At 37.5% G+C, this 137,250-nt stretch overlaps 1 protein-coding gene and 1 pseudogene across 2 annotated transcripts; one reads left to right on the top strand and one right to left on the bottom strand.

Moving 5' to 3' along the window:
- Positions 1-10,556: 10,556 nt before the first annotated feature.
- Positions 10,557-12,354, top strand: LOC116481264 (leucine-rich repeat flightless-interacting protein 1-like; annotated as a pseudogene).
- Positions 12,355-17,156: 4,802 nt separating this feature from the next.
- Positions 17,157-114,028, bottom strand: PIK3CA (phosphatidylinositol-4,5-bisphosphate 3-kinase catalytic subunit alpha). Of its 2 annotated transcripts, XM_058427023.1 has the most exons (22): positions 113,955-114,028; positions 58,704-59,131; positions 57,980-58,189; positions 56,332-56,582; positions 54,395-54,640; positions 53,596-53,681; positions 48,520-48,625; positions 47,872-48,024; positions 47,645-47,779; positions 39,510-39,634; positions 38,568-38,649; positions 37,838-38,002; positions 37,518-37,621; positions 36,414-36,585; positions 33,391-33,497; positions 32,754-32,875; positions 31,534-31,612; positions 28,145-28,315; positions 27,461-27,578; positions 27,206-27,357; positions 24,242-24,324; positions 23,480-23,520 (listed from the first exon to the last, which is right to left on the bottom strand). In XM_058427023.1, exons 2-21 carry the CDS (start codon positions 59,053-59,055, stop codon positions 24,258-24,260), a joined length of 3,003 nt encoding a protein of 1,000 aa, XP_058283006.1. In that variant the 5' UTR covers positions 59,056-59,131; positions 113,955-114,028; the 3' UTR covers positions 23,480-23,520; positions 24,242-24,257. The 2 variants fall into 2 exon arrangements, with proteins under 2 accessions (XP_032029925.1, XP_058283006.1); XM_032174034.2 differs by lacking the exon at positions 24,242-24,324 and having other exon boundaries at positions 17,157-23,520.
- Between the last annotated feature and the right edge of the window lie 23,222 nt (positions 114,029-137,250).

The raw sequence follows: 137,250 nt of genomic DNA, 5'->3' as shown, positions 1-137,250 counted from the left end.
TGGTCATCCTCTTTGAGATTCTGATTTCAATTTTTTTGGAAAAATACCCAGAAGTGGGATTGCTAGATCATATAGAAGTTCTATTTTTAACTTTTAACGAAAGTTTCCTAAAATGGTGAAGAACTTTGGAAATGTCTGAATAAAACAAAATACAAATTTCTCTCGATTTACATAGTAGATGCACTTTGGGGAAATTCAGTGGATATTGAAAAAGCACAAAAAATACTTCAACAGAAGGTATTTTGTACTTAATGTAAAATGGCATTAGGTTTTAACTCAGATCATAATAAGTAGCCCTGTCATCTACATTAATTTCCAGTGGACATGAAATTAATTTCCATTACACTTCGGGCAATTCTTTGTTGCATGGGACTTCCCTGCAAACTGTAGGACATCTACCACATGTAGCTCTCCACTCCCTAAGTGCCTGGCAGTGCCCTTCCAATCATGGTGACAACCAAGAAACACCCTCACCCACAGATTCCCAAATGCCCAGCAGGAGGTGGTACCGTTCCTTTTGAGGTGCCACTAAATATTCCACTAAAGTGGAATATTTGAGTCAAATTGAACTCTACACTATGAGAGGCTCATTAAATGCTTGTGGAATAGAGTGAGTAGGAATCTTGCAGATCCTCACAGCCATCATCTTGAATTTTAATTGAAAATGTGGAGAGACAATAGATATAAATAGAAGAGCTATAGGGATAGCCTAATGGTTTAATCTTTCAAGCCTACCCCAATTTGTTGGAAGTTGCTGCCTTTAATGGTGAATACAGAATAGTTTTTACAGTAATGTCCAGCTTATTCAATCATCCAGGAGCTATTTACTGAGCATCCATGCCAAGCACTATTTCAGGAGCTGGCAATACAGTTATAAATAAAAGACACAGATTCAAGCCCTCATGGAGCTAAGATTTCAAGCTCAGCAGGAGCTAACAAAGGTATGCGCCATGGGGTCGAGAACATACTAGCCATGAATTTGTCTTACCTGAAACAAGAGAGTTATCTGAATTGCTACTAATCCTCAAGGACTTTCCTGGGATTTTGTTTTATTTTTATTTTTTATTTTTGAGACAGGGCTTCACTCTGTCACCCAGGCTGGAGTGCAGTGGCACTATTTTGCCTCACTGCAACCTCCACCTCCTGGGTTCAAGTGATTCTCGTGCCTCAGCCTCCCAAGTAGCTGGGACTACAGGTGTGTACCACCACACCTAGCTAATTTTTGTATTTTTAGTAGAGACGGGGTTTTGCCATGTTGGCCAGGCTGGTCTCAGACTCTTGGCCTCAAGTGATCCACCTGCCTCAGCCTCCCAAAATGTTGAGATTACAGGAGTGAGCCCCTGTACCTGGCATGGGATTTTATTTTTAAAAATTAAGCACGGGGACCGGGCCCGGTGGCTCACGCCTGTAATCCCAGCACTTTGGGAGGCCGAGGTGGGTGGATCACAAAGTCAGGAGATCAAGACCATCCTGGTTAACACGGTGAAATCCTGTCTCTACTAAACAAAACACAAAAAATTAGCTGGGCGTGGTGGTGGGCGCCTGTAGCCCCAGCTACTCGGGAGGCTGAGGCAGGAGAATGGTATGAACCCAGGAGGCGGAGCTTGCAGTGAGCTGAGATTGTGCCACTGCACTCCAGCCTGGGCGACAGAGTGAGACTCTGTCACACATACAAAAAAAAAATTAAGCACTGGATATAGATTTATTTTTCTATTCTTTGTCTTTTTCTCCTTAGAAAGAGAAACAGAAAAAAAAAACCAAAATAAAATAACTTCTAATTGATTAAGAATTCAGGTTATTTGCGTTCTTATTAATAGGGGTTATTCTATAATGTTTAGGAATGCATCGAAATTCATGACCAGATATCACTTGCCAAGAATGGGGGCTTCATCAAATCCGGAACAGAATTTATCTAAAAGTGATCAAGACATGCAGACTTATAAAAAGGTATGAACATCCTGTCTGTATAACAACTTGGCCAGCAACATTCCTGGGACAAAGGGCTAAGGCTCCTTCAAGCCTTGAGAATAAGACACTTATAAGAATAAGCCCAAGCTCCTCCTGAGCGAGGAGGCCGAATATTGTCAGTAGAAGCATGGACTTTTGAATGATGCTGGTTTCTCTGATGTGAGCCTAGTTCAGGCAGTCAGGTGCCCATTTGATTAGCAAGATGGCTGGAGATAATAATCAGGGTAAAAGAAAGGAAAGATCCCATTGAAGGCTCCAGAAGTTTGTGGCACAGATCATACTTCCTTGTTGTTTGTTTTCCTGCAAAGAGAATGTAAGATCAGATGTGACTTTACTTTTGACAGTTTGCATTCTTGCTCACGTCAGCAAAAATTCCCCATATTGGAATGACCGTCCAGTTAGGGGTTTATTTATTCTCCCACGCACAAATATAGATAGTCACGCAAAGAACATAGGCTGTTGTATAAATTTTAGGCTGTTGTCAATGATTTGTGCATCTCTAAATTGGAAAACACAGACATGGTTTTCATGAACATGGAGAATTTCAGCTACAAAAGAATTCTTAGCCATAATAGGTATTGTATATTTAATTGAGAGAATGTGAAAAACAATGAGGAAGTCGTTTCTCCAGTATGGTGAAAGGCAAAGAGGGTTCTTTTTTTCCCCTAGGTAAAGCATCTACTAAATGCAAAAGAAATGATTGTGGACTCTGGAACCTGGAATCCATGATGCCAGCATTTTGCAGTAATAGCCTCTTTTATATATAGATCTCACAACAGTTTGTAGACAGTAAGTTTTTCCATGCTCCTGCAACTCACGCTGAGTTTTTATTTACTCCCTTTTTACTCTGGAAAAGCAGGGCAGGAAATTTTTAAAGAGTTTCTTGCAGTTAGAAAGCTAGAATTTGAACCCAGTGTCAAAGCCTCTGGGTCAGATTGGGAGGGGGCCCATGTTGTGAGCTTGACAGTTAATTCATGGTTGCTGTTTTATGGAGCAGGAAGTGATCCTTAGTGACTCAGAGGAAGGAGTAAGCTGAGGGAGGGTCCAAGAGACCAGAGGTGCAGTGCCTGGCATCTCTTATCACTGCATTCTAAGTGGCTTAGCCTTGCTGTGTTCCTGAATGCACACATTGGGATTGCAACTCACACCGACCACTTTAGGTTCTTCTTGAGAGATAGGCCGTGAGTCCTGAATGGAGTACGTGTGTGTAGGGGCTTGGCTTTCAGGCCAAGATGGAGTGAGTGTGGTATTTGGTGGACAGAGAGGCCAGTTGGTTATCAAGTGAAGGGGCATTAGGGAAAAAGTTCAAAGGGCAAAAAGCTATGTTGCTCCTTCTCACTTATTGTCCACGAGTATTTTCTTTTAAATGGAACCGGAATCATAAGATAAGAATGACCAGGAGGGTCTGTTAAAGGCAGGTGCAAGTTTTGTGTGACAAGAGTCTCATGGACTAAAAAATGATCATATTTCTGAGGTTGAATCAAATACATAAAAGCAGCAGCAAATCACACACTTCTTCAAAGAGAGTTACCAAGTTGCAGGGGAAATTTATTAGCACATCTAAGTCTGAAAAGGAAAAGCTATCTCATATATACAAGGTTAAGTTGGAAGGAGGCAGAAAGAAGAAATTCCAGTTGTTATTATTTTTTATTCCAAATTGCATCTGTTCACTAAAATACTTTGGACTGGGTGCAGTGGCTTACACCTATAATCCCAGCACTTTGGGAGGCTAGGCGGGCAGATCACTTGAGGTCAGGCATTCGAGACCAGCCTGGTCAACATGATGAAACCCTGTCTTTACTAAAAATACAAAAATTAGCCAGTCATAGTGGCACATGCCTGTAATCCCAGCTACTCAGGAGGCTGAGGCAGGAGAATCGCTTGAACCTGGGAGGTGGAGGTTGCAGTAAGCCGAAATTGAGCTACTGCACTCCAGCCTGGGTGACAGAGGGAGACTCCATCTCAAAAAAACCCAAACAAATATTTTATAAAATAGAAATAGAAAAATAATACAAATGAAAAGTCTATTAAGTATATATTTTTATTAAGCAATATTAAAATGACTGCAAGTAAGAGTTTATATAGCTATGTGTACATGGATATTTATAGATGAGATTACGCTTACATTCTTGCCCACACCATCTTGGAAAATGTTAAGATAATATCGCCTTGACTGAAAAACATACAGCAAACATGGTCTCTTTGGCATTCTATCATCCACATCTACAGGTGCCTGTAGCAATATGTGGTACTATAATATAATGGTAATTGATGTTCCTAATTTGGGAGTGTGGAAAGATCCCCAAATGTCTTTTAAGTCACCAGAGAAAGATAAAAGAATATTTGATACAGCTTTTTTTTTTTTTAATTTGAGATAGTTTTAATGGCGAGTTATTTTATGGCTCTTTGTAACTTGAAAAATTGAGAAATCACATATGGTTTAAAAGCGAATTCTCTTAATTGGAACATGCCATTAACTAGAAAACCCATTATTTCAGCTTGCACTCTAACAGACAATACGTGGAAAAGGAAACGCGGCCAGGGCAAAACATTTCCTCTTCTTATAAACCTTGAACTGAGTATGTCCCTCACCAATTATAGAGGGTCCCTTGGGCCTCAGAACTTTCCACAAGCGTTGAGGTCTCTATGGCGATGCTCCCGGCTGCCGAAGCGGAAACACAGGTGATGAGGTGGCGACAGGCACAGTGCAAAGAGAGAGAAGCAGCTTCGGCTGCAGCAAACCACGCAGGTCCTTCTTGATCGTCTAGAACTGACCGCTCCGCCTTGCCAGGAGTCTGCAGAACCACGCGGCTGGCCTGCCCAGAGTTCCCACCTCTCCAGGAAGGCGCGGGACTTCTAATGACCGCACCCGCGCTGGGGGCTGGGGGCTCCCGCTGGGACTCCACTTCCGTGGATGCCTAAGCTTCACCTTTCTTGTGCCCGCAGGGGCATGACTCAGGTGAAAAGAGGCCATTTTCTCAGGCCCCTGGCCTCATGCAGCCCTTCAGCATCCCCGTGCAAATCACACTCCAGGGCAGCCGGAGGCGCCAGGGGAGGTAAGTCACTTCCAGAAGCTCTGCCAGTAGTGGGAATCTGGCTGAACAAGCAGTTGCAAGAAAAGGGGACATCTCGAGCTTGAGGAACGAGTGTTTCCCTGTTCTCTAAGGATGCCCACTTGCCATGCCTCCCAGGGTACCCAGCAGGCTTCCCCAGCAGCACTCACATCACGGGGCTGCAGCCTTTCCTGTTGGCTCTATCCTTTAGGTGGCTAGTTCTTGGAGACTGGAGACCTTTTAAACTCACCTGTGGCTCCCCAGCACTGATCATAGCCCAGCCCATAGTTGGTGCTCGATAATTATCTCTTGGTTGAATGAGGAATGAAGAAATTACACCAGCATGTGGTCCCATTGGTGAAGCCTTGGAGTCACAGCCCTTGGATTCAAACCTAGCTCACCACTTAATCAGCCATATGACTGGGCAAGTCACTTAACTTCTGTTTGCCTCATCTCCTTATCTGTGAAATGCAGATAGTAAGAGCCCCTGCGTGTCTCAGCACAGTATACCACATCCTCTCTAAACTATACCGTTATACCAGGTATACGCTCTACACCTCTCTAAACTCTAGCCTGTTAGCTATTGTTATTACCCACCCTACTCTTCTCCTTAAAGGGGGAAGTGAGAGATTATCTTCAGGACCCGTTTTCTCCCCAGGGAAATGAAAAGCAAAGAAGCTGAAAGCCTCTAGTGAGCTGCACCCCTTTTGCCTGCCCCAGGGTTGGGGCATGGGGCAGTCAATGTGGGAACCAAAATGGAGAGATGAGTGATGCCTGAGGGTGTTGGACAAATGGGATACTAAAATCTTTTGTGCCAGGCGCGGTGGCTCACGCCTGTAATCCCAGCACTTTGGGAGGCTGAGGTGAGTGGATCACCTGAGGTCAGGAGTTCAAGACCAGCATGGCCAACGTGGTGAAACCCTGTCTCTACTAAAAATACAAAAATTAATTGGGCATGGTGGTGGCGCGCCTGTAATCCCAGCTACTCAGGAGGCTGAGGCTGGAGAATTGCTTGAACCGGGGAGGAGGAGGTTGCAGTGAGCAGAGATCGTGCCACTGCACTCCAGCCTGAGCAACAAGAGCCAAATTCTGTCTCAAAGAAAGAAAGAAAAACCTTTTGGGAGGGGTACATTTCAGAACCAGGTTCACTCACTATCTGGAAATATGCATGATTTATTATTGGCTCTAGTGGAGTTGGGAGCTGAGAATTGGAAAACATTAAAGATGGTAATGGTCATCATGTTACTCACTTCCATTATCATTTAACTGCACTCAGGGGTATTTGAGAGACAGCATGAGGAGATTGAGATACAGGAGTTTGGACAGGATGGGGGTTCAGGGAGGAAGGACCAGACAGACTACAGAGGACAGAAAGGTGTTCTCTGCTAGACATGAACCAATTTTTTTGTGAACAGACAATTAAAATGAATCACTTTTTGGCAAAAGATCAAATGACAAACATGCAAGCAAACAAGTTTTAGTGTCCCATACGTCACACAATTAACTAGATATAAAGGCAGTTGTGTTGTCATCAAAGCAACCTGCTATATCCCATTTTCATTTCTGAAGTGCACAGCTGAATTATTGCTATTTCCTCTTGCTGAACTTGATGAACTATGTTGACTTAACCTTATTTGCTGTTTCAAAATAAGTTGTTAAATAATGTTGTAATTAAAAAATAGAAGAGTAAAAATAATTACCAAGGGTCTCCCCTGTAACCAAAACAAATTACAGGGAAATATTAATATAATGTACTTCATGTTTAGAAATTCATTTCACATACACTAGTGAAATGAATGTCAGATGAATTATGCAGTTTTGATGAGCCACAGTATCTTTCTAAGGAATACTTCTTGCAAAAGTTTCAGTGCTGGAGGGAGAGGCTGCTGACTTCTGTGGGGATCACACCCAGGTGAGTGTGTTCAGGCTGTTTGTAATTGAGTTTGCCTCAGGCTAAGCCAGAAGCTGCCTGTAGCTATGTGTCCTACTTGGGATGGGTGGGAAAGTCAGTCCTATCTGCAGTGGAGAGAACAGAAGGTGGTGGATATTGCCTTGATTATGAATCAAACAGCTCAAGGACATGTATTTCTGGCAGAAAAAGGAATCAATATGCTTTTTATCCATCTTCCTGACTAGAAAGCAAACTAGATCATACTTAAGTGCTTTGAGGTCCTTGGATGAAAGATGCTTGTAAATACAACAAAGTTAATTACAAGGCTGTTTATGGTCTGAGAAAATTGGAAACAACCTAATAATATTCAATAATAAGGAAATGGTTAAGGAAATGTGGCATATCTAATTGATGGACCATTATGTAGCCAATAGGATTACAAAGAATTGTTAATGACATGGACAAGTGCTTATTATGTTAAGTGAAAAAGATAAGATTAACAAAAAAATCTCAAATCATATCTAATGTGATCTCATTCTGTTTAAAACAATATAGGCCAGGTGCAGTGGATTATGCCTATAATCTCAGCACTTTGGGAGGCCGAGGCAGGTGGATCACTTGAGGTCAAGATTTCGAGACTAGCCTGGCCAACATGGTGAAACCCCGTTTCTACTAAAAATAAAATAATTAGCTGGGTGTGGCAGTGGGCTCCTGTAATCCCAGCTACTCGGGAGGCTGAGACAGAATTGCTTGAACCCGGGAAGCAGAGGTTGTAGTGAGCTGAGATCATGCTGAGAGATGACAGCTGCAGGCAGTCCTCACAGCCCTCACTCGCTCTCGGCGCCTCCTCTGCCTGGGCTCCCACTTTGGCGGCACTTGAGGAGCCCTTCAGCCCACCGCTGCACTGTGGGAGCCCCTTTCTGGGCTGGCCAAGGCCAGAGCCGGCTCCCTCAGCTTGCAGGGAGGTGTGGAGGGAGAGGCACGAGCGGGAACCGGGGCTGCGCGCGGCGCTTGCGGGCCAGCTGGAGTTCCGGGTGGGCGTGGGCTTGGCCGGCCCCGCACTCGGAGCAGCCGGCCAGCCCTGCCGGCCCCGGGCAATGAGGGACTTAGCACCCAGGCCAGCAGCTGTGGAGGGTGTACTGGGTCCTCCAGCAGTGCCAGCCCACCGGCGCTGTGCTCGATTTCTCGCCGGGCCTTAGCTGCCTTCCCGCGGGGCAGGCCTCGGGACTGCAGCCCACCATGCCTGAGCCTTCCCCCGCCTCCGTGGGCTCCTGTGCAGCCCCAGCCTCCCTGACGAGCGCCGCCCCCTGCTCCATGGCGCCCAGTCCCATCAATCACCCAAGGGCTGAGGAGTGCGAGCGCATGGGGCGGGACTGGCAGGCAGCTCCACCTGCAGCCCCAGTGCGGGATCCACTGGGTGAAGCCAGCTGGGCTCCTGAGTCTGGTGGGGCCTTGGAGAACCTTTATGTCTAGCTCAGGGATTGTAAATACACCAATCAGCACTCTGTATCTAGCTCAAGGTTTGTAAACACACCAATCAGCACCCTGTGTCTAGCTCAGAGTTTGTGAGTGCACCAATCCACACTCCTTATCTAGCTGCTCTGGTGGGGCCTTAGAGAACCTTTGTGTGGATACTCTGTATCTAACTGATCTGATGGGGAAGTGGAGAACCTTTATGTCTAGCTCAGAGATTGCAGGGATTGTAAACACACCAATCAGAGCCCTGTCAAAACAGACCACTGGGCTCTACCAATCAGCAGGACGTGGGTGGGGCCAGATAAGAATAAAAGCAGGCTGCCCTAGCTAGCAGTGGCAACCGGCTCGGGTCCCCTTCCACACTGTGGAAGCTTTGTTCTTTCGCTCTTTGCAATAAATCTTGCTACTGCTCACTCTTTGGGTCCACGCTGCCTTAAGAGCTGTAACACTCACTGCGAAGGTCTGCTGCTTCACTCCTGAAGCCAGCGAGATCCCAAGCCCACCGGGAGGAACCAGCAACTCCAGATGCACCACCTTAAGAGCTGTAACACTCACTGCGAAGGTCTGCAGCTTCACTCCTGAAGCCAGCGAGACCACGCGCCCACAGAGAGGAACGAACAACTCCAGACGCGCCGCCTTAAGAGCTGTAACACTCACCGCAAAGGTCTTCAACTTCACTCCTGGAGCCACCGAGACCACGAGCCCACCAGAAGGAAAAAACTCCAAACATATCCGAACATTAGAAGGAACAAACTCCAGACGTGCCACCTTAAGAGCTGTAACACTCCCTGTGAGGGTCCGCAGCTTCATTCTTGAAGTCAGTGAGACCAAGCACCCACCAATTCTGGGCACAATGCCACTGCACTGCAGCCTGGATTACAGAGTGAGGCTCCATCTCAAAAAAAAAAAAAGGAAAAAGAAAAACAAAACAAAACGAAAAACAAAAAAACAAAAACCTAATATAGAGCAGGAGGGGATTAACCCGGCAACCAAGTGCACAATAGTTACCTTTAAGTGTGGGTGAGCTTTTGTTCTCTTCTCTACATTTTTTTTTTGTATTTCTCAAGTTTCATACAATGAGCATATAAAAATATATTACTTTCATGAATCATTTGACATTCGTTGAGGAATTCTTTGTGGCTAAGTTTGTAGTCAGGTCTCATAAATGTTCCATACATGTTTGAGAATAACATATATTCTGTAGGAGCCAGTATTCTATATTTATCATTTAGACAAAACTTGTTCATTGCTTTACTTAAATCTATTACCCTACTGATTTGTTCAGGTCGCGCTATCTAAATTACTGAGAGAGTGTATAAAAATACTTCATAATCTGATAGTGGATTTTGTCTGTTTCTTGTTGTAGTTTGACCAGTGAAACAATGCTATTAGGTTCATACAAATTAGCATTGTTACATTTTCCGTGTGAATTGAACCTTTAATCAGTGTTAAAACACTTATTTTTAAAATTTCTAATAAAGCTTTTTAGTTCTTAACATTCATGTTTGCTTTTTGTTACATTTTGCCTATAAATTTCACCCTTTTTGTATCTGTGTTTTAGATGTATCTTTTGTAAAAACATACATATAGATAGTCCTCCATTTACAGCGGGATTACATCCTGACAAAGCCATCATAAGTTGAAAATACTGTAAGTTGAAAACTTAAAGAGTATTAGCTATTTACCCTCATGACTGTGTGGCAGACTGGGAACTATGGCTGGCTGCCACTGTCCAGCATCTCAAGAGAGTAGGATACTGCATATCGTTAGCCCAGGAAATAATGCAAATTCAAAATTTGAGGTAAAGTTTCTACGGAATGCATATTGCTTTCACACCACAGTAAAGTAAAAAAAATGGCAAGTGTGGGGCGTGGCAGGCCATGGGGCGGGCGGAAGCGCCCGAGCCCCGCTTCCCCGGCGCCCTTCCACCCCCGCCTGGCTGAGCCCGCTGCCACCTGCGCCCCGCCCCTGCCGGCTGCGCCCGAGCCCAGTCCCGCGAGCCACTCCCCGGCGGGCTGGCTCCTGGCCCCGGAAGCGCGAGCGTTCACTTCGCGGCGAGTGGCTCCGTCTCCGCGGACAGAGCGGGCGCCCCCTGGTCCGGCCCGCGGAGGGCTCCGGCGCGGTCCCCGAGCGTTTCCGGCCGGGTGGAGCGGGCCGAGCCCAGCAGGATGACCAGCCCCGCGGCCGCGCAGAGCCGGGAGATCTACTGTTTGAGCCCGGAAGCGCAGAGGCTGGCGGAGGCTCGGCTCGCCGCAAAACGGGCGGCCCGCGCGAAGGCTCGTGAGATCCCCATGAGGGAGCTGGAGCGGCAGCAGCAGGAGGTAGAAGAGAGACCAGAAAAGTATTTTACTGCGAAGGGGTCTCGTAACATGCCGGGCCTGTCTGCAGCCACGCTGGCCTTTCTGGGTGGGACTTCCTCTCGGAGAGGCAGCGGAGACACCTGCATCTCCATCGACACCGAGGCGTCCATCAGGGAAATCAAAGACTCTCTAGCAGAAGTTGAAGAGAAATATAAGAAGGCTATGTTTTCCAATGCTTAGCTAGACAATGAAAAGACAAACTTCATGTACCAAGTTGATACCCTGGAAGATATGTTGCTGGAGCTTGACGAACAGGTGGCTGAATCTAGGCGGCAGTACAAAGAGAAAAACGAAGAATTTGAAAGGGAAAAACACGCCCACAGTATACTGCAGTTTCAGTTTGCTGAAGTCAAGGAAGCCCTGAAGCAAAGAGAAGACATGCTCGAGAAACATGGAATAATCCTAAATTCAGAAATAGCCACCAATGGAGAGACTTCCGACACTCTCAATAGTGTTGGATACCAAGATCCTACCAAGATGACGAAAGAAGAGTTAAATGCCCTCAAGTCGACAGGGGATGGGACCCTAGGAAAGCCAGTGAAGTGGAGGTGAAGAATGAAATCGTGGCAAATGTGGGGAAAAGAGAAATCTTGCACAATACTGAGAAAGAACAACACACAGAGGACACAGTGAAGGATTGTGTGGACATAGAGGTATTCCCTGCTGGTGAGAATACCGAGGACCAGAAATCCTCTGAAGACACTGCCCCATTCCTAGGAAACTTAGCAGGTGCTACCTATGAGGAACAGGTTCAAAGCCAAATTCTTGAGAGCGCTTCTCTCCCTGAAAACACAGCACGGGTTGAGTCAAATGAGGTCATGGGTGCACCAGATAACAGGACCAGAACTCCCCTTGAGCCATCCAACTGTTGGAGTGACTTAGATGGTGGGAGCCACACAGAGAATGTGGGAGAGGCCACGGTGACTCAGGTTGGAGAGCAGGCAGGCACAGTGGACTTGTGTCCTTTAGGGCATAGTGATGACACAGTTTATCATGATGACAGATGTATGGTAGAGGTCCCCCAAGAGTTAGAGACAAGCATAGGGCATAGTTTAGAAAAAGAATTCACCAACCAGGAAGCAGCTGAGCCCAAGGAGTTTCCAGTGCAGAGTACGGAAGGAGGTAGGGATCACAACGAAGAAGAGGGTGAAGAAACAGGATTAAGGGATGAGAAACCAATCAAGACAGAAGTTCCTGGTTCTCCAGCAGGAACTGAGAGCAAGGGTCAGGAGGCGACAAGTCCAAGTACAGTTGACACTCAGAGTGAACCCTTAGATATGAAAGAGCCAGATGAAGAAAAGAATGACCAACAGGGAGAGAGGCATTGGACTCATCGCAGAAGAAGAAAAAGAACAAGAAAAAGAGAAGAAAAAATCCCCAGTACCCATAGAAACCCTTAAAGATGTTAAAAAAAGAGTTAACTTATCAGAACACGGATTTAAGTGAAATGAAGGAAGAGCAGGTAAAGTCTACTGACAGAAAGTCAGCAGTGGAAGCCCAAAACGAGGTGACTGAAAATGCAAAACAGAAAATTGCAGCAGAAAGCGGTGAAAATGTTGATTGTCCAGAGAATCCTAAAATTAAGTTGGATGGAAAACTTGACCAAGAAGGCAATGATGTAAAAACAGCAGCTGAGGAGGTACTAGCTGATAGACACACATTAGATTTTGAGGATGTCATAGTTCAATCATCAGGCCCGAGGGTTGGTGGTGAAGAATTACGTGAAGATGTTGCAAAAGATAATGCTAAAATAGATGGTGCCACTCAAAGCAGTCTTGAAGAACCAGAGAGTGAAGATGCAGATGGCTGCACCCTGCCCAAAAATGAAAGTCCCTCACAGGACTTTCTTCTTTTTCATTTACTCCTTTCCCCCTCATCATATATATATATATATATGCATTACATGTCTAATGTCATGTGAGTGAATGTTTGAATGTATGGGAATGTTGAGTAAATGTGCATGTGTGTGCACAGGCATATTAGATTATTTTTAAAAATGTGACATATTTGGGAGATGGCTTGAGGGTACCTTCTGCAAGCTGGTACCAAACTGTTGCTCATAATTAAGTCTTCCACGCTCCCTGATTATTATGTGCCTGTTGTAAGGATCCTGTGCTACCTCAAAATACACAAATGCCTTGTACACAAATGCCTTGGGCATTGTGTACATAAGCTCGTAACCACACCAAAATGTAGAATGAAATTTTCTAGTTAAGTGAAGAACATTTTTTTTTTTCGAATTGAAGCATTCAGAGAGAAGAATCGACCTGCACTGCCATCCACACAGATATCATGGATGACTGGCTGGAGTGTGCCTTCACCTGTGGTGTACACTGCCGCGGTCAGGGGAAGTACCCGTGTCTTCGGGTGTTTGTGAACCTCACGCATTCAGGTCAGAAAGCTCTCCTACGTTATAATGAAGAGGCTGTCCAGATAAATCCCAAGGTATTGTAAAGTTTAAAGAGTTCTTATGACAGCAACCCTATGCCAGACTGTCCCTAGCAGGGTACATAAATAACCCAGGGCTGTCTTTAGGGATAAATCTATTTTTTTGGAGTGAACATTTTTATAGTGATGAAATCAGGATAAATGAAGCTTTCTTCTTGGTGGAGAAATGAGGTATAAAGGAGAGAAATTATTCCAATTTCACAACTTCGTGTCTGGAATTTATAGGCTGAGCCATGAGTAGTCATTTGTGGGGAGTCTTTCCTTTGGAGATTCCACTCCCCACCATATAAAATATGCTACAATGTACTCACAGTCTCCCTTGAATCAAGCGAGTAATTTTTCTTATCAAATAAATGTAAAGATTATTTTTATTTTAATAAGTTACACAATGGGTTCATATGATTTAACGAATTATAGAAATGATCCCTGAAAGTATAGTCTTTCATATGATTTAAAATTTATATTTATACGTAACTATAAAAGCTGAGTTGTGTTAGATTAGTTGACATTTACACTTTATTGTCTTTAAGCATCAATTTCAGTCTGATGACTTTTGTTTTCTATTTTGAATGCAATGATTTTTAAGATTTCAAACATTTGGTAGGCCTTTAGCACAGTTCCTCAAGTACCTAATGGATATGGTAATATACTTCAAGCTTTTTTGAAAAAAGTCACCGGCTGACAGAGCTGCCTTCTCCACTGGTTCTGTCTCCCTGGAACCAAAGTCCAGGTGGGGCTCCCTCTCTGTGAGTCTAGAGCAAAAGCCTCAATGTGCTTTTCTTCAGGGTAATATTTTGCTACAGGAGATCAAGACAGAGACAACAGAGGCATTACTACGTGTTGAAGGCTCATAGTAAGGCTCAATACATTTTTGTTCAGTGGACAAATGGATTCATACTGTCCAAGAGACCAAGAACCTGCATGTGGGGAGGAGTCATATTCCTTATGAAGTTGATCACTGACTCTCCTGCAATGTCGTATAAAGTAAGAATTCCCATCCACATCCTTGCTTAATGACTGGAAATGGCCATTTCACTGTGGCCCTCCAATCAACCCTTTCCCATGAGCTATGTAATATTTTACCACCTTCTAAGATTGAAAGTGCCCACTAATAACTTCAGCCTGAAGCTATTTCATAATAAAAACTGTTAAGTATTTGGTATTGGTGACAGTGCCTTTATCTTTTTCCCTCCTCCATATTCCTAGTGCTTTTACACACCTAAGTGCCACCAAGATAGAAATGATTTGCTCAACAGTGCTCTGGACATAAAGGAATTCTTCGATCACAAAAATGGAACCCCCTTTTCATGCTTCTACAGTCCAGCCAGCCAATTTGAAGATGTCATTCTTATAAAAAAGTATGACCACATGGCTATCTTCCACTGTTTATTTTGGCCTTCACTGACTCTGGTAGGTGGTGCCCTGATTGTTGGCATGGTGAGATTAACATAACACCTGTCCTTACTGTGTGAAAAATATAGCACCGTAGTCAGAGATGAGGTAAGTGGAAAAGTACCTTATATAGAACAGCATCAGTTCAAACTGTGGGGTATGAGGAGGAGCAAAGGAAGGAGGCAGAGAAATCTTAAGACGGTAGCCAAATTAAAGTGCCGGCCTTCAGATGTCTGTGATTTCTGCACCCGAGGACCTAATTATGCCTGTCTGCAAACTAACAATGTAAAAGGTAATAATTAAAGCTAAGTATCATATTTTCACGTTGGAAAAAATTTAAAAGCCTCATTTCGTATTCTATTTATTTCTATAAATACATACAAATTCACCATCTTTTCTAATCCCAATCTCTTTCCAAATGAGCTAAGGAAGCACTTTCTTTTTCCTGTATAGCAAAATGAGTTCAAAATATTCTTTGCCTAATTTCAGCTCTAGCTAGAACCAGTCAATATGGAAATAAACAATGAGGGTATCTAACCTACTGAACACTGAACCATCAGCCTAACTCTATGCAATATAGTCATACTAAAATATTTCTCATAAAAAAGTTCTTAACAGTTCGTTCACTATACGAAGATAAAAATCTGGTAGAAAACTTAAGAAAACATGGACCTAACATACTTATTATAGTTTTTTCTTTTTTTCCTTTTTGAGATGGAGTTTTGCTCTTGTTGCCCAGGCTGGAGCACAGTGGCACGATCTTGGCTCACTGCGACCTCTGCCTCCTGGGTTCAAGCAATTCTCCTGCTTCAGCTTCCTAAGTAGCTGGGATTACAGGTGTGTACCACCACTCCCAGCTAATTTTTGTATTTTTAGTGTAGACAGGGTTTCACCATGTTGGTCAGGCTGGTCTTGAACTCCTGACCTCAGGTGATTTGCCTGCCTTGGACTCCCAAAGTGCTGGGATTACAGGCGTGAGCCACTGCGCCCGGCCTTAGTTTGTTCTTTACCAGTCTAGACAGCAGAGGAAAGCTGCTGCCTAGAAAATTCACCAAGTTTAGAGTTACTAGTATTTAGCCTTGTCATGTACCATGTAATTTTTCTTTCAGTAACATTTTTCTAGTTAATTATGCTTTTCATAAGCTCATTTCACTTTGTGCACTTTCTGGTGGAAAAAATGGGCCAGAAATACGAAGAAGCTATACTGGATTTCAACATTCATCTCAGATGATCCACATATTAGGCTGGTGCAAAAGTAATTCCAGTTTTCACTGTTACTTTTAATGGCGAAAAACTGCAATTACTTTTGCATCAACCTAATAGAAAGGTCCCACATGGGTAGTCAACAATTGTCTGTACTTTAAATGAATCAACCATGGTTATTAAATGATGTCATAGGCTCTCAACAAATGCTTTCCAGATTGATTAAGCTGAATCTATGAGTGGAAAAGAGAGTTTGGTCTGATTTTCCAAAGTGCCTCTAAGTATCTTTAAAATTTTATTATATTCAAAAATCTTAAATTATGGACAGCAGAATGAGACATTTGAAGCTTTTAATCAAACAAAAAACTGATTCTAAGTTTAATGCCTTTTAGCAATTAATTTCAGGACACACATAACTAAATTAGCTGAATACAGCAATATTGACTTGATCAGTAATGAATCATCTTGGTGTTTTCCTTTCTAGTGTGTAATGGTGGAAAGAACGTGTCTCAGAGTAGGATTTATTTGACTTTGTAGGCCATAATTACAACTTTGGGCAAATAAGCTAACCTGTGTAAACTTCTCTTTTCTCATCTATAAAATGAGGATAACCTGTTCTTTCACGCAGTTATTTTACGGAATAAGCAAAGTAGGGCATGTGAAACACTTTAGCTTAGCTTCTAGCATCTAGTAGGGGTGCTCAAAAATGTTAGATCATTTATTTAAAAATCTGCTAGGTTATAACATTCAGTGAGCCTTGGTACTTTTCACTGGACAGCTGGTATAGAGGCTAGGGATAGGGAGCTGCAGTTCATTTTCCCTGCCACCACCCCAGTTCTCTTGGCTAAATGTGATACGCATTTAAGGCCCAGAACCTGCTGTTTAAAAGGTTGTGGTAAACTATTTTGTATACCAAAGACTTCTCTGTAATAAAATATATATGTACACATGAACATTTTATATGCATGCACATTTTAAATCATTCTGCAAATTGAAATTCTATACTTTTCTTAAGGGCACATCTCTATTCCATTTCTTTGTAAATTTGACTTCTACCTAACAATATGCAATTGTTGGGATTTTTTTTTTCCCTAACAAATTCAAAACTGCTAATTTAAAATGTAAAGTGTGTGTTTCAATTACCACAGTTTTCCATTTAGATAGGAGCTACCTGATTCATTCCAGCAAAGAGAGTTATTATCCCTGGAGAACAAAGTCAATTCAAAATTATTTAAACCATTTGGCAAATAAATGAAATTTAAGTAATTATTTGCTTAATTGCTCAGAAATACTAAGTTGTTAATGCCTATGTGCATTACTGGTCAAAGAAAAGCCCACACTTACCTTCTGCAATGTTTATGAGAACTGAAAGCAAAACCAGTTTGCTTCTAGCCTAACTTCATTTCTAGGTTCTGATCTTCAAATGACTTGGAAAAAAGTCCACTTACCTATTACATATACATACATACATTCATACATAGATGTATATACATATATTTCTTAAAATACAAGCATATCATTCTTTATGCTTAAAGGAAGTAAATATTTAAACATACATTTCCTTAATATTCACCACTTTACTGGAGCAGAAAAACTGGCTTTTAAGGTATAATAGTTTCAGATTTTCAATCAAGTATTCTTAGTCATTACTGAAAACTCAAATTCAGCTAAATTTTGATTATTAACAACACTGGCTTGCTTTTCAAAAGGAATGGCAAAAGAGAATTATCACAGTTTTTTGCTTATGTAGTACACTAAGGATTGTTTGGACACAAGTCAAAGTAATTTTTCTTTTTTTTTAATAAACGGCGTGATGTTACAGACTGCAGAGTTAAAGAAAAGCAGACATTGACAGTTTCTGATGAGCACAAACAGTAAGTGCAGTCACAGGCCAAACTTCTTGCTAGGAACAGCAAGACTGGGAAGAGGTCTTAAATTTAGTGATACTATTATTATTCTATATTCTCAATATAATAACACATGCATCTTGCTGTGTCAAATGCTTTTTGGGCCATCATTAAAAGGACATTAAAAACGTTTTTCTTGTAATGAATGCAGTATACCACAGGACTTCAATTCATTGAATGACATATAGAGAAATAAACTTGCTACAATGGGGCCAAAAGGGTGGTTCGAATTTCTTGTTAAAGCTTCCAGGTGAACATTTGACGTGTTAGTAGTCTTCTTTTGGTAGTGTCACATTCCCCAAGGTATTAAAATGTTATGCTCCAAAAGGGTATATTCTTTTAGATTTTATTCAACCCAATTAGGTCTGAGGACTGAATCATACTGAAACCATTAACTTCATTTGAAACTTAAAACATTTTTGAAATCAGATGAAGGCCAAGTTCTCCAACCACTCTTAGGAACATAAATCGAACAAGGGACTTTTTAAAAAATGAAATAAAAACAAAATTAAATAAAAATGAAATAAATAGATAACGATTTTGGAAATTCATACTAGAATTTAGTCTAATTATATTTTAATATGAAACAATGAAGGTTTTCTGCCTCCTTCCTAACCTAGAAAAATTGACAAAAATAAGAATACCTAAAAGTATACATGGTTCTTAGCATAACCGCAAAATTATTGTAGTGACAGATTAAATAAGGTTGCAGATAGATTCATAGACTTTAATTGGCTAACAAAATACATTTAAAAACCTTTTCTGTACTTACCTACATGAGGAATGGAGTATACTGTTGGTAGAAAAACCATTTACCTACTATATATGCACAAGGGACTAATTTTTTTTCTCCACTAAAACTCTTATATGTAGTTGTGTAAAAACTAAGTCAGAAAATTTCCTCATGGCTCACACCTGTCACTTTATGCTAACTAGCAAGGCTGGAATATTAACATACCTAAAATCAAGCAGAAGAAATGGCGCTGCACTAATAAAAAGGAGGTGCAAAACCTTAAGTGGAATACGTGAATGAAGTTTATTTAAAGACTAACATCCCAACTTGGGAAACTCCTAATAAATTCTAAACTCTTCCGAATTTTAGAACCTTGATATTTCTTTACACCTTTTATAAAAGATGCCTCTTGACTAGGGCTAAGCAAGCAGTGTGTACACAAACAGAAGTGTGTGCAAGTATACACACCAAATGCACTAATAATGAAGAAGAGAGAACAAAATGAATTTCAAATGCCGAATTCGGGAACCTCCTCGAACTATTGACTTTTTCAAATGGCTGGACCAACGATTAAACTTCAGCCAAGTTTTTTTAAGGTCTTCCATATCATTAAAAACAAGGCATGCCAACTTGACTTTATAAATCTAAAATTCAGTGATCTGCACAATTTCTGAGCTTGAAGTATTGAATTGTGACTCATCTATTTTTCTTCCCATTTTCCTTCTGAGGTAGAGTTACCAATCCAATTTTATCAGGACCACAGATATTTTGAGCTAAACCCCATAATCTTTTCATACAGTAAAAATAATTTCTATGAAAAAAGAAAACAGGCTTCCCAGGCCATGGCACATAGATATATTTACAATTTTTAATGTAATAATTAAAAATGGTATTGAGTTTGTATTTTAAAAAACAGCCCAGCTGTATTATTCTGTCACCAAGAATTATTAATTGAGGATGCTGTCAATGCTGAATTTTACAGTTCAGCCTTCACAATCCCATCCATGATGAAGAGTTAATTCTCTTACGGTATACAATATACTCTCACAACTTTCAGCCTTCTCTTAAAGACATGCCCCAAATGAGCAGGATGGATATAAAGAATGTAATTCATTCAAACGACTTCTCCCTGTTCTGCCCCCTCCCCTCACATTCCCCTCTTCTCAAAAACATCTGAAGTATGAAAGTTGTCTTTAAATAGTGAAAGCACCACAATCACATATTATCTTTAAACTTAAATATTTTAGTGATGTCTTGGACATCAAAATAATTTCTTAAGGTGGACTCTGAGTATGTGGGTCCAGCCCAGGTCTGCAGTTTGTGCAGACATAGAAAAAAGAGGAAGTTTAAATATTCAGAAAAGGTTAACAGGCTAGCTTTAAAATACTGCTGGAAATTAAATTTCTTCAGAGTTGGCAAGCATGGGCTATTGATCAAAATATGAATTAAACGGATTTACATCATTAAGAAAAAAAAATCCATGTTATGTGCTGTGAAATTTCCATGATGCCTTTCAAATAGGCTGCTCACAATTTTTTTTTATAATTCCAAATCACTCGATTTTTGATGGAAAAAAGAATACAGATGGACTGTGTTTTACCTATGTGAAAGTCACCAATCCATTTAAAATAAAATCCAAGAGGGCATATACAGTCTAATCAAGTCATCATTTTCCTGATTAATAAGAACTACATTTTACACAAAATACTTTATCAGCAGCTGTTTTCATCAAAAAATCAATAGTTTCACAGTTGAAAAAGTTACACATTAAAATATTTTACAATGCATTATATATTCACCAGGTTCCCATTTTCTAATGGGCTTTTAATATAAAGCAGAATAGAAGGGAAAATCTCAAAGTTGATTACTTTGACACTAAGTTTTACATAGGACACTAAGAACCACAAAAAGCTTAGGTTCTATTGTAAAATAGCAACCAAATTCCATTCTTCTTTTAAAAATCCAATTAGAAACATCTTTTTTAAAAAACAAATTCCACAATAAGAGTAACAGATTTCAAATTAACAGTAGTCTAAAAATCTTCAAAATAAATGGTTTTGTATAGCTGAGAATATGGTAGAAAGTGAAAGCATAATTTTCGAACAGTCATTTCTTACTACAGTGTGTTTAAAATTATTTTTATTATTTTCTTTAGACTTTTTCTCAAAATAATTATTCAAGGAAATATTTCTTAAGTGGCCCAATAAAACTGTAGAGCCAATAGTCAGTTACACCATATTCAAGGACAAGGATAGTCAGCTATAGATAGGAACTGTCTAAACCATGAGAACTGATCGCTGATACTGAAGTACCCAAAGTGGCTATATTATCGCTGACTTGAAACAGATCTTAGTCACCCACGTAGCATTTAATTCAATGCTTGGTTCTTTGCCTTATTTCTTTCTTAGGTCACAATCTATAGTCTTTATATAATTTGTCTACATTTCTTCTAATAGAATTAATTTGGTTGTAGTAACTTTTGAAAATAAATGTAAATGATGAAATCGGCCATGTGGTTTGTGCATTTTAATGGTGGAGAGGTCCTGGGAGGAGGGGAGACAACTATCCGGACTGATAGATAAAAATGCAAAAGTGGTATAAATTTTGTGCAAGGAGGCTCACAGCATTTTTGGCACTCGGGTAAAACACAGTTCTCTGTTAAATCTTCAGTTTCTACCATCAAAGTTTCAGATTTGTACCATTTTACTGAGTTTTCCTATAATTTAACCCTGATATTGAAAAGGCTGGGATGTTAGTATGTATCAACTGCCTATATCTAAACAACACAAAATGTTAATAAGTTTTAATAAGTTATGAAATTTTCTATAACTGCAAAATAATCTTTCTGGTTTCCTGCTTAAAACAGAGTTTAAATTCTGCTTAACTATTGCAAGACAGTTTGCAGAAATAAGTTCCCTTAATCTTCAAATTTATTTTTCTTGTTGGCAATATTATATACATGCTTTAGTGAAATACCTAAATTTCCAATAATTATGCCCTTTAAGGGATCTAAAATAGCCAGATATTAAGAGTATTGGTATTAGAGTCCCTTGTTCACTACTCAAGACTTCAACTATAGGTAACAGATTTCATAAATGAGTATTTTAAAGTGATGCTGTTTTACTAGAGTATACAATGTTCACTCTTTATAAAGTTGTTTTCCAATAATATGCCTAATCTAAAAAACTGTCAATAATTATTGCACTTTTTTGATGTGGCACCTGGACATCTGCTAAAGCTAATTTCCTAGGACATTAATCATTCATTTCAAATACAGAGTAAAATATCAGATTCTAGAATGATGACTAGCAGTAGCCTCTACATCTTGGGTTAATGTTTTTCAAAAATGTCCTGTGCTCAAATAGTATTTAATAAAGTTGGAGAGTGAGCTCTGACTACTTGGGAATGAGACATGATCTTAAAATGGTTTAATGTCCTACTTTGGAGATATGGATAAATAGTTTAAAAAGGTCAAAAGTTCATGGTTTCTATTCCCCCATATTTTAAAGTATGATTCATAAGTATACTTCAGTAAAGGGGTTTAAGGAATCAGGAAGATAGTCTAAATTGTGTTAATTCTGGTAACTAATTTCTTATGATTGAGATTCTCAATTATAAAAGAGAATGGAAGATGGGGGATTCACGTAAGAAATAAAAGGAAAGAAGATGAAGTTTTTATGTTTTCCGTAAGTAGTTGTACACTGGTTATTGGTATAAATGGGATAGTGCCTGAGCCTCATCTATAGACCAGGAAGAAAGCTGACCATGCTGCTACGAACAATAAAAAATCTGAGGTGCAAAACAATGCATGACTATGGGACAGATCATGTAAATAAAGAATATATATTAATGATAGTTTCTATAATATAAATAGCCTTTAATAAAAAAAATAATCTTTTTAATAACATTAATACTTCTATTTTCTGGAAAACATGCATGAAAAATGTATTCAGTTCAATTGCAAAAGGAGAAAAAAAATCAACTTAAGGTGAATACTGTACAATTCTGGAATAAGAACTATTCCTGCTCATTCTTTTTCTATGATGATTTTTTTTTTACTTTGTGGGAGCCCAGAATTTCCCTGGGAAATAAGAGTAAGATCCTTTAAATACTGTCCAGAAAAAAAAAAAAAAAAAACACCTTATAACAGGTCTCATTTGTGACTGCTTCCAAAACTGCAGATAAGACCTCAAATCATCAAAAGCTTTGATTTATTAAAAGGAAAAAGTCTCTGGTGAAATCTGAAGAGTCCCTTCCACCCCAAGCATTTTTCTTCATTAAACAAGGAGTCAAAAACCCACTTCAAACTATAAATTGAACAGCAATGGAAAAATAAGAAATTTTCATTCTTTTCCAATCTTAATGTAATTTAACATAAACTCGTTTACTTACACCTAATGCAATAACAGCCTCTGTTGTGTCCACATTTCAAAACATAGAACATTTGCAAGACAAAAAAACATCATTCTTTTTCCTTCTCCATCATTTCTATATATTTTGGGGATTTTTGTTTTGTTTTGTTTTTTAAAAAAAGATACAAATAATCTTCAAAGTTTACCTTTTTGGAATTAAGGCATAACATGAAATTGCGCATTATTCTAAAGCTTAATTTTGAAATGAACTAGTTTAAGTGCTATCAAACCCTGTTTGCGTTTACATTATTTAAATTATATAGTATTTTATTTCTGTTCTTGCTGTAAATTCTAATGCTGTTCATGGATTGTGCAATTCCTATGCAATCGGTCTTTGCCTGCTGACAGTTATTAACAGTGCAGTGTGGAATCCAGAGAGTGAGTTTTCATTTTCTCAGTTATCTTTTCAGTTCAATGCATGCTGTTTAATTGTGTGGAAGATCCAGTCCATTTTTGTTGTCCAGCCACCATGATGTGCATCATTCATTTGTTTCATGAAATACTCCAAAGCCTCTTGCTCAGTTTTATCTAAGGCTAGGGTCTTTCGAATGTATGCAATGTCATCAAAAGATTGTAGTTCTGGCATTCCAGAGCCAAGCATCATTGAGAAAAGATTTATGAAGAGATTGGCATGCTGTCGAATAGCTAGATAAGCCTTGTAACACATCTCCTGAAACCTGTAAGTAATAAGAACAGTTTGGTCAGTATGGAGCAAATGATGTTAATACCTTCAGGTCTTTGCTCAAATGTCACACAATTAGAGAGGCTTTCATAGACAAAGCTATAAAAAATAGCATTCCTCTCTCACTTCTCTTACCAACATCTTTTGATTCCCTTTACCCCACTAGAATGTAAACTTCATGAGAATAAGGACTTTTGAAAAACTGCTTTATTACCAGCACCTACAACAATGCCTGGCATGTCAGGAGTAGTAAGTATTAAATGTATGAATTGGTCCATAGTAAATCTTTTTGTGCTTAAGCTAGAGTCAGGACTGTGTTATAGACAAAGCAGAATTTTATAGAAGGCTGTAAAAAGTACTTTAAAGTCTGATATAGTCTAATGAGATACCATAAGGTGGTAAAAAAGTTATGAATAAACAAGGTGATTATGGTTGACTGACTTTCCTCTAATTGTATGACAAAAAAAGTCGTATTAAGCACTATACATTCTTTGTCAATACAGAGGTGGAGTCCAACTATTTAAAGCTCAGTAAATAAAAACATTTAATGTGTTATGAAGTTTAAGGATTACTTTCTGTTTAGGCCTTAATTAGCTCAACAAATTAAATTGTATTCCCTTTCCATTTTCCTTCACAGCATCACACAAATAAATACAAAAAAAAAAACACATTAAAATAGTTTTTCACTCAACAAACTAGGCATAGAAGGGACTTACCTCAAAATAATAAAAGTCATGTGACAAACCCACGGCCAATATCATACTGAATGGGGAAAAGCTGAAAGCACTCCCCCTGGGAACTAGAACAAGACAAGGAAGCCCACATTGGCATCCAAATTGGAAAACAGGAAGGCAAACTATCGCTGTTTACCAATGACATAATCATATACCTAGAAAACCCGAGAGTTCTCCAAAAGACTCCTCGATTTCAGCCGGGTGTGGTGGCTCATTTCTATAATCCCAGCATTTTGGGAGGCCAAGACGGGAGGATCACCTGAGATCAGGAGTTCAAGACCAGCCTGGCCAACGAAGTGAAACCCCATCTCTACTAAAAAATACAAAAATTAGCTGAGCATGGTTGTGCACGCCTGTAATCCCAGCTACTTGGAAAGCTGAGACAGGAGAATTGCTTAAACCCAGGAGGTGGAGGTTGCAGTGAGCTGAGATCGCACCACTGCACTCTAGCCTGGGCGACAGAGCAGGACTGTCTCTCTTAAAAAGAAAAAAAAAAAAAAGACTCCTAGATTTGATAAATGAATTCAGTAAAGTCTCAGGTTACAAAATCAGTGTACACAAATCAGCAGCATTGCTATACACCAACAACAACCAAGCTGAGAATCAAATTAAGAATGCAAGCCCTTTTAACTTCAAAAAAATACCTAGGAATATACTTAACCAAGGGGGTGAAAGATCTATTCAAGGAAAACTACAAAACACTGCCACCATCATTTTTCACAGAATTAGAAAAAAAATCCTAAAATTCATATAAAACACACCAAAAAGGGTCTGAATAGCAAAAGCAAGACTAAGCAAAAAGAACAAATCGGAGGCATCACATTACTGGACTTCAAATTATACCAGAAAACTATAATTACCAAAACAGCAGATACACACAAAAGTAGACAAATAGACCAACGGAACAGAATGGAGAACCCAGAAATAAAGTCAAAAACTTACAATGAACTGATCTTAGACACATAAAAACATAAATTGGAGAAAGGACATCCTGTTTAATAAATGGTGCTGGGGAAACTAGCTAGCCACATGGTAAAAGAATGAAACTGGGTCCCTGTCACCTTATACAAAAATCAACTCAAGATGGATCGAAGACTTAAATCTAAGACCTGAAACCATAAAAATTCTAGAAGATAACTTAGGAAAAACTCTTTTAGACACTGGCCTAGGCAAATAATAAATGACTAAGACCCCAAAAGCAAATGCGACAACAACAAACAAAATAAATGGGACCTAATTCAACTAAAAAGCCTCTGCATAACAAATAATCATCAAAGTAAACAGACAACCCATAGAATGGGAGAAAATATTCCCAAACTATGCATCTGACAAAAGACTAATATCCAGAATCTATAAGAAACTCAAATCAGCAAGAAACAAACAATCCCATCAAAAAGTGGGTTAAGGTGGGGTGCAGTGGCTCAAGCACTTAGGGAGGCTGAGGCGGGTGGATCACCTGAGGTCAGGAATTCAAGACCAGCCTGACCAACATGGTGAAACCCTGTCTCTACTAAAAATACAAAAATTAGCCGTGCGTGGTGGCATGCGCCTGTAGTCCCAGCTACTTGGGAGGCTAAGGCAGGAGAATCGCTTGAACCCAGGAGGTGGAGGTTGCGGTGAGCTGAGATCATGCCATTGTACTCCAGCCTGGGCAACAAGAGTGAGACTCCATCTCAAAAAAAAAAAAAAAATGTGGGCTAAGGACATGAATAGACAATTCTCAAAAGAAGATATATAAATGGTCAACAAACATGAAAAAAATGCTCAACATCATTAATCATCAGGGAAATGCAAATTAAAACCACAATGAGATACCACCGTACTCCTGCAAGAATGGCCGTAATTAAAAAGTCAAAAAACAACAGATGTTGACGTGGATGTGGTGAAACGAGAACATTTATACACTCCTGGTGGGAATGTAAATTAGTACAGCCTCTATGGAAAACAGTATGGAGATTTCTTAAAGAACTAAAAGTAGATCTACCATTTGGTCCAGGAATCCCTCTACCCAGAGGAAAAGAAGTCATTATATCAAAAAGACATCTGCATGCATATCGTATGTTTATTGCAGCACAATTCACAATTGCAAAGATATGAAACCAAAGTAAGTACCCACTGACCAATGAGTGGATAAAGAAAGTGTACATATACACCACAGAATACTACTACACCACAGAAAAGAATGAAATAATGTCTTTTGCAGCAACTGGGATGGAGCTGGAGGCCAGGAATGGAAAACTTGAAAATACAGTATGTTCTCACTTGCAAGTGGGAGCTAAGCTATAGGTACACAAAGGCATACAGAATGATATAATGGACTACGGAGACTCAGAAGGGAGAGGGTGGGAAGAACAGTGAGGGATAAAAAAGTATATACTGGGGGCAAAGCACACTACTTGGGTTACAGGTGCACTAAAATCTCAGACTTTACCACTATTTAATTCATCCATGTAACCAAAAACCACGTGTACCGCAAAAGCTATTGAAATATAATAAAATAAAAAACAACCAAAAATTAGTTTTTGCTAAAGTGGTAAAAGAACTTCTATTATTTTAGTTTATTTATTTTGATACAGGGTCTCACTCTCTTGCCCAGGTTGGAGTACAGGGGCATGATCATGGCTCACTGCAACCTCAACCTCCTGGGCTCAAGTGATCCTCCCATCTCAGCCTCCTGAGTAGCTGGGACTACAGTGCATGCCACCACGCCTGGCTACTTTTAAAATTTCTTTGTAGACATGAGTTCTCACTATGTTACCCAGGCTGGCTTCAATTCCTGAGCTCAAGTGATGCTCCAGCCTCGGCCTCCCAAAGAGTTGGGATTACAGGCATGAACCACCACACCCAGCCAACATTTATTATTTTGAAATTGCTTGAAAAATATTGATTGTTTCTAACAGAGCAGCCAGAACTCTTTATTTTGTGTTTTTAATTTCTCGAGCTCACCTCTCAAATTCTCTTGTCTTTGTGCATTCTTGGGCTCCTTTACTAATCACTATTAAGAAATCCTGTGTCAAAACAAATGGCACGCGTTCTCGTTTATAACCAAATTTTTTCTTCTTGTGATCCAAAAAGTGTCCAAAATCTATATGAAACAGCTTTCAAAAATAAGAAATTATGTTATAGTTTGATATATGCAGATACAAAATGTCTTGAATAAATTAAGAACACCAAAACATTTTAAACAGAGAAAACCATTACTTGTCCATCGTCTTTCACCATGATGTTACTATTGTGACGATCTCCAATTCCCAAAATGAAGGTAGCTACACAATATCCAGCACATGAACGTGTAAACAGGTCAATGGCTGCATCATATCTACAAAGAATAAACACCTCATGAGTAGTATGGAAATATAGAATGATTCAGGCCAACCTGAGAAAAGACAACAGGGTGCAAGTTTCTATTTAAACAATGAAAACAATCACTGACAAGGAATAAGGAAATTATGTCCAAAGATTGTGAGATTGTGAAGTTTTCATGGGTTTCTAAGGAAATTTCCAGATGTTCCCTGACCAAAGCATAATTCTTATCATAGTGAAAAAATACTTAGAATGTCATTAAAATTATTTTTATCTAATCATTCTAACAATGAATTAGAAATAAAATTTTGAATGTGCAATATTCATTTGTTTTAAAAAGAATAAGCAATAACAATACATTTTAGATAATACATAAAATGAATGTTTAAGATTTTACCAAATTAAAAGTAATTATAATCACTTAAATCCATTAGCATCAAATATTTCAAAGGTTGAGCATATTTTTTTCCATAGAAAGTACAATTGTTTTCTCTGGTCTAACTCAAAGGAATACACAAACACTGACAGACTCATCTAACAAAAACTTAGATTAACATAGGAAGAAATAATAATACAACTCACATTTCTCCTTTGTTCTTGTCTTTAAGCCACTGATGTAGTGTGTGGCTGTTGAACTGCAGTGCACCTTTCAAGCCGCCTTTGCACTGAATTTGCATAATAGTGTGAGAATTTCGCACCACCTCAATAAGTCCCACACAGTCACCGATTGAAAGACAACCATAAGGTAACATTCTGAAAGAGGAGTAACACATTTACAATTAAATGAAGGAATTTTAAAATAGCAAATATTTTAATAGGGTAAAACATGAGTATTTTATTAGTAAATTGGTCATGCATGATCTTTACTGCCTTTCTCCAATTTTAATTTTCTTTTTTATGGTGTGATAAACATACTCCTGGAATAATTCTCAAAATTACCTGTCATCATTTATTATAACCTTCAACTGAGAAAGCACTGCATTTTTATCAGAAAAGAATTAAGAAAATTATTGTGGCAATTAAAATTTTACAAACATTTATGATTTTAAAAATATGCATGAATCTAAAGATGTTTAATTGACATCGAAATAAAACTGTAGGGCAGAAGTTCTCAATTTTGGTCTCAGGACTCCTTTACACTTGTAGAAATTACTGAGGACTCCAAAGAGCTTTTAGTTATGTGAATTACATCTACTGATATTAGAAATTGAAATAGGGAAAATAAAAATTTTAAATATTTACTAATTCATTTAAAAGCAACAAACCATGACATGTTAATATAAATAACATATTTGATGAAACAAAATGCATTTAAAAAATTTAGTGAGAATTATGACATTCTTTCACATTTGAAAAAATTTTTAAATGTCTGGCTTCATAGTACCCAGCTGGATTCTCATATATGCTTTTGTATGCAATCTAATGTTATGTTTTAATAAAGTATAAAAAGAAAATCTGGCCTCACAAAGATAGGTAGGTAGAAAAAGAAGGAGTATTATAATAGACTTTTCAGATAATTGTGATATTTTTCTTTGGTACTATTCTAAAACCTGACAAGATAAGTTTCTTAAGTTGCAAAATATAATCTAAAACCATATCAATAAACTTTTCATACTCAGTTACATTAAAATCAATTTGTCTTTCTTGCCTTTTAATGGATCTTTTACCCATACATGATTTTATAGTATCCTGCCTGGTCATTTGTAGATGTTCCAAATGTTGATACCTTTCATTATGCCATACTAAAAACCACAATTGTTAATATTACCAAGAATCTCATCAGAAAGATGTTAAGTTTAGGGACTCTATTAGGTTCAGTGGCAGACACTGAAAATTAGAATTTTCAAAATTCTAATTTTGAACTTCTAATGAAATTTTTGTTACAAGCTTGTATTTTATCATTGGCAACAAATACTGCCACAGTTGTTTTCTTCAAAGGGACAGGCACATATTGTTCATTTTCAAGAAAATGCCTGCCAAATATCCATGTCTGAATAACCATAGCTTGCCTACTAGTTATTTAAGTAAAAATCGTGTTCCATAAAAACAGCAGCTAGTTCAGCTCACAACTCAAATAATCCCACAAATGTTTCCCTTTGATACAACCGTAATACTTGGGATGTGGCACAAATGCTTTTTAGGGTACCTCTCATTTATTCACATAGAAAATTAAATAGGACACGTAGTCAAGGGTGCAGATGTGAGGATTTAAAGAGACAATGAAAAAAAGCACCTAACATTCAGACTGACAGGTAAGTACCCAAAGTTTTTCCTTGCTCTGTTCTTCTCATAAGCTACTCTCCATTCTTTCCACCTTTCCTTTACTTCTTAAATTCTTAATACAGTCTATACTTATTTTCATTTTCTTACTTAATTCCTTGTAGCCTAGCTTCTACACCTACCACTCTAGTGAGTAAACTCTTAAAGCTAATGATGAGTCATCAAATCCAAGTGCTTTTTCACAGACCTTATTCTTTTAACCCCCTTGAAGCCCTTGGCCCTACAAATTGTTTGTCCATCACTTCCTCTAGTACTCCTACTTCTTTTGATGACTTCTCTTCTACAATCTTTTCTTCTACCTGCCCTCGTAAATAGGGGAATGTCTTAACGTTGTACTCCTGCTCATTCTTTCTTATGTTTTTATCACCGTTGAACATGCTCACAGTTTACAGAATTCAATTGTCTTCTAAGTCTTGTTATTAAAAAAAAGAAGCAGGGTTAAAATAAACCTGATTCTGAATTATAGTTTTGCCAGGTATAAATAAAAATGCTGTTATGATTTTACTTAAATAATTTTAATCTAAAGTTAAACTTGAAATAAAATTTTTACTTACATTTACTTAAGTTAAAAATATTCAGAAAAGACTAAAAAACCATTAATATTTCTAATCATCTTAACTTCAGATGCTTTTTTGCAGTCATTAATTTATAATTAAACAATGTAATTAACCAGGGTTACATAGTTACCTCCTTTACTCTTTCTTAGCTCTACAATCTTTTTTACACTCTATTCCTTTGGGGGACATGGTAGTAGTGACATGTGGATCTCTCAAGACACAGGAAATTATACCAAAAAACGAAATTTGATTCATATAACATTAACCGTCTTTGGAAAGCAGGAGGGGTTAAGCAATGTATCAGGAGTTACAAATTTGAAGTTGATGACAATTTTGTGCCTTAGCAGGTCACGTGAAATGTCCACTTTCTTCTTTGCAACAAAAGGGTACAACTATTTGTCACTGATACATTTTTGTATACTAGCTACTCTTAAAATTTATAAGAGGCATACCAATAAGCCCTTGTCTGGTGTTACCTGCAATTCCTACTAAATGTACCCTGTTGTTACATCTAGACTTGACTCTCTATGTCCACTTATAGGCCAAAGTACTTTGGACAGAGTGGGCTTTGCCTAAATGACTATGGATTTGCAAAAAGACAAGTCAGATAAGGAAGAACATTTTAGAAGCAACAATGACTAGGAGAAGATGAAGCATGACAGAAAACTTGGTGATAATACTGATAGTGTGGAAAGTTGGGTAGAAACCAACAGACTGGTAAAAACTCTAAGATTAGCTGGTTGCATAATTTTGCTGCAAAACTGATTCCAATATGAGGATTTATACAGCTTCAGAATTAGAAAATTCCCATTATGAAACTTTCTTTTAAACTCTTCTGAATGAAAACAGGGGTCTTTTGTGTCTCCTTTGTTTTGCTCCTAATGGTGACGTCAACTCCAGAGGCAGTAGCAGAGTGTTTATTAGCTTATTAGCTCTTTTTACTTAGCTGAATATAATTTAGCTATTCTAAGTAAGAGGAGGATATGTCAAAGTACTATAGTGTAATCAACTATTGATAATTACTACTGCATACATTTCTTTTTAGATATATGCCTCTATATGCTTCTATAATTATTAATAGTTCACTTTTTCAGGATAACTTTCAACATACAGGTTGCCTTACTGGTTACCTACCGAAGATCAAGACCTTGATTTTGCCAGATATTTTCCATAATACGAATAATTTGAAGTGTTAGCATATCTTGCCGTAAATCTGAAATTCAAATAATATGTATCACCATTTAATGCCACAGATGCAAATTTGGGGATCACGCCATCACATGGTTTTCAAATGAAAAACAAATACAGCTATATTTACTCTTCAAAAGAAACTACAGGAAAGCAATATTCTGATTTCTTTTCAAAAAATTTATAAATGAGTGTATATGTCCACTCAAAGCGTTTACATAGCTTTATTAATTTACTTATAATTTTTGAGACAGGGTCTTGCTAAGTTGTCCAGGCTTGTCTCAAACTCCTGGGCTCAAGTAATCCTCCAGAGCAGCTGGGATCACAAGCACACACCACTACAAATGGCTCTTAATATTCCGATTCTTAAATCCACTTTTAAAGTCTTTGCATAAACATATTTGAATAACAATGTAGGATAAGTGAGCATACATCTCACAAAAATTTTTAATTAAAGTATTTATAGTAATTATTTTTCTGAATCCTTAAATTTGAACATATGTTTATATTAAAATATTGGGATCAACAGAATTTACTGCTGAAATGTCATTTCCTATTGAAAACCCATCCATGATCCTCCTTCACTCCCCCCATAGCCTTTTTCTCCAAATAAGTATCTTCTTTTATATGGTTCCTAAGCAGACTACACTTTTCCTTTGCACCATGCTTGTAATTTTATTTTAGTAATTATTCATTTAATGTCCCTCTTTTCTCTGTTAGGCTGTAAGCTCCAAGAGGGCAGGGATTCTGTTTTCTTCACTGCTAAAACCCCAGGGCCTACCACATAGAATATTTATGAAATGAATGGATACTCACACAGCTAAGCAAATGATAATTAGAAACTGATTAAAAAAAAAAAACCAAAACAACAACAAAAAATACTTGTCTACACAGGTCCATGGGAGGGGGGTTGGAGGCAGGGAACAGGAAAAAGAAAAAACAAAAAACTGATTTCAGGACTTCTGATCTAAACCTAGTACTTCTTTTCTTTTCATTGATTATACATGCATATTTCAAAGGTCAAGACATCTGATTAATATTACGTATTTTATCACATGTGTCTATTCCTTAAACGGCTTTCAATAGTTTTCATGGTTCATAAATATCCTGTGTATAAAAAGATAGCTAAATTCATGCATCATAAGCTCATTAATACTCTTCCTTACCATCCCCATTTTTAAAGATGATCTCATTGTTCTGAAACAGTAACTCTGACATGATGTCTGGGTTCTCCCAATTCAACCACAGTGGCCTTTTTGCAGAGGACATAATTCGACACTCTTCAAGCCTTTAAAATAGTTAAAAACTTTACTAGGTACCTTTGCTTTATTATTCTTTTACCTTCAAATTTATTTTAAAATATAAATACAATATAGCTTTCTGAAGTGTTACAAAGATTTAAAACTTTCTCCTCAATTTTTATTTAGGAATCCATTTCTAAACAGTATTAAAAAATACTAAAAGTTTTAAAAGTTATATAATTGTATATGAATTTCCAACAAATATATAGATATATATCATTAGTTTTACAGACATTACATTTCTATTTCTTATCCTATGATAACAGAAATTCTAGCCACAGAAGGTTTTAAACTCTATTATTTAAGTAGTAAAACTCATTCTGAATAAAGGCAGTACTAAACTTAGGACAATTTACTACTCTTATTTTGAAGGTAGGAGAATGAGAGAGAGAAGCATAGACTATTGAACATTCTAATTGTAACAGACATTTTGACTTTTCTCAAGATTTTATCCAGAAAAAGTATTTATTTAAATATATCAATGAAACCCCCAAGAAAGTACCTGAGATTTCCTAGTTGATGAGCAGGGTTTAGAGGAGATAGAAAGCCCTGTAGAGCATCCATGAAATCTGGTCGTCTCATTTGCTCAACTAAAAACTTCATCTGTACCTGATTAAAAAAAAGGATAGTCACAGTAAGAAACTGACTTAATAAAAGATAAAACTAACTGCTAATCTCTTTTACACATGAGAACCTCAGTACTGTACAGTCTCTGAATCTACATCCTAGACTGGCTGCCTTCTAATTAAGGGGGTTTCTACAACACAGAGCAGCAACATTCAGACAGAAGCAAGACTGGCAGCACTGTGTACCCCTTCCTGTAAGAAAATGAAATCTGCTTGGTGATAGTGGCAATGCTCTTGGCTGTAGAGCAGGGCTAGTCAACCGGCAGGTCAGCTGCCAGTTTTTGTAAATCAAGTTGTATTAGAATATAGCTACACCCATTCATTACATATTGGCTGCTTTTATGCGAATAGCAGAGTTGAATAGTTAAGACAGAGACCACATGGGCCTGCAAAGTCTAAAACAGTTACTATCTGGCCCTTTAAGAAAATTTGCTGATCTGTGTTCTAGAGGAAAAACTAAGGAGACCATGTTATATTAGCTTAATAACCTTACTTTTAGGCTTTTAAGAAAACACAGCATTTATACTCTCTTTGTTGGGTAAAAGTGGTCTAGTGAGGCTAAAAGAAATTGTTGGGAAAAGGACTTGTAAAAACATTTGTTACATGGAGTCTCATACTATATTCAGGTTTTAGTATGTGGCTACAAAACAATATCCCTTTTTAATCAATTGGAATCAGAGCCCAGACTGCTGAGTTATCATGCAAATAGCTGGGATTTTATTTTAGGAAACCTTCAACTATTGAAAATATAAAATGTGAGTAGGGGGAAAAAGTGGTTAGGATCTAGGAATTAATAATAAATTAATTTTTATGCTGGAATTTAAATAAAGTGTTTTTTTCTTCTTGTTATATATAAATGAATAGTTAGAAAATCTGGTCATCACTGACTAGATAGCTCTTGTTCATGTAAAGGCATTTCTATCACTGACAACTCTAATGTTAGCACAATGCTTCATGTATTTTATCACTCATTGTTACGACAAAACACAAAGCCACTCAAAGTAACCGCTTGTTTCTGTGACTGCAATCTTAGTTCCCTATCAAAATCTCATTTAAGCCAATAATGATCTGAGTAACGAATTTCATGTTCCTAATTAATCCACTGTATCATAACCAATTTGTGATATAAAAACCCCAGCTTAGAAGAAATGCCTATACAGATGGTCTCCAACTTACACTGGTTTTGACTTACGATTTTTCAACTTTGTGATGGTGTGAAAGCAACATGTGTTCAGAAATTATACGTCAAATTTTGAACTTTTATCTCTTTCTACATGCATTCAGTAGAACCTATATGTCAAATTTTAAACTTTTATCTCTTCCTGGGCTAGTGATATGCAACACAGTATTTTCTTGAAATGCTGGGTAGCAGCAGTGAGCCGCAGCTCCCAGTCAGCCATGCAGTCACGAGGGTAAACGACCAATACTCTACAGTGTACTGTGTGGCCAGCATTTTTTGGATACTGTGTTTTGTGTTTTCGCATCCCATCACATCTACAAAATGCCCATTTTTGCCTGTAAGATATTTTCAACTTATGATGTGTTTATCAGGATATAACCCTATTATAAGTTGAGGAACATCTGTATTTACAAATGTATCTAAAATTTAGTTTCTTTTTTCTCAGCTCAGTTACGATATATAAATACAATAAATTTTGTTCTTCCAGGGCAATCTAGTCCCTTCTTGCCCATAAATTCCAGTATCAGAAAGAGTACAATTATTTCCTAACATCCTATATTTGAATTTATATATCACACTTCAATAAAATCAACTCACACTGTATGACATTTACATTAATACAATAACTTTCTTTTAAATTTTTCTTTCCTTCAAGTACTTGTAATGAAGATGTTGGAAAAATTCATTCAGTACTGCTAACTTACATTCTCTGTCCTTTGGGGACTCACTAATATACGATTTTTTTTTTTTTTTTTCATTTTACTAGAGGTGAGGAATGAGCTTCCTTTTAAGTGTAAGAGGTGGTGAATTTAGGGTGTGGTGGATTGGACTGAATAAAGAATAGGGTGTAGGAAAAGGTCATAAAAAAGTTTACATTGGGCTAGGCACAGTGGCTCATGCCTGTAATTCCAGCACTTTGGGAGGCTGAGGTGGGCAAACTGCTTGAGCCCAAGAATTGGAGACCAGCCTAGGCAACAAGGTGAAACACTGTCTCTACTAAAAATACAAAAATTAGCTGGGAGTGGTGGCATGCTCCTATAGTCCTAGCTACTCAGGAGGCTGAGGTGGGAGGATGGCTTGAACCCAGGAGGTCAAGGCTGCAGTGAGCCGAAATTGCACCACTGCATTCCAGGCTGGGCAAAAGAGCCAGACCCTGTCTCAAAAAAAAAAAAAAAAAAGTTTGCATTGTATTTCCTACTCTTAGTTATACTAAGCTAGAGAGCAGATGACTAGAGTGTGTGATATATTTACTGAGTGACTCGAAATCCATTTTAAACTTGGAAATGTAAAAACTAACTTCTTTCCACTCATTTTCAGGGTCATTACTAAGAGACAATAAATAACAGAATAAGGAAATAACCACTGTAAATACTTAGGGAACTGAATAAGAGAAAGGAAGGGAAAGTAAAGGGATCTAACATTTATTGGGCACCTTCTATGTTCCAAGGATTGTGATAGGTTTTTTGCATATCTCATGTAATTTAATTCTCACAATGGCCTTACGAAGCAGGTATTATTCCCATTTTACAGACAAAGAAAATGAGTCTTGAGAGCCTGCATAACATGTCTAACACTACACAGCTGAGAGGCAGTGGAACTTGGTTCCAAATCCTAATCTGCTTGATTCCAAGGACCATGATCTGTATATACACTGGGCTTCTAAACAACTCTGCCCCACTGCAGTGAATAGAGTCTCAAACACAAACTAGAGTCACACACCTTTTGTGTTTCATCCTTCTTCTCCTGTTTGAGAATGTCAGTTAAGTTAATGAGCTTCTCCATTGCCTCGACTTGTCTATTCAGGTGCTTCAAATACATCCCACATGCACGACAATAGGACTCCAAAAGCAGGCCAAACCTCTGGCTAACTGTTTTATTGTGCATCTCAGATCTAAAAGAATCGTGCAAAATTAAAAAAATATATATATAGTCTTAAATGAGTATACAAATAATCTTTGCTACACAATTTAAACACTCATTTTTGAAATCCAATAAATGTTATAATCATACTAATAATAAAATTATTCAAAACCTATAATTTAGAAGCAAAACCATCATGAGTTTCAGGTAGTTCCTGAATGTGATTAAATAAACATCTAGTTTTTAGGTTTATTTCAACTAGTTTTCATTGACTAATCTCAGTACAAGATATAAAAACATGAAGAAAGGAAATTTAGCGCAAAAATAATCAAATGAAGAGGGAGGGAACAAAGCGCTCAGTGAATGCTATTTAACTCTTCTGACACACGCCTCCACTTCTTGTTTTCAACTTAACTTCTGGGTTCCATTTTTAAAATTTAACACTTAAAATATCATAATAGATATAAATCTGTTTCTAAATTTATGAAAAATTATATGGTTTATGACCTGTAACTTTTGAGTACTAGATATATCACATTCTACAAAACATTTTTTATTCTTAATTAGCTTGTTTTTCAGTAAGAACCATGGGAGTTTGACATTATTGTTCTGAATTTCAAGGTAAAACATTTTTTTCTTTTTTGGGGGGTATTTTAATCCATACACACAGTGAAACCTACAGCAATATTCATCTGGACCCAGAAAATTTTACTTAAGTAGAACAAAAATCTTTAAAAATATTTCAGCTCTCATTCATAACTAAAATTTAGTTTTGAATTTATTACTTTTTAAATTTCAAAAAGCAAAAGTTGAGAAGCTCATCACTGGTACAAAATACTTTTAGTATGGAAAACTCTTCCCCAAACATAAACAAAAGTATATAAGTAATATATATTTATAAATCTATTAAGAAAGCAAGTAATATGTACCTTAAGAATTTAATGGGAAAATAATTAGACTTACTTTAAATGCCAAAAGAAAAAGTGCCCAATCCTTTGATTAGTCAATGCTTTCTTCAGTAAAAATCTCACAAGCAAGTTATCCAAATATTGTTCATATTTTAGGACCTAGGTGATTCAAAAAAAACAAATCAGGGTCAGTTTCTGCGTGGCCGATCTAAAGAAAATTTTTTCAGAAAGAAAGTGGATATTACTGGTAATAATTTTTTTTTTTTTAAAGCACAAAACTAGTTAGCGCAGTAGGTTTTTTAAAAGGAAGTTGTATGGATCTAGAATAAATTATTATTGTAATTAAACATTATTTACTATTTTACATGATTTTACCTGTACTAGCTGAATTAAATACTGAGAAAGTTTGTCATCTGTTAAGTATTTTTCCAAGCACCGAACAGCAAAACCTCGAACCATAGGATCTGGGTAATTACAGTCCAGAAGTTCCATAGCCTGTTCAGGTTTGATTGGAGGCCAATCTTTTACCAAGCAATACATCTGTGTATGAGAAAGACAATAAATCATATTTAAAGGGGAAAGATAGTTGTGAATAAGCCATCTAAAACACTGCCTTGACTTCTGATTTTAAAATTAGTTTAGATAAATAATCTCCTTAGAATTTACAGTTCGGCCGGGCGCGGTGGCTCACGCTTGTAATCCCAGCACTTTGGGAGGCCGAGGCGGGCGGATCACGAGGTCAGGAGATCGAGACCACGGTGAAACCCTGTCTCTACTAAAAATACAAAAAAATTAGCCGGGCGTAGTGGCGGGCGCCTGTAGTCCCAGCTACTCGGGGAGGCTGAGGCAGGAGAATGGCGTGAACCCGGGAGGCGGAGCTTGCAGTGAGCCAAGATTGCCCCGTCTAAAAAAAAAAAAAAAAAAAAAAGAATTTACAGTTCTAATTAGTTTTATCTGTGGAAATAATGTTAAGGGTATTTTTTCTACATTATATTACTATTATTAGCCTATTTCATTTATTTACGCAGACTTTCTGAGAGAAAACAATTTAAGTGACATACCAATTTGTGCAACAGTTATCTAGTAATCTCAAACATACATTTACCTGGGCTACTTCATCTCTAGAATTCCATTTAACAGACAGAAGCAATTTGGGTAGAATTTCGGGGATAGTTACACAATAGTGTCTGTGTGGGAGAAACAAAATAAAAATAAACATTCTTGCATGCTATTCGAAAGGTTTACATGTCTAACTTCTCCATATGCAATCTTTAAGCAGTCCCAAACTTCTTACATTACTAGCCTTTTTAAAATTCAAAAGACATCAGTGTTTAACACTATAGTTGGAAATATATTTACATATATACTTAGGCACAGTTATAATGGCAAAGAACACAAAAGGAAAATGCAAATGGATTATAAGTACTTAAATTTAGTTAACAGTTAAGAAAAATTATGAATATACGTTATACCACTCTTCATATAGCTCATATTTTTCACCTACTTACGCAACATGAATGAGTCATAGAGTCACCACTTCTACTGTGGTTACTGGACAAAATTTATGTCTTAATGGACTTTCTGCAGAAATGCACTGCAACTGGTTTATTTAAATATACCAGTATCATCAACAGCAGGGTAATTTCTTCATAAATGAAAATAAGGCATTATACTATTTGAAGAAACGTAAGAAAAAAGAAAAATGAAAGGGAACTCCTAAAAATTATAATATCAAGACCAACTAAATCACATCTAAATTGACCTAAAACTACTAGAATATTTTAAACAATCCTAAAGGAAGTCATATCAGGAATTCAGAGTAAGAAAAAGCATTTAATGTGCCAACTACCAATGTAGTATGATTTTCTACAAATACCAATTTACAGCCATTGTTTTTAAAAAGCCAATGTTTATAGTTTAAAAATCATGTAAATTCTGCTTTATTTATTCTAATAGGTATGGTAAAAATATGCCAAGATCAGCCAAACTCAGTTATTTTTTCTGCAATAAAGAAAAAGAAACAGAGAATCTCCATTTTAGCACTTACCTGTGGCTCCATAGAAAATCTTTCTCCTGCTCAGTGATTTCAGAGAGAGGATCTCGTGTAGAAATTGCTTTGAGCTGTTCTTTGTCATTTTCCCTTAATTCATTGTCTCTAGCTAGTCTGTTACTCTGTAAAATAAAATAATATCTTATATAGCTTTCTTTGTCATATTTTTCCCCTTTGGATTCACAGATGATTTACAAAAAAAGCAAATAAATTTTCATAAACTTTACACTGCTAATTGACTATTGTAAAATAATTTATTCTCATTGCAAGACTTTACTTTCAGAGACAGGAAAGAACCAATCTAAGACATAATATTTGTGGAACAAATCCAGTAATTTATTTGGTTAATATTACACCAATCACAGAAGAGTAACTGCTGAAGTTAGCCAACAACAAGACCAGATTAGGATACTAGAGGATGGTAGTGAACAATTTACTTTTCCTCCTGATGAGCATCTTGTTAACTTATCTGTGAATGTTTTTGATATAAGAGAATAAGAAACACTAAAATAATAAAAATGTAAACTCTTTCATGTTCTTTGCCTGAACAGATCCTTATGATCACTGCAAGGCTTTCAAATTTAAAAAGTAAAAATCAGTAAGAAAAAAAGAATGAAGAAACACCCCCATTTAAACACTGTATCCTGAATATTAGAAAACTAAAAATAATTTTTTTCATATAATTCCAAGCAATGTATATTCCCTGCAAATATAGATATATTTACTGTGTAATGAATAATGAGTACCTATAATGTATTATGCAAAACAAATATAAACCCCTTAGGATGGGTTACGTATATTTCTAAATGGCTAAAAATGAAAGCAGACATCCATGCCACTTGGTTTGTATGTGTTTATATGCTGTTAACTTATTCAGCAGCATGAAGAAATATGACTGGCACATATTTGTTCAACAAGTATTTATTAAATATGTACTATGTACCTTGTTTTGTTCTTGCTGTTGAGGATTGAGTATGTATTATCTCTTTCCTGGACTATTGTAATAACCTGTATTGTTTTACAATATTCTTTTCATCTTTTATTATATGCACCAAAATTTTCTTTTTTAAATTTCTTTTTTAAATTTTCTTTTTTAAATCTCTTTCCTGGACTATTGTAATAACCTGTATTGTTTTACAATATTCTTTTCATCTTTTATTATATGCACTGGCACATATTTGTTCAACAAGTATTTATTAAATATGTACTATGTACCTTGTTTTGTTCTTGCTGTTGAGGATTGAGTATGTATTATCTCTTTCCTGGACTATTGTAATAACCTGTATTGTTTTACAATATTCTTTTCATCTTTTATTATATGCACCAAAATTTTAAAGCAGATTTAGAGATTACAAAATAGTAAAAGACCCTGCACTAACAGAGCCTCTGTTATAGTGGGAAATCAAATAAATAAAAATATTGGAAAATTGATATGTACTCTGGATGATGTAACAGAGAATGACTGAGAACATAGTATTTGTGATTCAAGTAACAAGAAGGAACCTTTATCCACACTAAGATTAGGGAAAGATTATTGCAGATGGAGAAAACACTGCAAGCCTTCCTCCCACTCCGGAAATAACTAGTTTGGTGTGAAGGAAGAAAGCCAGTGAGCCTGATGGGCAATAGACAAGGGAAAGAAGAAATGTAAGCTGAATTCAGACCACGTAAAATTTGCAGGCCAGGGTATAAAGTTGGGATTTTATTTTTATTGATAGCTATTTAAAGAATGAATACCATCATTTGATTTGTATTCCATAAAGGTTATTATGGCTTCTCTGTGGAAGGAGGGAGAGGTTATTACAATAGTCCAGGAAAGAGATAATACATACTCAATCCTCAATTTACCAGGAAAAGAAGTTGCTACTGTTTATTTACTTATTTTATTTGTTTACATTTTAAATGTAAAATAACTTACAGAAGAATAAAGTGATGGGGAAAACAATTTTATTAGACATTTTAATAAGAATTTAAATATTATAAAACCGAATTCTTATCTACATTTTCCTGGTTTTCAAGATAAATATATCATTGTCAAACTAGAAACTACATTGTCAAAATGCAGTATTTTTGAAAACTCTGACGGCTCATAACTGTTGAAGGAAAGGCCATCTTTTTTCCTCTGTAATTGTAAAACATTTCTACTCTATCAATGCCAATCAGAATGACCAACCCAAGGAGTTATTTTATTTCTACATCATCTTTTTCCTTCTAGTCACATTTGTATACACAGCTACCATCGGCATTTGTCCATTTAAAAAGTGTATCAGGTAAATTTTTAAAGCAGATTTAGAGATTCAAGAAAATTTAAAAAAGAAAAATTTGGTGCATATAATAAAAGATGAAAAGAATATTGTAAAACATCAGGCTGTTCAGGTTCTTGTCACAAAATACTGTGTGATGAAGTCATTCTGGTAGAATGACTAACTGAATGTGAATACAAATTTCCTTTTTGTCTTTAGAAATACTATCAAATTTCCTTTTTGTTGTTAGAAATATATTCTTTACTCATCATTATCTTGAGTTTGAGAAGACTTAAGATAACTGAGAGACAGTTTAGGTATTGTCATCTGACATTTCATTTATATAATCAACTTCACTATGATTAGAGTTTAGAGTAGTGGTTCTCAACTAGGGTGATTTTGCGTCCCCTTGACCTCCCAGGAACCTTGGCTGATGTCTGGAGACATTTTTGATGGCCATAACTTAGCAGGATGGCACTACGGGCCTGCAGTAGGGTAGAGGACAGGGATGCTAAACATCCTGGATTGCACACACAGGATGGCTCCTACAACAAAGAATTATTTGGCGCAAAATGTCAACAGTGCTGAGGTTGGGAAACTCTGCTCTAGGCTGCTACTATCTATCTGCATTCATATTATGATTTGTCTAATGCTTGTGAAATATCTTCCTTGGTCAGTTTTCATCTGTCATCATTCTGGGTGAAAAGTGAAAAATTCTGAATTCTTAAGTGTCCAATGAAAGCCTGAAAGAAAGCAACCAACCAAACAAAAAAATTATAAAGACAGTGTCTGCAGACTTCTTCTATACTTCTGGAAAGATGATGCAAGACACTGGGCAATGCAATAAGAAAACTGAAGGATGATGTAACGTGATGATTTACTTCACTATTTTATTATCCTTCTAGGCTATTCTATCCTTCTTTTATATTTTCATATTATTTTAGTCTTTTTTAGCATAGTTGGAAATAATCAATATGGATAAAATAATTTCCAGGATGATGAAATAGTAAAATATTTAAGATACAGAAAAACTAAGATCCCATGTCGTATCTTAGATTTACAAAAGTTTCCAATAGATATAAATTATAACTGAAAAATAGAAGTTTTATTCTACTATGAAATAAGCAAATTTTTCTTTGGAATAAAAGTTCTTTTAAGAAAGAATACAGTCATCAAATATCAATCCTTACAAAGAGAACTGCTCAAAAAAGAGACTTGTATCTTTTAAATGCAGAAAAATATATATGCAGAAAAGATAATTCGTTTTCCAAAAAGTAGTGGTGAACACCTTACTGAGAACACAGCTATGAATCAATAAATTTCCTAAGTGCAATATACCAGGCTGCCTCTTGGTGCTGCTGTTACTGTTAATGGGATAGGCATGTTTTGGACTTCTTGGCCCAAAATTCATTGGCTGGTTTATCTATAGCCAACAAGGCCAAAGAAAAAGTAATACCTTTGGAAACACCAATGAACACAAACATCTTCTCTTGGCATTGACACCTTTGCCCTTGAGAAATCAGGGAGAGTTAATGGTTCTTGAACCTAGTCATACTGTGGTTCGAAAGCTATGGCCAAGATTAGAGAACTAGATCAATATTTAAATTCCATCTTATATACACTCTTTCCTGGGGAACCTGGGTTAATGTGGTGAAGATCTGCTATTTTCCCTGCTTCTAAGCTCAACTAACAATATATTTATGCAGGCGTACCCTGTATTATTGTGCTTTGCTTTATCATACCTCACAGATACTGCATTTCCAACAAACTGAAGGTTTGTGGTGGTATCCCTACGTAAAGGAAGTCTCCTGGCACTATTTTTCCAAATTCATGTGCTCATTTTTTGTCTCTGTGTCACATTTTGGTAATTCTTATAATATTTCAAACTTTTCATTATTATTATACATTATGATGATCTGTGATCAAAGATCAGTGATCTTTGATGTTACTCTGATGCAGTTGGGGGTGCCATGAGCCAATTAAGATGGTGAACTTATTTGATAAGTGTTGTATGTTCCAACTTCTTCACCAACCAACCTTTGCTCATCTTTCTCCCTCCTCTCAGGACTCCCTATTCCCTGAGACAAAACAATATTGAAATTAGGTCAATTAATAACCCTACAATGGCCTCTAAGTGTTCAAGTGACAGGAAGAGTGCCACGTCTCTTGCTTCACATCAAAAGCTAGAAATGATTAAGTTTAATGAGAAATGCATGTCAAAAGCCATACAGGCCAAAGGCTAGGCCTCTGGTGCCAAACAGCCAAGTTGTGAATGCAAAGGAAAAGTTCCTGAAGAAAACTAAAAGTGCTACTTCAGTGAATGAAGTATAAGAAAACAAAACAGCGTTAATGCTGAAATGGAGAAAGTTTTAGTGGTCTAGATAGAAGATAAAACCAGCCATAACTTTCCCTTAAGTCAAAGCCTAATCCAGAGCAAGGCCATAACTCTTTTCAATTCTATGAATATTGAGAGAGACGAAGACGCTTCAGAGGAAAAGTCTGAAGCTAGCCGAGGTTGGTTTAAGAGGTTTAACAAAGAAACTGTGAAGCAGCAAGTGCTGATGGAGAAGCTGCTGCAAGTTATCCAGAAGATCTAGCCAAGATAACTGATGAAGGTGGCTACACTAAGCAACAGATTTTCAATGTAAACAAAACAGTCTTATAATGGAAGAAGATGCCATCCAGGACTTTCACAGCTAGAGAAGAGAAGTTAATGCCTGGCTTCAAAGCTTCGGGCTGACCCTCTTGTTAGGGGCTAATGCAGCTGGTTAACTGTAATGTCAGGTTTTGAGAGGACTGACTCCAAATCTGAAAGAAGTTCTGTTGTGGGCAAAATGCTATCAAATAGCATCACATGCTGCAGATAAGTCTTTCACAAAAGGAAGGGTCAATCAATGTGGCAAACTTCATTGTCATCTTAAACTGCTGTAGCCATGCTAACATTACTTCAGCAACCACCAGCTTGATAAGTCAGCAGCCATCAACATTGAGGCAAGACCCTCCACCAGCAAAAAGATCACAACTTGCTGAAGGCTTGGATGATCATCAGCATTTTTTAGCAATATTTTCAAAGTATGTACATGGTTGTGTTAGACATAAGGCTATCACACACTTTACAGATGACAGACTATTACACACTTTACAGATGACAGTATAATGTGAACAGAGCTTTTATATGCACTGGGAAACCAAAACATTTGTGACTGTATTGTGATTTTTGCTTTAGTACAGTGGTCCAGAATCAAACTCACAATACCTCAGAGGTATAGCTGTACTTCAGTCTCAACTTCAAGGTTACTATCTCAGAGAGGTCTTTCCTGAACCCAATATATATATATATATTTGCCTTTTCCCCACAAATCCTCAGTTAGTTATTCTTAGCTCACTATTGTTTTTTCCTTCCTGGCACTTAATGTGATTTATACAGCTGACCCTTGGACAATATGGGGATAGGGCACTAATCTCCTGTACAATTGAAAATCCATGTATAAATTTTGACTCCCCAAAAACTTAACTACAAATGCCTACTGTAGACTGGAAGTCTTAACAGAAATATAAAGTTGATTCACACTTATTTGGTATATGTACTATACACTATATTCTTACAATAGAGTAGGACAGTGAAAATAAAATATTAAGAAAATCACAAGGAAGAGAAAATTCATTTATAGTACTGTACTGTATTTATTGATACTGTACATTTATTTTGTCTTTTGGCCGGGCATGATGGCTCACACCTGTAATCCTAGCACTTTGGGAGGTAAGGGAGGGAGGATCACTTGAGCTTAAGAGTTCGAGACCAGCCCAGGCAACACAGTGAGACCCCTATCTCTCTCTCTCTGGTTTTTTGTTTTTTGAGACAGAGTCTCACTCTGTTGCCCAGGCTGGAGTGCAGTGGCGCAATCTCAGCTCACTGCAACCTCCGTCTCCCAGGTTCAAGCAATTCTCCTGCCTCAGCCTCCTGAGTAGCTAACAGGCATGTGCCACAACGCCTGGCTAATTTTCATATTTTTAGTAGAGACGGGTTTCACCATACTGGCCAGGCTGGTCTTGAACTCCTGACTTCATGATCCACCCGCCTCGGCCTCCCAAAATGCTACGATTACAGGCGTGAGCCACCTACCCCATCTCTTATTAAAAAAAAGTCTGGCCAGGTGTGGTGGCTCACGGCTGTAATCCCAGCACTTTGGGAGGCCAAGGTGTGCGGATCACGTGAGGTCAGGAGTTCAAGACCAGCCTGACCAACATGGAGACACCCCATCTCTACTAAAAATACAAAAATTAGCCGGGCATGGTGGTGCATGCCTGTAATCCCAGCTACTCGGAAGGCTGAGGCAGGAGAATTGCTTGAACCCAGGAGGCAGAAGTTGCAGTGAGCCAAGATCGCGCCATTGCACTCTAGCCTGAGCAACAAGAGCAAAACTCTTGTCTCAAAAAAACAAAAACAAACAAACAAAAGTTTATGTTGTCTGTTTATAAGATTAGTTGTCTGTCTGAAATAAGGGCAACTGCAGCTGCAGACCTCAATATATGGTACACATCAAGCAATTCAACTTTTGCTTGTAATGTCATGACTTTTCTCTGCTTCTTGAGAATACCTCCAGCATCACTAGAGGCACTCCTTACAGGCCTCATAGTGTTATTCAGGGTTTACGGTATTGCACTAAACATGATGAAAAATATGCAAGAATTGTGAGAGTTCACTTTTTACTGCAATAAACAATTTACTGAAGTGATGAAGTGCTCATGTAGAGATGATCAGCATTACATAGTGTTTTGTTTTGTTTTGTTTTTTGAGACGGTGTCTTGCTCTGTCACCCAGGCTGGAGTGCAATGGCGTGATCTCGGCTCACTGCAACCTCTGCCTCCCGGGTTCAAGCAATTCTCCTAACTTAGCCTCTTGAGTAGCTGGGATTACAGGCACATGCCACCACACACAACTTTTTATATTTTTAGTAGAGACAGGATTTCACCATGTTGGCCAGGCTGGTTTTGAACTCTGACCTCAGGTGATTCACCCACTTCAGCCTCCCAAAGTGCTGGGATTACAGGCGTGAGCCACTGCGCCCAGGCTACACAGCATTTTAAGTGGATATATGCAATGCTTGAGCTTACTACAATAGCAACAGGAGGTAGCTATGAAATCATTACAGTAGTACAGTATGTACTACAGTTAATTTTATGCAGATACAATTTAATACTGCATCTTTATATATGTTCGCATTTCTTTTGACTATGAGTGGTACCATGATGGTCTGTATTTGTGTGTGTATGTTTTGATAAATTTTAACTTTTTATAATAGATTTGTGTATATTTTATGGTCGTAAATGATAAAATAGACCTGTATCTATATATATTTTATGGATTCATGACATACCTAACTTCAATTTTTTTGATACTTCTAGGCTATGTAGTTTGTCTCCAAGTTTTTTTCAAATTGTCACAAATCTCCAAAAAATTTTCCAATATATTTATTGAAAAAAATCCACATATAAGTAGACCAGTGTAGTATCCATGTTGTTCAAGGGTCAACTGTAATCTTATATTTCTGCTTTTATCTGCTTAATGTCTATTTTCACAATTAGAGGGCATACTCAGTGAAGGTCTGTTTAGTTCATGACTTTATTACCTAGTGCCTTTCCCAGTGCTTTACACATAGTCGGCATTCAATAAATATTTGTTAAATGAATGAAGGCAAGCTAGGGCTTTAAAAAAGCAGAGGTGCAGTAAAAATATTAGCATATAGAGAACTTAATTCTATTGCAATATTGCCTAGAGCTCATAGTATCTATGCCAGTAAAATATATGGATCCTTTCCCATAGAGAAATTATCTACCTAAATCCACAGATTATGACTGATACTTAATAAACTCAGTGATTTGCCTTACCAGTCCTGCGTGGGAATAGCTAAATCCTGCTTCTCGGGATACAGACCAATTGGCATGCTCTTCAATCACTGACATATCTGGGAACTTTACCACACTGCTGAACCAGTCAAACTCCAACTCTAAGCATGGAGTTTCCTAAGAGATGGAAGAAAAGCTATTATATATACATAAGAGAGAAGGTTTGACTGCCATAAAAAATATCTAATTTATGACAATAAAAACCTTACTTTATTTGGATTTGATCCAGTAACACCAATAGGGTTCAGCAAATCTTCTAATCCATGAGGTACTGGCCAAAGATTCAAAGCCATTTTTCCAGATACTAGAGTGTCTGTGTAATCAAACAAGTTTATATTTCCCCATGCCAATGGACAGTGTTCCTTAAAAAACAAAGAAAAATATTCACTAGTCTAAATTATAAAACACATTTCAAAACACTCTTCTTCCGCAGAAAGGAAAATTCAACAATCATCTCTATAATAATGGGAATATAATATCTAAAAAAAAAAAAACATTGATTTTTCAAAGTTTAAGCCATTCTTTCCTTTTTCCCCATTTGAAATTACATGTATTTTAATTATAAATAGAAAATATGAACCAAAGCAAGCATGAGGTATTTGCATGCAACGCCTGTTATATAGTCACTTTGCATTTTTAAAAATGGTATCAATAAGAACTCAAAACATATTCATCATAAATTCCTGAAGCTCTCCCAAGGTATTCTTCTATGATACATTTATTAAAAATTTAAAAATAGGTTTGATTTATTATTTTCTTAAATATAAAATAACATCCATTTTGTGAAAAAATTCAATCAGCGGTACAATCAGGAGTTTTTAAAGGTAAACATAATTGTTCCTTCTGAAATACTTTACCTCTTTAGCACCCTTTCGGCCTTTAACAGAACAAATGGAAAGGCAAAGTCGAGCAGCACGAGGAAGATCAGGAATGTATATATCATAATTCAGCCATTCATTCCACCTATGTAAAATTTTAAAGAAAAAATAATATATCAAAAAAAGTCTTCATCAAAGTATATAAATGACTCCTACAAATCACCAAGAAAAAGATCAACCAAACGAAAAACAGGCAAGAGATTGACTGGAAAAGGTACTTTATAAGATCATATTCAAATAGTTAATAAACATGAAAAGGGAGTCATTATTAGTCATACAGAAAATGAAAATTAAAATCTCATGGAGATATCACTATACATAAGAATGGCTAAACTATAAAGACTGATGATGTCAAGGGGTGGTAAGGTTATGCAGTAATAGGAAATCTCATACACTAAGAGTATTGGGGTATAATTTGTTATAACCAATTTGGAAAGCATAATCTAATAAAAGTGGGCACATGTATTCCCTGTGACCCAGCTCCAATTGTAGGAATAAAACCACAGAAATGTGTGCATTTGTTAAAAGCAGAAGACATGGGTATTTACTTTGTGACTGAACTATACAATTATGATTTGTATACTTTTATGCATGTGTGCTACATACGTCACTAAAAAACTAATTTATACTTATATATTTATATTATATATTATAAATAATAAATATATATTATTTCTCTATATTTATATATATAATTTTGCTCATAAAAGTCAAACAGAAAAGGAAAACTAAACAAGGTAAAATGAGATTTCCTATTATGATTATATTTGGTTACTTTTATACATAATACAGTTTTATCCAAAGGAATCCACTAAATAAATCAGTAGGTAAATAAAATGGTGGATACATAAAGTATTTGAATTGAAGAATAATTATTTTATAAAAGGTAATAAAACTTCACATTCATAGGGAAGAATAAAACACTGCTACAAAAAGTGAACAAGATAAAAAATTATTTGAATTTTAATGATAAATTCCCTCAATTTACTGGGTGCTACATGTGAAATTATGTCTGTCTTTGGTGAGCATATTTGTAAAGAACCACATACAATAAACAGTTTTGTATTTTTAAAAAACAGTATAACAATGGATAGAGTATGGGCTCGGAAATCAGACTGGAGTAGAATCTTATTTCCCCTTTTTCACTAAGTGTGTGACCCTTGCTTTGTCTTTTGCCTCCTCTATGAAATGGGACTAATAATAGTACCTACCCTCATAAGGTTGATAACTGTCTCATAAAATTAAATGAGATAACACAAGCAAAGGAATTAGAATGGCAATTGGCCCATGATAGAAGCTCATATGTTAGATAGTAACTTTAAAAACTTTTCAAATGTCTTCTTTATCATTCTGGTCTAATCTTGATTATAAATAAAATAATTCTTAATCAACAATAAAATAGTATAAAAATTCTATTTTTAATTGGCCAAACTAAGTAATAAACTTCATCAGTAAAATAAGTTCCATTTATTCTAGTATTTTCGCTCAAGTATGGAAAAAGATTTTTAAAAATATGGTCTATTTATGGAAAGAAGACACATTTAAAATGGGGTAATTTGGCAAGAATTATAAAGGTAAAAGAAATAACAAATATTACTATTATTATTATTATTTAGAGATAGGGTGTTGCCATGTGCCCAGGCTGAAGTGCAGTGGCTATTCACGGGCATGACCAAAGTGCATTATAGCTTTGAACTCCTGGGCTCAAGCGATCCTCTTGCCTCAGCCTCCCTTAGCCTCTTGAGTAGCTGGGATTTCAGGCGCATACTACCATGCCCAGTAACAAATATAATTGTAGAAATACATAGAGAAAAATGTTATGGGACTTAAGTCCACAATGATTTAAAAAAAATTAGGCTGGGCGTGGTGGCTCACACCTGTAATCCCAGCACTTTGGGAGGCCGAGGCGGACGGATCACCTGAGGTCAGGAGTTCGAACCCAATCTGGCCAACATGGCAAAACCCCATCTCTACTAAAAATGCCAAGATTAGCTGGGTGTGGTGGTGGGCGCCTGTAATTCCAGCTACTCAGGAGGCTGAGGCAGAGGTTGCAGTGAGTCGAGTTTGTCCCATGCACTCCAGCCTGGGCGACAGAGCAAGATTCTATCTCCAAAAAAAAAAAAAAAAAAAAAAAAAAATTAAAGATACATTACTTTCATGTACCAGACTTTTTATTATTCCTAAATCTTTAGAAGTGCTCATAAATTAATAAGAAGTGTTCGATACTCTAAGAGAGCTATGTCCTACGAATCTACTTGTTCAGCCCTATGCTAACAAAATAAAGCATGTTTCTCTTTTCTTCTGAAGTCCATCCATCCCACAACACACAGACACACACACATATACACACGCTCAATTAAGTTCTTTAGTTCTAGAAAATGGTTGTGTGTGTATATATAGTCCAAATTGACTCTGATTTGGGGAGATACTTGTAACATTTACGAAGAAATCATAAAGCATCTAATTTATCTAGCATAAAGGAAGCAGATTTGAAACAAATAGTAAGACTTTTTAAAATCTACTTTTCTATCTTTTTAATAACTTCATATTCATTTATCTGATTTGTTTTTGTAAGCACAGAAAAGTTTTAAAAATTTACTTAAATTTTCACACTACCATAAATACTTCACCTTTTAGACTACACAATGCTTAAAGAAAAGGCAAATACAGTCCTTTCTAAATAGCTATTTTACTAAAATTTCAACATTTTAATCATATATTATTAAATAAATTTATCTTTTACTTTTTTTTTTTTTGAGTCAGGGTCTCACTCTGCCCCCTAGACTGGACTGCAGTAGTACGATCATGGCTCACTGCAGTCTCAACCTCCCTGGGCTCAGGTGATCCTCCCACCTCACCCTCCTGAGTAGCTGGGACTACAGGTACATACACCACCATCCCAGGCTAATTTTTGTATTTTTGGTAGAGACTGTGTTTTTCCATATGGCCCAGGGTGGTCTCAAACTCCTGGACTCAAATGATCCATCTGCCTTGGCCTCACAAAGTGTTGGGATTACAGGCGTGAGCCACCACACCCAGCCTATCTTTTACTTTTATAAAGCTAGTTTAACTTTTGGTACTTGAAACAGCAAGCTAGGATAATTCTATCCAGTATTATTTTGAGGTCTTTGCTTGGGGCTTGTTGAACTCCTTGGATTGATGGGTTTATAGTTTTTACCACATTTGGAAAAATTCTGGCTATTATTTCCTCAAATGTTGTTTTTCTTTTCCTCCTACAACCACCCCACTAATCAGTGTGAGGCATACCAGTATGAGTGGGATATAAACTCGTTTTAGCAAGAATTTAAAAAGATCCTGGCCGGGTATGGTGGCTCAGGCCTGTAATCCCAGCACTTTGGGAGGCCGAGGTGGGGGGATCACCTAAGGTCATAAGTTCAAGACCAGCCTGGCCAACATGGTGAAACCCCTCTCTACTGAAAATACAAAAAATAAGCTGGGCGCAGTGGCATGCACCTGTAGTCCCAGCTACTCGGGAGGCTGAAGCAGGAGAATTGCTTAAACTTGACTGTACTCCAGCCTGGGCCACAGAGTGAGACTTCAACTCAAAAAAAAAAAAAATAAAAATAAAGATCCTGAAGTTGTTTGTTGTCACAATCTCATTTCTGACCTGAATGATACGCTTTCTGACCTACAATGGTTTAGGTAGGCTGAGGGACTACCTTCCTTCCCTGTGGCAGACAAGGCTACCATCTCTTTAAACTTTACCTAGGCTCTAAAAGGGTGGCCATCTTTAGCAACAAGACCAGAACTTTTTCTTGAATGTCTTAGAACTCAGTCTAAATTCATTATGAGATTTACTTCTGGAGGAGTCACTAGTTAGCTCTATTGTTATTTTATTATAAAGTCCAATAACAACTTGAGTTCTCTTGAAATATTACTGCTATTACATTCAGGGGTACTCTTATTCCCAAATGATTGTATAGAGAGAAGCAAAGAAATGCAGGATAGTGAGCTATTGGATTATACTACTTTTTATTTCTTCATCACATCCAGGCAGTAATAATTTAAAATGTTCCCCGTAACTCCCTCTCCCACTAATAAATTAATTTGCTACCAAAGACCCTTTATTTGAATGCCATAAATATCTATTCTTGGGAGTGATTTGAAGGAAACTGCCTCAGGGTAGTTTGGTTATGGAGTTGCTCGACAACTCTTACTTCTCCTTCATGTGATGATGATGGAGACGGGAAAAGAATAAAATGCTAGGTTTTTAATCTAATGTGGGGAATCATTAGCATAAAATTGTAACCATACTCTGTTCTCTCTTTGATACAATGAAAAGAGATAATCAGAAACTATTCTGATAAAACTTCAGACAGAATCAATAAAATAATCCTGTGACTGATACTTATTTGACAGAAAGTCTTGCTGGTCTATATGTACATTTCTGGTAATTTATTAATACATAGCTTGTATAAAGCTAATGATGTAAAATGTACTTTTTTTTTTTTTTTTGAGATCAGGTCTCACTAAGGCTGGAATGCAGTGGCATGATCATAGCTGACTGCATTCTGGAACTCCCAGGCTCAAGCAATTCTCCTGTCTCAGCCTCCCTAATGGCTGGGACTACACGCACATGCCACTGTGCCTAGCTAATTTTTTTTTTTTTTTTGAGACGGAGTCTCGCTCTGTTGCCCAGGCTGGAGTGCAGTGGCGCAATCTCAGCTCACTGCAACCTCAGCCTCCCAGGTTCAAGTGATTCTCCTGCCTCAGTCTCCCCAAGTAGTTGGGATTAGAGGCACCCGCCACCACGCCCAGCTAATTTTTTTTATTTTTAGTAGAGATGGGGTTTCACCATCTTGGCCAGGCTGGTCTCAAACTCCTGACCTCATGATCCACCTGCCTCGGCCTCCCAAAGTGCTGGGATTACAGGCGTGAGCCAATGTGCCTAGCTAATTTTTAAGAAAAACTTTTTGTAGAGATGGGGTCTTGCTTTGTTGCCCGGGCTGGTCTAAAAAAATATACTACTTTTACTGATCACACTGCTAAACACTAATATAACCTTTGGACATATAAATCTATATACTTCCTTACCTGGGATTGGAACAAGGTACTCTTTGAGTGTTCACATTGTCACATAAGGGTTCTCCTCCATGGTAGATACCTGTTCGAACATAGATCTAAAAGAAAAAAGTATGTATACACTAATGTATACACTCAACATACACATATGCACACACTAGACAGAATCAAATATAAAACTACGGAATTTTTGTTCAGATATAGCTTGGTTTTCCTTTTCTTCACATATATAACAAGTTAATACTGATATAGAGTCTTCACCAAAATTAGTTGCTGCCTTCATCCGCTAATAACAATGGAGACATCAGACTACTAAAACATAAATATAGGCCCAGAATCCCTTTAAGGGAGGTATGTAATTCAGAGTTTTTCCATATTTTAGAAAGCTAAATTGGTACACGTACTTACTAAATACTACTTCCTTAGCTGGTGAAGCAGTACCTCATAAAGACATTAGTATTTCTTTAATAAGATACCTGAATTTTATACTAAGTGGGGTTAATAAAGATTATAAAAACCCTCATTTAAGCTTGGCTCAGGTCTTTCTGCCAAATGAATCCTGTAAAACTTTTGATTTTAAGAGCTAGAATTGTGAATATTAGAATTATTAACAAAGGACTGTGAGCTGTGTAATAGCTAAGGTAGATGGAAGCTCAAGTAAAATTCATGATATATTTTTACATTCGGAGATTTGGGTGTTCTCCTAACCATCTGAAAACATACTACAGGTCAACAGATTACTGTATAGTTCAAGAAAAAGGTTATATAAAATAATTTCTATAAAATAATAAGCATCAGCATTTGACTTTACCTTATCAATGTCTCGAATATTTACATTCACGTAGGTTGCACAAAGAATTTTTATTCTGAGTGCACTATTTATAACCCAAAGGGATTTTGTAGATGTTTCTCCATTCATATATGGTGTAGCTGTGGAAATGCGTCTGGAATAAGATGGCATTGTAAAACAGTCCATTGGCAGTTGAGAATAAAGGCTTTCTTTGGCCATCAACATCAAATTGGGCATCCTCCCAAGCATTATACAGCTTCTTATATACTGTAAGAGATTAAGGGGGCAAGCCATTTCCTGTAAGGTTTTTCATTTTAAAAGTAACATGTAAGAGTATTATGAGAATTTACATATTAATCTGCAAAGGTGATAAAAAAATTAAACATTATAGACCACATTTATTAGTAGTTGCTATAACATTTAAAATACTAACATTTAGGATTTATGTTGAAGCACAAGATCAATCAAACACTTCTGAATATAAATTGCATGAAAGAAAAAAATTAAGGTCAACTTTTGAAACTACAGTTCTACCCTTAACTGGAGGCAAAAAAAGGAATTAAAAACAAGGATCACAGGATACTCATTATGAAAACATTGTATTTGATAACAGAAAAGCAGTATCACTTAGGATGCCTCTGTCATTCAATCTACTAAGTCATATTGATGTCCCATCTAAAGGCTGCTGTTCACTTGCTTTTTTGTCCAAACATTTCCTGAGAAACATTAGTTTTGCTAAAATTAAAACAAAAAACCACAAATAGTGGAGACCAGTAACATTATGGATAAATATTTACAAAAAATGTTAAAATATACTGGTCTGAATTTTGAAATGGTAGTTAGGACAGAGATTTTTAATATAAATGTTACTATATACACATTATTTTCTTACCCATAAGCCCCACTAGACAATAAGCAACCTGAAGGCCAGGACCAGGTTTTATTTGGTATTGTAAATTAGTACTCGACATATGCTTGGCACAAACGTAGTTGCTTCTTATAGGTATTTATTTAATAAACAGAAAAAGAGAGTAGGAAAGTACCAATAGTATATCTTAACAGTAGGTCATGGGTTTTTTGAAATGTCTATTTCAATTCCATTCCATGGCCACTGGCTGGAGGGGATAAAAATCACCAAACAGGCTGGGCACAATGGCTCACGCCGGTAATCCCAGCACTGCGGGAGGCCGAGGCGGGAGGATTGTTTGTGCCCAGAATTCCAGACCAACCTGGACAATATAATGAGACTCTGTCTCTAAAAAAAAAAAAAAAATTAGCTGGGCATGGTGGCACATGCATGTGGTCCCAGCCACTTAGGAGGCTGAGGTGAGAGGACTGCTTAAGCCTGGGAGGCTGATGCTGCAGTGAGCCATGATCATACCACTGCATTCCAGCCTGAGAGACAAAGCGAAACCCTATCTCAAAAAACAAACAAACAACAACAACAACAAACCCATGGAATATCTATATTTGGGAGCTAGAGTAACTGTCAACATTTTCAGTCTCTCAAAATGAATTAATCACAGAATTAAAAGAATAAGCTTACAAATGCTATTTACTAATATTACTTATCAAGAAGTATATCCTAAAAATACAGATACTTGGCCAGGTGCGGTGGCTCACGCCTGTAATCCCAGCACTTTGGGAGGCCAAGGAGGTCAGAAGATCAAGACTATCCTAGATAACATGGCGCAAACCCCGTCTCTACTAAAAATACAAAAAAATTAGCCAGGCGTGGTGGCGGGTGCCTGTAGTCCCAGCTGCTCGAGAGGCTGAGGCAGGAGAATGGCACGAACCCAGGAGGCGGAGCTTGCAGTGAGCTGAGATCGTGCCACTGCACTCCAGCCTGGGCGACAGAGTGAGATTCCGTCTCAAAAAAAAAAAAAAAAATACAGATACTCATCCTCAATGTGATTACTTTTAAATTAAAAATTAATATTTTGAAACTTGTTACTCACCTTATACTGACTCAGAGGATATTTTTCTAGGAAGTATTCATCACATCCACACACTTTTAAAATATACTTGCCCTGATACTCTAAAACACAGAGTTTTAGTTGTTCAGAGGATAGCAACATACTTCGAGTTTTTTTCCTGATTGCTTCAGCAATGACTTGTTCTGGTACACAGTCATGGTTGATTTTCAGAGTATACTTCTGCTTGTCATTATTTGGAGAAACTATTACCCAGATCACCACTATTATTTGCCCTATAATAGGAAAACATCATTAGATGCAATCACCATCTGTCTTTCATTTTTCAAGGGAGAAATTTCAACAAGTGTTCACTATCATTACTTTATCCATATTAGAAATGCTTTTTAATTAGCCCAATTAAAACTAGGTAAATATCAGGTAGAAATAGAAAATGTTTATATCTGAGGGGGCTGCCAGACCATTCCCAAATCTCATGTTTTATGACAAGCACAAAAAACTGTGATACGTGGGTCACAAGTACCTGAGACCAAGCTAATTTCCATTCTAAACTGTATGACATACTTGATGGGTACCGCCCCTATGAATAGTGATTCATGATGGTATCAAAGGTTTGACAGTGCCTAAGGTGGAAGAGTTTTTGGTAACTATGGGAAGTAAAGAAAGAACCAATGGAGGTTTAAAGATGTTCATTTAGAATGACAGAAAATGTGACGGAGGAAAGGTAAGAAAATTAAGAGGGGAGAGGAAATGGATTGTCTAATTTTCTCCTTTTAAGATTAAGCCAGGAGGCCAAAAAAGAAGAAAAGAGAAAGATGAAGAAAATGGGAAGACAAACTATTTACAGAGGCTTGGGTGTTCACAGTACATTTCTTTCAAGTTGTCTATATGTTGAAAATTTTTCACAAAAAATATTGAGGAAAATGAAAAGAGCATTAAAATATATGCTAGAATAGAATTTTGAAAGATCTTATGTTGCATTAAACTACTTTGAAAAATATGGATAAAATAGTAGTAAGATGTCTTAACTTATTCTACTAACAGAATTTGATATTTAATAGTGTGTGTGAGTTAACTCAAATTGATAATTTTACTTTGTTACCCTGAAAAATATAGACATTTATCGGATACAATGACATGCATTTCGAAAACAATATAGTTTAATTTCTTGTTCACTTAATTCTAGAAATTGATATATTAAATGTCAAAAATCTCCCTACATATTATCACCCATGATCAGAATTACTGCATTTAATACTTAAGAAAATTACTTATTTTTTTCTGGTGTATTTATGATATATAATAACAAGAATGTATAAAGTTTTCCAAAAATTTCATAAAATGTTTCTATTGATACTTGTTTTTATGAAAACATAATCAGCTCTAATTCTGAATCCCAAAATATAGTAAATTTCAAACTTATACTTCTTCCGTTTTATAGACAATTTACCAAGAAATCAGTATCATATTCATACAAAAATTCAACCAATAAATATTGATTGTACATAATTTCTATTTAGCACTCAACTGTATCTTGTCAGTATAAGCAGTCCCTGCCTTCGAGAAGCTTACTATCTAGCTGGAAAAAAAAAAAGACGACTATACAAAGATATAGGCACATGTAGAAGACTGCACTATAGTAATGATTAGGGTAGATCAGTCATATTCTTACCTTTATCTAATTTATTATATATGTGCTTTGGCAATTCTGGTGAAGATTCTACATTTGGAGGATAGACATACATTGCTCTACTATGAGGTGAATTGAGGTCCCTAAGATCCACAGCTTCTTTACAAACATTCAGAATATTTCTTCGAAAGTCCTGTACTTCTGGATCTTTAACCATATCAAATTCACACACTGGCATGCCGATAGCAAAACCTTTAATAAAATTACATAAAGAATATAACATTCTATTACGTACACAGTATGAACATGTTTTTTACAAACAGGGAACTCTGTAGATTTGGAAGATCACAATAGAGTAAAAAAAGTACCTCTAGGTTAAAAAAATTTTTGATGAATGCATATATATTAAGAGTTGACAAAGTCTCAAATATTTTTAATATATAAAAAATAATATATTCAGCAATTTAGAGCAAAGGCAGCAAATATTCCTATCAATCATTTTTAAAAGAATAACAAAACTAAGATATAACAAATCTAAGTCATCCCACAAATGACATTTCTTAAATAAAACCTTATGGAGTAATATCAAGGTGTTAAAAATAGTTCCATAGTTCGACAGTAAAACATACTTTAGATTTATAATGATTTTTATTTAGAAAGCTATTTATGATTACGAAGGTATTGGTTTAGACAGAAATATTTTAGTAAGGGACAACAGTTAAGCTTCATAGTTATTTGCATTTTAGAATAGGATATTGTATCATACCAATTTCTCGATTGAGGATCTTTTCTTCACGGTTGCCTACTGGTTCAATTACTTTTAAAAAGGGTTGAAAAAGCCGAAGGTCACAAAGTCGTCTTGTTTCATCAAAAAATTCTTCCCTTTCTGCTTCTTGAGTAACACTTACGAAAATGTAAGAAGATTCATCTTGAAGAAGTTGATGGAGGGGGTATTTTCTTGCTTCTTTAAATAGTTCATGCTTTATGGTTATTAATGTAGCCTCACGGAGGCATTCTAAAGTCACTATCATTCCATTTGGTAGTAAACATTCTACTAGGATTCTTGGGGGCATCAAGTGGATGCCCCACAGTTCACCTGATGATGGTCGTGGAGGCATTGTTCTGATTCTTTGCAAGTTTTACATATAAAACTACTTTAAGGAATTAGATGTATGGTTGTCCCAAAGCAGAAACCTAAATCAAAGAAGGAAAACATATGTTAAAAGAGACACAACTACAGAAGAATACATTTATAACACTGCTAAAATGTAAAAACTCATTTTCCATAGTTTGACTTGATTAGGCTAATCAGTAATAATTCACCTTAAATATTCTAATTGAGACTGTTGCTCTAAATTAGGCTATAAAGAATTTATTTCAGCAGAGATTAGAAAAACCATTTGTATTTAATTAAATTTAATAAAGTCATGTAAGAAAACATTATAGTTGAGTGGATTTTCTAAGGTTTCATCAAGACAGAGATGAGGCTATGGGAAGAATGAAAAGTTGCAATTCAACCCCAAATTCCCATTGCATATCACCTTTATCATTCTCTTCTATCTTACGGAAAAACAGAATTTAGGCCAGAAACAATCTTTTAGATCATGGGTCCACTGCTCTTATTTTAAAATAAGTAAAACCATGCCTAGAGAAGTCAAACCCTTTTCCTTTTTCACTCCCTGCCCTCAACCTGTAATAATGAGAAATTTTATGGCTTAGTCTTTTTTCTTTCTTAAATCAGTCTTTGTAATTTTCCTTTTTCTTTTTGTATTGATTCTTATCTAGGTGATATCTTAGACATTCTGTTCTTAAAGTATGATTTAGGTATATATTCACAATATTAGAAAGTGTCATCAATGACTTTTCCTTGAAGTATGACGATGAATTTGTAATGATCCATCTACTTTCTCAAATAACCCAGTCCTAATACTTCTGAGTGAAATGAATCTACACATAAATAAGATCCATGACTCTCTTTGTTAGTGCAATGTTCCAATCAGTTTGTAATATTTTTAAAACTATTAAGTATTATTATGAGTTGAAGGCCCTTAATTTTTTTAGACATCAACAATCTTGGGGGGGTCTTTTAGAAGATATTATCAAAATCCATAAAACACAAGATTACTTCTTGCTGTTTATATTTTCTTTTACTCAGTGAGCAAAACTGTAAGAGTATATCAAAAGGCAAAGTGAGAGATACCAAATAAGAAAAAAATGAAAGTTAAGCTAGAGACATGAATCAAAAAGGCCCAGATAACCTACTATATTTGATTAGTCTATCAGGTATTGTAGGTAACAGCTATAAATGACACTGTTTGCTTATGCACCAAAAGTGCATTGGTGCTGTCCCCAGGACTATGTTGGGTGTGGGAATCTAATGATGAATAAGATAGATATGGCCCTTGCCTTCACAAGACAAGGCAAAGAATACGAAGATTATGTGTATGCTGTGTGTAGGGTAATTAAATTCACACTTACAAAACAGAATAAATGCTATCCTGGAGAAGTGCCAGGTTCTATAAAAGCACATAATGTGGTTATCAAGTTTGGGGTGGGAAGGTTTCCGATAGTAGGTAACATAAACTTAATCCTTTAAAGATAAGCGGCCGGGCACGGTGGCTCACACCTGTAATCCCAGCACTTTGGGAGGCCGAGGTGGGCAGATCACGAGGTCAGGGGTTCGAGACCAGCCCGATCAACATGGCGAAACCCCGTCTCTACTAAAAATACAAAAATTAGCCAGGCGTGGTGGCATGAACCTGTGATCCCAGCTACTCAGGAGGCTTAGGCAGGAGAATCGCTTGAACCTGGGAGGCAGAGGTTACAGTGAGCCAAGATCGCTCCACTACACTTCAGTCTGGGCGACATAGCGAGACTCCATCTCAAAAAAAAAAAAAAAAAAAAAGATAAGTAAGAGTTGAACAAACACAAGAAAGAGGAGAGGAAACCTGCCATCCCTGACTCCTCTCTCCATCTCACACCAGTCAACATCGAACCCATCAACAAGCTTCGTTAATTCTCTCTGTATTCTGTCTACATTCCTTCAGATACCACTCTTAGTACCTTGGGCCAGCCATCAATATTTCTTGTCTGGACCACTGCAAAGGCCTAAATGGTCTCCCTGAATCTATGCCTGCCCCCTTTAATCCACCTCCACCTCATAGCCAGTGTGACTTAAAGAGAGCAAGAGGGCCTAATTTGGTTAGACATTTATGCTGTACCAATTCTTGGTTGCAAACAAATAATTATGGTATGCTTCAGAGTTGTAACATATGAAGGATGTGAAGAGTAGGAATAGCAGAAATTATGAGCCTTTTTCCCACCCACGGAAATACAGAAATTAACTGGAAACAATGAAGAATATAAGAAAAATATTTTTTATAGTTGAAACTATTTTTCTTCAAACTTATAAAAGAGATCCACTGAAATTATAGAATTTAAAATAATTGTTCTTTTTCCTACATGTAAAAAATTTCATTGGCTAGTAAAAAGACCAGATGGATCAATCTGTATGAACAATTATAGAAGTGACTTAAATTTTTTTAAACCTACAAAAAATCTGAAGAATGCAAGGGAAAACGCCAAATGACTACTTTTAAATGATGACATGCCTGCATAAAAAAGTTCAAATGAAAACAAAACCAAAACCACAAGCCACACAAAAACAGCAGCTGTGTTTATGATTTTTCTCTGCTGAATGGCACTGACAGGTCTCTATTATGGAACTACTGGAGCAACTATTTTATATAATAAATAACAACCCACAAGGAACCCTCATGTTCCCTAAGTATTACCAAGAAAGAAGCCTAGTTAGTATAGTAGACAGATCACTGGATTTATTCCTTATTCCACTGTAGTATATTTATGGGTAATTAACTATTAAATACTCAAGACACACCCTTTTCATTAAGAGAATAAATGTGATTATGGTAGTAAGACACTTGTTGATCCTGGAAGGCAGGCACTGGTTGACATTCTGGTAGACAGAATGACAGCTTTTTTATTTGTCAGAAGGTTATTTGTCTTCTCATGCCAGGCCTTATTCTGTACAAACCATTACCCCAGGGTTCACATAAAGTGTAGAAGTGGCAAATGGAACTAACATTTGCTTTTTTAGTATGTACTATGTACTTGGGTGGGCAGTAACTCTTTTGAGGTAGATATTATCATTTTACATATGAGAAAACTGAAGATCAGAAGTGAAGTCACTTGCCTCCAATAAATGGATTTTGAATCCAGGTCTAGATTATTTTAAAGCCCATACTATAACCATGCTGTTATTTGGGCTTCAGTTATGGCCAGGCAATATTCCCCAGTAGTGAATAACAGAATGAGCTCTAATTTGAATCTACACTAGATTCAAATTTTGGCCCCCTTAGTTAATAGTTGTATGGCCTTGGGTACTTTAGTTCATCTCACTGAATCTCATTTTTCCCATTTGTTAAATTGGGATAATAATGGCATCTACTTCATTGGATTGTTGTGAAGATAGATGAAGTGATATATGAAAAATACGTAGGCACAGAGATCAGCACACAGTAAGCACTTAATAAATGTTAAACATTAGCAATAAACTTGTGAAGTATTACCAACATTATCTTTTCAAGCTTACTAGGAATTATACAGTGCTGGCACCAGATGGGGTAGGAAAAGGTTTTTGGATTTTTTTTTTTTTTTTTTTTCACCGAGACGGCAATAAGCAGCTTCATTAAGAAGTTATATTTCAAGTGCTAATACCTGAAGGTGGCAAGGCTCGCACACAAGCCTGGAAGAGTACTGAGTGGCTCAGATGCCGGTGCTTTCCCAGCTGCTTCCAGTTCCCCAGGTTCCCAAGATTCCTATTGAAATGTTATAGCTATCTACAGCTTAGGTGTCAGGAATCCCTTGTTATCCGTCTCTACCCTGTTTTTTCTTTCTTTTTTTTTTTTTGAGAAGTACCTGCTTAATGTCAGGGTCTAGGCTAAGTATGGTACAAAAACAAAGGTTAAAAAGATGCCTTCCCTTCTGCAGTTAAGGGCCTCATAGTTTAACAATGTGATAATTGTTACAAGATAGAATATGAACACTGGAAAAGCCTGAGGAGATTAGGGAAGGCTTCAGAGAGGTAAAGTTTCAGTAGAATATTATAGATTAAAAATTTTCACAGAAAGGGTATGGCCTGAACTAAGAGAGCCTATAGAAGGGTGTTCTAGGTTGCCACAAGAGAGTGTGTATAAAGTCAGACCATGAAAGAATGTGGCCTGTTCCTAGCAATACAAGCTGTTTTTTATTACTTGAGTCTAAAGTGCATGGGAACAGGTGGAGTATGTGACAAAGGAGGAGAGGCGAAAGGTAGGTAGGGGCCAGATGTAAAACCATGTTAGAGTTTGAATTTTATGTTGTACACTGTTAGTAAAAAGGAGACTCTGGGCTGGGGGCTGTGCCTTACACCTGTAATCCCAGCACTTTGGGAGGCTGAGGCAGCAGGATCACTTGAGCTAAGGAGTTCGAGACCAGCCTGGGCTCAAGACCCCATCTCTACAAAAAAACAAACAAATTAGCTAGGTGTGGTGGCACATGCCTATGGTCCCAGGTTCTCAGGAGGCTGAGGTGGGAGGATCATTTTAGCCTGGGAGGTCAAGGCTGCAGCAAGCCATGATGGCGCCACTGCATTCCATCCTGGGCAACAGAGTGAGACTCTGTCTCCAAAAAAAAAAAAAAAAGTCTCTGAAGTATTTTGAGCTAAAAATGACATGATGCTTTTAAAATGATTTTTAAATTCTCTCAGATTTCTTTAAAAATTGCTTTTCATGTGTAGGTTATAATCAAATGAACATTAAAGTGTAAAAATCACACGTTCTCAATTGTCTAGAGAAAACTCCCTAAAATTAAGAAATCAGAATATATAACATTTTAAATAAAGGGCTCTTTAGACTACAGAAAAAATTAAATAGTGATAAAGAAGATGGAATTATTAAATTTAAGGCAATAGAGGGGGATAAATCACTATAAAATTATGAAATCATAATGTAGTTTGGAGGTTTGAGGTCACAGAATTAAAAATGTATTTACTAAAAATAAAACACTTTAGGGGCCAAGAAACCACTCTATTGAGGTTCTGAGTTCAGAATGCCAGGACTAAAGATTCATATGCATACTGACAAATCACTACTATCTGGAACTCTTAAGAGTAAATAAATTGGTTTTGCTTATCCTAATTTTCTATATATCGAAATAAGTTATTTCAATTTGAAGACTGTTCAAAATAGAGCAGTCCTATTTTCTTAGAAGAGTGTGCATGTACACAATTCACAATTTACCTTTTTGATGAATTACAGTCCTCATTATAAGCACCAATTACTGGGTTATATTAAAATACAAACAGCAAAGCTCTTCAGGATTATTGAGAAATTTGGTGGAGACTTGGGGGTACATTTCTGGTCCAAAACCAACAACCCCAGGTTGCCGAATGCCTCCCATTTCTTTGTTTTCTAGCAGTCAATGGTCACTTCTCAGCGAAGGCCAACCTACCTGATTACGGTAGCATCTCCTTCTTCTAGTCAGCATTGACATGTGACCACCATTTTACAAACTATAAACTAAAGGCCAACAGACCAAAAGATAATACAAGAGGCTCTGCTGTATGACCTTAGGAGCACAAAATATGTGACAACAGATGCCTCGATCATCACAGATTTTTGTTTACTTCTTGTTTCTGGTGTTAAAATTACTGCTAAAAGTTACTGTGTTTAGGAAGGAAGTACTTAAAAATCTTTCGGTTCTCAGAAGGCCTCAACCTGCGTTAACTTGTTGGTATGGACTGGGTCTGCATCAGCAGCCCAATTGAGTAGACAGTACTATCCAGCAGAAGTAACAACACCTTTAAGAACAATGTAAGTAGCAGAAATAAAGAGTAAAAAACAGTATTGGATTCTCCATTGTCATTTGACTTTTACACTGGAAAGTTTCTTAATTCATTGGGCAATTCATTATTTTGAACACTTGATGTGTACTCTTTCGGACCACGAAGACAATGACATCTTGACAGTTTGATTTTTAATCCCTAAATTGAAAGCCTTTCTCTATTTACATTAGCACTCTATTTCTAGATTTCATTAGTTAAGGCAAGGGTTGTCAAAGTATGACCCACAGGCCAAATCCAACTCACCACTTGCTTTTGTAAATAAAGTTTTATTGGAACACAGGTAACAAACTGTGTTTACATAATGTCAACAATACTTTCGCACTGCAACAACGGAGTTGAGCAGATGCTATAGAGACCATATGGCCTGGAAAGCCTAAAATATTACTATCTAGCATTTTGCAGAAAAAAAGTTTGCTGATCCCTGTAATGTATTAGAATTATCTGGTATCAACTGGATAAGTGCCCAGTGGCTAAGAAGTTATCCTAAACCCTGCCTCTGCAAACCACAGTACTACAGTGTCAACCTAAGTTCTTTAAGCCATTAAGTTAAAATCTTGAAATAGGAAAGTATCTCAGAAGTGATTTAAGTGGGTACTTTCATTGCTGGGAGCTTACTACCTGGTAGGGAACTTTTTGTGGAGTAATTCTGAAGTTATCCCTAAACATTGTTACTCCTAAATTATCTTGTTCATTCCCTCAGTTCCGCTTTCTCTATCTCATCACATACTTGAAAGCTATTAGAATTTCCCCTGGGTCTTTTTCCGCCAATTCCTTCAACCATAATTCAGGCAAGACAGTTTACCATCTCATTTTTGCCATCACTGGATATGCCCTTTTGCTAATATTCATCTCAAAATGTGGCAATGAAAATCTAGTACAATATTCTGGAATCAGTATTTCCAAGGCAGAGTACAGACAACTATTACTTGACTATGGATTACCAGTCTCTATAAATAGAGCCTAAGATGTTTTCTGGCTTAACTACTTTAAAATATGCAAAAAGTATATTTTATATATTTCAGTTCAGGTTTCAATTTCAAAAGTGTATTATGTTTAAGATACTTATGTTTTTAGGCCAGGCGCTGTGGCTCATGCTCGTAATCCCAGCACTTTGGGAGGCTGAGGGGGGCAGATCACCTGAGGTCAAGAGTTTGAGACCAGCCTGGCCAACATGGTGAAACCCTGTCTCTACTAAAAATTCAAAAATTAGCTGGGCCCTGGTGGCGGCAGCCTGTAATCCCAGCTACTTGGGAGGCTGAGGCAGGAGAATTGTTTGAACCTGGGAGGCAGAGGTTGCAGTGAGCTGAGACTGCGCCATTGCACTCTAGCCTGGGCAACAAGAGCGAAACTCCGCCTCAAAAAACAAAACAAAACAAAACACCAAATACTTATGTTTTTAAAACATCAATATTGTACCTGCATTAAAAAGTCATTAAAAGTAAAAAAGTTAGAAAGTTATTTTGAAGCATACCTCAGCACAATTGGCACAATTGGCAGCCTGATCAATGCAAACAGCCACAATTTGCTAAAATAAGCAGCTTGTGTTTTCTAGTTATGTTCCACAAGTATAGAAGCTGTTTAAATGTTTGCTGAATGACCAACAGTTTGTAAAACAAGTTTTACCCATACTTTTAGATGTATGTTCACAAAACATTTTTCACTCTCATTTTTAGAGAGCCAACAGGAAAAAAACAGTTTTGTGGCTAACTCAGTTACATCTCTTTATTTGCTCATGTTAGGGGTCAGGAAACTATACCCCAAAGTATGACACTCTGACATGATGAGCAGCAACAGAACCAAGGTCTGACATTCTCCTGTACCTCTGTCTCTTCATCTTCTTCTCTCCTAAAGTGAAGAAAGGGCTTTCTCTGAAGTTTCCCTTATCAAGAGGGAAGTTCCTCCAGAAGGAATGTAATTGTGAACCCCATCTCTGGAATCTACATTAACTCGTATCACAGGAGAGACTAGAGGTCTGCACACCCAAGACACCAGGCCCATACAGACTTTTAACCTATTCTTCTGAGGGCTACTATCTGAGAGACTTTATTCAGATAGCAAGACAATTTTCGTTTGCAGCACAGTTCTTCCCCTCACCCTCCAGGAGCCTTAAGCCCATATTTGTTTCTGTAGCTAAAAGAACTATTTAAGCTTCAGCCGTCTGGCCTTTATCTGAGTCTTATACTTTGTAGGACCCCTATGCATATGCATACGATACATTTACATGCCTTTTCTCCTGTTAATCTGTCTACTGTCAAGTTTATTTCTCCGACTGAAATACTGAGCCTCCAGAGGAAAGAGAGATGGTTCTTTCACCCCCCCCACAACCCATTAACTAGGAGAAAAAAAAAAGCTTTTCTGATTTTTAAATTACCAAATGAATCTTTAGTCTGATTTGGAACAGGAGAACAAAACTTCCCTCTACATTTGCTACAGAAACAACATGATTCAAATCTGGGTTAATAATTCGATGGTCTTATTACTGCAGTTGAAAGTTACTTTAAATATTTCTAGAGTCAGTTACTCCCTTTTTAAATGTTACCACAGCCTTTTATATGTATTTCTATAACTGTACCTCAACATACTCATTAAAATTATCTGTAGTCATGTTTGACCTCCTATTAGGCTACGAACTTTTTCAGGATAGGGTTTTTTTTTTTTTTTTGAGACAGAGTCTCGCTCTGTCGCCCAGGCTGGAGTGCAGTGGTGCAATCTCGGCTCACTGCAAGCTCCGCCTCCCGGGTTCACCCCATTCTCCTGCCTCAGCCTCTCTGAGTAGCTGGGACTACAGGCGCCCGCCACCACGCCTGGCTAATTTTTTTGTATTTTTAGTAGAGATGGGGTTTCACCGTGGTCTCGATCTCCTCACCTTGTGATCCACCCGCCTCGGCCTCCCAAAGTGCTGGGATTACAAGCGTGAGCCACCGCGCCCGGCCGATAGGGTCTTTTATGCTGGGGGTGGTGGTGGGGTGTCACTATAATCCTAGAGCACAGAAAGGCAGGTAGAAAAACTAAATTGTTGAAATTACTCCAGTGAAAATGTAACAAGGACCTGAACAAAGAGAGGTAGCAATAGAAATACCAAGAAACGGATGGTTAAAGAAAAATCAAAAGCACTCAAGAGACCATTTGGATTTGAGGGCTAAGAAACATAATTTTAAACAAATTTCACTATAGAGGAGATGCATGGGAAGCAAGTATCCTTCAGTACAATTTTCTGGGCCCCAGTTAGGGCCTCTAAAATTCTCTTCCTCTAAGAGTCACTGAGCTGTTTCTGGAGTGAGTCCAAAGGGACAGCTGTAATATATACTAGCTCTGGAAGGATGCATATTAACCATTTCTTTCGAAGTGCTGTCCTTCACTGACCTTTAAAAGCTGGCCATGAGAAAATAGATTTAACTCACACTTTTAGAGATACTGAAAGACCTTTACGACTTCAGCGTGGAAAATCAAGTTCTCATCACTAGTATGCCAAAAATTTAAATTCCTTTAGTGAGGAACTGCAATTCATTTTCACTATTAAATTCATATTTACAGTGCTAAGAAACATGTTATAAAAATACATTTCAGAGATTTAATGCATTATATAAGACAAGAGTTTCCTAATATGAGGCCCATGAATGGGTTTAGAGAGGATCTGTGCTAACAAATTTTTTTTTAATGACAAATAATTAAGGCTTAGATGAGTAGTATTTATAGCAATGTAGACTTCTGATTATCAGTAAATGTGACCAAGGTGAGTTAAAAGAATCCAAGTTTGAATAGCAGAGTCAAATGTGGTAAAGAACCATTAATGGGCCGGGCGCGGTGGCTCACGCTTGTAATCCCAGCACTTTGGGAGGCCGAGGCGGGCGGATCACGAGGTCAGGAGATCAAGACCACAGTGAAACCCCGTCTCTACTAAAAATACAAAAAATTGGCCGGGCGTGGTGGCGGGAGCCTGTAGTCCCAGCTACTCGGAGGCTGAGGCAGGAGAATGGCGTGAACCCGGGAGGCGGAGCTTGCAGTGAGCCGAGAGTGCGCCACTGCACTCCAGCCTGGGCGACAGAGCGAGACTCCGTCTCAAAAAAAAAAAAAAAAAAGAACCATTAATGAAGTATAGATTAACACTTGGATCTTAGATTATTAGATAAAGCATGAACTTTAAATTTTGTATTTTATAAAGAGAAACCACACCAGATACTGAAATGTGTAGTCACTTTATGTATCTTTTACATGAAGAGAGAAACAATCCTAAGGTATTTAAGTTTGGCAGCACTATAAATATGAATTTAATAGTGAAAATGAATTTTCTCAATTTGAATTTTATTTTTTTATTTTTATTTTTATTTTTTTTGAGATGGAGTCTTGCTGTGTCACACAGGCTGGAGTGCAGTGGCATGATCTCGGCTCACTGCAACCTCTGTTTACCGGGTTCGAGCAATTCTCCTACCTCAGCCTCCCAAGTAGCTGGGACTACAAGCATGTGCTACCATGCCCAGCTAATTTTTTTGTATTTTTAGTAGAGACAGGGTTTTGCCATGTTGGCCAGGCTGGTCTCGAACTCCTGACCTCAAGTGATCTGCCCATCTCATTCTCCCAAAGTGCTGGGAATACAGGTGTGAGCCACTGTGCCCAGCATACTCGAATTTTAAAAATTCAAATTTTAGTGTGCAAAAGGACAAATTAAAGTTTCTTCAAATATAAGCTCAAAATGTGACTAAACATTAATAAAGGTGAAGGTGAGATAGGATTAGGAGAAAAGGCAAATGTACTTAATGTACAAAACGATATATATTTCATAATATTATACCATTTAATAGGAAACAAATGATTCCACAGTGATAGCTTTCTACTAAATATTTTTCTTATTTAATTATTTCTTTCTTTCCTGTGAGGAAGGGAGTCAAGGCAGATTATCATAGCTTCACACAAAAGCAGCAGCAGGCAGTCAGAAGTAAACTGTCATCCTCAGTTCCAATGACCCTAAATCAGGTAACACTGAAAACTGTTTGCATTTTCACATCAAGAAGACTGTATTGGTAAATGATGATTTCAAAATACAGAACTAAAAGAATGACTACTATTCCAAATGGAAAAAAATATATTAACATTTGCCTTTGTTTTTCTAGTAGTACAATACTTGGTCTCCAATTCGTTTATTCCTTTTTATTAACCAGCCCACCTCGTGACCAATGGCATGCACTGGTAAGACAGGTGGACAGAATTCGGGGTGTCTCCTGGCCAAAGAAAAGGACAAAAGCTAATCAAACCACAAAGAGAGCCTAACTAGTGACTTGAGTTTTTACACATCTTTAGCAACACCTGTAGCAAATGAGTAACCACGGAAATCTCCAGATTTTTTTCAGCTATGGTACTATTTAATATATAGTAGCAAAGAGAACAATGTATATTAACACAATCTAGTCCTAAGCAGAAATGGTCCAACCAGTAGTTTCGTTTTAGCTAAGATCAGTGCACCATCATCCTCAATTCCACTGACCCTAGGGAGAACTCTCCAATTCTTAAGTCTTCCTCGTAGGCTCATTTGAAGGCAGTTTCCTTATTTGCAAAAGGTGAATAAAAATAGTTACTATCTCATAGTACTGTTATAAGAATTAAATGAGGGTCGGGCTTGGTGGCTCATGCCTATAATCCCAGCACTTTGGGAGGCTGAGGCGGGCGGATCACAAGGTCAGGAGATCGAGACCAGCCTGGCCAACATGGTGAAACCCCGTCTCTACTAAAAATACAAAAAATTAGCCGGGCGTGGTGGCGGGAGCCTGTAGTCCCAGCTACTTGGGAGGCTGAGGCAGGAGAACAGCTTGAACCCGGGAGGTGGAGGTTGCAGTGAGCCGAGATCGGACCACTGCACTCCACCCTGGGCGACAGAGCAAGACTCCACCCCAAAGAAAAACAAAAGAATTAAAGGAGATAGTATATGTAAAGTCCTCAGCATACTGCTTGGAACATAGAAATTCAATAAAGGATCCCTCTCTCTTATCTACTGGATCAATGTTATCTAAATGCATGTGTCCAGAAAGGGAAACAGAACTTTACTGTTTTAGGCTTGTTGTAAAGAGATGGTAGATATTATCTAGCTAGAACTCCTACACTTAGTAAAACTATTTGGTTCACTGAACCAACACTTAAAGGAAATTTGGTTATCATATAGAAGGTAATTTCTTAAGAAAACAAAACACTTCCCTTATAAAATGACTATAAAGTAGCATCTTTTACATAAAGAGAGAAACAATCCTAAGGCATTTAAGTTTGCCAGCTGTATATCCATTTCAGGACCAGCTGTATATACTGAAGACAGTGAAAATAGAAGTCTATGCACCTGATTGCCTCAATGAAAATTTAACCAATGAGATCAATGAAGAGACCAACCTAGCAAAGAATCATGGTCTAATATAAAGGAAATGCAAAATACGGAAGGGTTCTTGAAATGTTACTGCAATCTCCTACTAAGCAAACATTTCAGCTCCTGTGGAACTCAAAGAGAAACGGTCCTGATGGTTTAACCTTTTACAACAAGTTTATAACCAAACCTATGTTGATGATAACCAAAAAAATAGGGCTCATTGTCCTTAGTAATTCATATTTATAAATGACTCACATCCCACATACTTCAGGAAGAAAATCCCTCTATGACTTGGAACTTCAAAGATGATGCTAACCACACATTGTTCCATTCTTGATTGATGGATTCATTTAAGAGAAAAGTATAAAAGGGCTCCACTTTTCAGGCCGGGCGCGGTGGCTCACGCTTGTAATCCCAGCACTTTGGGAGGCCGAGGCAGGCGGATCACGAGGTCAGGAGATCGAGACCAAGGTGAAACCCCGTCTCTACTAAAAATACAAAAAAATTAGCCGGGTGTGGTGGTGGGCGCCTGTAGTCCCAGCTACTCGGAGAGGCTCAGGCAGGAGAATTGCTTGAACCCGGGAGGCGGAGCTTGCAGTGAGCCGAGATTGCGCCACTGCACTCCAGCCTGGGCCACAGAGCGAGACTCTGTCTCAAAAAGAAAAAAAAAAAAAGGGGCTCCACTTTTCAACTTAAAATCAATGTTAAAACCACCTCTCCCTTTTTCTTCGAAAAGCCCAGGGCTTCACGAAAAGTAACTTCACTCTTTCTTGCCATAATGAAGCTAACACCATTCTGGACTTGGCTGACTTATAAAATAGTTGTTTTCTGGCTGCTTGTGAGCTAAAGAAACAAAAGGGTATATTATCCAGGACTCAGCTTGTTGAGTTCATTAAGAGTTTAAGAATATCTAGATTAACATCTTAATTAAATTAAGAACATCTATGTGATATTGTGAGATACATATTTGGTCTCTGTCCTCTCTCCTGGCACACAACTCCTAAATTCCTTGGAATCTCCAAAGTAGTAAGTGTCTTTCTGCACGCTAATGAGTTGACTGGTGGCTGGCAGCCCCTAGGTTGCTTAAGGATGAGGGTTGGTCACCAGAAAAACCAAGGCAAGATTAAAGAACTGGGGCTTTAAGTCCCACCCCTACCTCCACCTCCCAACCACCTCCTCAGAGGAGAGAGGGGCTGAAGGTTAAGCTGATCACCAATGGCCAATTATTTAATCAATCATGCTACTTAATGAAGTTTCCATAAAAATCCAAAAAGGACTGAGTTCGAGGACCTTCTGGATAGCTGAACAAGTGGAGGTTCCTGGAAGGTGGCGTGTCCACAGAGGGCACGGAAGCTCCACACCCCTTCCCACAAGCCTTGCCCTATGCATCTTCTTCATCTGTATCCTTTGTAATATTCTTTATAATAAACCAATAAATGTATTTCCGAGTTCTATGAGCTGCTCTAGCAAATTAATCAAACCCAAGGAGGGGGTCATGGGAACCCTGATTTATAGCCAGTCAGTCAGAAGCACAAGTAAAACAACCTGAAGCTGATGACTGTCATTGGAAATGGATGGCAGTCTTGTGACTGAGCCCTCAACCTATGGGATCTGATGCTATCTCCAGGCAGATAGTGTCAGAACTGAATTGAATTACAGGATACTCAAATGCTCTCTATTGAAGAATCTGCTGCAGAATCAACTGGTTGTTGGTGGGGAGAAATCCCCGTATACTTCTTGGTGACCAGCGGTCACAGAAGTCTTCTGTGTTGATTATTGTAGTGTGAGAGCAGAGGAAAAATGGTTTATTTCTATAGAATCTAGAAAAAGGTAACATTAGCAATATGTCTTTCAAATCACTTGACCTGATTCTTTTAAAGATCTGTAAGAAGCCAAAGGCAAGATGTTTCTGTAAGTCATCAGGGATTAGAACTTCTCCCCCCTGAAATTTATCAAATGGCTTCTGCTCTTTTGTTTTTATGTTTCTTTTTAGTATAGCTCAATGACTTAATAAGCCTTTCTGTGGCTCTGAATACCTCAACAGCTTTCTTTCAAGTCTTTCCACTACTACGGGTGAGAGTGGATAACTTCTTGGAAAACGGTTGCTACACACTGTTCCCCTAGTCTTCATCAAAAATCAATGGCTAGCTTATTTCCTTATATCATGGGGTGAGGACATAATTTAGTCACCATAGGGACTTGCATTCAAGTACTATCCCTTCTAATGATACTCTTTAGTATTTAGATAAATTAAAACTTGCCTGCATCTTACTGATTAGCCCTATTGTCTTGAGAATGAAGAAGAGATGAGTCTTTCATAACCAACTTTTAAAGTGCTGCCATCATAAAGTGAAACTTGGGTTAGCTACAGGTTTCTTGGTAGAACCAATTGTTCTATCTTCCTTAAACATTAACAGTCGGTATCCACAGATGGGAAAAAATCCCCACCGAAATGCCTAAACAGAAGATTTTCAGTTTAGGCTGGTCCAATAAATAAAGCTATCAACTGTGGGGACACCAGCAGATACAATATATTCACCTAATTGCATCCACATATGTTTCACAGAAGGTCTTTTTGCTTTGGACTATTATTTTCATTTTTGACCAATTCAACATTCCAAACTTAACAGATTTATCTGTACTCTGTCAGAAGGCCAAAGTGATCTGGAGGGGAGAGAACCAGGGACTAATGATAAAGCTTCATCATGGTCTACTGTCTTCTGTAGAGTTCTCTATTCCCTGAGACCAAGTGTCATAAAACTGTAGCTATGGTGTCTGTGACTATGATTACATACTCCCAGGCACAAATAATAAGCAAAGCAGATATTAATGTGTCATTGTCCTAACTGGCTGTTGCAAGGACAATATTTTCAAAATCAAATGACACTGTCTGGACTGTGCTGCTGTGATCGTGGTGGTGATTCTGCCAATACTTACAGGCTAAGGAGGAGGTGTAAATGGACTCTACCAATTTGCTTTGCAGCAGGAAAACAGCCTGCTGGTAAGTGAATCAAATAAAAAGGTTAGCTTAAAAATATGGAGTACTTCTTGAATGTGTCTATCAATTTTGCACAGGGAGGGGCAATGCTCGTCTTCTGTCGTCCTCCTAATTTTAGTGGTATGTGCTGTGAAAATAGGCACTAGCCAATAATCTTCTACCAAAAATACTAGAAGGACCTTGCTTTTAGTTTAATTCCTGCCAAGACACAGGCCCTAATGGCTTCCATTACATAATTATGCATCAGTTAACACAGTGTCATAAAACATATTTTAGTTCCCAAAGTATTTAATATACAAGGATTAGACACTGGAAAAAGTCTGGCTCTAGATGTACCAAGTATCCTTGTTTGCCATATAAATACTTAGGTCCCTGACATTTTTGTCTAGTTATTTATCTATCCTTGCTATTATCTTTTTGTCCACATCACAACCTCAGCCTATGTCCTTGGACTGATTTCCTTTCTTAGGAGCTATCATTGTAATCTCTTATTCTTTCCTCTTATACCATATTGATATATTATTGGTATTCTTACAAATAAAGCACAGAATGTATAGTGCACTGAAATTTTATTGCACTTAAGGTGATCACTTCATGTCTGTTCTTAACCTGCTCATTTCAAATGCCAAATTTATTGGTCAAAACAACTTTTTTCTGGCTCTACATAAATTAATCAGATAAACCCATAAACAGCTTCTTGCAAAAATAATACATTTTCTTCCAACTATACTCTAATGAGAATAAGATATTGTATTTTTTTTAAGTGAATACACCCCAAGTCTATCTGGGATTTTACGACATTGGATGAAAGACATAATATGCAGTAGAAATTTGATTTAAATAACAATGCTTTTTCAATGATAAAGACCAAACAATAACTTTATATTCTGATGTAATTGGTTGCCATCTGCCCCATTTTCTGGCAATAACAAAATATTCTAGTATTATGTTAGTAATAATGAAAATGTCCATTGCAAGCAATTATTGACTAACTTTAATAGTGATTTATCATCCTTCAGTATTTGATCTCTGGCAAAAGGGCTATTTCACAACAGGAAAGCTTGAAGTAATAACTTTGGCAAGCAAAGAAACTCAGATCTCCCAGAAGTGCAATCAGAGAGAGGGTAGCTTAATTTCAGCACAAGTGTCACCTAGCTAAGATGTGAAGAGAAGTTCTATGAATGAAAGCAACAACAATGTGAAGTCATGTAAGCATAGATTTTTTAAAAATCCATCTTTTTGATAATATAATACAGCCAAGATACTTCAATGGTGGGAGAGAAATATTAGTAAGTGGTCTTTATTTTCCCTTTCAAGCATTTACTATTTATTTATACTTATGTGTAGTTCAATGTACCAAGTATCTTGGAAATTATAATTACTATATCTTAAAAAGCAAGCAATGAGAATGACAAACTGAAATGGGTATAACTGTGTAAAAGCAGCAACATACATGATCAGTGAGTAGAATATTAGCTTTTTTTTTTTTGAGACAGGGTCTCTCTCAGTTACCCAGGCTGGAGTACAGTGTTACGAACATGGCTCACTACAGCCCCAACCCCAGGCTCAAGCAATTCTCCTGCCTCAGCTTCACGAGTAGCTAGAAGCTAGGACTACCTGTGTGTGCTACCATGCCCAGCTAATTTTTTTTTTTAATGCAGAGATGGGGTCTTGCCATGTTGCCCAGGCTGATCTTGAACTCCTGGGCTCTGGTGATCCCTCTGCCTCTGACTTTCAAAGTGCTGGGATTAGAGGTGTGAGCCATAGCACCCAGCCAACACTGCCACTCTTATTCACTGATGCTCTGTATGACATTAGTTAACCACCCAAGGCATGCAGTTGAACAATAAATTACTTACAATGATTTAATACATTAAAATGCTTCTTTATAAAATTTATCAACTGACAAAAACTTTTAAACTGGCTCTTTAAGTCATTAAAAGCTGTCAATTATTCCAAACAACTGCTTCACATGTTATGACTCATGAGCTAACTTTTGCTGACATTAAAATAAAGGCACAGAGGAAGACGTAAGAAAGTTTGAAAATGGGAACTTTAAGATCTAAATCTTTAAGCTGTCACTAGGGAGTAAAGAGGTAATTCAGGAAAGGGAATGACTGAAGAGATTAAAGTGAAGAGAAATGGGAAAGTTTTTAGGTTGGACACAGATACTGTAAAGGACAACTCTTTTGTGTATGTGTCCAATAATTATAATTACAGAGATAAATATGTGATGGAGTATCCTGACATGGTAAAATTCAGAGTGAGAACATCTAGTACTATGGTATATAAAGAAGACATTCAAACCTCTATTTCTTAAATTACAAGACTTTAAAGGTTAAAATAAAACTAGAATATAACCTTCGAACTTCACCTAGCTGACACTCTATAAAGCAACTATCGAATAATAGTTGCTTTATGGTCTATGTGACTATAATTTAGTGGACTTATACTAATTTTGAGGGACATAAGAAAAAAAGGCAGAGAAAATATGTTTAATTATCTCCACTGTCAATATTGGAAGTTAGAAATTTAACTTCTGACATAAACCCCTCAAAATAATGAAGTATTAAAAAAATAAAATTATGGGTCCTATTTATAACAATTAGCTAATTTGTTTAAAAAATCTACTTTCCCATCTAGAATCAGCTAATTAAGATGTGCTTGGTTTCTTTGTTACAGCTGGGTTTATAATACCAGTGTTCTCACCCATCACTAGTCTACTCACAATAGTATCATTAGCACTAAGATCCAAGTAACAGTGCCGTATTTATGACTGCACTTTAGTTTCCACAAAAGCAAAATTCTGAGAACAGCATGAGTCATTATCCCTAGGGTAAAAAAAAAAAAATGTTTCTTTGGTCAGAATATGAAACTTATTGCTGATACCAGTAATTTAGTCTAGAAATTCCTTTTCTGAATAAAAGGAACAGAATGTTTCTTTTCTCTATTCACACACTCCAAAACTAACAGAACTGTCCATCTGTCTGCTTTTACTACTCTCCATATCTGGTGTGTGGTGACAGAAAAACAACCTTTAATCTAGCTATTTTCAGTACTGCTCTTTTGTTCTTCTGTTCTCTCAGTTTGTCTTTTTGCTCGGACAAAACACACAAATACACACACATATAGAGACACACACACACACTCTCCGACCTTTCTCTTCCTAGTGGGGTATTTATGATAAAATCATGCAATAATACACAGAGAACATTCTAAACGTGGATATGTATATCCATAATGTTAAATGTTAAAAAGTTCTCAGGTTCACATGTCATATTTCATCTTAAAACATCTTCATTAATTAAAAGGTAAAAGTTACAAAGGTAAAGAAATACTGATGTTATTATTTAATTAAAGTGTGTCCCCCCAAATTTCCTCAATAGAATGTTGAAATGATCTCTGTTGTTTTTATGGCCTCCTTGAATTGTTTCATTTGTTGGTACCTCTTACTCTGCTCATTATTCAAATGTGGAATACATTCTTCATGACATCACCACTTTCCCAATCTCCAAGGGTTAAAACCTTTGGTGCTTTAAACTCCTCTCTTGCATGACATCACTTCCACCCCTTAAATCACCCTCAAATTCATCATCTTTTTTTTCAATCTTCTCTGTCACTATTAGACCCTAAAAGAGTTCTCATATGTAGGACTGATCTGTCTCTAATTCAACAAGCATTCATTAAGCAATTACTTTCTGTAAGACACTAGCAGCTGAAGCAAAGGGATGGGTGATGGAAAGGAGAAAAACACTCATACAAGTATATAAATGAAGTATATAAATGAAGTTGAAAAGATCTTATTATCTAACAATCTACAAGGCAGAATGTGGTAATTTTAGGAGAAAGTGAGGCTGATTTCTGACAGGTACAGAATGAGAAGAGTGCAACAGGTTAAGTGGACAGTATGAACTAAGAGGCCCTGAAAGCACAAAGTATCCAATTTCTCCCCTACCCACTTAATTATCCACAGTGTCACTAGAATTGGCTATCTAAAACATATATCTAATTACACCATTACTCAATTAAGACAATATTGTGAATCTCTAGTAACTATACAATACAGCCTTGACTCAAAGCCTCAACCATTACAACTGTGCTCTTCCCTTATTTTTCCCACACTCCAAGCTCTAATCTTACTAGATCAATCTTTTCCCTTTACAATTTTTTGCCTTTGTAAATATGCTCCACGATCGTTTACCTCATATTCACATTTACTGCCATTTTAATCATACTCATCCTTTAAATTCAGCCCAAGTATCTTCTGTAAAGTCCCTTCACAGTCTTATTAAACTTGGCTGATAATTCCAGATGAACTTTTGAATATTTTGCTAAATTCAAAAACAAAAATCAAGGCAAAACTTCTTGGTATTTTGAGAACGGGGAGAACTGACATCTTTACAAGATGTTTTTCCTATCCAAGTATGTATTTTCACTTACCTATTTTTCAGTGTTTCTCAGTAGTCAATTTTTCAAACTGAACTATAGTTAACATACAATGAACTCTGCACATCTTAAGCACTGATGACTTTTGACAAGTTCTTACACCCATGTAACCACTGCACAAAACAAGATATATAATATACATTTCTATTATCCTACAACATTCTGTCATGCTCTTTTCCAATTAATTTCTCTCTCTGCCCCAGGCAATCACATTTTGGTTTCTGTAATTATAGATTAATTTTGCTGATTCTTAACTTTACATAAATTGAATCACAGTGTATATTCTTGTATTTGGCTTCTTTTGGTTAACATACTGTCAGGTACAGAATGAGAAGAGTGCAACAGGTTGGGATTCATCAATGTTTTAATGTATTAGTGGTTAGTTCTTTTTAAGTAGTATTCCAAAATATACTACAGCTTGTTTATACAATTTCCAGTTGTTGAATATGTGGGCTGTTTCCAGCATCGGCTATCAAAATTCCTACATCAATTTTTGTTATACTTAGCAAAATGCTAGGTTGTAAACTTGCAGAAAAGAGTTAATATGCTTATCCTTAAAAAAGCCTGTTTGCAAGGCTGGCCTGGTGTCTGGGAACTCGGATCTTGGATTTTAGGAGGATTCCTACCCTGATTCCCATCTGAGAAGACTGGCTCCATGTGTCTAAAGCATTTATGATAACAATATGGTTTATGCTTAATACCTGCTTTCCTTTGGGAGTCTGGAATTTGGGTGTGTGCTGAGCAGAAGGTATGATCAGACCCCAGTATAAGCCCTGGGCACTGAATCTCTAGCAAACTTCCCTGGCTGGTTAGATTTCACAAGTATTGTCACAGCTCTTTGCTGGGGGAATTAAGTGTGTCTTGTGAGACTCTATGGAAGAGGATTGTTGGAAGCTTGTATCTGGTCTCCCCTGGATTTTGCCCCATTCACCTTTTCCCTTTGCTGACTGTGCTTTGTGTCTTTTCACTGTAATAAGTGATAGAGCCATGAGTACGACATCATGCTGGGTCCTGTGAGTTGTCCTAGCAAACCATGGAACCTAGGGATGATTCTGGGAACCTCCTGACACATAAGGTAAATGTTATGTTTAACTTTATAAGAAATAGTTCTTATATTCCCACCAGCAGTAAGTTAGAATTCCAGTTGGTCTATACCATAACTATTCAGTAGTATCAGTCACTTTTATTTCAGCTATTCTAGTGGGTATCTCATGAGGGTTTGAATTTGTAGTGGTATCTTACCATGGTTTTAATTTGCATTTACTGATGACTAATAATGATGGTGGAAATCTTTTCATGTGCTTATTGGCCATTTGTCTATCTTCTGTGAAATGTCTGCTCAAGTCTTTTGCCCATTTTTATATTAAGTAGTTCATAATTTTTTAAATGTTAATTTCTGAGTTTTTTTTTTTCTTTTTTTAATTTTTAGAGACAAGGTCTCACTTGGTCACCCAGGCTGGAGTGCAGTGGCATGATCATAGCTTACTACAGCCTTAACCTCTTAAATAGCTGGGACTATAGGCACATGCCTCCACGCCTGCCTAACTTAAAAAAAAAAAAAAAAAAAAAAAAACACACACACACAAAACCTTTTTTTTTTTTTTTTTTTTTTTTGTAAAGACAGAATCTTGTCTTCACTATGTTACCAGGCTGGTCTTGAACTCCTAGCTTTAAGTGATCCTCCCACCTCGGCCTTCCAGAGCACTGGGATTAAAGGTGTAAACCACCACACCTGGCCTTCAGAGGTTCTTTATATATTCTGATACACATCCTTAATCCCTTGTAAATGCTGGGAATTCTGTTTTTTTACTCATTCTGTGGCATGTCTATTCATTTTCTTAATACTGTCTTTTGATGAGCAAAAACTATGAATAAGAACCTATCTATCAAATTTTCTTTTGAGATTAGTGCTGTGTCCTGTCCAACAAATCCTTGCTCAGTTTTAAAAGATTTCTTCATGTAAGCTCTGCTATGGTTTAATTTTATTTCTAGATAAGTGATCTTTTTGTTAATTTTCTGAATGGGTTTTTCTCTTCCACCATACTTTATAATTCGTTATTGTTCAGATAAAGAAAAACTATAGCCCAGGCATGGTGGCTCATGCCTGTAATCCCAGCACTTTGGGAGGCTGAGGCGGGCAGATCACCTGAGGTCAGGAGTTTGAGACCAGCCTGGCCAACATGATGAAACCCCATCTCTACTAAAAATACAAAAATTAGCTGGGTGTGGTGGCAGGTGCCTGTAATCCCAGCTACTCAGGAGGCTGAGGCAGGAGAATCACTTGAAATGAGGAGGAAGGAGGTTGCAGTGAGTGGAGACTGGGCCCACTGCACTCCAGCCTGGGCGACATAGTGAGACTTCATCTCAAAAAAAAAAAAAGAAAAGAGAAACTATAGTTTATATATTAATGCTGTAATACCAAGACACCACACAGAAAAAGATAGATAAATCTCACTAAATAAAAGTCAAAGATCCTGGTCTATCAAAAGTACCATAAACCAAAATGAAAGACCACTGACAAACTGGGAAAGCACCTGCAACACATACGACAAAGGGCTAATTTCTGTAATTTACAAATAGTTCAGGCAAGTCAATAAGAATTAAAAGGCTATAAATACAAAGTTTTCAGCAAAAGAAATTTAAGTAGCCAACTAACCTAAGATTTAAAAATGCAAATAAAAACAAAAATATATCCCCACTTTTAAACCTATCATACTGAAAAAAACAAGTTTGATGAAACCTAGTAACTGCAAAGATAGCCCTCGCAGATTGTTGGTAGGAATGTAAACTTTCTGGGAGACAGTCTGACAATATGATTCAAATTTTAAATGCACTTATTTTTAGATTAGGCAACCCCACTACTGGGAACTTATTATATGGATGTCTTTGTAAAAATTCACCCAAAAGTAAGCCAAACAATATTCATTGTAACAATATTCATGAAAGCAAAAACTAGAAACCACCAAAATCTTCATCAATAGGAAGATGATTACATAAATTATAATGAAGCATTTTATGGATTACTATATAGCTGATAGTATCGATGATATAGACTTGTAGGTACTGACTTGAAAAGATCTCCAAGATGTAGCAAAGTCGTGAAGGAACAGCTGCAGAATAGTTTATAAAAAAAGGGGTAGAATATACTTCGGATCTTAAAATATCAGAGTAAAGACCTTTGTGTCACCAATCATTTCTAAATAAGGAGAATGAGAAAAACTCTTTCTTTGATGAAGCTGGAAAACTGTAATCCTAAACCATAATATACAAAGACAGGGAGAAAAACCAAACAAACAAAAACTTCACCAGAGGTGAGGAATGTTAAATTTAAGTGCCTAAAGAAGCCAGTCAATTCTCATGAAACCCCATTAAGTTCAGGACTAGGAGGTTCCTGGAACTACTGGAATTCCAGGTCTCCAACTCCAGTTGGTGTACTCAGTGAACTTCCCAATCATGCAGAAATCAGAAGGCATAATTTCTGGAAAAACTAAACTCAAGATGCTTCGGACTTCAATAGGTACAGAAGTAGATATGACTAAAACCAGAAGATTATGTGCAACTCTAAGAGACCCAAAGTCCCTTTCTTCAGTATTTCTCTAAAACATAAGCAGCCCCCACAGAGAAGACTGTAGATTTCCTCTGGAAAGGATTCAAAACTAGAGAAAACAAAACTAACCTAGGGAAAAACTGTGACATGAAGATTTCCTACAGCATAGTTTACCAATAGACAAGAGCTCTGACTTCACACCCAGAGCTTTCGGTCAGCTTTTCACATCTTTTAAATATAAATGACCACCGAAGATCTTCATGCATTTGAGGAATGTCTCCAATATTAAAGATTGAAACCAAAATGAAACAGAAGTGGTGAGAAACAGAGAATGATGGGACAGAGGAAAATGTCAAAGAAACTGTAAAGATAAAAGACTGCATCCTTATGCAGAGGAACCAACAAGGCCAGAGAATAAGAACAGAAAAAAAAAAAAAAAATTCAATGAATGTTTGAAGTTAAAGTTAAGGCAATTTTCCAGAAGGTAGAATAAAAAGAAAGGGATGAGTAAGAGGAGGGAATGGTAAAATTTTAGAAAAGCAATCTAGGAAGTGTAATATCTGGCTAGTAGGCGTTCCAGAGAGAATAATGAAAACAAAGGGGGAGGGAGCTATCAAAAAAGGCAAAGTATTACTTCCAAGAATAGAAGAATGTAAGTCTGCAAGCAGCAGGGACTTATGGAGTATACAGCACAACAGATAAACAATGCACACCAAGGTACCATATCATAAAATTTCAGAACACCAGAAACGAAGAGATTAATCACTTCCAGACAGAGAGAAAAATAAATAAACAAAAAATCAGGAAACAGAGTGGCACTCAGAACTCTAGCAAAATTGAAAGCTGGAAGACACCAGAGCAATATCTGGGTAAAAATGATTTTCAATCTAGCATTCTACACTCACTGAAAATATCACGTAATTGTAGAAGTAGAATAACACATATTCAAGTATGTAAAACCTCAAAAAATTTACCTCCCAGTTATCTCTTCAAGATGCCACGAGAGGATAAGCTCCTATAGAATGAGGTAGTCAGCCATGAAGGTATGGGGCATAGGAATCAATGCTTCAACACAGGAAGCAGGTGTAGGGAATTTCCAGGATAAGGACAAAAAGGAGTCTTGAGATAACAGCTGTGAAACAGACCTAGCAAGCAATCAAGATTAAATCAGAAATACTGAAGGCTCTATGAAGGATATTATAGGAAAATAACCAAACTAATTATCACATGTGAGAGTTATTGCAAAGATGGATTGAAGCCCATGGAAAGGCAAATTCAGACACAACGGTAACTAAGCAAATTTCTAAGATGAAGTAATTAATTAAAAAACAACAACAAAGTTGTAATGGAAAAAAATATAACCCCATGTAGCATTTGCTTTATTACTATATGGTCACTGAATAATGAAATAACTAAATGTGGATTTAACCAGTAATGATTAAATACAGGATAATGAGATAAGGCAAAGGAAGATATGACTGTTAAAATTATAAGAGAAAACTAATGAATAATGTCAAATATTGGTGGACCAAGACAGAGCAATATACCCCATTATTATAAGGTGGCAAATACCAGAAGTTGTAGCTTAAATAGTTGAAAGTGGTTTCCTGAAGCATGACATGAGACAAGACAAAGTTGTGAGGGGGAATGTAGGGGGAAGTGAGATACAGTAAGTTTGTTTCTGAGATGGAGTCTAGCTCTGTTGCCAAGGCTGCAGAGTGCAGTGGTGCAATCTTGGCTCACTGCAACCTCCACCTCTCAGGTTCAAGCAATTTGCCTGCCTTAGCCTCCCGAGAGCTGGGATTACAGGTGCTTGCCACCACGCCCAGCTAATTGTTTTGTATTTTTAGTAGAGACAGGGTTTCACTGTGTTGGCCAGGCTGGTCTCGAACTCCTGACCTCGTGACCCACCCACCTCAGCCTCCCAAAGTGCTGAGATTACAGGCATGAGCCACCACGCCTGGCCTGATGTTTTTATTAACCTTTCGGTTGTAATTTGAAAATAATATGCATGTATTATTTTATCTTAGCTTTACCTGAGGTATAAATTAAAATTCAGTTTGATGAGTCTTGGTGAATGTATAGTTGTAAAAACCAACACTACAGTCAAGTTTTAAAACACTTTCGGGTCAGGCGCAGTGGGTCACGCCTGTAATCCCAGCACTTCCGGAGGCCGAGGCGGGTGGATCACCTGAGGTCAGGAGTTCAAGACCGGCCTGGCCAATACAGCGAAACCCTGTCTCTACTAAAAATACAAAAAATTAGCCAGGTGTGGTGGCAAGCGCCTGCAATCCCAGCTACTTGGGAGGCTGAGGCAAGAGAATCACTTGAACCCGGGAGGCGGAGGTTGCAGTGCACCGAGATTGTGCCATTGCACTCCAGCCTGGGCAACAAGAGTGAAACTCCACCTCTAAACAAAAACAAAAACAAAAAAACACTTCCAAAACCCACCTCTACAAGTTTTCTTCCTTTGTAGTCAATACACCATGTAGGTAATTACTGCGGTAAGCACTTAAGTTTAGGTCTACGAGCCATCAATCCATTTTGAATAAATTTTTTGTTATTCTAGCACTTTTTTTTTTTTTTTTTTTTTTGAGATGGAGTCTCGCTCTGTCACCCAGCCTGGAGTGCAGTGGCACGATCTCGGCTCACTGCAAGCTCTGCCTCCTGGGTTCCCACCATTCCCGGGTTCCCGCCATTCCCCTGCCTCAGCCTCCCGGGTAGCTGGGACTACAGGCACCCGCCACCATACCTGGCTAAGTTTTTTTTTTTGGTATTTTTAGTAGAGACAGGGTTTCACTGTGTGTTAGCCGGGATGGTCTTGATCTCCTGACCTTGTGATCTGCCTGCCTCAGCCTCCTCTAAAGTGCTGGGATTACAGGCGTGAGCTACTGCGCCTGGCCTTTTTTTTTTTTTTTAAACTATTCTTTTCCTATTCAATTACCTTGGCACCTTTGTTGAAAATCAGTTACCACATAAATAATACCTAACCTAGTTTATTTATGTGTTTTTATTAACAAATAAGGTAACATATAATATACAAAGCAAAAATGTTCAATAAAAAGAAAATTATTATAAATGTTAATTTCATTAAATCATGGGAAAAAGATCTATAGGATATACCAGTGGTCCAAAATAAGAAATTGAAAAATATTACTATATTAAGAATTACTCTTTCTAGATTCTCAAATCTCTTTCATTCATCTATATGTCTATCCTTATGCTAATACTGTACTATTTTGATTATTGTAGCTTCATAGCAAGTACGAATCAGGTACTTGTAAGTGTTCAGATTTTATAGTTTTTGTGTGTGGTTATGTTTTTTGCACTTCCATATTAATTTTAGAACCAGCCTGTCAATTTATATGAGAAAACCTGACAAGATTTTGATTGGGACTGCACTGAACACAGTGTACCAATTCACGAATATAGTATACCTCTCAATTAACTTAGTTCTTCTTTAACTTCTATCAACAATATTTTGTAGTGTTCAGTGTACAGGTTTGTGTATCTATTCTTAAGTTTATTACTAAGTATTTAGGTATGCAATACTATTGTAAATGGTTTTGTTTTTTAATTTCATTTTTGGATGATTCATTGCTAGTGTTTAGAAATATAATTAATTCTTGTTTGTTATCTTTTACTCTACAGCCTTGCCTAAGTCACTTGTTAGTTCTAGTAGTTTTTTTTTTTTTCTTTTTGGTAGATTCTTTAGAACTTTCTCTATAAATGCCATCTATTTGGTTTTACTTCTTCCTTTCCATTCCGAATATCCTTTAATTTCTTTTTCTTGACGTACTACATTAGCTAGGACCTCCAGGATAATGCTGAATAAAAGCAGTAAGAGCAAACATCCTTGCCTTGTTCCTCATCTTAAGTGGAAAACTATAAAATCATTCACCATGAAGTATGATTTTTTTTTCACAGACATCCTTTATCAGGTTGAGGAAGTTGCCTTCAATTCCTAGCTTGCTAAGAGTTTTTATTATAAATTTGTATTGAATTCTGTCAAATACTTTTCTGCATCTATTGAGATGATCACTTTTTTTTTCAAATTTATCTTATTAGTATGGTATATTACACAGAATTGATATTTCCAAGTTAAGTGAGCCTTGCATTGCTGGGATAAATCCTACTTGACCATGATTATAGTATTATCCTTTTAAATATAATATTGCTAATTAAACATGCTAATATTTTGCTAAGGATTTTTGTGTCTACGTTTATGAGGAATACTGGCTGCTAGTTTTCTTCTCTTGGGATGCCTTTGTGTTGGCTTTGGTATCTAGTAATACTGTCCTCATAAAATGAATTATGATGCTCTCCTTCCTCCTGCTTTTCTGAAAATGTGGGTGGGACTTGTATTTTTTTCTTCCTTCAAGGTTTGACAGAATTACTAGCTATGCCATCAGAACCCAGATTTTCTTTATTGGAAGTTTTTAACTACTAATTCAATTTCTTTACTCTATATAGGTCTATTTAGATTTTCTACTTCTTTTGGAGTCAGTTTTGGTAATCAGTATCTTTCAAAGAATTTGTTCATTTCATCTAAGTTGTCAAATTGGTTGTTGTAAACTTGTTCATAATATTCCTTTATCTTTTTAGTATTTATAGTATCTGTAATAATACCCATTCTTTCATTCTCAGTATTTCTAATTTACATCCCTTCTTGATCATTTTAGCTAAAGATTTGCTGAACTCTTTAAAGAACCAGCTTTTGATTTCCTTGATTTCTGTTCTGATCTTTGTTACTCCCTTTCTTCTACTTACTTTGGTATACTTTACTCTTTCTTTTCTAGCTTCTTAAGGTAGCAGCTTAGATAATTGATTTTTTTACCTTTCTTCCTTTCTGGCATAAGCATTTAAAGCCAAACATTTCTTTCTTAGCACTGCTTGAGAGTTACATACCAAATATTTTCTTACATTTTGTGTTCATTTTCACTCAGTTAAAAATATTTTCTATTTTGCCCAGCGGATTCTTTTTTCACTCATGGGTTACTCAGAAATAGTATTCATTTCCACATATTTGGAGATTTTACTTATTTCTTTCCATTTTCCTTATTTCTCTCTATGATTTTTAATTCCTTTGTAGTTGCAAAACATACCATATAATTTCAATTCTTTCGTATTTATTAAAACATTTCATTTTTGTGGGCCAGTATACTATTCCCCCTGGCTAATGTTTCCAATGCACTTTAGAATAATGTGTTTTCTACTGTTGTTGGGTATTCTGCAGATGTCAATTAGATGGAGTTGGCTGATTGCTTTATTCCTGTCTTCTGTATCCTGTTTTCTGTTTACTTATTCTATCAACTGTTGAGAGAAGAGTATTAAAATCTCTAACTCTTCTAAATATTGAATTGCCTATTTCATCTCTCAGTTCTATCAATCTTTGTTTCACGTATTTTGTGCCTCTCTTAAGTGCAATACATTAAGAATTTTTATATTTTCCTGCCATATTTGTCACTTCATAATTTTGAAATGTTCCTCTTTATCTCTAATAATACTCCTTTTCTTACAATCTATTTTGGCTGACATTAACACAGTTACTCCAGTATTTTGATGCCTGTTTTCTGAAGAAGGAAATCATCCAACCTCCTCACACTGTCATTACTGGAAGATACATTTATTTTGATGATAAAAATTAAACAAAAATTTAAAGGGGGAATATAATTATAGGTTCAGAAGATATTTAAAATGAAAGCATGTTTATCACAATTTTATGCTAATACAATTAAAAATCTGTGTTAAAAAGCATATATGAACAGACATATTTCTATATCCCCTCCAATGTCCCCCACTAGAATGCACTCCGTTACCAACATTGGCTTCACTTTGGGGAGAATGTGAGTGAGTGGTCACGAGAAACTGATATAGGAAATTAAAATTTGCGAATATGTCTTCTTCTTCATATTTTTTCTTTCCCATACAAAAGCAAGGCAAAAAAATAGCTATTGATTGTTTCTTGAATTATTCGTAATATGAATGACAATGCGAGCTTTTCATTATTAAGCCTGACTGAAGCTTCTAGTTTGGTACATCTATTACTTAGTACGTCAAAGAATAGCTTTCTATCCCTATTTTACTAAGGTCGTGTGTGTGTGTGTGTGTGTGTGTGTGTGTGTGTGTGTGCGTGCGCACGCGCGCGCATGTGCATGTCTGTGCTGGAGAAAGGAAGAGGGAGCAAGGAAGGGAGAGAAAGAAAGAGAATTAATGTCTGTTACAGATTTCCTAAGATTAAAATGACCCTTGTATTTCTAGAATAAATGCCATTTGGCTATGGTATGTGTGTGTGTGTTTTAACAAACTACTGAATCTGCTAATATTTTATTTAAGATAACTAATATTTTAAGTGAGATTGGCTTGTAGTTTTCTTTTTGTATATGTGTAATGTCTATGTCCACCTCTAAAACAGAGTAAGAAGTGTTATAATAGCTTTTAATATACTGAATGTTTGAAAGAAGAGTAATGAGAAGGGGCTAGCCTAAGTAGGTATTAAATCCTTAGTTATAAAAACAGAATAGTATTGGCCCATGCAGATCCAGAGAACAGAACTGAGTTCAGAAACAAACTTATGTACAATAGTTGCTGCAATTTTGTATAGGGAAAAACCCCAGAACCTCTAATTAGGACAGATTATTTAATAGATGGTCCTGGTAGAAGTGATTAGTCATGTGAACGGAAAAAAAATGAATTTTAACTGCTTTTAAATAAACAAAGAAAACTTTAAAATGCTCCCAAGTAACACAAAAGATTGAAGACATGGAAAAACATTCCACGTTCTCAGATAGGAAGACAACCAATTCACAAAGATGTCAATTCTTCCTTAGATAATCTACACATCTGATGTAATCCCAATAAAATACCAATACGATTTTTGTGTTTGTGTGTAGAATTAAGCATGCTGACTCTAATGTTTAAAAAAAAATTGCAGGAGACCAGAAAAATTAGGGGAGGGGAGAAGGTAGAGGGAGAGAAAGGTCTAGCCCTACTGGATAGGTCAATTCAAAGAGGGCTTGTGGGGCTGTGAAACCAAGAGGTCTTAAGAGTATGCCCACAAGAGAAAGCAGGAAGATCTAAAATTGACACCCTAACATCACAATTAAAAGAACTAGAAAAGCAAGAGCAAACACATTCAATAGCTAGCAGAAGGCAAGAAATAACTAAGATCAGAGCAGAACTGAAGGAAATAGAGACACAAAAAACCCTTCAAAGAATTAATGAATCCAGGAGCTGGTTTTTTTGAAAAGATCAACAAAATTGATAGACCGCTAGCAAGACTAATAAAGAAAAGAGAGAAGAATCAAATAGACACAATAAAAAATGATAAAGGGGACATCACCACCGATCCCACAGAAATACAAACTACCATCACAGAATACTATAAACACCTCTATGCAAATAAACTAGAAAATCTAGAAGAAATGGATAAATTCCTCGACACATACATCCTCTCAAGACTAAACCAAGAAGAAGTTGAATCTCTGAATAAACCAATAACAGGTTCTGAAATTGAGGCAATAATCAATAGCTTACCAACCAAAAAAAGTCCAGGACCAGATGGATTCACAGCCGAATTCTACCAGAGGTACAAAGAGGAGCTGGTACCATTCCTTCTGAAACTATTCCAATCAATAGAAAAAGAGGGAATCCTCCCTAACTCATTTTATGAGGCCAGCATCATCCTGACACCAAAGCCTGGCAGAGACACAACCAAAAAAGAGAATTTTAGACCAATATCCTTGATGAACATTGATGCAAAAATCCTCAATAAAATACTGGCAAACTGAATCCAGCAGCACATCAAAAAGCTTATCCACCATGATCAAGTGGGCTTCATCCCTGGGATGCAAGGCTGGTTCAACATATGCAAATCAATAAATGTAATCCAACATATAAACAGAACCAAAGACAAAAACCACATGATTATCTCAATAGATGCAGAGAAGGGCTTTGACAAAATTCAACAACCGTCATGCTAAAAGCTCAATAAATTAGGTATTGATGGGACATATCTCAAAATAATAAGAGCTATCTATGACAAACCCACAGCCAATATCATACTGAATGGGCAAAAACTGGAAGCATTCCCTTTGAAAACGGGCACAAGACAGGGATGCCCTCTCTCACCACTCCTATTCAACATAGTGTTGGAAGTTCTGGCCAGGGCAATCAGGCAGGAGAAGGAAATAAAGGGTATTCAATTAGGAAAAGAGGAAGTCAAATTGTCCCTGTTTGCAGATGACATGATTGTATATCTAGAAAACTCCACTGTCTCAGCCCAAAATCTCCTCAAGCTGATAAGCAACTTCAGCAAAGTCTCAGGATATATGTACAAAAATCACAAGCATTCTTACACACCAATCACAGACAGAGAGCCAAATCATGAGTGAACAATGTACAAAAATCACAAGCATTCTTACACACCAATCACAGACAAACAGAGAGCCAAATCATGAGTGAACTCCCATTCACAATTGCTTCAAAGAGAATAAAATACCTAGGAATCCAACTTACAAGGGATGTGAAGGACCTCTTCAAGGAGAACTACAAACCACTGCTCAATGAAATAAAAGAGGATACAAACAAATGGAAGAACATTCCATGCTCATGGGTAGGAAGAATCAATATTGTGAAAATGGCCATACTGGCCAAGGTAATTTATAGATTCAATGCCATCCCCATCAAGCTACCAATGACTTTCTTCACAGAATTGGAAAATACTACTTTAAAGTTCATATGGAACCAAAAAAGAGCCCGCATCGCCAAGTCAATCCTAAGCCAAAAGAACAAAGCTGGAGGCATCACGCTACCTGATTTCAAACTATACTACAAGGCTACAATAACCAAAACAGCATGGTACTGGTACCAAAACAGATATATAGACCAATGGAACAGAACAGAGCTCTCAGAAATAATGCCGCATATCTACAACTATCTGATGTTTGACAAACCTGACAAAAACAAGCAATGGGGAAAGGATTCGCTATTTCATAAATGGTGCTGGGAAAACTGGCTAGCCATATGTAGAAAGCTGAAACTGGATCCCTTCCTTACGCCTTATACAAAAATTAATTCAAGATGGATTAAAGACTTACATGTTAGACCTAAAACCATAAAAACCCTAGAAGAAAACCTAGGCAATACCATTCAGGACATAGGCATGGGCAAGGACTTCATGTCTAAAACACCAAAAGCAATGGCAACAAAAGCCAAAATTGATGAATGGGATCTAATCAAACTAAAGAGGTTCTGCACAGCAAAAGAAACTACCATCAGAGTGAACAGGCAACCTACAGAATGGGAGAAAATTTTTGCAATCTACTCATCTGACAAAGGGCTAATATCCAGAATCTACAATGAACTCAAACAAATTTACAAGAAAAAAACAAACGACCCCATCAAAAAGTGGGCGAAGGATATGAACAGACACTTCTCAAAAGAAGACACTTATGCAGCCAAAAAACACATGCAAAAATGCTCATCATCACTGGCCATCAGAGAAATGCAAATCAAAACCACAATGAGATATCATCTCACATCAGTTAGAATGGCCATCATTAAAAAGTCAGGAAACAACAGGTGCTGGAGAGGATGTGGAGAAATAGGAACACTTTTACACTGTTGTTGGGACTGTAAACTAGTTCAACCATTGTGGAAGACAGTGTGGCAATTCCTCAGGGATCTCGAACTAGAAATACCATTTGACCCAGCCATCCCATTACTGGGTATATACCCGAAGGATTATAAATCATGCTGCTATAAAGACACATGCACACGTATGTTTATTGTGGCACTATTCTCAATAGCAAAGACTTGGAACCAACCCAAACGTCCAAAAACGATAGACTGGATTAAGAAAATGTGGCACCTATACACCATGGAATACTATGCAGCCATAAAAAAGGATGAGTTCATGTCCTTTGTAGGGCCATGGATGAAACTGGAAACCATCATTCTCAGCAAACTATAGCAAGGACAAAAAATCAAACACCGCATGTTCTCACTAATAGGCGGGAATTGAACAATGAGAACACATGGACACAGGAGGGGAACATCACACACCGGGGCCTGTTGTGGGGTGGGGTGAGGGGGGAAGGATAGCATTAGGAGATATACCTAATGCTAAATGACGAGATAATGGGTGCAGCACACCAACATGGCACATGTATACATATGTAACAAACCTGCACGTTGTGCACATGTACCCTAAAACTTAAAGTATAATAATAATAAAATTTAAAAAAAAAAGAGTATGACCAAAAACTGAAGTTCTCTATAGGATGTCATAGCACTCAATGGTGCTATGTTTTCCTCAGGAGATATGACTCAGCCACTCATAAACATAACATGATAGTCCATGATTGTTGATGTGGGAAAGTAAATAAATGTCTCAAAAGTTTAACCAAACTTTCTCTTCTCTGGAAAAAAAAGTTAAGAAACTACAATAATCACAATGGTAAGATATGGCTCATGAAGAGCCAGACAAAAAAAAAAAAAAACACAGAAATTAAAAAAATAGACACAGAATGTGTTACATGATAAAGGTATCATTTCAAATCAATAGGGAAGAGACCACCTGGAAACAGCTAGAAATTTGGGAAAAAAGAGTGGGTTTCCAATTTATACCTTGTATTGAAATGAATCTTAATAGAATAACAAACACAATATAAAAATAAAATCATAAGGATATAACATTTCACCTATATTTGCAAAATTTAAAAAAATGCTAGAACATAGAGCAAAAAGATAGACATAATGAAACAAGGGTGAAAAAGATATACAATAAATCAAAGAGGTTCAACAACTTAATACTTCCTTCTTGCACAAGTCTGAAGTAAGAGAAAAATGGAAGAAAGGGAATTAAAGATACAAAAGAAAAACATATGGGAGCTGGAGAGACTTACATGTTTAGATTAAAAGGGACCAGTGAGTAGAATAAATGTAAAAAACTATACTAGACAATAAAAGATACAGATAAAAGCTTAAAAGCTTTCAGAGATGGAAAAACAAGTAATCTGCAAAAGAAAAATTATCTGACTGGCAATGCTATTCTCATCAACAACAAGTAAAAAACAATGCAGTAATTAAAATGCTGGAAAATAATTTGATGAGGAATTCTATACTCAGCAAACTATGTGTAAAGAAAAAATAAAAGTATTTTCAGACAATTAGTTTTCCAAAGTTTTACTTCCCCTGAACCAATTCTAAGGCACTTAATTGATTAATTACTCCAGCCAACCAAAGACGGAGGTCAAGAAAGAGGAAAAGACCACATGCTAGAAATGGTGGAACTGAACCAGTGGTCAAATAACATAAGCAAATCATTAAGAAAAAGCAGTCCTGAGATAAATTTTAATTATAGAAAGTAATATGCCCAAACTTGAAGATGAAATCTGAATTCCAGAGTAAAAAGTGTTCAGGAAAAACAATACAACAGGTTTGAAGCAACAGTTGAAGAACTGAGGAGTCCAGCAGCACTAATGGCACGTGGAATGCCGTTTCTATTGTTTTCACAACAGAAAAAAGTAAAGTAATTGGAAACTTTAGGGGACAACAAAAAATGTATAACACCATGCTAAAAATGAAGCAAAAGAGCACAATTTTGAGCAGTATGTGGAATATATGAAAAGATAAACCATATGATCTGAACGCAAAGAATATTCATTGTGTAGTTCATGATGTTGGACACAGATTCAGAGAAAGAAATCCAACCGTAGCACTCTACTTGGTTGTAAAGTGAAACATTTTTACATAATATTAATGTAAATACTACTAGGTTCAACTATTAAAATGTATCTATAGTTAAAACGTAAGAGGATTTAAATATGGTTATAGAACAGAATGCAAATGTTATCAATACTTGACAATATAAAAAGTAATTATACATAACATTTTGTGGAAGGCTGGGAAAGACTTGAAAGGAAGAATGGGACACTATTATCACTGTCTAACATAGTGAGGAATCAGGATTATTATTGAAAGTTGATGTGGTAGAAAATGAAGATATGAGTATCTTAAAAGTAGAAAGCTAGTAACAAAAGCTAAAGAAATGAATGAAAGGCTAGGGAGATGCTGATTAAACATGGTAACAAAATTAAGAAACAGTATCAGAAACTTTCAAAAATGGAATTAGAATGCTCAAATTTAATAATCTTCAAGTCCAGTAGCTATTAAGAGGCAATTCTTCCATTTCTCAAATGCTCCTATTATTTACTAAAGTATGTATATATTTCAGCTTAATACTGGGGAGAGTTATTGTAGATAATTGCTTTTTATAAAAATCATCTGAGGCACTGAAGAACTCTTTTTGGAAATCCTATAAGATATAACAGTTTTTCAAGTGTTTAATGTATTTCAAAGTGTGGTGCCCTAATTTCCATTTTCTTGGTTTCAGTTCCAGAAATATTGGCAGAAAAAGTAAAAAGCTGACAGCTGGGTATAAGATATTACAAGACGACTCTAATTATCTAAAATGTTTCTTTTAAAAGAACAGTTGCTACTAAATATTTCATTGCTAACATTTGGTGTAAACCGTGGCTACATGTATCCTATGGCATACTGGATCTGAATTTTGCAGCTGGTCGTTGATTTCCATCAACACCTTAAGAGTGAAGTCTACAGTAAGGCTAAACACATCTAAATTTTGGAAACGGAGCTTTCAAAACTACAGTGGAAACCCATGTGAATACTTACACATATATGTTTGCCTTAATTGTTGCAGAATAAAATGTTTCCTACATAAATATCAGCTCAATTTGATTAAACAAGTATTTGTAGACATCCCATAAGGCACTATAACATGCTTTCTGCAAGAGAAATAAATAAGCATTACAAAGCAGAGTAAAGAAGGTTAGATGTGAAAGTGAGAGACAAATGGCTTAATATCCAGCAATCTGTTTGTACCCTAGAGGAATAGGCATTATTTTATTTTTATAAAGTGTGAATATGATGTAAAAGTTTATTAAAACACCTTTACCCAAAACATGATAAAACCTAAACTAATATGTGAGCTTTATGGGTAGAAAATGGAGGGGTAATTTAAATGAACATGTGAGCCGTATGGGTAAAAATGGAAGTGGTAATTTTACAGTTATTCTCTATCTTTTCTGTAAAGACCAAAACCAGAAAAGCAGCCAGATTTCTTATGTGTAAGTCTTGAGCCTACACTTATAAGCTGGGTAATTGTAAGCAAATACTCAATTTCTCAAGACATCATTTTCCTCACTGAAAATGGGACTAATTACTCCTTGCCTTCTTTATTGGATTGTTAATGATTTGACAAATATTTAGCGTGCAATTATTTTGTGCCAGGCTTTTACTGTAAGATAAATAAAAGATCTAAAATATGGCATCCCTGACCTCAAGAGGTTCATGGTCTAGTGAGGAAGGTATGAAAAGAAGAGTAATTTAGTATATGTGTGTTGTAATAGAGGCTATGGAAATACAGAAGAGGGACAGATAGACTTTGTCTAAGAGAGTGAGTCTGGGAATCCTTTACTCAGATTACATATAAACTGAAGATAGTGTACCAAGATCAACATGTTACTGGGTAGGAGAAGTCATAGCAAAAAAGGCTGTGAACCACAGAACAGCATAAGCACAAGAACAGGAGTCCACAACGACCTAGGTGAGCGTGTAGCAGTTCAGAGTGACTAGACTGTAAGGTGTCCATGAGAAAAAAATGTAGAAAATGAGCACAGAAAAGAAGGCTGATGACAAATTGTGAGAATTACAGTAAATTAACGAGACTGCATGCTATCCCAAGGTCTGTTCTTCAACATCTTGTCCTGGGATCATATGCGTAAGGATCATGAGAGGGAAGCCTTATTAAAATCCAGGTTCCAGGCTTGACACAGTGGCTCATGCCTGCAATCTTAAGGCTTTGAGAGGTGGAGGTGGGAGGACTACTTGAGCCCAGGAGTTCAAGGCTGCAGTGAGTTATGATCAGCCACTGCACTCCAGCCTGGGTGTCACAGTGAGACTGTTTCAAAAAATTAAAATTAAAATAAAATTCAGGTTCCTAGTACTATGGATCCACTGAACAGAATTTCTAGGGTCTGGATAATTTGCACATTATCAAGTCTCCTGGGTGATCTTATACAACCCAAGTTTGAGAAGCATCAATGTAGGTCATAAGGAATTACTAAGCTTTATTAAGCAGATCAATTTTGTATTTTAGGGTGATTATCTTAATAGCAGTGTGAAAGCAGTGTTAATCTCCCCCCAATCTCTTCCATACAGCCTATTTATAATAGCACACAAACAAAATTCTGCTATTTACCTGATAATTTTTGCATCAGTGTAGAAAGTAAAAGACGAGAGTAGAAAAGTAGAAGGACAGGTAGGGACAGTAAAGTGAAATGGGAAAGGAATAAACTAAGGCAGTGATTATGAGAAAAGATGGGGCTAAAATCCAGAGACATTTCTAAGAAAGAATACCCAAGATTTGGTAATCAGTTGGATTTGGCAGGTCAGAAGGGAAAGAATCAAGGTTAGCAGAAATTTCTCTTTTTTTTTTTGAGACGGAGTTTCGCTCTTGTTGCCCAGGCTGGAGTACAATGGCGCGATCTTGGCTCACTGCTACCTCCGCCTCCCAGGTTCAAGTGATTCTTCCTCAGCCTTTTGAGTTGCTGGAATTACAGGTATGCGCCACCACGCCCGGCTAATTTTATATTTTTTAGTAGAGACGGGGTTTTGCCATGTTGGTCAGGCTGGTCTTGAACTCCTGACCTCAGGTTATCCACCCGCCTTGGCCTCCCAAAGTGCTAGGATTACAGGCATGAGTCACCGCGCCCAGCCGGTTAGCACAAATTTCTAACTTAGGTAAGTAATGATGTTATTAAATTAGAAAAGAAAAGGATCGCATAAAATAGAGATGTGAAAACATTCTGAAAACAAAATCTAATTGTAAGGTATTAATCAGTTTCCTTTCTAGAGTGCTTCCCACATTTTTCCTTTTCTTAACTTGGATGGAAATTGTATTCATATTTCTTTCAATGTAAATGAATCCCATGTTTATTATAGAAATTTATTCACTTAAGCACTGACTGAAATGTCTATTATGGGCCTGGGATTGTGCTCTGTAAGTATCAGAAACATAGCGGTGCACAGATGAATGATGAAACCAAAAGAAAACGTACCTAAGACACCATATTAGCATCTTTTATGTATTCTCTTACACCTTTTTTGTCTGGATATTTTTGGTTTATTTCTTTGTTTTCTATTACAGTTTTGTATACTTGTACTCATATAGCATACATAATTTTGTATCTTTTTTCACCACAAAAACATTTCTGCAAATTATTGTAAACTCTTCATAAACATTTTCTATGACAACCTATTTCCATGGGAGATGTAAAACAGTTTAGTCGTTAAATACATAAGCTGTTGTAAATTATTATATCTAATGCTGCAAAAAGAATTATTGGGTCAAACGGTATGTTGATTTTAAAGGCATGCAAATTGTTCACGTGCTTTCCGAAAGGGTTAAACCAATTCAGACTGTCAATGGAAATAAATGGACAAGCACATTTGATGGCACCCTCACCAGCAAAAACATCATTAGAAAAATACTTTTGCTAACTCAAAAAGTAAAAAAAAAAAAAAAAAATCACTACATCTTAAAATTTCACTTCTTCAATTACCTGTGAGGGAAAAACATGTCCCTTATGCTTGTACCTGCATTTCCTCTTTAGTAAATGAGCCCAACTTCTCAAACTCTTTGCTCATTCATCCATATGGGTCATGGTGCTTTTGAAAGTACTTATAGTAAAAATTTAAAGACAAACATCTATTCAATTTTTGCAGAACTCTAATCCTGGTCTGCACGTCTTTTAATTTGTTCACTTGTATGGAGGTTGAGGGGAGAGGAGGTGAGAGAAAGAGATTTTTTCTTTTTTTTTTTTTTTTTAAAGATAGGGAGTCTCGCTAGCAGGCTGCATTTGAACTCCTCGGGTCAAGCAGTCTTCCTGCCTCAGTCTCCTGAGTAGCTTGGACTACAGGGGCACATCGCCATGCCCCAATCTTTTATTTGAGAGTCGAACGAATGATTGTTCCCCCTTCTGAGTACTTACAATTCTTGAAGCTTTGGAAAGTATTTCCCCATTCACATAAATGTCTTTTTAAAATGACACTAGGCATAAGAATATTTACTCTTTTCCAATTAACTCTTCAACTTACCTAGACTTTATTTTGGTATGTAAGATGAAATAAAGATTCAAATGTCTATTTTCCTACGTATTTAATACTCTCAAAAACATTTACTAAGTCTTCCTTTTTCTCCTAATTTCTGATTACTTCTTTATCATATTTAGAATGTTTCTGGGATCTCTATTCCCTTTTACCAACTTTACTATCAATGCGTATGCCAGTATTCAACTCTTTCATTTACTCTAATTGTATTGTATATTTTGATAGCTAATAAGCTACAGGGTTAGCTCTCTGTCCTTCATTTCCCACTCAAAAGATACCTTACTTTTATGTTTATAGTTTCTCAGACAAAATTAAAAATTACCTTGCTAATTTCTCTTTTTTTTTTTTTTTAAAGTAGAGAATTAGGCTAAACCTGTAATTTAATGAGGAAAATGGGTATCTGTAATTGCTGGACTTCCCATTCAGGAACATGATATTCCTTTCCCTGTACCCTCCAACATCCCAGTAGATTTTTAGGTTTCTTCACATTGGCTCATATATAATTTTATATTTTCTGTTACTGTTCTAAATATTTTTTTTCTGTTTTCTAAACAATTACTGCTATCATAAGGAAGAACTATTGATTTTTAAATATTTGCCTTACATCTATTTACTCTGTAATTCTTATTCATTCTAACAATTTCTCAGTTGACTCTTGGTTTTCCTAGGAATGAAATCCTATCATACCAGGCCGGGTATGATATTATGTCTAACTTAGGCATGTAATCCCAACACTTTGGGAGACTGAGGTAGGCAGATTGCCTGAGCCCAGGAGTTCAAGACCAGCCTGGGCAACATGGCAAAACCCTGTCTCTACCAAAAATATGACAAATTAGATGGGTGTGGCAGAGTGTGACTCTACAACATGTGTTTAGATAATGTGTTTATCTACTTGTAGATAATTTCTACAAGTAGAAATTATCCTTAAAATGCAAAGATGGCTTAATATGGCCACAACAAACTATCATCTGTGCATGTGTATTCTCTTTGATACGTGTCTACGTATACACATAAATTCAGTTTTAAATACATGTATTGCATATATTGCATATATAACTTCATCATGTTTTAGATTTCTCTATATGTTTTATACAGAGATAAAATGTATATTTCTATACAAGGTGATATATAAAAACTATATACATTGTACTTTATGAGTAATTAAAGAGATTTTTCAAGGAAAACGTTGACCGTACAATCACAGAGTATGTTTGTGTTGTTTACCATTATATACCCAGGGTCTACCACACTGTCAATTATAGGGTACACTGAATAAACAGGAAATAATGTTTAATCACTCAGCTACTTTTTTTTAAATATAAATATACACATAGTGATGTTTTCTCAGCCCAAATTCTGAAGGCACTTTTGAAAAATCTGTTTCATTCCCCAAATGAATTACTTGAGTCATATTAGAACAATATGGAAATAGAACATTTGGAATTACAACCATCTCACAACATCTGGTCCTGTGACCACTGGACTTTCTGTTATTTCTTTATTATTATTACTTTTTGAGACAGAGTCTCATTCTGTCACCCAGGCTGGAGTGGAGTGGCGTGATCTCAGCTCACTGCAACCTCCAACTCCTGGGTTTAAGCGATTCTCCTGCCTAAGCGTCCTGATAGTTGGGATTACAGGCACGCACCACCACGCCCAGCTAATGTTTTTTATTTCTGGTAGAGCCAGGGTTTTGCCATGTTGGCCAGGGTGGTCTTGAACTCCTGACCTCAAGTGATCTGCCCGCCTCGGCCTCCCAAAGTGCTGGGATTACAGGCGTAAGCCACCACGCCCAGCACTTCCTGTTATTTATATTTCTTTCTCCTATCTGTTCTGTTGCATGTCTATGGATTTGCTAAAGGAAATTCAATGATACTAGGCAGAATTTACTTTATAAAAACACTAAGCAGGTTTCTGTTACCCTCTTTTCTAGAGACAAGAAGACAGAAAATGTAAATAAGGTGACAAATCTACGTGTTACTTTCACCTCCTTATGGAATAATCACTCCCTTTGTGCAAACACCCAATTTTTGTCCTATCTGCTCTGTGTGGAGAAGCAGCACTTCCCTTAAGGCCTTGTAATGAGAAGTGTACCCTGAGCCTCCTGTGCCATTCTTGCTAGCTGGACAGAAGACATTGCTACTGAGCCAAGAAGACTGGATCTGTCTTATACCGAGGAAGAAGGGAAGGTCTGATGCAATGAAATGGGACATTTGCTTATAATTCTAGATCAGAACCGTAATAGTAATTTGCCTACTAACTATGTAACATTGAACAAACTACTGTTTTGTGAGCCTGAAAAGTTGGTACTAAATAGCTAGTAACTGAAAGAGATATTTCTGGGGTTCCATGTTCTAGAAAGGAGCACGTGCAAACAAACATAGTCTGTGATTGTACAGAATTGACATTTTTCTTGAAAATCTCAAGTCATCCATAGAGTACAATGTATGTGGTTTTTGTATACCACACTGTACAAAATTGTGTTTTGTACAAAGATATAATGCACCTACAGCAATCTAAAATAATAAATATATGCAATATATAAAATACACTTAGAATGAAAAAGGGTGTAGGTTTACATGTGGGGTGCATACGTGTGTATATCAAAGAGAATACATGACAGTTTCTTGTTGCCATATCTGCAGGCCACATTGGAGACCAATACAATTGCTCAGCAAGCCCAAACAGCAGTTTCTCTTCCAGCACAGGATCAAACTGCTGTTTCTTTGGTTGGGCACTACAGACTGGGTATTAGAGGCCGTGTTGTATGAACATTACATGTCTGAATAACAGAATCACACTCAACACAGCAAAATGTACATACCTAGACCTAGGCACTGAGACCAACTGAAGGGATGGCAAATTCTTATCTTTAAGTGTCTACTTTGAAGCAAAAGCTCAGTAGTGAGATGTGATTTGCAATATTTACATTAGCTATGTGCTATATAACAATGTTCTGGTCAACTGTGGACTACATATACAACAGTGGTCCCGTAAGATTAATGGAGCTGAAAAACTCTCATCATTCAGTGACATCATAGCTGTCATAACATTGTAGCGCAATTACTTTACTTTTTAAAAAATCTAGCGTAGCCTAAAGGTGCAGTGTTCATCAAGTCTACAGTAGTGTGTAGTAATGTCCTGGGCCTTCACATTCACTCATCACTCAATCACCAACTCACCCAGAGTACCTTCTAGTCCTGCAAGCTTCACTTACGGTAAGTGCTTTATACATGCATACCGTTTTTTAAATTTTCTACACTGTATTTTACTGTATCTTGTCTATGTCATTTAGATATATTTATATATAAAAATACTGCTGTGTTACATTTGCCTATGGTATTCAGTATAGTAATATACCATACAGGTTTGTAGCCCAGGAGTAATAGGCTGTACCAGATAGCATAGGTGTTTAGTAAGCTATACCATCTATGTTTGTGTCAGTACACTCTGTGGTGTTTGCACAATGATGAAATCATCTAATGATGCATTTCTTACAACATATTGCCACTGTAAAGCTACACATGACTGTATTATTTTTGTCACGTTTTTATGTTTGACTGAGTAGGTACAGTTGATTTCATGTAAAATAAATAAGGTGAGATTCCACTGTACTAATTAGATGTGGGACTTCATTTTCCTAATCATGGAAATGAAGTGATTACAAGTGTATCAAAGTGTTATTGTGAGGATTAACGGAGGCAACATATACAAAGTCCATAATGTTCCCCCTACTCAGATTTATTAAAGTTTGGGTTTATGGGAATTCAAAATATACACATTTATGTGTACATATAGAAAAACCAAGAAAACTTCTTCCACCGGTTTCAACTATAACTCTTCGTGATGTCATTTAAAAATAAGTAATAAATTCTTAACTCCAATGCCTAAATTAGTCATAATCCCATGCTATGGAAACAAACTCTTGGTCAGCGCCAAGGCAATCCAATGTCATGTTATTTTTTCATTGTACATATCACCCCCTAAAAGAGACAAAATTATATGCAGTTTTTCATGTACAAAAAAGCTTGGAAGCATGCTTAATAAAAATCATTCTTTAAAAGCACACAACAATGAAAACAATTACAACAAAAATCGCAGATAATTTCTGAAGAAACCTCCATACATGTTAACAACAACATATGTACTTTTTTTTTTTTTTTTTTTTTTTTTGAGACGGAGTCTTTCTCTGTCCGCCAGGCTGGAGTGCAGTGGCGCGATCTCGGCTCACCGCAACCTCCACCTCCTGGGTTCACGCCATTCTGCCTCAGCCTCCTGAGTAGCTGGGAATACAGGCGCCCGCCAACACACCCGGCTAATTTTTTGTGTTTTTAGTAGAGACGGGGTTGCACCGTGTTAGCCAGGATGGTCTCGATCTCCTGACCTCGTGATCCGCCCGCCTCAGCCTCCCAAAGTGCTGGGATTACAGGCTTGAGTCCACCGCACCCGGCTCAACATATGTACTTTTTTAAAGTGTGTAGATTTTACTATTATCCTGGTATACGAGAAATACAGACTATGAAATCATCAACTTTAGAAAAATAAGTTACCCTGCATGACCATCAAGAGCAGTCTAGCCAACTGCTAAAATGCAAGAAGAAAACATAAACATATATACATTTTCCACAAACTTAAATATGAGTGAATAGTCTCATTTACATAAAGTAGTAACAACAGTACTAAAACGAGGTAGACGATACCACAGAAACTTGTATCAGTGGCACCACATAGCTATTTGGTAATTAAAGGCAATGACTTAGAGATTGAACTGATGGAAATAATTAAAACACATGGTTGCTTTCCTTATTTTTACATAAATGACTCGTAAAGACATGTCCATTGAATGTCCTAGGTAACAGAGTGATATACAAAAGTCAAATATTATATTCAATAAAGACTTCATAGCAAGTAGAATGGACAAACAAGATACAAGCAGCTTGAAAACAGTACGTGAGATTTCTTTAAAAGCCCTGTAATATAAGGACTATGAGACAATACGACACAACTCTTGTCTTTAGTGCATGAAAAAAGACAGGGGAAAGAAAGACAAGACAGGGAAAGGAAGTATCTAGCAGCACAAAACAAAACTGCTTCAATGGTAGAGTGCTATTAAGATCAGTGCTGGGAATTCGAAGATTCCAGGAATGGACAGGGAAAATCAATCCACAGGAAGCACAGACTAGATGTGAAAAACGTACATTCATTTACTTAATATCTTCTGCCCATTAATTCCTCATTCCTATTAAACTAAATATCCATATGCTAACTTCCCTTAGGATTAGGTATGAAATAGCATTCAGATTCCTAGAGCTAGAATGAAATTTTAAAAGTTTTAACAAATAAAAAGCAAGGAGTATTGTAAAGAACTACTCTAAACTTGTTTGAAGGCAACCTTATTGTCCACTATCCAGAAATCAGATCCACTAGTAAATTCTTGGAAGGGACAGAATTCAATTCACTTCATAATGTTAAAGCACCCAAATAAATGGATGAATGTAACATGGTTCTTACTCTCAAGGAGTTCACAGGTACTTACTGAGTACTTACTATGTACAACACACTTTACTAAATGCTTTCAAGTATTATTTATTTAATCCTCATTACAACACTGTGATGTAGGTAGTTATTACCCCTCATTTACAAATGAAGAAATACGTATTACCTGGAGAATATTCAACAGGTCAAATAACTTGCCCAAAGTTACAAAACTAGTAATCTCGATAGTCTGCTTCCAGAGAACACGCTCTTAACCATTATGAGATATATTTAGGAAAAGGCAAGGAAAATTAAAGAAGTCTAAGTAAACTGACCATATTTTGTGGATTTTCTAAGACTATCCTGACTGCAAATATCCTGTCCCATTGTCAGATTACGTGCCTCAATTTTGATTGGTAAAAAAAATTAGTTTTAGAGTAAACAAACATATATGTCTGATATTTATACCAAACAAACAAACAAAAAAGACCATAGCATGATACATTTCGCTGTGCTTTAGCAGTTATACACTGGTAGATTTACTCAAAATGATTTTGAAGAAATCTGGAGGCTCATACTATCACTAAGAAATCTGAAAGCTGGTCATTTCTAGTGAAGAAAAGTCTCTACACTGTACAATTACTAATATTTTAAACTGTTCTGAGTTTTACTACTACTGTTATTATCAAGTATAGAAACTGCTTTGAAAAAGTCATGTTCAACTTTTACAACTGGTATATAGTTAGAAAAAAGAATACAAATATCACTTTCATAAATACAATAAGATGCTGCCTATCATGGTCTCAACTGCAAATAATAGTAGCCATTAGATTTTAAGAAAAGCTTCATAAGGCATATAACTTTAAAATGACATTACTATGCATTGACATGTATACGTATAAAAGTTAAGGTTCCAAAATGTAATTCTTTCCTTTCCCTGCTGTCATGTATGGTTTCATTTCAGATTGGAGTTTATAAGTAGTGTCTAATTTCAATATTTTTTCCACAAATTTTCCCATTAATGTTGCTTTGAATTGGATGACATACTCCATAAATCTATATTCACGAAATAGTGGCTGACTTAGCAAAAAATTCCAAGGATGTTTAGCTTGCCAAAGACATTAACCTCCTAAGAAAAAAATACAGTTCAGTCACTGTGGGGCTAAAGGCAGTCAGTTGTTTTGAAATACAATAGTACTTTCAGGTCTAGACCCGCCATAAGTCCATCATGAAAAAAACTTGGAAAAGCAAGAACTCTCAAAGAAAAACAAGCTGCAGAAATATGCTTGGCTTGTTGAAAAATGAGTACATCTTCAAAATAACTCTAAATAATATCTCATTACCTGAGCAGTGTGCTGGTTAAAAAATATTCAAAAGTTGAAGGTAATTTGAATATTAACAGAAAAAATATATCAATAGCATAAACATCACTGCTTTCTGATCAAAGACAATGATTTCTGTCATCTTTTCACACACTTATCTGCACAACTGAGGATAGACCTAGAAAAAAGAGGCTTACCATGCCTACAGATTTATGTTTCTAAGATTAGGACACATTTTCTGAAAACCACCTAGAGGGATGAGTTACCAAGGGAAATATGGAACATAGTTTCCTAGAAGTCTTTAACAAGTAAGGATGATGGCCAGTGCCTATTAAGGGTGCTGTGACAAGTCTGCTGGCCTTTATAACCCTGGCAACTGGTATGCAGTAGATGACCTACTCTCAATGTCTGGCAGTCATTTAATTGCTCCCAGTGCCAGTAACCAAAATTTTGACCACACCTGTAGCAATTTATTCTCCAAAGTCACTAACAGTTTCAAAAAAGGGGGAAAAAATCCTTCCACTCCATTCTTTTCCAATGGCAGCTTTTCTCTGCCACAGAATTTCACACAAGGGCCTTTAAAATACGTGCAAATTTATAAACAGGCAGACAAAATGATCTTAGCTTCTGAAAACACAACAAACTGAGCGAGACTGTCTTCCCTCTAGGGGGTGATTTACTCTTCCCTGAAATAAAAAACAGGCTTTAACATACTAGGAATCTCAGCATTTGGGAGTTGTAAAGAACCTTAGAAATTTTGCAGGTGAAGAAACAAGCTCTGAAAGGCCAAGATCTTAGGCCAAACAGCTAGTTAATAGATGAATGGAGAAACCGTGTTTTCTGATTTGTGATCGAAGTTTTTTTCACCACAGCACACAGCCTCTCTGTAACCTAACAATCTTTGCCAAAATGTCTCCAAATATCAATAGAAATAGGCAACTAGTTAATAACTTACACAAAAGTGTTTCTTATATACCGTTATCCCTTGGTATCTATGGAAAATTGGAGACTGGGTCTAGGACCCCTGTGGATACCAAAATCCATAGATGTTCACGTCCCTTATATAAAATGGGGTAGTAGATGCATATAACCTACTCCTGTATATTTTAAATCATCTCTAGATTCCTTATAATACCTAATACAATGTAAGTGTTATGTAAATAGTTGTTCTACTGTTTTGTTTAGGGAATAATGATCAAAAAAAATCTGTATATGTTTAGTACAGAAATAACTATCCTTTTTTTTCCTAATATTTTCAATCAGTGGTAAGTGGAACCCATGGAGGCAAAACCCACGATTACAAAGGGCCAAATCTGTGCTCAATAAATGATCAACTAAGACCAGCACACAGCAATTTACCTGATTTTCAGAAAAAGTGTATGGCTCCTGGCAGAAATATATGAAAGTATTTTTATTTCTAAATATGATTCTATGTCACAAAGATCAGTGCTTACTGATCACCTACATTTGGACACTACACTATGTGCTGAGGATACAACAATGAACACAACATGGTCTCCTCCTGTTCAAAAACATATGCCTAAAATCCTCTTCATAATAGTGCCTTATATTTTTGTTGTACTTATAAGACATATTTGTCCATTGAACCTTGTTAACTCCTGGTGAGTTAGGAGAGTTATGATTAGAGCAAAATGATTCTATCCCTATACAGCTTTTTTTTTTTCACATCACAACACTGATTTCCTTCGCTTCTACTACACAAATACTTAAAATCCAAAGTGTACCTGACAAGCATAGTCTGTAAGAATTCTTACAGATTTTTGGCCGGGCACGGTGGCTCACGCCTGTAATCCCAGCACTTTGGGAGGCCGAGGCAGGTGGATCACGAGGTCAGGAGATCGAGACCATCCTGGCTAACACGGTGAAACCCCGTCTCTACTAAAAATACAAAAAAATTAGCCGGGCCTGGTGGCAGGCGCCTGTAGTCCCAGCTACTCAGGAGGCTGAGGCAGGAGAATGGCGTGAACCCGGGAGGTGGAGCCTGCAGTGAGCCGAGATCGCGCCACTGGACTCCAGCCTGGGTGGCAGAGCGAGACTCCGTCTCAAAAAAGAAAGAAAAAAAAAAGAATTCTTATAGATTTTTAAAAATCTCTCATTTATTTCAAATGGCAATGCTGGCCATTATACAGACCCCTTTGTAACAATTGCAATAATATACAAAAGTTGCTAAAACACAACCTCTTATAAATGAGTACAATTTAAATTATCAAGCTAACTACCAAAGTGATACTTAAGAAATGAGTACATTGTCAGGCCAAATATGAAACATTATGCTTCTGTTAAATATAAATTTAAAATAATAATTAGTACATATACATTTTTTCCTAGTTTTATGCAACTTGTGATTATTTAAATTATCTCATTAATTATGTTACTTAGCAAGCAACACATTACAATTCCTATTGTATCAATATAGAAAAAGACACAAAAATGTGTTACAATCTGCCCCCCACCATATACATATACAAAGTAGCAGTCCAAAGGGGAATTTAGTCTCTTAGGCCAGTGGTCCCCAACTTTTTTGGCACCAGGGAGCAGTTTCGTGGAAAACAATTTTTCCACGGATTAGGGAAGTGTGGGGGTGACGGTTTGGGGATGAAACTGTTCCACCTCAGATCATCAGGCATTAGATTCTCATTAGGAGCAGGCAACCTAGATCCCTTGCATGTGCAGTTCACAATAGGGTTGGTACTTCTATGAGAATCTAGTGCCGCTGCTGCTCCGAGGACAAAGAGGCAGAGCTCATGCGGTAATGCTGGCCCCAATGCTCACCTCCAGCTGTGCAGCCCGGTTCCTATCACCTCCAGCTGTGCAGCCCAGTTCCTAACAGGCCAGGGACAGGTACTGGGTCTGCTGGCCAGGGGACCCCTGTTTTAGGAATCTAAACCAGAGCTCTCTAATACATACGAGAAACAGCTTCACTTTAAGAACTATTTGAAGAAAAAGATAGCTCTAAGCCACCACTTTTATTACAAACTTTTTATTGGAATAGTTTAACTTAAAACTCCCTAAACTGTATAGGTAGAGAGGGAAAGAAAGAACATCTAAAAAGTCCTTAACCAGGATCAACTGATTCATATACTAAAAATTAAATGTGAATAAGGTATATAGTAATAAAATATTAGCAGTATATCCAATAGCTGAATAATCTTTTTGAATGATGGAAATCTCTAGCCTTGGAGCTGAATCCTCAGACTTTAACTATATATTGCCTCATATTTCTCTTTTATATACTAACACTTCAGTTTCCCCTATCCACAGTTTTTAATTTTTAATAAGTATTTCTTCCAAATAAGTTACTTACAAAATTCACTTTCACATAAACTTAAAGGAAAACTCAGGCAAGCAAATTTGACTTACACAAAAATAAGACTGGTAACAAGAAACTTCTGCAGAGCTATGTTTCAAGTACCCCTTATCTGAAACGCTGGAGACCAGAAATATTTCAGATTTCAGATTTCGGAATATTTGCATACACATAATGTGATATATTGGGGACCCAAGTCTAAACACGAAATTCATTTATGTTTCACATACACCTTATACACACAGGCTGAAGGTAATTTAATACAATATTTTAAATAATTGTATGCATGAAACAAAGTTTGTGTACCTTGGACCACCAGAAAGCAAAGGTGTCAGGTATAGAATTCTCCACTTACGGCCATACGTTGGCACTCAAGAAGTTTCAGATTTTGGAGCATATAAAATTTCAGATTTTCAGATTAGGGATGTCCAACCTGTATTACATTCTGTATAAGTTTACTTTCAATATTACCAAATAAATAAAGGTGATATATATAACACAATATTAAATTTTAAAATATAGTTCCCAAGTAGAGAAAGATATCAACAACTTCAGTCTGCTGATATCTGTAACTGCGAATCTGACATTGAAAACATTATTTGTGCCTATCTTCTGGAATTAGTCCTGACCAGAAGACCAATTTTTCCTATATTTCTTATATCACCTAAAAATTACTAAATAATGGTTCCTGAATTTTAAGGTTTGGTGAACAGAGATTTCACCAAAATCTTTGGATTTTCTTTTATAAATCATCCTTAATTTTAATTTGTTTCCTTTTTTTAGAATGATGAAGTCTGATTTTACTTGTCTTTGGAGACAGTGTAAGTTCATCAGTTTAGACTTTACCCTCCTGCATATTATTATATATGTATGAATAGCTTGGCACTTGCTATCCTCTCTTGGTTGAAACTTCCAGGCATAATTATTTCCCAAGCAGGTTGACTAACACCTGGGTGTTTGACAGTGAAATGGGGTTCTGAGAGACTGAAACCAAATGTCACAGTGTTTTTTGGTCCCTAATCACACCTGCAGTGCTAACAGTCAGCAAAGTGGAAAACAGGATTTATTACATAAACTGTGTCCTTCTGTTATCTCAGATAAGTCCACTCATGAGATCTAACACTTCCTAAGGAGAAAGCAAATGAACATTTATTAAGCACCTGATCCAGGGCAAGAACTGTCTTGGATCTCTATTATCTCATTTAACTCAACAACTCTATTGAATAGTAACCACCCCCATTACAGATAAGAAAATCTGTCCCAAGTAATCCTGCCAGTAAGTTTAAGAACTAGGTTTTGAACCATGGTGCCTCAGATTCCAAAGCCAATACTGTTGATACTCACAGAATTTTAAGGCTAGATCACTGAGAACCACGTAGAGCACCTAGTACAATCCCTCTATGTTATACATGACACCCGAAGAGATTGAGACATGCCCAAATGTTTGTGGTGAAACAGGGGTAAGAATTCAAGTCTCCTGATTTCCAGTGCAGTACTATATATGATAATAATCTTCATTTTTTGCGTGTGTATATGTCTGAGGTGGAATGCCACTCTATACAATTTATAACATCTCAACTGTCCCCAAATGAAATTCATATGTGTGGCAATTTCAGGGTTGTACATTTTTAGTGACCAAAAATATTAAATGAAATTGGCAAGAATAAAAACTGGTGCTTATGAATCACTACATGTTTTAAAGAAGTCTGTCTCTACTATATTTATTTGTTCAGTCAAGTGCTGTAATGTACAGGCTACTGTGCTTGGCAGTAAGAATACAACTGTACAGTATATAAGACAGGAGTCCCTATACTCATGGAATTTACAGCCTGGTAGAGGATATGGACAAAGAAACAGGCAATTACAATGCAGTGAGGTTAATGCTATGACAGTGGGAGTACAAGATGCTATGGGAACAGGACGCAGGGATACCTAACTCAGGCTGGACTTTTCAAAGGAGGTGACGTGAAAGATGAGTAGGAGTCAACTAGTTAAAGGAGGAGAATGGAGTGTTCAAATGTCTCAGGAAGTACAAACTGTATTTGCACAGGAGAGTATGGAAAGACCAAGGGAGCTGCAGGAGTAGGGAGGAGAAATAAACCTAGAGAAAGAAGCAAGGACCAAATCATACAGGTCCTTGACAGCCAGGGCTCTACATTCTTTTCTATTAGCATTTCCTGGTGAACTTCAAAACAAACAAACAAAACACAGATAACTGGGATCCATCTCAGACCAATTAAATCAGAATCTCTGGGGATGAGACCAGAGTACTTTTTTAAAACCTCCCTAGATTATTCTAATGTGTAGCCAGGGTGAAAACCACTGTTTATGTAAAGGAAATTAAATAAAGATATTACTACAAATATGGGAAATGGAGACCTTCGGTAATTAAGCCTTCTTGGGCCCTAATTTCTTCAGTTCTATTAAAAAACAGGCTGGAGATTAGACGCAGCATGATACAGTGAAAGGAGAGGGAAAATGTTGGTTTTCTCAATGAGTCTGTCACCTGCCAACTGACTGCAGATTAGAATACCATTTCTTAGGGACAGTAATACCACTCTGTCTATGGCACTGTTAATATAGCTCAAAGTAAGTAATACTTAAGAAAAACTATTTGATAACTGTGCTATGCTAATAAAATGTAAACCATGATATTCTAAGACATATACTTCTAAAAGCTGAATAATTTTTAAGATTGTAAATACTTTCACTGGAGATGAAATATTTTATAATGCTTAAGAAACACACTTCATTTAAAGAATCACCCCTATCTTGGAATTCAAGATACAAAATAATAAAATAGAGAACTGATCCTTTTAATGCTACTGTAGCTGCTCAAGAGATCAAATGGGATTAAGTTACCTCTTTTCAAATAAACAGATCAACAGAGCAAGTGCCCTTTAAATGGTAATCGTAACTGTTTAAAAATCTTTATTCAGTAAAGGGCACTTACAAGAAGCGGCACACAAAGTAAACTGGTTTAGAGAAAAAGTTATTACAATCTACTTTATGTTACGTATTATTTATAAGTTTAGGTTTTTTGTTTTGTTTTTTAAGGGGATACTGATTTGGGATGGAGAGGACCTTATCCTGACAGGAAGGAAGCTCTGCCACCAGAAAGGCTGTTCCACGCACACAGCAAGCAAAACCACTGCACTTTTACAGTCTCCCTTTTAAATATATCAAGGCCCATGACAATTCACACTTCCATGAAGCCATTTTTCAGTTTAAGTATAGTATTTGTATTTAGTGACATCTCTTGCTGGGCGCGGTGGCTCACGCCTGTAATCCCAGCACTTTGGGAGGCCAAGGCGGGCGGATCACAGGTCAGGAGATCGAGACCATCCTGGCTAACACGGTGAAACCCCGTCTCGACTAAAAATACAAAAAATTAGCCGGGCGTGGTGGCGGGCGCCTGTAGTCCCAGCTACTCAGGAGGCTGAGGCAGGAGAATGGCGGGAACCTGGGAGGCGGAGCTTGCAGTGAGCCGAGATCGTGCCACTGCACTCCAGCCTGGGCAACACAGCGAGACTCCATCTCAAAAAAAAAAAAAAAAAAAATTTAGTTAAAAATTTTTTTAACCTTAGATAAATAAAAACACTCTTCTATATTCATAGGTGTTTCATTTTTAATTATTTAAAACTGACAGGAATGTCTTTAAAACTTTATATGCACAATCATACAATATTAATATTCCTTTACTTTATTTCCCCCATGATGCTATTATTACGATATGCTATCATTTTTTTCAATCACCCATTTTGTGATTTTAATATGAAAGTACTCTATTTTGAAAAAGCACAAGAAACTTTTGAAAAAAGCTATTAAGTTTTTATTTTGTCCCAAAATGTGAGATGAAAAAACTTAAGCAAAATACCAACACACACACACACACACACACACACACACACACACACACACACAGTCCTCTTCAGATAATTTTGGCTGATGACACTGCAGAACAGTTAATCTGATAATTAAAATTTTCCAGAACATGTGATGTTTAGATGGAGATCTATGCTGTCAATCGGACTTCAGTGCTTCAGTTAAAAGCAAAAAAAAAAAAAAAAAAAACTGAATACATAGACACGTTAAATTGTTAAGACTGTAGTTGCTTTGAGAGCAAAGTGTTTCGATTTATCCAAACTAACTTAGCAACACGGTATTTTTTAGTATTTTCCAGAAGTTTTCTTAAAACACGCAATCCAGCACATAAATGTTGTACGGTGCAATGTAAGCAAATACTCAGAAAAATTCAATTTCTAAGCAGGATAACATATGACCAATATTGCCCTCAGCAGTTCAAAAGTCGCAGTAGAAATGATACCCTGAGATAACCTGGAATTTACCTACCCAAGTATTCTAAGGGGTTCTCCCCGGCCACACAAACTATGATTCAAAACATCGTTCCGAAAACCCAGGTCCTGCATGTGCACAAAGGCGCAGTGCTGGAATGAGGAAGCTTCACCAAGATGAAATCACAACTCTAATTCATTAAAGAATATGCAGACTGTTTTCTAGAAAACCCCTCTTGTTGCGCTCCCTTTACCCTTTATTTAACTATGTAAACAGCCTCAATTACTGACATTAAAAAATAGCTTTCGATTCTCAAGTCTGGTAACATGGTTGGCCACCATCACTATTCCTTTAGCATCCTAAAATAAACCCCTCAAGCCGAGGTCAAAAACACGCCGGCTGAACGTCTGGTGTTTACATAGCCCAATCCTGGGCCCTACCCTACCTTTCCGAGCCACTTAGGAGCCATGGTACAGGCATCACATAATACACTTAGTAAAGACACAAGTCACATGAGTCAGTGTCTCAGGTCTATGAATGAAAGATCTAAGCGTTTGTCTCAGCTAAAAGGAAAAAACAACCTCGAAAGGAAGGGTGGGAGGGGAGCTGGCGGGGGTGAGGGGAGCGGTGTTCCTTCCATACCCCTGCCGGGCGATTTAAACCCAGTGAGAGGCAAACGCAGGGCCGCCAGGCTGGCGGGGCCGGAGTCCTCGGGCGTGACAGCCCCTCAGGAAAAGCTCGCGGTTCCGCGCCCGGGTCCCTTGCGCCGCGGCGCTCGCGGCAGCCCCTCCACCCGCGGGCTGGGTGGGCGTGCAGGGCGCGGGAGATGGAGCCACCGCGGCCGGGGCGGCGGCCCTGGGCGCACTTCCTCAACCTCCAGCCGCCCCGTCCCCAAATCTGGGAGTAGAAGGAAAGGAAGAGCGAGGCGGCAGCCAGAGAGAAAGGAGAGGGAGCGGCGAGCCCTTGCCTCTGCAGCTGGGAGAGGCCAGAGGCAGGCGAGGGAGAGGGAGCGGCGATCGCAGGCGAACTCCGCCGCGGGCCGACGCTGGGAGACGACCAGCCCGTAGCCCCCGCCCAACACGGCGGGCGCGCCCGAAGTCTCCGGCACCCACCCGGTCCCCATTCCCACCGCACCCGCTCCCAGCCAGTCCGCGCTCTACTCACGCTCGGGGCTCTTCCAGGCTCCGCGGCTCTAACCGCATCGGGTCCCAGCCCCGCGGGCGGCGGCGGCGGCGCCGAGGGAGAGGAGAGCGGGCGGCACGGCACCCGCCTCCCGGCCCCTCTCCCCCGCCGCTCCGGAGCTGCCCGGCCGGGCCCGAGCCCTGCCTCGCCGGCGGCCCCAGCCCCAGTCCCAGCGGCTGCGGCAGCAGCAGCCCGAGACCTCAGCGGCCGCAGCGGCGGCACCGGAACTGCCGCTTTCTCCTTCTCGCTCCCTCTCCTCGCTAGCCCCCGCCACACGCCCCCGCCCCCGACTCCTTTCTCCGTCGCCCCTGTTTTTTTTTCCTTTTGTTTCCAGAATAAACTTTATTGGTCTCTTTTTCCGCTCACATCGTGTAAACAAACAACGAACTCTTCCCCACCCCCTCGGCTCCCCCCCTCCTCCGGCAGAGGAGGGTAAGAGCTGAGGAGGGGCAGAGCCTACAATCCCCCGGAAGCAGATGCGCAAAGAAGCGGAAGTGAAATTCAGGCGAGGAGGAGCAGGGAGTGGGCAAATAGGGTAACAATATGTGCTACTGCGCCTGCGTCTTGCTTTTCCGCCCGAAGTTTATGTACAGTTGGGGCTGCTCTTCTGACGTTTGTTTAATGATCCGTCTTCTGCAGTAGAGAGGGTGTTGTGTCATCCTAGGACAGCGTACATGTAGTATATTTGTTTCTATGAGCAGCAGGCGAGCTGGGGTAGAGATATAGAAAGGAATATTGGGAACAAGTGGGTTATTTCACTTTTACACCCATAGAGGAAACGAGATTAGTTAGGAGGTGAGAGGAGGCGCGGTGGCTAACCGCTGCTGTCAGTGGCTAACCAGCGTGGTTATGGATTCTATAATAGAAAGAATGATTTTTACAAAGCGTTGCTCTGCGTTCTTCTGCCGACATGGTTTAAGTTGTATACCATCCCGAAGGCGGAATGCACTATCAGTCCTCTGCAGTCCTTTGACTCACTTCGTGGAGACCTTTTGCTATGCCCTCATTTTTTTTTTTAAATCGAATTCTGATTCGAACGAGCTTGTAGGATTCAATTCTAACTATTCAGAAGACGTGGGGGGATTTTTCGCGTAATGCCAACAGAGACTTCAGAAATGTCACATAGGCTATAGATTTGATTCAAGGTGGTGTCTTGGTGCTGCGTACCTTAGAAGTCTGTTTGCTTGAGAGTAAATCAATCGGTTGACTTTTGAGATTACTACTGATAAGGGTTCGGTACTGTGCGTTTTTCTCCCCCTACTGGGCTTTTGTTGTAATATTGGAAAAGCGTAGGAGCAGTGATTAGAAGTCTGAGATACAAGTACTCCAGCATCGGTTCCTCCTTGAATTTTTAAGTAATAGAGGGCTTGGGAAGTGACCCATCCTAGAGATGTTACAGTCCTACTTGTCCTCTAGAGGAAAACTCTGACCAATAACAGTCTTCTTGAACACCGCACGTCCGTCCATACCCCAATGGTAAATGAGATGGATCTGTTCCTCTTTGTGGTCGTAGTTTTACTTGACTGTATTTCTTTATTTCCTGTGTTTTCTTTCTTTCTTCCTTTTTCTCCCTTTAGCTCGGGTTTTCACCTCACATTCCAGGGGTTTTTGTTTCTAAATGTTTTTCTCGAACCAATGTTTTTCAGCAGTTTTAGAACACTGTTACTTCAGAGTAGGGAATTTTTTTTAAAAAGCAACACTGAATTGCTAGTCAAAGTAAATCTTAAGGCAATATTTCCCAAATTGTGTTTCAAGCACAGAGTTATATGAGATATTAATAGGTAGACTTTGGTGGAGAAGAATATACTAGGGATATTTTTCCTTATAAAATTTATTTTTTATTTATTATTATTATTTTTTTGAGCCAGAGTCTCACTCTGTAGCCCAGGCTGGAGTTCAGTGGTGCAGTCTTGGCTCACTGCAGCCTCTGCCTCCCGGGTTCAAGCGATTCTTCTACCTCAGCCTCCCGAGTAGCTGGGATTACAGGCACTAGCCACCATGCCAGCTAATTTTTGTATTTCTTAGTAGAGACGGGGTTTCACCATGTTGGTCAGGCTGGTCTCAAACTTCTGACTTCAGGTGATCCACCCCCCTCGACCTCCCAAAGTGCTGGGATTACAGGTGTGAGCCACCGCGCCTGGCCTATTTGAGATTTTTTAAAATGTTTTATTTTTTGTAAAGACAGGGTCTTGCTTTGTTGCCCAGACTGGTCTCCAACTCCTGGGCTCAAGAGATTCATCTACTTCGGCCTCCCAAAGTACTGGGATTACAGGCTTCAGCCGACATGCCCAGCCTAAAATTTATTTTTTAATAAGAAAATGCTAATTACATAATATGCTTTTTGTTATGTGATGATCTGCCCTTAAGAAGTCATGTGTCATAGCAGAAAAAGCCATACCTGGTACTTGAATGCATGACACCATTCATTGGTGCAGGAGTAGCATTTACTATTCAATTCACAGTTGATATGTTTGCCTTATATGTTAGCCATTGGTCTTAGGTGTCATTTTGCTTTCAAAGGTTTTTTGCAATGTTATTCAGTGTTTAAAATATCTATATGATATAAAAATATCTGTATGATATAAGCATCTATATGACCAAACTCATCACTCAAGGATTAGAAGCTGAAAGAAGGTTTTAAAAAAATAATGATTCTCAGGCTGTAAATGAAACAAAAAATGGTATGCTTCAAAATTAAATAATTGCATCCTAAGGGTTCTAAAGGCAGGAGGTGAAATGTCCAGTTTGTAGCTATCATTCTATTCTAATAATCAGAATTATAATGACAGTTACTTGCCTTTTGGGTTTATTTCCATTGAAAATCATAACTGATACTCAAATATGCACCAAAACATTCTCTAATAGCACTTAAGTCACTACTAAGCTTTGAAGTCCTTTGTAAATAAGAGTCAAGTTGATTATGTAGCAGTATACTTTAGATGTATAAAATTGCCAAGTCAAACAATAAAAACACACCAAGAGATAACGATATGAGCTACCATATAGCACTTTTTTTTTTTTTTGAGATGGAGTCTCGCTCTGTTGCCCAGGCTGGAGTGCAGTGGCGTGATCTTGGCACTGCAACCTCTGCCTCCCGGGTTCAAGTGATTCTCCTGCCTCAGCCTTCCGAGTAGCTGGGACTACAGGCACGTGCCACTATGCTCAGCTAATTTTTGTATTTTTAGTAGAGACGGGGTTTCACCATATTGGTCAGGCTGGTCTTGAACTCCTGACCTCGTGATCCGCCCACGTTGGCCTCCCAAAGTGCTGAGATTACAGGCGTGAGCCACCACGCCTGACCGAGACTCCATCTTAAAAAAAAAACCATACGCACACACACATACACATACATACTTTTAAGATTTCGGTTCTTTTCAAGTTAAGATTTGTGTTGCCCCAGAATATCTTGGTGAATGTCCCATGTGCACTTATGAAAGAATATTTTGTTTGCTATTGTTGGGCAGAATGTAGTTTCTTACCAAGTTGATGATTTTGTTAGCATTGATGTTTCAAAATATAATTGTGGATTTCTTTATTTCTCATTTCACTTCTGTGTATTTTTACTTTGTGTGTTTTGAAGCTTTGTTGTTAGATGTATACACATTTAGAACTCTTGTGTTTTGATACATTGACTCTTTTTAATCAATCTGTACTCTCTTTATTCCTAGTAATATCTTTGTTCTGAAATCTACTTTGTCTGATATTAATACAGCCAGTCCAGCTTTTTTTGATTAATTTTTCCATGATATTTTTCCCATCTTTTTTCTATCTATTTTTATATTTAAAGTGAGTTACTCGTAGACAACACATGTTAGATCTCTTTTTAAAAATTCCAATCTGAAAATTTCTGTGTTTTAATTGCTGTGTTTAATTTACATTTAATGTAATTATATGGATTTCGGCTTGCCATTTTATTATTTGTTTTCTGTTTTTCCTCTATATTTTTGTTTTTATGTTTCTACTTTCCTGCTTTCTTATGGATTATTTGAAAACGTTTTAATATTCCATTTTAATTTCCATATTGTAGTTTTAATATATTTCTTGGTAATTTTTTGGTAATTCTATGGATTATAATATACATACCTAAACTTTTGCGGTCTACTTAGTATTATTATTATACCACTTCAAGTAAAATGTAGAAAGAAGCCTTGCAACCATATAGATTTACCACTGTCTCCTACCCCACTCCCTGACCTTTATGTCATTAGTTGGTATATGTATTACATTTATATATATGGAAGCTCCATCAGATATTTTTATAATTTTTGCTTTCAACAGTCCTATAGAACTCAAGAGGAAAAATAGTCTTTTATATTTACTTATCCATTTACATTTATGTTTTGCTTCATTCCTGAAAATCCATTTTTCCTTCTGGTATGATTTCCCTTTATCCTGAAGAATTTTAGCATTCTTTTTAGAGCAAGTCTGCTTGTGACAAATTCCCTTCGTTTTCTTTCATTTGAGAATATTTTACTTTTGCCTTCATTTCTGCAAAATATTTTAGCTGATTATACAATTCTTGGTTAACGGTTTTTCTCCCCTCCCTGACCCATCAGTACTTTAAAGAATCATCATTGCATTTCTTAGGAGATAAAGAGCAAACCCTGTACTTTCCTCAAAATTCCACTATGTGAGCTAAGAGATCTAGCATCTGAGAAGTTCACCTTAAAACACTCAACAGTCAATGTTTTTCATTCCAGCCATGCCTTGCCTAGAGTCAGATATGAATGTCATTACTATTACACAACCATGTTAAAGTCTAACTGCTCTACTTACACTTAGCACGGGAGGATTCTGGCAAAGCTCCTTTCCATACTTGAGATACAAAACAATTCTGGCCACAGAAAGGAGACAAATATGCAGTGTTCTCAAGTTACCAGGAGTGCACTTATGGAAAAATCAAAGCTTCAAAACTTGTAAAAGACTATTTTAGGTCAGGTATGGTGGCTCATGCCTGTAATCCCAGCATTTTGGGAGGCTGAGGTGGGTGGATCACTTGAGCCCGGCAGTTTGAGACCAACCCGGGCAACATGGCGAAACACCGTCTCTACAAAATAATACAAGAAAATTAGCCAGTCCTAGTGGCATGCACCTGTAGCCCCAGCTACTCGGGTGGCTGTTGCTGAGGTGGGAGGATCCCTTGAGCCCAGGAGTTTGAGGCTGCAGTGTGCTGTGAGCATGTCATTGCACTGTAGCCTAGGCGACAGGGCAAAACCATGTCTCCAATAAATAAATAAATTTTAAAAACATAAAAAGACTATCTTCAGGTCTCATCTGTGGTCATTCAAATAGTTTCCCTCAATACTTAATTTTTCGTTTTTCTCTAGATTATATCAAGATTTAAAAATTTAGTTGGGAGGCCGAGGTGGGTGGATCATGAGGTCAGAAGATCGAGACCATCCTGGCTAACATGGCGAAACCCCGTCTCCACTAAACAATACAAAAAGTTAGCTGGGTGTGGTGGCGGGCGCCTGTAGTCCCAGCTACTTGGGAGGTTGAGGCAGGAGAAGGCGTGAACCTGGGAGGCGGAGCTTGCAGTGAGCCGAGATCGCACCACTGCACTCCAGCCTGGGCGACAGAGAGAGACTCCGTCTCAAAAAAAAAAAAAGATTTAAAAATTTAGGTTTTAAATGGTTTGATTCTGATATGTTGAGGTATTGTTTTATTTCTTCTGTTTGTGTGTGTCTAGTTCCTGAATTTGTAAAATTATGTATTTCACTAATTTGGGGATGTTTTCAGAAATTACTTTTTCCAAATATTTTTCTGCCCCAGTTATTTTATTCTCTTTTGGGAATCCAGTGACAAGAATGTTAGCTGTTTTGAAATTGTTCTACATGTCTCTAAGGCTCTGTTCATTTTTTTTTTTTTCCAATCTTTTTTCCTCTCTTTTGTTCCTCATATCTATCTATGCTGGATATTTTCTGTTGCTATATCTTGTAGTTCACTTACTTTTGTCTCTGTCATATCTGTTCTGCTATTGAGCTCACCCAGAGATTTTTAAAATCTTAGATACTGTATTTTTTAACTCTTCATTTTCTGATTGGCTCTTTTTTCAATGGTTTCTGTTCCTCTCCTGAGTACCTATACCTTTCTGTTCATTTCAAGTTAGGTCTTTACCTCAGGGACCATAGTTAGTAGCTACTTTAAAGTCTTTCTCTGATAATTCCAACATTTGGATCAACTCAGGATTGGCATCTGTTGATCGTCCTTTCCCTTGAGAATTGGACGCATTTTCCTGTTTTTTTTTTTTAAATACGTCAAGTCATTTTGGATTGTATATTGGAAAATTTGAATATTATGTTGATTTGATTATGTGTTCTGTTATCCTCTGGATAATATTAATTTTTTGTTTGTTTTAGTAGGCAATCCATGTGACTAAGCGTACTCTTGCTTTCTGTGGAAAGTGATTCTAATCTCAGTTGTCATTTTAATGCCTTTCCTATGCTGCTTTGTTCCTACCCTGTGGATGTGCTTGCTACTCAGGGGTTAGTCTGAGCTATAGTTAGAATTTTCTTTTTCATTTATCTTTCCGACTCTTATTTTGGGTTCAAGGGGTACATGTGCAGGTTTGTTACAGGGGTAAATTGCATGTCATGGGGGTTTGGTGTACAGATAATTTTGTCACCCAGGTAATCTCATAATACTCGATAGGTAGTTTTCCGTCCTCACCTTCCTCCCACCCTCCACCCTCCAGTAGGCTTCAGTATCTATTGTTCCCTTTTTTGTGTCCATGTATACTCAATGTTTAGCTACCACTTATAAGTAAAAACATGCAGTACTTGATTTTCTGTTCCTGTGTTAACTCGTTTAAGATTACAGCTTCCAGCTCCATCCATGTTGTTGCAAAGGCCATGATCTCATTTTTTAATAACTGTGTAGTATTCCATGGTGTATGCATACCACATTTTCTTTATCCAGTCCACTGTTGATGGGCTTCTAGGTTGATTCTGTCTTTGCTATTGTGAATAGTGCTGCGATAAACATACGCATACCTGTGTCTTTATGGTAAATGATTTATATTTCTTTGGATGTATACCCAGTAATGAAATTGCTGGGTCAAATGGTAGTTCTATTTTAAGTTCTTTCAGAAATGTCCAGACTGCTTCCCACAGTGATTGAACTAATTTACATTCCCACCACCAGTGTATAAGTATTCCCTTTCCTCCACAACCTTGCCAGCATCTGTTATTTTTTTGACTTTTTAATAATAGCCATTCTGACTGGTGTGAGATGGTATTTCACTGTGCTTTAAATTTGCATTTCCCTAATGATTAGTGATATTGAGCATTTTTTCATAGGCTTGTTGACCATGTGTTTATCGTCTTTTGAGAAGTGTCTATTCATGTCCTTTGCCCATTTTTAATGGGGTTGTTTGTATTGTTCTTGTTGATTTGTTTATGTTCCTTATGGATTCTGAATATTAAACCTTTGTTGGATGTGTAGTTTTCAAATATTTTCTCCCATTCTGTACTTTGTTTGCTTTATTGGTAGTTTCTCTTGCTGTGCAGAAGCTCTTTCATTTAATTAGGTCTCATTTTTCAATTTTCGTTTTCGTTGCAATTGCTTTTGGCATCTTTGTCATGAAATCTTTGCCTGGGCCAATGTCCAGAATGGTATTTCCTAGATTTTCTTCTAGGGTCTTTATAGTTGTAGGTTCTCTATTTAAGTCTTTAATGCATCTTGAGTTGATTTTTGTATATGGTGAAAGTTACAGGTTTAATTTTAATCTTCTGCATGTGACTAGCCAGTTATTCCAGCAGCATTTATTAAATAGGAAGTCTTTTCCCCATTGCTTGTTTTTGCAACTTTGTTGAAGATCAGGTGGTTATAGATATATGGCTTTATTTATGGGCTCTGTATTCTGTTCCATTGGTCTATGTGTCTATTTTTATATAAGTACCATGCTGTTTTGGCAACTTTTTTTTTTTTTTTTTTGAGATGGAGTCTCGCAGTGTTGCCTAGGCTGGAGTGCAATGTCAAGATCTCAGCTTATGGCAACCTCTGCCTCCCAGGTTCATGCCATTCTCCTGCCTCAGCCTCCCGAGTAGCTGGGATTACAGGTGCCTGCCACCATGCCTAATTTTTTTTTTTTTTTGATATTTTTAGTAGAGACGGGGTTTTACTATGTTGGCCAGGCTGGTCTCGAACTCCTGACCTTGTGATCTGCCCACCCTGGCTTCCCAAAGTGCTGGGATTACTGGTGTGAGCCCCCTTGCCCTGCCTGGTTACTCTATCTTTATAGTATAGTTTGAAGTCAGATAGTGTGATGCTTCTGGCTTTGTGCTTTTTGCCTAGGATTGCTTTGGGTATTTGGGCTCTTTTTTGGTTCCAAATGAATTTTAGAATGTTTTTTTCCAATTCTGTAAAAAATGTCATTGGTAGTTTGACAGGATTAGCATTGAATCTGTAAATAGTTGTGGGCAGTATGACCATTTAAAAAATATTGATTCTTCCTATTCATGAGCGTAGAATGTATTTTCATTTGTTTGTGTCACCTCTGATTTTTTTCAACAGTGTTTTGTAATTCTCACTGTAGAGCTCTTTCACCTCCCTGGTTATCTGTATTTCAATTCCTTTTTGTTGCTATTGTGAATAGGATTTCACTCTTGATTTGTCTCTCAGTTTGGATGTTATTGGTGTATAGAAATGGTACTGATTTTTGTACATTGATTTGATATCCTAAAACTTTGCTGAAGTTGTTCATCAGATCTAGAAGCCTTTGGGCAGAGACTATGGGGTTTTTTAGGTATAGTGTCACATCATCTGTGAAGAGAGAGAGTTTGACTTCCTGTCTTCCTGTTTGGATGCCTTTTATTTCTTTCTCTTGTCTGATTGCTCTGGCTATGACTTCTAGTGGTATGTTGAATAGGAGTGTGAGAATGGGCATTTTTGTCTTATTCCAGTTCTCAAGGAGAATAGTTCCAGCTTTTGCCCATTCAGTATGATGTTGGCTGTGGGTTTGTCATAGATAGCTCCTATTATTTTAGGATATGTATCTTTGGTGTCTAGTTTGTTAAGGGTTTTTAATATGAAGGGATTTGAATTTTATCAAAAGCCTTTTCTGCATCTGTTGAGATGTTCATGTAGTTTTTGTTTCTGTTTATGAGATGAATCGCTTTTATTGATTTGCAAATGTTGAACCAAACTCTGTATCCCAGAAATAAAGCCTACTTGATTGTGATGGATTAGCTTTTTGATGTGCTGCTAGGTTTGGTTTGCTAGTATTTTATTGTGGATTTTTACATTTATGGTGATCAGGGATATTGGTCTGAAGTTTTCTTTTTTTTGTTGTGTCTCTGCCAAGTTTTGATATCAAAATGCTGCTGGCGTTATCAAATGAGTAAGGGAGGAGACCTTCCTCCTCAATCATTTGGGATAGTTTCAGTATGATTGGTACCAGCTCTTCTTTCTATGTCTGGTAGAATTGGGCTGTGAATTTTTCTGGTCCAAGGCTTTTTCTGGTTAGTAGGTTTTTTATTCCTGATTCAATTTGAGAACTCATTATTGGTCTGTTCAAGTATTCACGTTCTTTCTGGTTCAATCGTGGGATTAAACCAGATTCCAGGAATTTATCCATTTCTACTATGTTTTCTAGTTTGTGAGGTATTCGTAATATTCTTGGTCAGTGGTAATGTCCCCTTTGTCCTTTCTGATTGTGTTTATTTGAATCTTCTCTCTTTTTTCTTTATTAGTCTAGCTAGCAGTCTATCAATCTTATTTATTCTTTTAAAAAATGCACTTTTGGTTTTGTTGAGCTTTTGTGTGGTTTTTCCTGGCTCTGTTTCATTCAGTTCAGTTCAGCTCTGCTCTTCTTCTGCTACCTTTGGGGTTGGTTTGCTCTTGTTTATCAGGTTCCTCTAGGTGTGATGTTAGGTTGTTGATTTGAGATCTTTCTGACTTTTTGATGTGGGCATTTAGCACTATCATCTTTCCTTGTAACACTGCTTTAGCTGTGTCCAGAGTTTCTAGTATGTTGTATGTTTGTTTTCATTAGTTTCAAAGAATTTCTTGATTTCTGCCTTAATTTCATTGTTTACCCAAATGTCATTGGGGAGTTGATTGTTTAATTTGCACTTAATTGTTTAGTTTTAGTAGATCTTCTTGGTATTGATTTCTGGTTTCTTTGAGTTGTGTTCCAAGGGTGTGGTTGGTAGGATTTTTTTTTTTAATTTGTTGAGAATTGCTTTACGGCCAAGTATGTGATCAATTTTAGAGTATGTGCCATGTACAGATGAGAAGAGTGTACATTCTATGTTGGGTGGAATGGTCTGTAGATGTCTGTTAGGTCCATTTTGTCAAATGTCAAGTTAAGGTCCCAAATATCTTTGTTAGTTTTTCTGCCTCAACGATCTGTCCAGTACTGTCAGTGGGGTGTTAAAGTTTTCCACAATTATTGTGTAGTTATCTAAGTCTCTTCATAAGTCTCTAAAAACTTATTTTATTAATCTGGGTGCTCCAGTGTAGTGTGCATATATATTTAGGATAGTTAAATCTTCTCATTGAATTGAATACAGAGCTGCTGCCAGTAGGAATGCTCAGTTGAGTGTGGGACAGCTGTTCCTGGGGGCCTTGCCTTGTGAAGAGCATGGGGTGGGGACTCAGAAGGAAGAGAGACTAGGCTCCTCTCTGTTTGGCAGCTGTGGTATCCTGGAAGTGGCAGTGAAGTGACCAGTCCCTTTGTTCCTTCTCCAGAGCAAGGGCAATAAGGGCAGCACCACTTCAGCTGCAGTGGCAGAGTGGATGTGGGTTGTCTCTGGGATTTCCTCATCAGTGAAATGTAGAGCTGCCACTGACTGAAGTGTTCAAGTTGGGGCAGCAGAGTTGTGCTGGCAGCCCAGGTTGAGAGGCTCTGCCCAGTGAAGAGTAACAGGGACCCGTATGGAAAGCGGCCTGGCTACTTTTCCATAAGGCAGCTATGCTGTGCTGAAGCACAGTCGTCCTTAAGCTCTTTCTCATGAGCTCGAGGCCAGTAGGAGTGGGGCTGCTCAGTGGTAAAAATGGTGGGCCTGCCTATTACATCTGGGGGCTCTGTCCCAGGGAAATGCAGAACTGCTACCAGCCTGAGAGCTCAGGTGGGGCTGGGGTGGTCATGCTGGGGTCCCAGGCCAGTGGGCCTTGTCCAGCAAGGTACAGCGAAGGCAAGGCATGCAGTCTGCCCACTCCTCAGCCGTATAGGTTTGGCCCTTATCCTAGGGGCATGAAAGAGAGCCTGGCCTCCCCCATTGCTGGAGCTATAGCTACTAGTTCCGTGAGCTAGTAGGGGTCCAAGGCCCCTTGGTCTCTGCATGTGCCTGAGTGGCGGCTTTGCCCAGACTCCATGCAGCAATCTGTGTCGGTGCAGAGGCCTTAGGTGGAAGGGGTCAGGAAGGATCTTCTGAGCTCACAGTTGCAAAGGTCCATGGCAGAAGTGCGGGTACCCAGGGGCTCTCACTCACCATTTCCCCACATTGATTGGGGAGTCTCCCTTGGCTCCACACCAATCCTGGGTGAGCAGCTATCCTGTCTCACTCCTCTCTGTTCTCCATGGGTTACATTGCTTCCTTGATGAATCCTAGAATGTCCTCCTGGATGATCCAGTTGAAGAGCTAACGTGTGCTTACCACTCTGTCTCCTCTCCATGAGAACAGTGCACACTAGCTGCTTCTAGTCAGCCACCTTTTGTAATTTAGATTTTAGTTCAGGTTTTAAAACCTTGGCTATGCTTCTTTTGATCTGTGCAAACTTTATGAAGCTCAGGGATAAGCTCAAGTCTTGCATAGGCTCATATACAGACTTAGATGATCCCCCTTTCCAGCTCTCTCCTCTCTGGAAATTCCCACACATTCTGGCCTTCTGAGGCCCCTTTTCCTAGTTCCTCTGTCCAGAAACATGGGTTTTTATTGCAGTTTTAGCCACTCATGCTGCTACTCTTCTGCACAGTTCTGTGACTAGGGCCTTTCCTTGGGGAAAAGCCATGAGATAGAAAAACAAAGACCTAGGAGACTTACCTCTTGGAGGTAGCACCTCAACATTTTTGAGTACCTTCCATGACCGACTTACTTTTGTTTACTTTTCAGAGTCCTCAAGTAGTTATTTCATTTTATCTAGAGCTTTAGAGGGAGAATTAGGCTCTAGTGGGCTTGTCCTACCATACTGGAGGTAGGACTTTGAAACTATGGTTAAATACTTTATTATTTGTTTCTTTATATGAGTCATGGCACAAGAAAGTAAGTTCCATGAGACCAATACTGTTTTCCTAGCACTTAAACAGTATTAAAAATGCTAGATTTATAGAAGGACTCAAATTGAATGGGAAACATGTCGATATGTATGCTGCTTGTTAGAAAAGGAACAGATCTTTATTACAAATGGAAGTGTGGCACCAGACATCACCTAGTGTCATGTGTTACAGAGACAAGCACTAGTAATGAAAAGAAAATCTACATCTCTCAACAATTAAGAAGTATCATCTCAAAGTATAATTAAATGTAATAATTTTCAATTTATTTGGAGTGAAGCAATAGATTATTTGCAAATAGTATCTTTTAAACACACAGAGTATTATCCACAAGTAAAATTTGTATTGGTTTATTTGAGCTATCTTATGAACTATATATTTTTAACTTTAAAAACATTTTTATTGATACATAATATTTGCACATATTTATGGGGCATATGTGATATTTTGTTAGTTGCACAGACTGTGTAATGATCAAGTAGGGATATTCACGATATCCCTCACCTCAAGTTTGTGTCATTTCTATGTTTTGGGAACATTTCAAGTCCTCTCATCTAGCTATTTTGAAATATACGTTGTTGTGAACTATAGTCACCTACTCTGCTATCAAACATTAGAACTTATTTCTTCTATCTAACTGTATGTTGTACCAATTAACCAACCTCCCTTCATCCTCTGCCGCCAACACACGTACCCTTCCCAGTCTCTGGTAACCATCATTCTACGCTCTACCTCATGAGATTAGTGTTTTAGCTCCCATATACGAGTGAGAACATGCAATATTTGTCTCTCTGTGCCTGGCTTATTTCACTTAGCATAATGACCTCCAGTTCTATCTATGTTGCTGCAAATGACAGGACTTCATTCTTTTTATAGCTGAATAGTATTCCATTATATATATGTATTATATATATATATGACATTTTCTTCATCTATTCATCCATTGGCAGATAGATACTTAGGTTGGTTCCATATTTTTCCTATTGTGAATAATGCTACAATAAACATGGGAGTGCAGGTATCCCTTTGACATACCAATTTCTTCTCTTTTGGATAAATACCCTGAAGTGGTATTGCTGGATCATATGATAGTTCTATTTTTAGTTTTTTGAGATATCTCCATACTGCTTTTCATAATGGCTGTACTAATTTACATTCCCATCAACAGTATGAAGCGTTCCCTTTTCTCTGAATCTTTGCCAGCATCTGTTATTTTTTGTCTTTTTAATAACAGCCATTCTAACTGGGGCAAGATGGTATCTCGTGATTTTGATTTGCATTTCCCTGATGACTGGTGATGCTGAGTATTTTTTATATACTTTTAGCCATTTGTATGTCTTTTGAGAGTTGTCTACTCATGTCCTTTCCCCAATTTTAAATGGGATTATTTGTGTTTTTTGTTTTTGTTTTTGTCTTTTATTTTTTTTTATTTTTTTTTTTTTTGCTGTTTAGTTGTTTGAATTCCTTGTATATTCTGGATAATAGTTTCTGGTCAGATGAATAGTTTGCAGATGTTTTCTCCTATTCAACAGGTTGTTTCTTCACACTGCTGATTGTTTTCTTTGCTGTGCAGAAGCTTTTTAGTTTAATATAGTCCCATTTTTCTATTTTCATTTTTGTTGCCTGTGCTTTTCAGGTCCTAGGCCTAAAATATTTGACTAGACCAGTGTCCTGAAGTGCTTCCTGTGTATTTTCTACTAGTAGTGTTATATTTTCAGATATCTTTTAAGTCTTTAATCTATTTTGAGTTTATTTTAGTATATAATGAAATATCTGCCTTATTCTGCATATGGATATTCAGTTTTCACAGAACCATTTATTGAAGAAAGTGTCCTTTCTCCCATGTATGTTCTTGGTGACTTTGTCAAAAATCAGTAATCTGTAAAAAAATGTGGATTTATATTTAGGTTCTCTATTCTGTTCTATTAATTTATGTGTCTATATTTATTCAAATATATTTTTCTTTGGGTTACTATATCCTTGTAACAGTTTGAAGTCAGGTAGTATGATGCCTCTAGTTTTGTTCTTTCTGCTTAAGATTGCTTTGATTATTTGGGCTCATTTTTGTTTCCATATAAATTTTAGAATTGTTTTTTCTATTTCTGTGAAAAATGGCACTGGTATTTTGAGAGAAATTTCATGGGATCTGTAGGTTGCTTTGGGTAGTGTGGTCATTTTAACAGTATTAATTCCTCCAATCCACACGCATGAGATGTCCTTTCATTTGTTTGTGCCCACTTCAATTTCTGTCATCACTGTTTTGTAGTTTTCCTTGGAGGGCTTTTTTCCCACTTTGGTAATTTCTAGGTATTTTACTTTTTGGTAGGTATTATAAATGGGATTTCCTTCTTGATTTCTATTTCACCTAGTTCATTATTAGTGTAGAGAAATGCTACTGATTTTTATATGTTGATTTTGTATTCTGCAACTTTACTGAATTTGTTAATCAGATCTAATAGTTTTTTGGTGGAGACTTTAGGTTTTTCTAAATATAAGATCATGTCATCTGCAAAGAGGGATAGTTTGACTTCTTCTTTTCCAATTTAAATGCTTTTTCTTTTCCCCCTTTCTCTTGTCTGATTGCTCTGGCTAAGACTTCCAGCACTATGTTGACTAGTACACAGTGGTGAAAGTGGGCATCCTTTCCTTGTTCCGTTCCAGTTCTTACAGGAAAGGCATTCAGCTTTTCCCCATTCAGCATGATGTTAGTTGTGGGTTTGTGATATATGGCCTTTATTATGTTGTGTATGTTCCTTGTATGCATAGTTTGTTGAGAGTTTTTTTTTCTAACATGGAGGATGTTGAATTTTTCTGCATCAATGGAGATGATCAATTGAGTGCTTTTTCTGCATCAATGCATCAATTGCATCAATGCATCAATTGACTGCTTTTTCTGCATCAATTGAGATGATCATATGGTTTTTGTCCATCATTCTGTTAATGTGACATATCACATTTATTGATTTGAATACGCTGAATTATCCTCGCAACCATGGGATATATCACACTTGATCATGGTGTATAATCTTTTTGATGTGTTGTGGGATTTGGTTTGCTAGTATCTTGTTGAGGATTTTTGTGTCTGTGTTCATCAAGGATATTGGCCTGTAGTTTTTGATGTTGGGTCCTTGTCTATTTTTGATATCAGGGTCATGCTGGCCTTAGGAGAATAAGTCAGGGAGAATTCCCTCTTCTTCCATTTTTTTGAATAGTTTGAAAAGAATTCGTGTTAGTTTTTCATTGAAAGTTTAGTAGAATTTGGAAGACACCTGGTCCTTGGTTTTTGTTTGTTGAAAGACTTTTTGTTACTGATTTAACATCGTTAACTTATTATTGGCCTGTTCTGGTATTCTATTTCTTCCCGATTCAATCTTGGTAGGTTGTATGCATCCAGGAATTTATCTATTTCTTCTAGGTTTTAATGTGACCTTTTTTGTTTCTGGTTTTGTTTGAGTCTTTTCACTTTTTTTTCTTGGTTAGTCTAGCCAGAAGTTTATTGATTTTGTTTATCTTTTAAAAAATCAATTTTTGGGCTAGGAGCAGTGGCTCATGCCTGTAATCCCAGCACTTTGGGAGGCTTAAGTGGGCGGATCACCTGAGGTCAGGAGTTCGTGACCAGCCTGCCCAACATGGCGAAACCCTGTCTCTACTAAAAATACAAAGAATTAGCCAGGCATGGTGGTGGGCGCCTGTAATCCCAGCTACTCAGGAGGCTGAGGCAGGAGAATCGCTTGAACCCAGGAGGCAGAGGTTGCAGTGAGCCAAGATCATGCCACTGCACTCCAGCCTGGGCGACAAGAGCGAAACTCCATCTCAAAAACAAAAACAAAAAAACCCCCAAAAAACCATTTTTGTTTTGTTGATCCTTTGTATTGATCTTTTTAGTCTCTATTTCATTTAGTTCTGCTCTGATATTTGATCTTTACTATTTTTTCTACAGATTTGGGGTTTGGTTTGTTTTTGCTTTTCTGTTTCTTTGAGGTGTATCATTAGGTTATTTGAGAGCTTTGTGGGTTTTTTTTTTTCCGATGTAGATGTTTGTTGCTATAAACTTCTCTCTTAGCATTGCTTGCCATATCACATAGGTTTTGGTATACTGTATTTAAATTTTCATTTGTGTCAAGACATTTTTTGATTTTCTCCTTAATTTGTTCCTTGACCCAATGGTCATTTAGGAACGTGTTGTTTAATTTCTACTTGTACAGTTTCTGAAGTTCCTCTGGTCATTGATTCCTAATTTTATTCCACTGTGGTCTGAGAAGTTACTTGGCATAATCTTGATTTCAAAAAACTTGTTGAGGTTTGTTTTCTGGCCTAACATATGGTCTATCCTAAAGAATGTCCCATGTGCTGATGAGAACAATGTATATTCTGCAATTGCAATTTACAGAATGTAATTCTGTAAATATCTCTTATGTCCATTTGGTCTAAAGTGCAGTAAGTCCAATATTTCTATGTTAAATTTCTATCTAGATGATCTTTCTAATGCTGAGAGTGAGTTGTTGAAGCCTCCAACTCTTATTGTATTGGAGCCTATCTCTCCCGTTAGATCTAATAATATTGTCTTTATATACCTAGGTGCTCCGTTGTTGGGTGCATACGTATTTAGAATTGTTATATCTTTTTGCTGAATCGATCTCTTTATTATTATATTATGACCATTTTTGTCTCTTTTTACCATTGTTGACTTACCATCTGTTTTGTCTAATGTAAGTATAGCTACTCCTGATCAGTTTTGGTTTCCAATTTGTATGGAATATTTTTTTCATTCCCTTTACTTTCAGGCTATATGTGTTTTTACAGGTGAAGTGAGTTTATTGTGGCAGCATATAGTTGGGTAATTTTTTTTTATCCCTCGAGAGCCTACAAATTTTAAGTGGAAAATTTAATTCACTTACATATTCAGGGTTAATATTGTTCTGTGAGGGCTTATTCTTGTTGATTTATTAATTGATTTCTGGTGGCTTTGTATATCCCTTGTGCCTCTCTTATTGTTTTAACATTGTGGCTTGATGATTTTCTACAGCGGTAACATTTGAGTCCTTTCCCCCCCCCTTATTTTTATGTTTGCTATACCAGTGAGTTTTATACATTTATTTGTTTTCATGATGGTAGATGTAATTTTTTTACTATCAGTTGTAGGACCCTGTAACCATTTGTTATAGAATCAGACTAGTGGTGATGCATTCTCTCAGTTTTTGCTTGTCTGGGAATCAAGCAAAAACTTGCTTTCTGCTTCATTTGTGAAGGAAACCTTTGCTGGGTATGGTATCCTTGGCTGGCTTTTTTTTTCCACTGCTTTGAATATATCATCTAATTCTCTCCTGGCCTGTAAGGTTTCTGCTGAGGAATCTATAGTTAATCTGATGGCAGGGGTCAGGGAGAGTTCTCTTATATATGATAGATGCTTTTCTCTTGCTGTTTTTAGAAGTCTCCCTTTGTCCTTGACTTTTGACAATTTGACTATAATGTGCTGGGAGAAGACCTTTTTAACTGTATCAATTTGGTGGTTTCTGAGTTCTTGTATCTAGATATCTAAGTCTTTGGCTAGACTTGGGAACTTTTAAGCTATGATTTCATGAAATAGACTTTCTATTTCTTTGGTCTTCTATTCATCTTCTGGAATGCCAAAAATTCAAACATTTGTTTATTTTATGATGTCTCACATGTCACATAGGTTTTGTTCATTCTTTTTCTTTTCTTTTTTAAAATAAATTTTGGTCTGGCTGGATTATTTCAAAAGACCTGTCTTCAAGTTCTGAAATTCTTTGTTCTGCTTGATCAAGTCTACTGGGGAAGCTCTGAAATGTATTTTTAAATTTTATTTATTGAATTATTCAGTTCTAGGATTTCTGTATCATACTTTTTTATGATATCTATCTCATTCATATCCTGAATCACATTTCCGATTCCTTTGTATTCTGTGATTTCTTGTCTCTCATTAAGCTTTAAAATTAATATTTTGAACATTTTCCCCGGCATTTCATTCGTCTCTTTTTTATTGGAATCTGTTGCTGCAGAATTATTGTGTTCTTTTGAGACATCTTATTTCCTTGCTTTTTCATGTTTCTGTGTCTTTATGTTGATATCTGCACATCTGGCATAACAGTTATTTCTTCCAATTTTTGGATTGGATTTCTTAGGGCAAGATTTTTTTCTTGAAGATGTATCTGTGCTGTTGGTTGGGTTGGACATTTTGGCTTTGATTCTAGGTGCATGCAGTAGTGTAGTCTCTGTATAATTTCTTTGGCTATAAATAATGTCAGTGTTGTTTGTGATTTCTTCAGTGGCTTAGGCTGTGGTTGTTAGTGGAGGCTGTGGTTAAGTTTTACTGGGGACACAGATGCCAGCTGGGGCAGTCCTTGTCCCGTTGGTAATGGTAGGTTCAGCATACCTGTTCTTGAGTCACCAGGTGGTATACGCAGCCACTGATGCTAGTGGGTGTAAATGGGCTGGTTCTTGGGACTCCAGATAGTTTGGTCAGGTGCCAGCAGTGGCAGTGGTGAGCTAGGTGACTGGATGGGTCCTTGGGCTTCTGGGCAGCATGCATGGTGTGGACAATGGCAGTAGAGGTGGCAATACAACCCTCAGGCTCCTAAGTGGCACATGCTGGTGTTAGCAGTGGCTACAGTGGGTGCATGGGCCAGCCCACAGGCCCCCAGATGGCATGTGTGGGTGGATGCCAGCTGTGGTGGTGGTAGCAGCAGATAGGATGGGCTCATCTTCAGCCCCCTGATGGGGTGGATGGGGTGGAACGATCCTCAAGTCCCCAGGTGGTGTGTTCACGCACTGGGAGTTGGGGGAGGGGATGTGGCAGGCCAAGTGGCTCTGTCCTCAGGCCCTCTGGTGGTACACATAGTGGGCAGTGTGTTATAATCTTCAGCCTCCCCGAAGCAGTGTTTGTGTAGTAGCAGCAGCAGTGGTAGGTGGCGACAACCTGTCCTTAGGGGCATGGAAATATGCTATGCCCCTGCTGCTTGGGAAGGCAGGGTTGCTGTCAGTGGCAACAGCTGCAAGCAGGCAGACCTCAGGCTCTGGAGAGTGCATGCTTTGGCACCCATGGTGGTGGCAGTGTTGGCAGCAGGACCGCCAATCCTCAGAGTACTTTCAAGTGCCCTGCTGTTGGAGTGGGCAGGTTTGCTGCCAGTGGAGAATGCTTTGGCTCTTGGTAGTGGCAATGGAGGCTGCACCAGTGATGGCAAGCATGGAGGCCTTGTCCTCAGGGTGCATGCAGGTGTACTGCGGTCTTGCTGCTGGCTGAGTTGCTGTCAGTGGCAATGACCCCAGGCAGGTGGGTTTCTGGCTCTGGGGAACACATGCTGTGACTCCCTTTGTCCTGGGTGTATCCTCCCTCATGTGCTACACCACCTATTTCAGGGGTGTGCTGGAATGCTGGGAACCCTTCTGCTCCATTAGGTTCAACTGGCGTCATTCTGCTGCAGTCCTCTGGCTGGATGTGGGAGGATGACCTAGGGCTCTTGGTCCCCAGATCAGGATTCAGTCTTGTCAGGGCTGAGCTCCCAAAATGTCACTGTGCTGCAGCTGCTAAAATCTCAGAGGGGTAGTGTTTGGGACCCAGTGTGAGCTCCCTATCTGGAACAATACTGTTGTGAGGTCCCCAGGCAGCTCCCTATGCTAGTCTCAGGGCCCAGGAAGGTTGAGGGGCTCTCCCATGGCTAGAGTCATGAGAGTTTGTGGTGGGAATGTGGACTGCTGGGGATCTCTCACTTACCCTTTGCCTGCACTGAGAAACCTCCCTGGGTTCCCAGTTGATCCTGGCCTAACTGGATACTTTGCTTTCCCGCTCCTTCCATGCCTCAGGTGTTTGCTGTCATTTCTCTGTTGAATCTTAGTGTTCTGTCTTAGGTGCTCTATTCGAAGTGTGATTATCTACTTGCTATTTTGGTTTTTCTTTATGGAGGAGGTGAGTGCTGGATGCCTATAGTCAGCCATCTTGAAACTCATCTCTATATGTTACAAATATTGTTTCCCAGTTTGTCATTTATCTGTTAATTTTGTTCATGATATCTTGCATAGTGCAGAATATTAAAATGTTTATATAGTCAAGTCTACCAGTCTTTTCTCTTTTTAGTTTTCATGCTTGGTGTCATACAAGGAAAATTCTGGCTGGGTGTAGTGGCTCATGCCTGTAATCCCGGCACTCTGGTAGGCCGAGGTGGGCAGGTCTCTTGAGCTCAGGAGTTCAAGACCATCCTGGGCAGCATGGTGAAACCCTGTCTCTATCAGAAATACAAAAAATTAGTCAGGCATGGTGGTGCATGCCTGTAGTCCCAGCTATTTGGGAGGCTGAGGTGGGAGGTTCACTTGAGCCTGGGGGGCAGAGGTTGCAGTGAGCCAAAATTTTGCCACTGTACACTCCAGCCCAGGCTACAGAGTAAGACTCTGTCTCAAACAACAACAACAACAACAACAACAACAACAACAACAACAACAACAACAGAAAATCCACCTTTACTTTACAAAGATAAAATACTATTGTATTTTTTAAATCACTTAGTTTAATTTTTACAGTTTATATATATATTACACGTTGAGGTATGTATATATAAACTGTAAAAATTAAACACGTGCAAATTTATATGTATGTGTGTGTGTATAAAAAACTGGGATAATGTGATTCCCCCAGTTTTGTTCTTTTTGCTCAGTATAGCTTTGGCTACTCTGGGTCTTTTGTGGTTCCATATACATTTTAGGATTGTTTTTCTATGTCTGTGAGGAATGTCATTGGTATTTTGATAGGCATTGCATTGCATCTGTAGATTGCTTTGAGTAGTATGGACATTTTAACAATAGTGATTCTTTCAATCCATGAACATGGAATATCTTTCCATTTTTTTGGTGTCCCTTCCATTTCTTTTACCTATGCTTCATAATTTTCATTGTAGAGGTCTTTCATGTCTTTGGTTAAAGTAACTTCTAGGTATTTAATTTTATTTGTAGCTATTGTAAATGGGATTACTTTATTGGTTTCATTTTCAGATTGTTCACTATTGGCATATAGAAATGCTACTGATTTTTTGGCCAGGTGTTGTGGCTCACACTTGTAATCACAGCACTTTGGGAGGCTGAGGTGGGCAGATCACTTGAGCTCAGGAGATCAAGATCAGCCTGGGCAATATAGTGAAACCTTGTCTCTACAAAATTAGCCGGGTGTGGTGACACATGTCTGTGGTCCCACCTACTCAAGAGGCTGAGGTGGGAGGATTGTTTGACCCTGGGAGGTGGAGGTTGCAGTGAACCAAGATTGCACCACTGCACTGCAGTCTAGGTAACAGAATGAGAGTCTATCTCAAAAAAAAAAAAAGTACATAAAAAGAAAGGAAGGATACTAATTTTTGTTTATTGATTTTATTACATTCTTCTACTTTACTGAATTTACCAGTTCTAATAGTTTTTTTTGTAGATTCTTTAGATTTTTCCAATATAAGATCATATCATTTGTAAACAAGGGTAATTTGACATCTTCCTTTGCAATTTGGATGCTCTTTGTTTCTCTTGTCTGATTGCTCTAGCTAGGACTTCTAGTACTATGTAGAATGATAGTGGTAAAAGTGGGCATCCTTGTTTTGTTTCAGATCTTAGAGGAAAGGCTTTCCATTTCTCCCCATTCAGTATGATACTAGCTATGGCTCTGTCATATATGGCTTTTATTATGTTGGAGTATGTTCCTTCTATACCCAGTTTTTTGAGGCTTTTTATCATGAATGGATGTTTTTGTATGTATGTAATATATAAATAAAAATATATATTATATATATTATATATTTTTATATTTATATATATATATTTTTGAGACAGAGTGTCATCCTGTTGCTCCAGCTAGAGTGCAGTGGCATGATCACAGCCCAATGCAGCCTCAACCTCCTGGGCTCAAGAAATCCTCCTACCTCAGCCTCCTTGGTAGCTGGGACTAGAGGTATGTGCCATCATGCCAAGCTAATCTTTAAAGTTTTTATAGAGACAGTGTCTCCCTATGTTGTCCAGGTTGGTTTCAGGGATGTTGGATTTTATCTAATGCATTTTCAGCATTAATTGAAATGATCATGTGGTTTTTGTTCTTCACTCTGTTGATGTGATGTAGCACATTGATTGATTTCCATGTGTTGAATCATACTTGCATCCCTGGGAAAAATCCCACTTGGTTATGATGACTGATCATTTTAATATGTTGTTGAATTCAGTTTGCTAGCATTTTATTGAGGATTTTTCTATCAATATATATCAGAGATATTGGCCTTTGGTTTTCTTTTGTTGATGTGTCTTTGTCTGGTTTGTTATCAGGGTGATCCTGGCCTCACAGAATGAATTTGGAAGTGTTCCATCCTCCTCTATTTTTTGGAATAGTTTGAGAAGCACTGGCATTGGTTCTTCTTTAAATGTTTTGTAAAAGTCATTAGTGAAACCCTTGGGTCCCAGAGTTTTCTTTGGTGGGAGACTTTTTATTATGACTTTGATCTTGTTACTTGATGTTAGTCTGCTCAGGTTTTAGATTCCTTCATGGTTCAATCTTGATAGGCTGTATGTATCTAAGAATTTATCCATTTATTTGAGGTTTTTCAATTTAGTGGCCTATAGTTGCTCATAGTAGCCACGAATGATCCCTTGATTTTCTGCAGTTATCAGTTGCAATGTCTCCTTTTTCATTTCAGATTTTATGTATTTGGGTCCTCTCTCTTTGTTTTTTAGTTAATCTGACTAGTTAATCTGACCAAAGGTTTTGTCAATTTTGTTCTTTTCCATACAAAAAACAACTTTTGATTCATTGATCTTTTGTATTGTTTTCTTCATTTCAATTTCATTTATTTCTGCCATGATCTTTATTATTTCTTTTCTTCTAATAATTTTGGGTTTGCTTTGCTCTTGCTTTTCTAGTTCTTTAAGTTAAGTCATTAGTTTTTTTTTAAGTTTTTTTTTTCTTTTTTGATGTAGGCACTTATAGCTATAAATTTCCCTCTTATTGTTGCTTTCACCATATCCCATGGGTTGTGGTATGTTGTGTTTCCATTGTTGTTTGTGTCAAGAAATTTTTCTAATTTCCTT

This window comes from Hylobates moloch, unplaced genomic scaffold (assembly GCF_009828535.3).
Source record: "Hylobates moloch isolate HMO894 unplaced genomic scaffold, HMol_V3 SCAFFOLD_13, whole genome shotgun sequence".
NCBI classification, from domain to species: Eukaryota; Metazoa; Chordata; class Mammalia; order Primates; family Hylobatidae; genus Hylobates; species Hylobates moloch.
The sequence above is the reverse complement of the archived record's forward strand: the minus strand, read 5'-3'. Positions and strand labels throughout refer to the sequence as shown.

Bases quoted from the DNA above. Each gene is read 5' to 3' on its own strand.
- PIK3CA (XM_032174034.2), bottom strand. From the start codon at position 59,055: ATGCCTCCACGACCATCATCAGGTGAACTGTGGGGCATCCACTTGATG. The intron at 37,622-37,837 runs GTAAAATCATGT...TGAATCACCTAG, and splicing joins ATTTAATTCAGCTAGTACAG to GTCCTAAAATATGAACAATA. The intron at 36,586-37,517 runs GTAAGTCTAATT...CGATTCTTTTAG, and splicing joins TTTTTCTTTTGGCATTTAAA to ATCTGAGATGCACAATAAAA.